This window comes from Plutella xylostella, chromosome 8 (genome assembly GCF_932276165.1).
Source record: "Plutella xylostella chromosome 8, ilPluXylo3.1, whole genome shotgun sequence".
Classification (NCBI taxonomy): Eukaryota; Metazoa; Arthropoda; class Insecta; order Lepidoptera; family Plutellidae; genus Plutella; species Plutella xylostella.
In genome coordinates this window covers 9465821-9609752 of record NC_063988.1, presented here as the reverse complement: position 1 = coordinate 9609752, position 143932 = coordinate 9465821, and the positions used below count along the sequence as shown (strand labels likewise).

The 143932-nt window shown below is 37.8% G+C and overlaps 1 protein-coding gene across 5 annotated transcripts; it reads left to right on the top strand.

The window, feature by feature from the left end:
* The first annotated feature begins 71071 nt into the window (after positions 1-71071).
* LOC105392570 (RING finger protein nhl-1) lies at positions 71072-142862 on the top strand. Of its 5 annotated transcripts, none has more exons than XM_048622410.1 (13): positions 71073-71138; positions 73572-73646; positions 95960-96051; positions 120753-120921; positions 121175-122608; positions 122823-123033; positions 123118-124074; positions 124165-124337; positions 124987-125127; positions 138341-138481; positions 138941-139158; positions 142257-142471; positions 142826-142862. In XM_048622410.1, exons 4-12 carry the CDS (start codon positions 120787-120789, stop codon positions 142468-142470), a joined length of 3624 nt encoding a protein of 1207 aa, XP_048478367.1. In that variant the 5' UTR covers positions 71073-71138; positions 73572-73646; positions 95960-96051; positions 120753-120786; the 3' UTR covers position 142471; positions 142826-142862. The 5 variants fall into 5 exon arrangements, with proteins under 5 accessions (XP_048478365.1, XP_048478367.1, XP_048478366.1 ...); XM_048622409.1 differs by having other exon boundaries at positions 123115-124074; XM_048622408.1 differs by having other exon boundaries at positions 71072-71138; positions 122823-124074.
* Positions 142863-143932: the final 1070 nt, after the last annotated feature.

Below are 143932 nucleotides of genomic sequence, written 5' to 3'. Positions count from 1 at the left end.
AAGCTCATTATTATTATGACGAATTGCAAGTTGTTAAATATAATATATATTTAACACGGCATTCGACACATGCATAACGATTTTTGTAGTTTAAGTTTTTCTATTTCAAACTATTAGATCCCGCCAGTGCTAAGTTGCAATAGAAACATCTACCATACCGCTAATTACATAAAATAAACACTCCTTTACATTAACGGGCCATTTCAGTGCTGGACAACACAACATTATTAAATATTATTATTTCCTATTCTATATTCATTTATTTCCTATAAGATTAGATGTTAATTAACTAGTAGGTACTTAATAAGTTATATTTTTGATTGTATTTTTGGTGTGTGTGTCGATTAAATAGGTTTCATCTTTTATTTTTTATAAAGAAAAAACTCCGTACATAACAATAATGTTTTCACTGTACCACAGAGAAACACAGTGATTTATACATTTGCTTATTACAGCCAGTCGCCGCACGTACTAGCGCGAGTGGGAAAAACAAAAGACAGATGGAAAGCGAATCATTCAATTGCTTTTGCTCAACGAGACGGCAAGATTTTTTGGTTGCAAAACTTTTTCTCTTACGTAGAGAAGACACATCGTTAGGTTAAAAGCATTTCTTTTAAATTGACAACGTAAATTGTATACGCGGGGAAAAGAGTACAGTAGGGCGCCCGTTTCAGAATACTTTTCGCTACGGAACCCTTTTGTTCCACAGTTTTTTTTTGCCGTAACACTAGTTCTAGAAACCCAGTCCTTGATTAGAAATCTAAAATTTTCGCGGTATCTCTGAAGGCCTCTCACGGAACCCTTGCATTCAGCTGAACACTAATCGGGAACCGATATGAAATACTCAACACTTGGACTACTTGGAGCCATGATTCGTGTTTACTTCGTCCTGCTCAAGGTTCAAATTGATACAACAAGAGCTGAGGTTTCGCTAGCATTGACTGTACGGTCAGCTGCATAAATAGCTACACACTTTTGTACCTTGACAAACTGACTACCTAACAAACAATTTTTGAATAGGGAGTTTGTGAGTTTGACTAGAAGTATACAGCTACTTATGTAGCTGACTGTACGTAGGATGGAGATGAAAACACGGTAATGCATCAATATCACGTCACGTTTTGTACTAAGCTGTAGCGTAGGCAGAAGCCTCGTCTTTTTATAAATTTGAATCAGCAAATTTAGCGGCTGGTTTATTTTTAGATTATTGAAACTACAGGGTGCACGAACGAAGCCTCCCAACGAAGAAATTTTTTCACGAATTAACAAATGTCGTAGAACGAAAGATTTTCTCATCTGTACTTTATACAGGGTGTTACGAAAATGGTACAGTTAGCCGAAAAGGAGTAACTCAGTAGGAATTTCTGAAAATCATCCATTCTATGTCATTTGGTAATTCGTGAAAAAAATTCAGTCCTCTCTGTGTGAAACCCTGTTTCGGCTTACATTTAGCAACACCTTGTATTATGTACAAATTACTTAAGCTCCTTAAGTGAAAGATCTTACGTGTTTCCAGGCATTAAAAAGCTATTAGTTTCTATTAGTTACCACCTACTTGCCTGATGGAAACAGTTTCGTTAGAGGATAAAAATAAGATTTAAATAATAAATATGGAAATTTCTGTGATTTTTGATATTTTAGTCCATAGTCGAGCTAGCTTCAGTGATCGTAACTTATCATTGAACTTAAGCAACTTATGACACGGTCACTCATTGGATGGGAGACCGTGCTTCGGATGGCACGTTAAGTTTAGCCTAATCAGAAGCCTTTGGGCAGCTTTCGCTACGTCAAAACGACCGATTTTAATGAAATTTGGTATGGAGTTAGCTGACACCCTGGATTTACACATAGACTTTTTATCGCGGAATTCCCACAAGAAATTTAAAGAAGTTAAAACGAAGCTCGCGGGAACAGCAAGTACAAAATAAATGTGTTTCTAAAGCGATACATAAATACATACCTAGTCCTACTAATATTGTAAAGGCAGTATGTGTGTATGCTAGTTACTTCTTTACGTCAAAACGACCGATTTTAATGAAATTTGGTATGGAGTTAGCTGACACCCTGGACTATCACATAGACTTTTTATCGCGGTATTCCCACGGGAAAACTTTTGAAGGCGAAGCGAAGCTAGCGGGAACAGCTAGTACAAAACAAATGTGTTTCTAAAGCGATACGATACCGATCACCCGATGTGCTAGTGAAAAGGTGGCATTTGTCGGCGGGACAAATGAAACAGCTTATTGGTTTAGAAGCTATTTGAGACGCGTGAAGAATATGTGACAAGGTTCTAACTTAGCATTTGTAGATATTTGAACTCGGGTCTTGAGATATATATAGATACTCAATACTCAATCTTTTATTGCATCCATAAGTAAGTGTTACAGGTGTTAAATACATTGAATTAGGAATATATCTTATATATATGTCGCAGCCGGATCGTATAATCCGCCGTATTACATTATGGCTAGCCGCATTACAAGACAGGGCCTCTTTGTAATGCGGCGGATCAACGTTTAGCCGTATTGAATATGACTGAATGAAAATGCACCGGATTGTATTAGACATCATACGTCATTCAATATGGCTGGCCGTTATGTAATACGGCGAGAGATTAGCCGCCGCATCAAAAGATTTTAGTTTCGTTTTTTTAACACTCGTGACGCTGCTTGACATAACAACAATAATGCCTTGGATACGGATATTTGATGATGATTAAAACCAAGAAATCGTGTTAAATATGTTAGTAAACAGTGACTTCAAGAAGAATTTTCACGTGAAATTAAATAATATCTATTCCGATCAATGCGGAACAGTGAAAAACGTACAAAAGTTATAACGCACATCAAACAGCTAAAGTGACCATGGATTCTGCTGGTCGGCGGATTTCCACACAGTATTACAGGGTCAAAAAATATAATTGTGGCCGGCAAAGATTATTTGATCTTGAAGAGACTGCGACTAGGCAAACGTAGTGTGGGACGCCCTCCGGCTAGATGAAATGACGACTTACGAAAGGTGGTTGGTTATGATTGGATGTGCAAAGCTATAGATCGCATCCAGTGATGTGCTTTGATTTAAGATCCTACAATCCGAGTAGTGCCCTTGCACAGTATTTTGATACTTTAACGGAAGTCCATATGGTAGCATATTTATTCTATTATGATTACAACATGTTTGTCAAACTACCGAAACCGCAAAATTCCTTCAGCAGTAATTTCATGGACATGGTCACCCTATAATTTAGTAGTAGTACGATGCGGCTAAACGTGGGCCGCCGTAATGAAGAACGTATCGAAATGACAATCCGGCTAAACGTTGATACGCCGTATTACAAAGCGGCCCTGTTTTGTAATGCGGCCAGCCGTAATGTAATACGGCGGATTATACGATCCGGCTGCGACATATATATTATAATGTGTTTAATATAAGTATCTATCAGCTTACCCATATTACAGGCTCTGCCTAGTTTGAGGTCAGACGGCCGTGTGTGAGATGTCCTCACATAATTTATTACTAGCAAAACAAATATTTAATTAATTGAACGATTTGCCCCACTTTGTCCATTTGTGTTTCTTCATAGCGCGGTAACCCACATAACGTCATTTCACTGCATCTAATAAATAGTTCCCCTTCCACTAACCGTCGAATACGCAACATAAGTTACATTCAGGGGGTCACTCTATATAAAAAAACGAACAAACAATAGTTGTCACGCAATTGGAACGCTTATACGAACGGTTGGAGGCTGTAGTTTAGTTTTTCCGAAGCTTTCAAGCGCTGCGCCAACCACGGCACTATCTCGTTGTACACTCACAGGCAATAAAAAAGTTCCACTCACAAAATTCCGACACAAAACAACCCCATTTTTTCAAAGATGTCATTTAAAATTTGAACAAAATATCATCGTTTTTAGTTGGTAATATCCTGATGCTCTGTTAAATGTACTTCAATGTTGCAGAAGACGTCATTAAGCTAGCCTTTCCGTTTAGGAGTAATTTGGTACTTTTCTCAATGGAACCTTTTCATTGCCCGTCAGTGTATTAAGCCCCCAATCCTCGTTTGTTCGTCGATCTAGAGCAGCTATACTCAAACCTTGAGTAGGTACTAAACACAACTCTGCAAAAAGCGTTTAAAAATGTTGTGATGATTGTATAATTCATTGGCGTATGTGTATCGTTCCTGAAGGAGCGTACATTGAAGGTGATAGCTAGAGAGTGACCCCGCAGTATGTTTAATGTAGCTACAATTGACGCATTGCATTTCACGAATTTGCATTCGCTATGACAGCAAAACAAAGGCTCTGGGTGTCGCTGTGTGCACAGTTAATTTCAATTTAGTTTTCCATTGTGGCTTGTGAAAATGATAAGTGAAGTTATTTGTGCAGTCGGTAAATTATTTAGTGGACAGGGTAAAATGTCTGTGATCTAATTTTCTGACGGCTGATATTAATCACACTTATATTTGATATTCTTAAAAATATTTTCGATGTGAAAATCATAAAAAGTTGTATTGTAGCAAGCCGAAAGTGGATGGCATTGGGGGGTATTTTAAGAATCAAATTCAAAAATTAACTAGCATATTTTTTTAAGTTAGGTAGTTGAAATAAAACTTATCGATTTAATAAAATGATGCCCGGGCACTGTAATTATTAACTGACTTTCTGATGAACACTTACAGTTTTTTTTTGTCAGATGCCAGAGGTCAGACCCAAAATCATCTCAAAATATTAAATGTCCCATGTTTAATAGAAAAAAAACTTAAAATATGATACAGGAAGTTAAACTGCAATCCATAAATTAGTTACTTATTATTTTTAACAAGGGAAATTTAAGATTTAACAAAGAACACTTAATTACTCTGAATTCTATGTAATAAATTCTCCCGTTTTTCCAACTCGTGCTCGCCTGACGCGCGGTGACGTCACGCTAGTGTCACCATGAATTATGAAAGTTCGGAAAATATTATAAGTATACTCTGTCCAATATATTATTGGTTTTTTGATATTCGAAATCCCATACATATTGGATGACTGCAAAGGAAAACCAACTTTACTTAACAGACATAAGAAAACGTCAAAAATGCAAAATAGTGGAAGCTCTATAAGTAGGTATCTATGGCCACTTGTTAACGACAATGCATAATAACATAATTAACGTCAGATAAGTAATCATAATGATTGATGGTAAGCTTTTTACAAAGTTTATTTTTATTGAAGGTATCACTCAAATTTTCTATTCATTCTTTGTTACGGGAATCAAACTAAAGCTTTTGTGATCAGAAACGTGTGGGCGCATTAATGAAGTCAACAGGAAATTACTTAAAATAATATATTAATTATGATGTACTATGAGTACTATGAAATAAATACAATCATTGCAACCTATTTCATGAAAACTAAACTCTTCGTAGCAAACAATTTCTTCATGATTATTTAGCATTTAATCTATTCAAAAACGTTTTAATTCCATTTGCCTTTTGTTCATGCAAAACGAATCGTATGGTTACATCTCATTTATAATGAATGCTCGAATGTCTGAAAAGTTTAGTGGCGGTTCCAATTTAAGAGAAAACTATTAAGTTTTCACATCTCAGAGACCACGTGTAATGAATTGGATGCATTTTGAAATATCAAAGCTTTTGTTTAGCTTGCAATGTAAGTACTAATTTAGGCACGTATAGTATGCTTGTTTGCAAGTTATTTTGTAATGTTATGTGCCAATTTCTCCATTGCCGGTTATCTAACCGACAGGGATTGATTTATAAATGAAACGTCATCTCCATATAAAATTCATGACAAATGTGTCAAAAGTCATCCACTACTCCCTGGTTACGCTCTAACCGACTATGGAGAAATTGGAGCTTAAGGTATTACGAAACTAGTTTTTAGCCAACGTTAAAAAGCACACCCAAGCGGCAATGAACAACGGCAATAACCGACCTAATCTAAAGCACAAAAAGTTGCCAATTTGCGTAGTAGCACGCTTTCCTATCCAATTATACGATAGAAGCTGCTATGTGAATAAGTCGATTAATATTAAGTGGGTTCCATTGAGGCCCGACCGCGGCATTTACGCAACAATATCCATAATTCAAACTTTATAGTCGATATTTTGACGCCATGTGTTATCAAATGGCGATCGCTGGCACGCTTCTATTGGATTAATTTAAAAGGAAGCTTTATTAATGTATTGCTATTTATGTAGGTAACTTGTGAAATTAAATTGGAACAGTTTTTGCCGAAAGCAAAGTGACCTCTCGGTGAGTATGCGACGACATCCTTTAAGAATAAGAATGTCGAACCTATACTATATACAGAATGTTGCAAAAAGGGTATACCTACTAAGCCTAAACCAGCATGTGCAGCATGTTATACATATCTAAGGCCGAAACTGAAATCAGAATTTCAAAATTCGCGAAAAAATATATATAATTTTATATACCATGCTGCACATGTAGGTTTCGGCTTAGTATACCTACCCTTTTTGCAACACCCTGTATACATATATGTTCAACAGATGCTGTGGCCAATGATGCTATAGCTCAAGTATATAGCATCATCACAACCCATCACGCTCCTATTACTGTTACGGAAACCCCAGAAAACCACCACTTGAAATCGGTCACCCATCCAACAGGTGATCGTGGCAAGTGTCGCTTATCTTCAATTATCATTTCATCAAACGGACGATTCTCAATTGAGCGATTAAAATTGAATATTTAATTTTTCAGAATACGTAAGTATTATCAATTTTGGCCAATTTCCTATTGTGATTTTTTGATTCCGTGTAAAATAAATTTGTAAGTACGGCATAAGTATGGCAAACCGCAAAACATAGATATATATACTAACAATTTATATTTAAGACCATTGTATTACTAACCTATGTTTACAAATAAATACTTTGACTTTGACTTTCCTAAACTCTGCCCAACCCCTAAACCTACATTTACATGAAGAGCATAAAACACCATGTAATACAGCGTACCTAAGCATGTTTCAACTCGTAAATCTTTCTAAATACGGTGCTCCGCCGTAAAACTAAATATTCAAGTATTTGTACATACTCCTTCCTCAGCACCCTTAAGGTACCAACTGGCAGCCGTCGACATAAGGTAGCAGCAGACGACGTGTCGCAATATGTATTTCCATGGTCACCTAATCTGTCAATTAAGCGTCCATCTACCGGTATCGGACAAAACGGATTTTAAGACAAAAGGACGCCAGCAATGCCAATGAAGTAAAAAAAAAGTAAAATATTTATTTGCACATAAAACACATAACAAGTAAAATTAAAATCTTTTTTTACAAAACAAAAAGTATTTTTGCGCATATCTTACATTTAAAATCACATTATGAACAGGACCCCCCAAACTAGGCTTTGCCCGTATCTCGGGGTACCATTAAAAATCAAAATCTTATTAAAAGTAACATAAAATGTAATTATTCTAAAAAATATATTTAATGTATTTGTGACGCAGATGTGATAATATATGCAAAGTGGACGCAGAAGTGTGAATTTCTCAAATCTCTACAAACAATACTGAATGCGATTTGTCCGTTGCGTACGATTCGGAAGGCGGACGCTTATTTTTAGCAGACAAGAAGTGCAAGTAGTGTCTTTAGCAGTAGTAAAATTGCGATGCTACGTCGTCGTCTACAACTAAGCTATGATAATTTTTTTATGTAGTGTGGCTTCTTACCCACAGTCAAACCATATTAACATTTGGTTTTGTAGGATGTTTGTATTATCATAATTCATTTTTCTTGAATAAATATTTATTCTATTCTATTCTACAACGTGATGTCGCAAGCTACCAATTTGCACCCTTACAGTAATTGTGGGCTGGTAATTTTTGCCCCGACCCTAGAATATTTGCGCAGAACAATGTCAGGAACTAGTAATAAAGCTGAAAATTCATGCGACTCTCGACCATAATTACAGTAGGACGGAAGTCCACTTCAGCCTGAACATTCGGCTCGAGGCAATGTTTACTACTGCATAATGTATCGTATTCACACTGTATCAAAGCTTACAGTGGCCTGGTTATTGAAATATGTAGGTTGACTTAATGTCGTATGTAGATGTAAGACCGTATTGTTTGTAGAAATTCTTCTCTATATTGTGTTGGGACTTCATTGCTAGGAACTATTGGTGGATTTTACTTAAGTATTTTGATAAGATATAAGTTAAGAGCTTACTGCGATATTTGGGTACATTCAAGGCCCAAGAATAACCTTTTAATAAGGTATAATGTATAATTGAATGATCAATTTATGCTTGTCATAATGAATACTGTGTTCAATTATTTCGTAATAATAAAAATAATTTATTTATTTTCAACGAAGATGGAAATGAAATGAAATCGTTTATTTTTTTAACGTAGAATTTTACAATCACTTGTCAAAAGTCATAATATTACTCTACCACTATTTCACAAAGGCCCCGTCATTGAGGAGGAAAGAAATGGTGAAAGAAACTCCTCGGGCATCTTTTCATGTGGATCAATGTGTTAGTATACAAGTAAAACAATCACACGACCTAGCCATCTACGCATTACCATAGATCAAAAGTCTATGATAACACGTAGCATTATATAGCACTAGCTGTTCCCGCGCGCTTCGCTTGGCCTTAAAAAGTTTTCCCGTGGGAATTCCGGGATAAAAAGTAGCCTATGTTCTTTCCCAGGGTCTAGACCGTATGTATACCAAATTTCATTCAAATCCGTTCAGTAGTTTTGGCGTGAAAGAGTAACAGACAGACAGACAGACAGACACACAGACACAGTTACTTTCGCATTTATAATATTAGTAAGGATAATAATTAATAGCATAACAATTTGTAGCATTTGGGAATTCTACAAGTAATATATACACGACCCGTAATAAACTGAGAAGGGTTATTGTTATTAATGACCGATCTATTAATTTTAGCCAAAATTAATATTTGAATATTCCAATTATATGATTAATAAATAAAGCCGAAATTAACCATAAGTAAACCTATTATCTATACAAGCTATAGCTTGTTAGCATCTGTAGTAAATACACCAAGACTCTACAGCAAGCAAAATTATAGACGTAATACATAATTTAAGTATCTATATTACCTTATCCACCTAAATAAATCTTTGTTTTCGGAAATAAATACTTCCTACCTAATTTAAATGCTATAAAAAAACAAAGTATTAAAAAACCTAAGTATAGTCTATGGAAAACACAATCACTTTTGTCTTAACCGGTTTTGATAAATTGTACCCAAGAACTCTCTCAATAAAGTTATGTCACCAGAGATTTACACTTCTATACTCAGCGGGGGCTTAAAAATATGTTGACATTATTTACACGTTTCCAACATTAATAAACCTACGGTTTATGAGTTTACTGAAGACAAATTGTAGGCTTCTCTTTGAAAGCTAGCAATGATTGCGAAGCGCAAACAAGGGGACGACTCTAGCTTACGACGAACGAAGATCCAGGGGGTTCACTCTATGTATCGACGAAAGAACGGACGAGAATTTGTCACGTAATCCGCACGCACGCTTGATGTACCAGGATCTTCAAACGTCATAGGACCAATGCTATAATACACTCCCTGGCAATGAAAAAGTTCCACTCACAAAGATTTCATTTAAAATTGGAACAAAATATTTCCGTTTTTAGTTGGTAATATCCTGATACTGTCTGTTAAATGTACTTAAATGTTGCAGAAGACGTAACGTAATTAAGCTAGCCTTTTTCGTTTAGAAGAAATTTGGTGCTTTTCTCAGTGGAAAGTTTTCATTGCCCGTGAGAGTATTTTAAAAAGTATACTCAAAAGTACGCTTATGTATTTTATAACGATGCCGGTATACATCGTGCATCATAACTAAACTCGAGAACATCCTAACTAATATTATAAATGCGAAAGTAACTGTGTCTGTCTGTCCGTTTGTCTGTATGTTACTCTTTCACGCCAAAACTACTGAACGGATTTGAATGAAATTTTGTATACATTTATGGTCTAGACCCTGAGAAAGAACATAGGCTACTTTTTATCCCAGAATTCCCACGGGAAAACTTTTTAAGGCGAAGCAAAGCTCAACGGTCCGGTAACAACACCGGAATAATTACGTTTATCTACGTCGATAACGCACTTGTGCAGCGGGTCACTGCTCACGGTCGTCTTATTTACCTCAATTTATTTATGAATAGCGTTAAAATATGTCTGTGCTGTAAATTATTCAATGAATAGCGTGAACACGAGATTTTACCCGAGCGACCGCGCCGGCCACCAACTGAAAAACGGCTTTTGTACAGTAAAATATAATTTATGTGTGCCTTTCATTATGATACGCCACCACCGACTGATAAGAGCGGTGGTGGCGTAATGGATAAGGCCTCGTCCTCTAAATCGAGAGGCCATGGGTTCAAATCCTGGCCTGTACCAATGATTTTTTTCAATTGTGTTTTCAATTAAGGAGTTTAAGTACAATAATACCACGTGCTCTTACGGTGATGGAAAATATCGTGAGGAAACCTGCACATCTAGATTCTAGATGCGTATCCTAAGTGAGTGCATTGTACTTATTCTAAAGCGGCGATATGGTTCGCAACCTATCACGTGAGTACAAATGTGCTGCGAAAAGTGGGTGGCTCGCTTGTGAGCCATCTCTGACTACCCCTTCGGGGATTACAGTCGTGTGTGCATATACATATACATACATATATACGCCACCAACATTATCTTACAAGCGATAACTTCAGTAGCTATTTCAGCCTAGTGATAAGTAGCGTGGCAGTTTCGATTCAAATACAGTTTTCTTAGTTTCTAACGTTACCAACTGGGGGCGCTGATCAAGATGCCATACAAATTGCTATCTAATTAATCCTATCCTAACTAATATACATTTTATAAATGCGAATATACATATTATAAATGCGAAAGTAACTGTGTCTGTCTGTCTGTCTATCTGTTACTCTTTCACGCCAAAACTACTTAACGGATTTAAATGAAATTTGGTGTACATATGTTCTAGACCCTGAGAAACAACATAGGCTACTTTTTATCCCGGAATTCCTACGGGAAAACTTTTTAAGGCGAAGCGAAGCTCGCGGGAACACCTTCTATTTTTATATAATCCAATCTTCGTCGCATCGTGAAGTGCCCCGATGCTACGGTGTCGTGTCGTCAACGAGTATTTTAATTTGTGCTTGTTCAGTAATAATGAAACGCATAAACTATAACAGTACCTATATCCGGACCCCGGGTCACGCTACCTTACCAAAAACAAAGTTTTTCTATTGTATTGTATTGTATTCTCTGAGAGGGTGTAAGTACCTGCACCTGGCTCTCTCGAATGGAACCCCAAGGTCAAAACTGCCTTCCTAAAATTGGACCATTTCCCACCAATCCATTTCACACCATTGATCCATTGCGGGTTTTTGGGTTCACATATCTATTTGCGCTAAAGACTCACCATGTTTCCCTTCACCGTGAGAGCGATTGTCTAGATTGTACTTAAATTACAAAGAACTCACTGATTTATGTCAGCGCCGGGATTCGAACCCGCATCTCTGGCGTGAGAAGCGGGCGCTTATCCGACAGAGCTACCACCGCTTGTTAAACAATAAGTTTTGGCTCCTTCGCTAACCATGACTCTATATATCTCGTTGTATTAAGCGTACCGATTGCATGGGGGTCTAGTACATGTTTGATAGTTTGGCGAAAACTATAAAAGTTTACGTTTTCTCGCATACTAAGTGACAGATAATGTATGCAGATGACAGGAGAAAACGTAAACTTTTTTAGTTTTATAAACTAGCAAATACCGTTCTAGTGAGGTCATGACATTCGTTCTTTTCGTGTAATGGTAGAGTGACCCCCGTTCAGTGCGTATAAACATCGATAATCGCAATTCTTTATGAAATTGTTAGCTGTGTTTTTTCCGACTGTATTTTTTTGGCGCGTAATTCCTGCGAATATGTTGGAAAATTTACTTTTGTGTTTTGTTCGGTTCATTCATGCTGTTTGCAGTGTTCAATTGTTTCATGGTTTTAGTTATTGTTTTGTTTTTTATGCAAAGTGTTTCACTATGAATGAATTGTAGAATTTTATGGCTTATAAAGCTTATATACTCGTGTGTCAAACTGTATATATAGTATTGTTTCCAATTATAATAATATATTTTTACAAGAGCAATCGGAAGTTTTTTATTAAAAAATATATATTAAATTCTCTAAGAATTAATTTGATCAAGTAGTCAGTCAAAGCAAGTATTCCACAATAATGTTATATTTTGTGAACCCTATAGTTTATTTTTAGATAGTGTAACTACTATAACGGATACATTGGAGTGCCTCAGGCTCGCTATCTTATTAAATTCCATATTTTATTATGTTTTTATTACTAGCCTTGTACCTACCTACTTGTACGATGTACGTATGTACGGTCATGTGCAGAGAAACCTGACCCCCCTCTCATACTAAAAATGCTTCAGAGAGGGTTCAGATTTATCTGCCTTATACTGTACGTACCGTATAACGAAACGCGTACAAACGTTTAGACGCGTCCGTCTCTTAGCGAACACAAGTTTTATGCCCCAACTCATGCCGTCGTTACTGTAGCAAAAGTATTTTGTCTTTTATTGGTCGGAAAATTGGAATCAGGGGCAATCTTTACACGACTGCAATAAAAGCGTATGGGAGTTCTTCCTCGCAGTTTCTTTCTACTAAGAATCGGGCTCAGGGGTCACTCTCTAAATTAGATTAAGTACCTATATTTATATTTCATTGCATCTTTCTTTGTAAATTTATATTGCTGTCTAAGCCAAATAAAGTTTTTCTTTCTTTCTTTCTTTCTTTCTAAATCACGAACGAACTAACGAGAATTGTTATATACAATCAGCACGCTTAATTGAGCAAGATAGAGTCGTGGTTACCACTGCTGTTTTGTTTTTAGAATTCGTTTGTTTGTCAATATTATAGAGAGTGCCCCAGAGCTATAGAGAGACCCTCACTGTGCCTCTAGTTAAGTGCAATTTAAGTATAGAATACAGTGCTGTGATCTGTGATTAACGCTGAGCGAGTAGTTATGTTCATACTTAGGCAGATTTAATTAAATAAGAAACTGGGCCTTCTATCCTAGATGCTCGAGGAGTTTTTATCGCCATTTCTTTCCTCCTTAATGACGGGGCCTTTGTGAAATGGTGGTAGATTATGACTTTTGACAAGTAATTCTAATATTCTACGTCGAAAAAATAAACGATTTCATTTAATTCTATTCTATTCTATTCTCTGAGGTGGTGAAAGTACCTGCACCTGGCTCTCTCTAGTGGAACCTTTGTGCATATCTCCAAGGTCTAAACTGCCTTCCTAAGCTTGGACCATTTCCCACCATGCCGGTCCACTGCGGGTTGGTGGGTTCACATATCTAGATGTGCTAAATCTATATAATAATATGCAGGTTTCCTCACGATGTTTTCCTTCACCGTAAGAGCGATGGTATACATTGTACTTAAATTCAAAGAACTCATTGGTACATGTCAGCGCCGGGATTCGAACCCGCATCTCCGGCGCAGCGTGAGAAGCGGGCGCTTACCCGACTGAGCTACCACCGCTCCTCAACAACGTGTTACCGCCGCTGTTTTATTTTTATAATTCCTTTGTTTGTCAATACAGAGAGTGACCCCACTGTGCTCAGTTGAGAGTGTCTAGTTAAGTGCAATTTAAGTATAGAGTACAGTGCTGTGATCTGTGATTGACGCTGAGCGAGTAGTTATGTGCATACTTAGGCAGATTTAATTAAATAAGAAACTGGGCCTTAGTTTAGGCACTATAGTTATAACAGTTCAGTAGTTCAAATGAATGGTTTATATACCAGCTGTTATGGGAGGGCTTTCCTGTAGTTTTATGTATCATTCTTATGTTTTGTGTGCTTCGACCATAAAGTCAGTGCTAGAACTGTGACACTGTGAGTATGAATATATAAATGCAGGGTATTATTTTTTAAGTTATCTTTTTATTTATTGGCCGTTGATAATTATGAAATAAATTGAATGTTGTAAATTTAAAAACAAAATTAGGGCATGTTGCTGATGACAAAACTCTGATTGATTAATTATGAACTTAGACTTGAAAATTAATTACCTTTTCATTGCCAAGAGCTACAGTAAAACTTTCCAAATTAATTAGGTAGGTTGAGGTACTTGTATTTTTCTATTTTCTTCCGTACCAAATATTTTTTTTCTGATCGCTTCTCTCCACTGTTTTCACTTTTGGGTGAATTTAATTATTCAAGCCCGGCCAAATGGCGTCATTCTCATCGGGAAATGCTCATAAATATTTTATTTTTCACCGGATCCTGAATAAAATTCGATTTGTTCGTATATTGTGTGTGCCATGACCTGAGCTGGATGGCGGGCGGTGGTAGCAGTGGCGTCAGCGGTGGCGTTGGCGGTGGCGTTAGCGGTGGCGTTGGCGGTGGCGTTAGCGGACGCTGGCGGCGGTGGCGGTGGTGGTTGCAATAACAGGCGTGAAAATTTCCATACACTCACGAGATATTAAAAAAACAAAGGACACCAAATAAATTAACCTATTTACGTATTTTTCTAGGGCGCTATTAAATGTACTTCAATATTGCAGACGGCGTTATTAAGCTACTGTTCTCCGTTTAAGAGTTATTTGGTGCTATGCGACTGGAACTTTTTCATTGCTTGCGAGTGTAGTAGGCAGCGTTATGTCTAGTTTCACCATAGTTTGTTAGATCATTAATACCCATGATACATCCTATTCTATTCTATTCTATTCTCTGTGGGGGTAACAGTACCTGCACCTGGCTCTCTCGAATGGAACCTTTGTGCATATCCCCAAGGTCTAAACTGCCTTCCTAAGCTTGGACCATTTTCCCACCACGCTGGTCCACTGCGGGTTGGTGGGTTCACATATCTAGATGTGCTAAATCTAGATATGCAGGTTTCCTCACGATGTTTTCCTTCACCGTAAGAGCGATGGTATACATTATACTTAAAAAAAAAAAAAAAAACACGCACTCACGCCTTGTACTAATGTACTCCCTTGCGGGGTAGGCAGAGGTGCATTGCTGCACCCACTTTTCGCCAGAGTGTTATGTTAGTCCCAATGTAATAGGGGGCGGGCCTATTGCCATTTTACGGGCACATCCAAGACCCGAGAACAAATATCTGTGTTTAAACAAATATCTGCCCCAGCCGGGAATCGAACCCGGGACCATCGGCTCAGTAGTCAGGGTCACTAACCACTACGCCATTCGGTCGTCATTATACTTAAATTCAGAAAAGAACTCATTGGTACATTTCAGCGGGATTCAAACCCGCATCTCTGGCGTGAGAAGCGGGCGCTTACCCGACTGAGCTACCACCGCTCTGCCCCTGATACATTGTAATGTCATAAATTATTCGTGATCTCTTTATTAAATTCATGATATATGGGTCAAAAGTCAACAACTAATCCTTTGTTATGATCTAACAGAGTATGGGCAGGGCCTCTAGTATATTTATATAGTAGTTTTGGTTTTCTTGTGTCACCTGCATATTATCTGTCTAAAGTTTCATCATAGTTTCCGCTAGAAGCGCCACTTTGTGTGTGAGAAAACTGAAACTTTTATAGTTTTCGACAAACTACCAAACCTGCACTAGACGGGTAGGTGTTACAGAGCAGGTGATACTGGGACTAGGCTGGTCGCACCGGGTAGTGGCACCCAGTAGACCCAGTCAGCTTCACACCTCACCGCAAATGTTTAAATTATTTTTACCTTAACCGAATGGAAATTAAAATTAATTTATTGTTAAATTTTAATTTCGTAAAGCATTCGAGTGTTAATGTTTTATTTGGTGTCAAGCTCACCAGTAACATTATTTTGGCTGATACTGATATTTTATGCGGCTTTTTAATTTTCAGTCGACTAACGGATTGAATAAATTACTATGAATAAATTACTACACATAAGTGTATTTTTTATACGTACTTAGGCAATTTTTTTTTATCACTTTCCATAGAAACTATGTTGGTCACGTGACTTTTTACTATGGAGAATGACTTTTTGATTCTGATTTCATTTTCGGGCTTAGATATACCATGCTGCACATGTAGGTTTCGGCTTAGTATGCCCTTTTTGCAACACCCTGTATATAAAATAATGAACTCAAAAACGTCGTAAAGTATTCGTTCATTATCATCACAACCCATCACGTCCCCACTGCTGGGGCACGGGTCTCCTTCCAATGAAGGAAGGGTTTAGGCCAAGTATTGGTTGGTTAGTTACTACTACCCCTGTATCACGATTATTAGCAAGTATGTAGGTAGATAAACGCTAGTATGTACCTATAAACTTATTTTAGTAATCATTTCAGCTGTAAATTTAGTATTTAGTATTCCAGTAACTTAGTAATTTGGGGGCTATATGTGTCTCAATCTTTACATTCATTCCACTGAGTTCAATAATTACACCCACTTTCACTATACGTACATATTACACTCACGGGCAATGAAAAGGTTCCACTGAGAAAAGCACCAAATTACGCTAGCTTAATGACGTCTTTTGGAACATTGATGTGCATTTAACAGTGCGTCAGGATAATACCAACTAATATAGGTAATATTTTATTCAGATTTTAAAATAAATGTTTGAAAAAATAGGGATTGTTTAGTGTCGGCATTTTGTGAGTGGAATGTTTTCATTATTATCAAGTTAACACAGTTAGGTGGTCTAATTCCAGCAGTGGCGAGTATAGGTTGGGTTGTGGGGTAAGACAGGGGGGTTTGTCTTCCCCTAAATTGTTTAACCTGTACATGAATGATCTGATAGGTGAGCTCAGCAGCACCAAAGTTGGTTGCTCAATAGATGGCGTTATGATCAATAACATAAGCTATGCAGATGACATGGTGCTGCTGAGCCCATCGATCAACGGTCTCACGAGGCTTCTGGCAGTCTGCGAGTCGTATGCGGAAACACACGGACTTAGGTACAATACTAAAAAAAGTGAACTGTTAGTGTTTCAGGCTCCAAATATAAAAAAGAGACTGGTTCCTTCAGTCTACTTAGGAGGAGTAGAGTTAAACAGAGTCACCGAGTTCAAGTACCTGGGTCACGTGGTCACGGAGACGCTCGTAGACGATCTGGATATGGAGCGGGAGCGCAGGGCGCTGGCGGTCAGGTGCAACATGCTGGCTCGCCGGTTTGCACGCTGTACTCGACAAGTCAAGCTGACCTTATTCCGAGCGTACTGTCAGTCCTTCTACACGTGCAGCCTGTGGGTCAACTACACGCGCCGGGCCTACAGCGCGCTGCGCGTCCAGTACAATAACGCACTGAGGATCGTGTTGGGGCTGCCGAGATTCTGCTCCGCATCAGGTATGTTCGCTGAAGCCAGAGTGGATGACTTCTTTGCCGTCATGCGTAAGCGAGCAGCCTCCTTACTATCACGTACGCGGAGCAGCTCGAATGCTATCCTCAGTGTGTTGGCGGATAGGATGGATAGTCCAATTGTGAGGCATTGCGTAGGTGTACACCTTGACCGAAATAAGAAATGAATGTACTTAACTATTTATTTGTTAATTCAATTAATTTATTCAATTTATTATTTTATATATGAAAAACATTATATTATAAAGAACATCGTCATCGTCAGCGTAACATGCTTCGTCAAAGTAAAAAGTAAAATTAAGTTAATCTAATAATCCGCCACGAGTCATACCTGGCCCAAAAGTACCCATAATGCTTGCAGCGTTACCTCTTTGAATAGCAAGAGAGAGCCTTTGAGCCAAGTACGACCCGGAGCGACGATCATGTCCTCGCGAGGCAATACGGCGGCCTAGATCCCTTATGAGGGCTTTAGCTTCGCCACCCCAAACTCCGCTCGTCTCCACTGCTACAGGGACAAACAAGTAACGGTTTTTTAAATCCGTATACTTTTGGTGCTTTAATCTAGCGGCATTCTCAGCCGCCGAGCCCGCTACTCTTGCCGTTCCTGCTAAATGTGAAGCTGCAAACGTGCTAACACATGTGGCATCCCACAACAAGCTTCTGCCACGCTCCCAGGGGACCAGCGTTAGTCCATCCGGACGCTTCCCATCAGTGCGACTCAAACCTGGTGGTTCCAGGACGCACGGGATATTCGCCATGACCATTGCCCTCTTAATCAAGTCATTTAGCGCATGATGTCTTGGAAATCTACCAGCGCACTTGGGACAACTTAGACCATGATGACCCCTTGAGTCTACCAGTGCACCGCAAATACAATGATGCTGCTCACATATGTCGCAGCCGAGCCTTAATGCTACTGCTATTCTCAACGAGTCATCGTCCAAGAGGGTGCCCATTTGAGGAGACGGCAACGCGTGAAGCCAAGAGCCCGATTCAGGTTTTGATGAAGCCCTCACTCTCGCCAAATCTACACCTATACTGCTCTCCATAATTTTGTCCAAAACAGATTTGCACAGAACATCATCCCAGGCTTTCTGGACATCAAGGTGATCAGGCAATTCTTTTCCAGGACATTGAGCTTCCCAGCCCTCTAAAGCCTCAGTAACAAAAGGCAAGCGGAATCCGTCACCATTAATCGATAAGATCCGAGTGACAAGATCCACTACGCCGTGCGCCGAGGATAGGAAAGCCGAGAGACCGGTCTCTTTGACTCGTCTTATGCCCAGACCACCGTGTCTGATCGGTAATGCTGCTTGTCGCCACTGATCCCCCTCCAATTTGATGTTAAGGACTTGCTCCAGGACATTTTTGATACAGTTATCAATATTAGCTATGTTTGCTGGGAACAACCAAACTGGAGAAGTCCTCAGAGCATATGTCAGCTTCGGCATAGACAAACAGCAGCGAAAGATTGTAAGCGCAACATGGGCCGGTAACTGCTTCAATCCACTCACTGTCTTGTTGATTCCCTCCCTTTTGCCATCAAGTAGTGGTGGAACACCTTCAGGAAAAATAGGGGCTCCCAAGACAGTAAAGTTTGCCTTATCCAACAGTTTCATTCCTGGGATTAGATTTGTTATGGTGGACAAGTTGGGGATATTCGGGCTGCAACAGAAAAGTTCACATTTGTTACTATTTAATTCAAGACCCATTTCCTTAAACATGTCTATAATAGCTTTCATGTCTTTTTCCACCGTATCGATGTTTCCACCAATTGTCCCGTCATCCAAATACCACACATTCAATGGGGAAGCTAACGATTTAACGACGTCATTAATGGCTAAGCTAAAGATTAGTGGTCCTAATGGGTCCCCTTGTTGCGCCCCAACCTGTGACGATATGGACTCAGAGTCATAGAACAGCTGGCTGGGCAACGAGTAACACTGGCTCAGAAATGGATAGAGAGTTGGAATGTGCTCCTGTATTTTTGATAGCATTCCATCTCGTTCAATGCTGTTGAATGCGTTTTTCAAGTCAACCTTAAGAATAATGTCATTAGATGCATTTTCACAACCTGTCATGGCGAAGCTACGAGTGGCGTGAATTGCTGCCTCACATCCCAAAGCAGTGCCATACCCAAGTTGATGAGGTTGTAGAAATACAGACATCTCCGATTTAACTGCTCGACCTCCAACCTTAGCAACCAACCGGCGAAAAACCGATCCTACTGCAATCGGCCTTATTCCTCCATCTGATTTTGAAAGAGCGCACAATGAGGCTCCATACAAGTATGGACAAACTTCCAGGTTTAGCATTCCCTTCAGTAGAAAGTTGCAGAGTCTAGTTAGAGATTCTAACAATTTGTGCCCATTATCACCTGCGGACACCGAGATCAGCTCCTTCAAGTGCTGTGGGCGCAAGCCATCTAAGCCAGCAGCTGACCCACTGTAAAAGGAGTCAACAGCATCAGCAACATCAGAAACAGTGACGGATAAGAAGGGTGAAGAAATATTTGGCTCAGGCGGAAAAGATAAGGGGCGCGAAGGTGTCGGGTGTTTTTCTTTTAATGCAGTTATAGTTTCAGGAGTCCTGGGAGCCAGAGAGCTATCGGAGGTTAACAATCTGACTGCCCCACGTAAATCCCCATCATAGACTTTCGCTTCAATTGCCCTGTAAATTGAACCCTGTCTGTGTGTCAAAAAACTGTCGTCAACTATCGGTTCAGCAGAGCCGTTAACATTGTCCTTAACTTTAGCTGTAAGAGATCGCTGATCGACACTACTGGGAACCCTCAAGGCTGAATAAGGAAAGGTTAACAGATCATACCACTCCTGTCTGCCGTTACTTTCAACACAAAGGTCAATAAGATGAGACAACTTTCCAGCTGCCATACACCTTGCACCTTTAGGTATGTGTTTCAGCACCCGGATATTTCTCCTCATAGAAGCCAAGAGATCAAAATTTGAAGTGACCTGAGCATTGTGGGGTGGGTTAAGGTTCGTAGCAGCGGGAACCGCTGCCGCTGGCTGAGAATGTGCAAGATCATTTTTATGTATACGGCCTATGTGGACATTCAAGCCACGGGGCACCACAAATTGCCGAGAAGATCCTGGGCAATGGGGACAAGTGGATGTTGGTTGGGTCATTGCAAATTAATTCGTCATCAAGTAAATATGAAACCTCTTATTTAAATAAATCATACATTTACATAAATTCATCCAATAAATAATTTAGAAAACAGGCCCTTAAGAAAGACTAATAATTATATCTAAGTATATTATATCTCTATGGACTAAAATAGTTATATCCTAGTAAGTACATGTTATAAGGATCAGCATTATCAGCAGTTCTAAGGTGATAATGATGATATATTATAATTATGAGATCGTCTTATATCACTCATCACTTTACGGCCGTGATGTGATTTGGACATTTTTATCACTGGAAAGTATATTTGTAATGTTTCAAGGAACAAATGTGTCGCTGTGCCTTAGGTCGTAATAACGAAGGTGAGGATCACGAGTCTTCGATCAGCCGCGGGTCTCACACTACCACACTAGCCACTAGCCACTCGGTGCACTCCTAGTGTTTTCACTTTCGAAAAATCGGCTCTATTATAGATTTTATTTTTTGAGGATTACAACTGGGCACTTTAAATTTGGTTTCTTGCACTCTGAGACGATAAATATACGTTTTTGTAAATATTTACAAAATTTTATTTGTTATTTGTCATGTGTCATAGAGTCTCATTATTTTATATTATTTAATCCAATTTATTTCACATTTAAAATGACATTGAAGTATATTTATTTATTATTTCTGATCTGATTTAATTTAATTTTTGCATGTACCTACTTATGATTTTTATATTTTGACTAACAATTTTTTTGACATGTTTTACTAATTTACTATGGATGATATATCTGGAAATAAATGTTTAATAATAATTATACGTGAGTGTATTATCATATTGCTGGATTAGAATTTGAATTCGTATTTCTATAGTGAGAAGCGGGCCATTGTCCCATGAGCAACCACCGTTCGGCCCTTCTCGGTTATATTTCATCTTTACTTTATGCGTCTTCGGCAGAAAAAATATGAAGCCTACATAATGTTTGGTGTATTTATTTGAAGGCTGTAGTAAAACAGCGGGTTTGTTGCCTTCCAAGTTGACAGCTTGTGTAGGGGGCCCGGATAACAATCTTAAAAGCTAATATTACTCGACCACTACCAAACTTAAGCAAAATGTTTAGAATTAAGATTTTTAATTTTATTTTACCTAATAAAACTGTATCTACTGCGTTTAGTTAAAAGATTTATTTTAAGGACACGCTTATTCAATCTATAAGTGGAATGCAGCGCTAAAATTCCATATGCTGACGACTGTAATCCCCGAAGGGGTAGTCAGAGGTGACTCGCAAGTGAGTCACCCCCTTTTGCTGCAAATTTGTACTCACGTGATAGGTCGCGAACCATATCGCCGTTTTTGAATGAACACAATCCACTGAAGTTGTCGGCTAAGTCGACTGTCAGATGTTTTCAAGCTTCTAAACCTACCACTTAATTGAAACCATAGATAAAATATAAGTTGTATATTATCACCTATTGTAATGACCTAACTGGGTAGTTAATTGATTATTCAAAGTAAGCCTTGGTTACCAGAGATCAATTTAAGTTTGGTCAAGTTACTCGCGTTCCGCCGAGAAATATAAAAAATATGTTTTAACGTTGCTAAGCTAAATAAATTATCTTGCGTTTATTTTAAGGCCTTTATCGTAAACAGATTCCCCCATATTGACCAGAGTCGTGAGCACAAGTTTCGATCCTCCGTTAACGTTGCGTATCGTCAACTGTCACTGTCAAAAATAAGGCAAAGTTAGTTCCAAAAGTGACATTTTGTTTTTTCCATATGTTAGGTGGAATTTCACCAAACGCTAAACGTATTTAGTAGCCTGTTATACGTCTGTCAGTTAGTATAAAATGTATTTAAAATTTGATTTAAATACGTTTAGCGTTTGGTAAAAGTGACCCTTCGTATAGATTCGAAAATAGTATCGAATCCTATGCTCGCGACACAGATTGTTTGACTTTCGTAGAGAATAATGGAATTTAAAAACGAAGCAAAACTATATTTATTTCTATCTATTTACCTCAATGGTGAGTCGGTCAAAAAATTCTAATCGTGCGGACATTGTTTGATTTTTCAAATGTAGTAAAACTAAATTTGTTTACAATAACCCCCTGAGTCACGGTCTTTCGGCTTATTATACCTCTTTTGTGACACCTGTTTTATGTTGCATGAAATGCAGCACGAAATTCCGTATTTCGTTAAACTAGAGTGGCCCCTAAGGTACATGTTTAATAATGAACTTGCAGCGGGCAGGTATGTACATTAATTAAGTATGACCGTCGTTCTCGGGGGATTAGCAACTTATAGTTTATTTTCTGACTGCAGCCGGAGTGAAGTGAGAAATGTTTGTTTGAATTTTATTTTACTAACTGGACTTAATTAATATCCTTTATTTCTTTCAGAGGTAAGGCATTCAGACTATAGTTCTAACAACTAGTTCTGAAGTTGGCAGCTAATGCACTTTTGTACCTTGTCAAATTAACAAACGGTATATATTCATTTTTTTCAAATAATGAGTTTGTTAGTTAGACTAAGCACGTAATTTGTTGTCTGGTAGAGATTGCTATAAGCAATAAAGCCGCCTCTTTGTACTGTTTTATTTTTAATTATTTTTTTTGTAATTTTTGTTCTTGGTGCAAATAAAGTTTATTGTATTGTATTGTAATTATAATCGCAGCCAACTAAATAGGTCCTGCCTACCCACCTGAAAAGTGCTATGCAGCTATGATGTGAAAGAAATCCATTTCCACCAGTGCTATGCTATGTGGAACAATGAATATGATTGGTGGATATCAACGGCATCCTTAGCAATGCACATATCCGAGGTACTCTGGAAGAAATTACTCTTAGTAATAAGGCCGCCATTTGTACCGTCTATGTTGTGTATATTTAATTGTAATTTCTGTGTTTGTGTGCAATAAAGAATTATCTATCTATCTATATCTGATGGAAAAGCAACCTTTATGATGTTGCCATCATTAACAGTAGATCAGTTGGATTTTGTATTTTATATTTACAGATGGAATAGAATAGAATAGAATAGAAAAACTTTATTCGACACAAAAACAACAACATGGACAGTAAAACAGGTAACAAAAATACTTAATTACTAGAAAAATAAATATTAATAAATTAGTAGGTAGGGTACACTACGTGCTAGTTGCTGCTCAGTGTCGAAAAGGACTCCAGACTCAGCATGTGCTATAATCCCGGGGACTATAGCGCTGGTTTTCAGCTGGATCCTTTGCGAACGGAACGCCGTAGATTAGGAGTGCGATCGTTTGAATTAACCAATTACAAAGCATACAAACAAAAAATAAACAAACAAGTAAGTGAACAAACAAGTGTTAGTTAGGTACTACAATAAAAGATATTATAAACAGTGAAACAACACTATAAACAGTGAAACAACAATATAAACAGTGAAACAACAATAATAAACAGTGAAACAAAAATTATACATTTAGATTTAAGGGTAGGTCTAACATTTTGTGTAGGCACATACATATTATATTATATAGGCATTAACCAAACTCAAAAAGATGTAGGTACTCATGGAATACTTCATGACTGCAACTTTTGTAACAAGATCAGGTGTGTTTTGAGTCTGTGCTTAAAGGTGCTTTGTCTTTTTAGGTCGCGAATGGGAGGGGGGAGATTATTCCAACATTTACAGGCTGCGTATCGGAAACTACATCTAAATGCTGCGCTTCTGAAGTCAGGGGTAATGAGTAGATAGGAGGAGGCCCTAGTGTTATGCTTATTAAACTGATGTGACCATGTGAGTTTCTTGTAAAGATACTCAGGGGTTTCACCTCTAACAACCCCAAATAATAGGGTAGCGAAATGAAGCTTTCTTCTACTTGATAATTTTAATAAATTTGAACTGTTCAAAAATGGGGTCACATGAGCACGAGGAGGTATATTAAAACAAAAACGTGCACAAGCATTTTGGACTCTTTGAATGAGGTTCTGCGTTTTAACATACAGACAGGGTCCGTAGACAGTGTCTGCGTAGTTTAACTTTGATAAAACTAGTGCTTCACACAGCTGAATACGCAGCTTTTCACTAATGTACGGTCTTATTTTGTATAGCACTTTGAGTTTGTAAAAACAGCTTCTAACAACGTTAAGAATGTGTTTCTCAAAGCGAAGGTTTTGATCAAAGAGTACGCCAAGATTACGGGCCTCAGTAACTTCTTCAACACTTGTGCCGTTAACTTTTATGTTAGGATCGTAATTTTTTATTCCCAGTATTTGTTTTTTTGAGCCTAATATCATAAATTTAGATTTAGTCGGATTAAGAAGCAAGCAGTTTTTATTGGACCAATCTACTATCCGCTCCAAGTCCTCATTAATTTTGTTCACGGTTGGCACAGAATCCCCTGGCAAACAGGCAAGATATAATTGAAGGTCATCAGCATGGCGTGATTCAATAAAATTAATGAGAAACGTGACACTAGCATATTCGATTCCGTCTGTAATTATGTTTTTCATTACTCACACTCTGGAAGTAGGCAGAACTTACCTGAATAGTTGGATAAAAGAAAGTTTTTTCGTCCCTAGTGTTAGCTAAACTATTCCTTTGCTAAAAATTGTTGTTATTTTCCAATATTTTTAAATATGTTATAATTATTTTGTGCATTTTTGTCGCTTACAACACATGATTAAAGACGATACTGGCAACACAGGATTAAAAAAGTAGGGTTCAGAAAAAATATGAATAGGGAATGGCGGTTCGAAGTTACAATTGTTACAAATGTGCATGTGAATTACTGATAAATAAGCTTTGTTACTGTTTAAAAAGTTTAAATAAAGTGTAAGTGAGTAACTAAGGTGTTTAAATTAATAATTCAGAAGTGAAAAGACCAGCTCACCGATCGCAACATGTCTGATGATAGTAATTGTACTCCACCTATTACGGAAGAAAGAAGAAAAAGGAAAAGTTACGATCCACTGGAATCCCCCTTTACTAAGCGGCGTTGTAGTAGGTCACGACCATCCCGCTCGAGATCTAGGTCTCGCCACAACAGACCGCATAGGCGACGCAGACACACCCGTTCGAGCTCCGTACATACTCCGAGTAGGCGCAGAGGAAGGAGTCGATCCCGCGCTCGTGGCTCTCACAAGCAGCACCGGGAACACAAATACGAGGCGAGACATTCTACGAGTCCGAGTACCAAGAGCTCAGATAGTTCTCGAAGCAGTGAGTCTTTCTCCTCACATCGGTCGCGATCAAAAGCAAGACGTTCCAGCTCAAGATATCGCAAGCGAGAGGCACGTCCAAGTCAAGGACGGTCTCATAACACCAGCATGATGGAACGATTTATTGATGCAATTAGCAACGGAAGAAACTCTTATGCTGGTGCTCATGAAGTTATACCTAAATTCGACCCTAGCCAGAGGGCGCAATCTACTAAGGCTTGGATTAAGAAAGTTAAAGAGACTGCAGCCATTTATAACTGGAGCGACAAACAGACAGTTTTTCACGCTTTACCTAAATTGGCCGGTATAGCTCGAACATGGTACGATGGATTGACTTCGGTGAACTTAACTTGGAAAGAATGGCAAAGAAAACTGTTGCAGAATTTTCCCGATGATCGTAATTATGCGGAGAGACTAACAGAAATGTTAGCGAGGAAGAGCCGCAGGGAGGAGAGCCTGGAAGAGTACTTTTACGATAAATCTCGATTAGTCAGTCACTGTAACATCAAAGGAAAAGAAGCCGTAGATTGCATAATTCATGGCATATTTGACCATAACATCAAACTAAACGCTCAAGGGGCTAATTTTAAAAGCCCGACCAAATTACTAAGATATTTACGCAGTATTACGGTAAAAATCTTCAAAGATGAAAAACATCCTAACGCTGCCGCTGCTATAAAAAGATCTATGCACACACCTCAACAAAATGATAATTCATCCAACCATAACAGACATGTACCTAATAATCGAATCTGCTTTAATTGTGGTGGCCGTGGTCATTTTGCCCCTATTTGCAGCAAAGCACCACAGAAGTGCCTAAAATGCGGTCGAATGGGACATATGACTTCATATTGCAGAAAAGATAGAACGACAGAAGGCGCTCGTCCAAACCAGAGTATCGATAGCAAAAATACTGACGTTCAAATACAATGTATTACTGACCAGAGAAAATCGGGCATCATATACAATAAACTTGTACAAGTCAATGGTAAAACGAAGAGTGCATTCATTGACTTTGGGAGTCAGTGCACTGTTATCAAAGATAGCGTAGTAAATGAATTAAAAATGATGATGATAACTTACCATGTATAAAGGGTTTCGCGTTCGGAAAAATGCAACCCATAGGAAAAGTTGATATAGACCTTACCCTTGATTTCATTAAAGTTAATGTCCAAGCTTATGTCGTACCAGACGAATTTTTAAGTACAGACATTCTTGTTGGTCAAAATGTTACTGAACTTCAGGATATAGTTGTATTTAAGACTAGCTCGTGTCTCGTACTCTACTCGGACAAATCAGAGGCTAACAAAATTAACATACACGTTATGGACGACATCTCTATTAACGGTATGCAAGCTATTAAAGTACGTTGTGATGAGAATTATACTGGTCACATTTATATACCTGGGAGCACATCTTTCAAGATCGGAGAAGAAATAATGATTTTGCCAGGAGTTTACTACGTTGAAGATGGTATCAGCCATATACCCGTTATAAGTTTTGTAGGTGGTGCGGTCACTCTAAAGAAAAATAGACTAGTGGCGAGAGTATATTGCTTACCGTCACTAGCAGAATTAATTCCTACAAAACCACCACCAGAGTTTGAGGTACGGAAAATTACTTTTACACAGACTGACCAAAATAATGATCCAGGACTTATTACCATAGACATGCTAAACGTAGGAAATGACGTTTCATATGAACATAAAAGAATGCTTTTAGACTTATTAAACGAATTTAGAGATTGTTTTGCTTTAAATTTAACCGAATTAGGTACTACGAACATTACACAAATGCATATTAAGCTGCAAGATGACACCCCAGTTACATACAAACCATACAGATTACCTTATAGTGAACGGTTAATAGTTCGTGACTTAATCAATGAGCTCCTTGACACAAAAATTATACAAGAGTCCAATTCATCATACGCGAGTCCCATAGTCCTTGTAAAAAAGAAAAATAATGATTACCGACTATGCGTTGATTATCGGGCATTAAATAAGAAAACTTTTAAGGATTCATATCCAATGCCTGTAATAGATGATATTTTAGATCGTCTTAGTGGTAAATCATACTTCACTAGCTTAGACCTCAAATCTGGGTACTATCAAATCCCCATGGCAGAGAGCTCTAGACACTTAACTGCCTTCGTGACTCCCGATGGTCATTACGAATACACGCGAATGCCGTTTGGACTTGTCAATGCACCAGCTGTATTCCAGCATATGATAAACAAGGCCCTTGGAAAAGACAGGTATGAGTTAGCGATTCCTTATATGGACGATTTATTATCCCCAGCATCAACTATAGATGAGGGACTGCTGAAACTTCGAAAGATTCTTGCATCGTTGCGTAATGCCGGTTTAACACTAAATATAGCGAAATGTCATTTCTTTCAAAAAAACCTCGACTATCTAGGCTATGAAATTTCAAGTGACGGTCTTAGACCGGGCAACCGAAAAATTGAGGCGGTGGCATCATTTCCAACACCTACGAATGTTCACCAAGTCAGGCAATTCGTAGGACTAGCAAGTTTCTTTCGCCGATTCATTCCCGGATTTGCTAGCATAGCAAAACCGTTAACCGTTCTTACCAAGACGAATACTCCCTGGCAGTGGCAAAAAGATCAAGATGACGCCTTCAAAACGTTAAAGTCCAATTTGATTGCTAGGCCTATTCTTGCTCTGTACAACCCGAAATATATTACTGAGGTACATTGTGACGCAAGTAAACTTGGCGTTGGTGGAATTTTACTGCAAAAGGCAGACTTAATCTCTCCGTTCAAACCGGTCGCATATTTCAGCAAGCAAACCTCAAAAGAAGAAGAACACCTACATTCATACGAGTTAGAAACTCTGGCCGTGGTATTATCATTAAAAAAGTTTCGTACATACTTAATAGGTCTTCCGTTTAAGGTATACACCGACTGCAACGCACTTAGAACCACATTGACCAAACGTGATTTAGTGCCCCGAATTGCTCGATGGTGGTTGTTACTGCAAGAATACAATTTTAGTATTGAGTATCGACCCGGAGAAAGCATGCGGCACGTGGATGCTTTAAGCCGAAATCCTCTTCAAGGCACCGATCACGACGATCACGAAGACACACGTGAGTTCGAGGTCATGAACGTAACCACTACTGAATGGCTACAATCTGTCCAAATGTCGGATCCGAAAATTAAATTGATTACCTCAATTATTAAATCTGGCCGTAAAGAGGTTAGCGACATCATGGATAGTTATGAAATTAAAGATAATAATATATACAAAAAAATTAACAATGAATTGAAATGGGTTGTACCAAATGGCGCCCGGTGGCGTGTGTGTCAGCTCAGTCATGATGAAGCGGGTCACTTTTCAGTAGAAAAGACACTGGACAAAATGAAAAAAGATTATTGGTTCCCTAAGATGAATAAATTCGTTCGAAAGTATGTCTCAGCATGTCTAAATTGCGCGTATAGCAAAACCTCTACTGCAAAAAAAAGTGGCTACCTGCACCCGATTCCGAAAACAAATATTCCTTTCCATACGTTGCATATGGACCACCTGGGCCCGTTTATCAGGAGCCGAAACGGTAATTCGTACATTTTAGGAATCATAGACGGGTTTAGCAAATTTATATTTATTAAGCCGGTTAAAAATCTTAAGAGTAAAACCACCATCAAGATCTTAGTCGATATATTCAGTATGATCGGATGCCCGAAAGTTATTATATCTGACAGGGGGACAAGCTTTACCTCTGCTACATTTAGTAAATACATGAAAACCATCGGGACGAAACACATTCTGAACGCGGTAGCAACGCCGCGTGCTAATGGGCAAATTGAGAGGTACAACCGTACTATATTAGAGTCCCTTGCAGCGTCTAATCATGGCATGGATGAACGAGACTGGGATTGTCACGTGAATTCCGTGCAATGGAGTTTAAATAACACTCAAAATAAAGGCACTGGTCTATCCCCGTCAGAGATAGTATTTGGGCATAGGACCGTCAACCCTTCGGAGGGCCCAATCCTTAATGCAGTTCAAAATGCATTGGTTTCTGAGTCAGAAAACAAAGAAAAAATTACATCTCCGATTGTCAGTGATGAGGAGAATATGGTGACAGAATCGGTTAAAAATACTATAGATGAAACACGAAGTATAGCGCGTGAAACCGCTGCAGAAACTATTAGGAAAAATCAACAGGCTATGAAAACTCGATATGATCTAAATAAAGCACCCACAAAGTTCTTTGAATTAAATGATCTTGTAATGATTCCAAATCATAATTATCCAGCAAACGGCAAAAGCAAAAAACTATTACCAAAATTTAGAGGACCATTTAAGATAAGCGCTGTACTTAAAAACGATCGTTATCAAGTATCTAGCATAGATGGACATTCAAAACGTAAATACAAGAGTGTCTACCCTGCTGATGCATTAAAAAAATGGATTACTTTTGCGACATCAGATGAAAGCGACAATGACGATGACTTAGAGACTACTGAAAATGAAGATGACTCGAACGATAATGTCGTTATGACTAACACTAATGAACTACTATGAGTTGGACTAGCCTATTTACAAATCAATCCTACCATCATTTGAGTCCCAATCCCATTAGTTAACATTTTCAGAAAGACGACACTCATGTGATTAATGCAGCTGAGTAAAGCTGAAGAATGGATTATATGTCGCTGAAGGGCTAAAATTAGAAGGTATGTGTAAACCTAGTCTACTATTACTTGTTAAGGTGACTGCCTGCGATAAGCAGCACTCACTGGTACTATTATCTGTTAAGGTGAGATTGACTGTGGTAAGCAGCACTCACTGGTACTATTATCTGTTAAGGTGAGATTGACTGGTAAACAGCACTCACTGGTACTATTATTTGTTAAGGTGAGATTGACTGTGGTAAGCAGCACTCACTGGTACTATTGTTTGTTAAGGTGAGATTGACTGTGGTAAGCAGCACTCACTGGTACTATTGTTTGTTAAGGTGAGATTGACTGTGGTAAGCAGCACTCACTGGTACTATTGTTTGTTAAGGTGAGATTGACTGTGGTAAGCAGCACTCACTGGTACTATTATTTGTTAAGGTGACTGACTGCTATAAGCAGCACTCACTGGTACTATTATCTGTTAAGGTGAGATTGACTGTGGTAAGCAGCACTCACTGGTACTATTATTTGTTAAGGTGACATTGTGTTTAGCAATGCTAACTGGTACTGAATTAGACTCAATGGATTCATATTCCTACAACCAACGATAAGTTATTGATTAACTATTATACATTTAATCATAGATTTTGTACTTTCGCAGGAGTCCTCAAGATTCTACGAATAACAGGGAAGATGCAAGTGCTCTCACTCAACCAGCATGGGATTCTGAAAAGAAAACGGAGAAAAGATTCACGGAAGATGCTTCTCTATACTAATTGTATTAGTAAAATTATTCATTATAATATTTTAACTACAGCCTTAATTTATGCGTGGTGAGCCTGTTGTGTCGTTGTAATTTAAAGAATTGAAACATGTATGAAAGTTTTTTTTTTTATTATTAATTTGATTTATTTATCTACTATGAATGTCGACTCCGTATGTTGGTTAATATTCTTACCTCAGCAATTAATTGTGTTAGCTTGTGTATTATGTTTTTTTTAGGTAGGTAATGCTCACTAATTAAATTCTCTTTATGATATTCAGTATGGCCGATGTGGAATAGGGGCATTCCAATAACAGGACGGCCGTCTGTTAGCTAAACTATTCCTTTGCTAAAAATTGTTGTTATTTTCCAATATTTTTAAATATGTTATAATTATTTTGTGCATTTTTGTCGCTTACAACACATGATTAAAGACGATACTGGCAACACAGGATTAAAAAAGTAGGGTTCAGAAAAAATATGAATAGGGAATGGCGGTTCGAAGTTACAATTGTTACAAATGTGCATGTGAATTACTGATAAATAAGAATCAGAATCAGAATCAGAATTTATTAATAAAAAAGAAATTACAACACCAATTACAGTGGTCTCCACACTAGGCTAAATGCCTGTATAGTGGTGACCCGCGGAAGATATTATCAAAAACGATTTACATAGCGTGTAGGTTACATTTAGTATTCTGTTTTTAAACTAATTAATAGTAATATTATATAAAAGCAATTTTGACTTAAAATTAAGATGTTTTAAACTAGTAATAGGAACATAGAGTTTATAATTTAATTTAACTTAAAAAAATGTGATGCATGTTGTGTAGTTGTGTAGTGGGTGTGTTTGAGTTCATGTGAGAGTGTGTGGTTGTGTGTATATGAGTGTGTGTGTGCGTATGAGTGTGTGGGTATGTGTATATGAGTGTGTGTGTGTGTGTATGTGTTTATGGGGGAAGACACTATGAACTATGAGGAAGTTTCGAGGAGAGATTCTGTTGTTTCATAGTCAAGTGTAAAGAGGTACTTTTTTAGGTTTATCTGTGCCTCTTTAATAGTGCAGCCAATAAATGGGCACACTTTAATGAGCTTGTTAAGCAAGAAGGGTTGCAGAAAAGTTGAAAAACGTTGGGCAAAAGTGGTTCTGCATGAAGGGACAGCTAAGCGGATAACACGTTTATTCAGGATTTCAGAAAGGGTAGGGAGCGACAGCAGGTGTTTGTATGCTGCAGTTGCAGACTTTGCAATGAAGAGCTGCCGAACAGTTAGCACCTCGAAGTCCCGGAAAAGATCGAAAGTTGGGTGTTGAAAGTGTTTTTTAAGGAGCACTTTTAGAACACAACGTTGTGCCCTCTCTAATTTCAAAAGATGTGTCTTGGCGGCGCCACCCCAGCATGAAACACAGTACCCTATGATTGACTCACAGAGAGCCGTGTACACCAGTTTATGAATGGTTGTGTCACTTAGATCTCTGATCTGTTTCATGATGTATATCAATTTTCTGCATCTGCCAACCACTCCCGATATATGCGCGTTAAAGTTGAGGTTCTGGTCAAGGATGACACCTAAGTACCTGAGAGACTGAGCTCGTTCAATATTGTCCGTGCAAGAACATTGGTGAAAGTCGGTAGGGGAAGAGCAAGTGTGTAACCTAATGCTTTGAAGTGTTTCATCTGGAGCTGATGCCTTCGTTTTGTGAAAACAGATAAACTTTGTTTTGGTAGGGTTTAATGTTAGAAGGTTGTTCTTAAGCCATGCTCCTATATCAGCCATTCCCAATTCTGCTTTGGCTAAGACGCTTTGCCAGGTAAAATCGTTGAAGATTAAGGCTGTGTCATCGGCATAGCAAAACACCCTGCATTCTAGATCTGCGTTAAGTGACTGGTCGATGTCATTAAGATAGGCTATAAAGAGCGTTGGTCCTAGAATGCTGCCCTGCGGCACTCCAAAGGTAATTTCACTGGGGTCACTACAGCGTTCTCCTATTCTTGTTAGTTGTGTCCGGTTCGTCAGGTAGCTGGAAAACCACTGTAGGGCGACACCTCTGACTCCCAATCTAAACAGTTTCTCTAGGAGAAGTGGTATCGACACGGTGTCAAAAGCTTTGGCGAGATCTAAGAAAACGCCAATAGAGCATTTTCCAGTGTCGAGGTTGGCTGTAACAGATTGTAAAAGTCCGGACACCGCGTCTTCAGTGGATTTCCCATTTCTAAACCCAAATTGATGAGGGGAGAGTAACTTTTTAGCCTCTAGGTATTCCGTCAGTCTCTTGTTAGCAATTTTTTCCAAGAGTTTTGAAAAGGCATTTAAAAGTGATATGGGTCGATAGCTGTTTGCAGATGTTTTATCACCAGATTTATATATTGGAGAAACCAGAGCTGTTTTCCAACATCTAGGGAAAACCCCTGAAGACAAACTTAGATTAAAAACAATAAATAATAAATAATAAATAATAATAATAAAGAAATGAAGGTTCTGTTTTAAAATATGGTTTTTTATTCCATCAATACCTGGAGCGCTGTCATTTTTAAGTTGCCTTATGAGAGTTGCTACTTCCATATGGTCAGTAGGTTGCATAAAAAAGCTGTCTTTTGTTAGTGGGACGTTTACTTCTGTGACTAGCTGCTCTTGAGTTTTGTTCAGTTGAAGCAATGTCTTTTGTGCCAGATTTGGCCCAACAGAGACGAAGAAATTATTACAGTTATTGAGAGAGGCTTGGCTGGGTTGTGAGGATGACAGTAACTCAGTAGCGGTTACGCTATTCTTTTTTGACGGTTGGTCGCACAAAGTTTTTATAGTTTTCCACAGACTTTTGGGGTTATTTTTGTTTTCTTGCATTTGCTGGTCAAAATAAGCTTTTTTTAACTTCCTAGTGAGAGAGTTACAGAAGTTGCGATACCTGGTATAAGTAAGTCTCAGAACAGGATTGTCTGCGTTCTTACGTGACTTTAAGTGGAGGCTGTCTCTGTGTCGGAGACATCTAAGTAAGCCTGGAGTGATCCACGGCTTGAGTATGTGCTTCGAGCAAGGTGCTTTCTTTAAAGTTGTGTGCTTATTAGTAATGTCAGATACTATGTCACCAAGCTTTGAAGCTGCCTCGTCCGGGTTTGTCGCGCTCAGTACAGGGCTCCAGTCTGTCTTATGCAGATCATTTGCAACAGCTGAGAAGTCAGTTATTTGACGCATCTTGCTGGAGGCATTCTTAACATTCGCAGATGTATGTATAGTGCACATTATAAGGTCATGATCAGTGGTAGAGCAGTTACATACGATGGCTTCGCACTTCTTTTTTGTTCTGACAAAGATGTGATCTAGACAGCCTTCGATTCGAGTAGGTTTGTTAATAGCTGATAAAAATCCCATCTCAGCCATAAGACACTGGTATTCGAGACTAGGCAACGTGTCTACAAGGATGTTAATATTAATATCGCCTAATAGTACGACGCTTTTGTTGTTGGTTAGGGGAGTTATTACTTGTTGTAAAGATGAAATGAATTTGTGTGGATCAAAAGAGGGGGAACGATAGATAGCAACTAGTGCTATGGAGTTAGGAAAACATACCACCAAGCCCTGGGTTTCCTCGATGTTTGGTTCGTACACTACTACGTTATATTTTTGTTTAACATAGACTACTACACCTCCAGCTTTGTTGGTAAACTTTGTTGTGTGGTACGACACGTAACCTGGGATGGTTCTAACTTCATCACCTTTTAGCCAGCATTCAGTTAGAACTAGAACATCGAATGAGAGGCCCGTGCGATGTAAAGTCGTGAGAAAACTATCCAAGTTTTTGTTTAAGCTTCTGATATTAAAAGCTAATACGGAGAAATTATTTGAATTTTTGAAGGCAGTGATTTCATTGCACGCTTCTGCAGCATTGAGTGCATGACATTCTATTGACAGGAGGGAATCTACTTCTACACATGAATGTAAGTTAGTCATTGCCATAATATATAGCACAAATTAGGTGTGTGTAGAATGCTCTGATGTCATACACATCAGCTGGAGTCAAGCGTGAATGAGGAGGCAAATATACTGTGATAGCCATCGGATTTATTAGAAATGCGACTAAATTATGTAAAAAAGTGATGATACTTTTTTGTAGGTTTAGCCTGAGTTTGTACTGTTCGTTCTTATTGTGTGTAGTTGCGTGTCTTTGATGTGTTAGTATGTTGTGTTTGTGTGTGTGTGTTAGAAAATGTGTGTGGTGTGTGCGAGTGTTATTCTCTGTAAGTACATTATGCTGTCTAGGAGCTAAGCAGGCTTTAGTTTGTGCCGGGAAGAGGTCCAATTTTAGAGTCCAAGTCAGCCAGAGTTGTAATGGCCATAGCTGGTTTTCCTTCTGCATGTCTGACGTGGACTGTTCCTCTGCGATGCCAAACAAATTTGACGTTGAGCAGTCTGGCGCGTTGTTTTGCGAGAAAAAAACAGGTTTCTGTTGTGGCTTGATAAGCGCTCGTTTACGTAGATCGGCTTAGCTGGCCCTGTTGCCAAGTTAACAGAGTCCAGATTTTTTCTCATTTTTGATGCCTTAATGATCTCGTCACGTTTCGCCTTTCTTACAAGCTTTGCAACTATGGGCCGTGACAGATTGACTGTGGAAGTTTTATTCCCTGATAGGTCACCTGGAGCGGTGACTCGGCGCTTGGCACCGACTCGCACGACATCGTTTATGTCACATTCGCCTAGTTCAACTCCCAGCTTTTTAGCGGTTACCATCAGGATGTGATGTAGGCTTTCGTTCGGCTCCTCTGGCACACCAATGATCTCGATATCGTTTTGTAGGAGATTTTGTTCTTGTGTCGCAAATGAAGTCTTCATCTCGAATAGCTGCTCCTGCAGTGTTATAATCTCGGAGTCTTTATCTTTCAGCTTCTGTTCATATTTAGTACGTTGTTCCTCTAGAGAAGACGACATCTGAAGCTTCAGGTCCAGTAGGTCCTTACGTAAGAGCTTTATTTCGTCGTTAGAAGATTTGAGGTCCTGCAGTTCGCGGCGAATCATCTGCAGTTCTCCAAATAGCGAGCTTTCGTTTGGAGGGACTGGTGTAATTTCTCTCTTACTGCCCCGGGTCATGTTTACGTTGCTGCTCGAGGTGTAGGTGTCATTCAGGGCCTGACGAATTGGAGTCTCGTCGTTCCTTGGGGCTCTGCACTCAGGGCATTTCCAGCTGATTCGCTCCTTCTCTGATAAATTGCTGTACTCAACTAAAGGAATGTTAACACAGTCAAGATCGAAGCTGTGATGGCATTTTGAGCATTCCAAGTAATCGTAACTAGATATTTTCTTTTTACAAGCATTGCAGTATGGTTCCATTGATACAAGTCTTTTGTATAAATTATAGTTTTGAAATTTTTCGTTAAATGGAGCGTTGCAAATTACGGAGCTTTTGATTGGCGGTAGTAGTGTCAGATGGTTGTCAGTGTCAGTCTATTTGACGTCTAGTTGACGTTTCTATGACATATCATACCTTCCGTCTCTTTCTAATCGTGACGTTTGAAGTCTAACCTCAAAAAACGACTGCTTAGTGACTTGTTAGTTATGTAAAATTACTCACAATCGTCCGCTTTTTCCGGAAAAACTTTATATCGCACTTATGGCCAACAATCAGCTTGGTCCGTTTTATGCTTCTGGATGCCACTTTTTGAGGTATTTCTATTGAAAACTATTATTTAAGTGTATGTGTTTACTATATAAGTGTTTACGCTGTGCCGGTTACGTTCCGTCGTATAAGCTTTGTTACTGTTTAAAAAGTTTAAATAAAGTGTAAGTGAGTAACTAAGGTGTTTAAATTAATACTAGGAATATGTAGAATTCTAGATACTACATAGCTGTCAAATTAGAAAAAAGCTAATAAAATTTTGACTTTTCTGTTATTGAACTTTGTCGAACAGTTGTTGAATTGAGAGTCGCCTTAATTCAATCAAGTACCTATTTTTGTTTTTTCCGGGACTTATTTCAACCGTGGATATTTAATGATATTTTATAAAACGTCATTGTTTGAAGTGTTTTAGTTAGGTATGAAAAAATACAAGTAAGTAATTGTTGTCGTTAATTTCCAAAAATAGTAAAAAAACACTCATTTTGCTACATTCAGTTGCCCGAGCACAGGATTCGAAACCTCCGTTTACGTTGCGTATCGTCAAATGTCACTGTCAAAATGTAAGGCAAATTTGTTAGTTCCAAAAGTGGCATTTGTTTTTTCCATGTTAGGTGGAATTTCACCAAACGCTAAACGTATTTAGTAGCCTGTCATACGTCTGTCAGTTAGTACAAAATGTATTTAAAATTTGATTTAAATACGTTTAGCGTTTGGTAAAAGCGACCCTTCGTGTAGATTCGAAAATAGTATCGAATCCTATGCTCGCGCCACTGAACATATTTCAGATATGGCATTGCTCCAGTGAAGATGATTTGACAAACATCAGGGACGAAAGAAGCCATCAGTGACTGGACAAGGCAGAGGGAAGACAGAGTGTTGTTTCATCCCTAGGGAGAACCCATATCTAACAGTGGATTTATGTTGGCTAATGGTATAAATGAAGTGTCACAATTTACTACCATCGAGCATTGACATATATATTACTGCGTAAGGACAGGCCAAACCACTCAAGAAAATGGCACCCGCGCGTTGGCCCTAAAATAGACATTTTAGGGCCAACGGTCCTCAGTCGACAGTTGTCTGTGACGGAGAGATGAGTCTTTGTTTCTTATGTAAATATGCCTATTTTTGTTGTGAAAGGATACAAAAACTATGATACGAAGGTCAAAAAGGAATATGGAATATCGTTTCATCCTTAATTAATAAATAAACACATTTTAAAGCGATAATTATTTTACTACCAAAGTCTACAATGGCCGCACGATGTAACCTTGTACGGACGTCCGCATGCAACTCACTCATATTATTATGTACCTACTGTCCGGTGACGGTAAAATATGAACGCACGTACAAGGTTGCGTCGTCAGGATAAGTAGCTCGGCTCTGACGTAGTTCCAACAAATTATGACAGATGGCAGTTATTTTGCTTGTATGAAGAAGGTTTGAGTAAAATGTTCTGAAGGGCGTATCCTTCCTTTTGAAATCATTGCCATCGAGGTTAAAGCTGTAATAATTGGGAAGATACCGAATTTATTTGTTTTAAAGACATAAATCAGTTTATGTATATTTTACGGTTGGTTAATGTACTAACATGGTGTAAAGTAATATTTTGAATTGGACTTCGTCAACTGTTCTAAGGTTTTCACAAGTCTACCATCCCGCAATAAAAACAAAAATGAAGACGCCATTTTATCAGGATTCAACATTTTGTTCCAAGATAACCAGAAATAATCCTCTTTAATATACATGAAATTGCCGAGTGCCCTTGTTTCTTCGCCCATTGCGGGGTGCAAAAGAGTATTTTGGGAATGATTTAAGCTTTTGTTTGTCGGTTATGCTTATACCATAGAAATACAAGTGCATACCTACTTACCTCAAACTGCTAGCAAGGCCGTGTTTTTTATCCGTATTCAACTTCAATATGACAAGCAAGTCACTTGTCAATCGTGCAATCTACTTATAAATTTTATTGGTTTTTACCAATGGTTGCGATCAACGGTTAAGTTAACAATGGATCAAAAATCCGGCCCTACCTAAATTGTCTTTCATTTAGCAGTTATTTCCTTATATCCGTTGACGTAAGCATGGCAGCATCACAATTTATGTCGCCCTCGCTTTCAAGCTTCATGTTACGAGTCACCGAGTTACATTATTATGTCATGTTAAACTTCGGACGACAAAATTCCTTCATTTTTTATATTGTGTGGAAGTGTGATCCTTATATTTTTAAGTTCTAGCTACTTTATAAGTTGTATGCAGGGCCACAGAATGCACGGTGCAAAATAGAATGAAGTAAGTAGGTAATTAATAATATTTGTCATATCCAATACAAACACATTAATGATTTTATTTGATCATAATAATCACACTTTTTTGAAGTTCCTATATATTATATACGTTACGTTATACAGTATAACGCTTATGTCTGTGAAAAAGTATGTGAAAAAAAGTAGTTTTTCATAGATTACGGAAATGATGTCGGAATATTCACGTATTTTCGCCGACAGCTATGAAACCCTGAAAAATGACCACGAGCAATAAAAACCTACTCTCGTAACGAGGAATACTGTACCCAGTTATTGTTGCTCTCATCGTGTGGTCTAATGACTCCTATTACTTATGCACTAGAGTTCAAGTTGGATTGCAGCGAGGGAACAGAGGTTTCGGTCTTGGTATCTTCTTGAACAAAGCCTTGTCTCTCGGATCCATTAGTTAAGAGGGTAGGCATATAGATAAGTATTCTTGAAGAAACTTTTCGGGTGATTAACTTTAAAAGATTATTTTTTGTCTCCGACGAGGAACATGTTATACTTAGTTTGTTAATTGTTCTTGGCGTGTCGATGACACACTAAAACTATAGACTAATGTTTATAGCCGTGGTGAAAGGATTAGATTAGAAATTCATACACTCGATAGAAATGAAAAATCACAACATCGCATCGCATTGGAAAATTTACAACAAAAACACGTTAATATAGTTTTAAAATTTTCAATTAAATGTTTCAAAAAATTGGGGCCATTTGGCGTCAGCCTTTTGTAAGTCGATTTTTCATTGCTCGTGAGTGTGTTAGTTACCAGTCGCTGCCTTTTTACTGCCTGATCCTGTAGCACGGCGCGCTATTAAGACGTGACAAAAGTGCTGCGTCGCACTCGCTCTCGAGACTGCGCGAAGTGAGTGAGCGCGATGCAAAACTCTTGTCACGTCTTAAATGCGCCCCGTACTAGCCCTTCTGGGTTGCGCTGGACGTGTCTTATAAGCAACAGTTAATTCTATGAATTCGGGGGTAAGTGCTTATACGTCTACTAAGTAACAAGCGGACGGCCGGTCCAATAGTGATTTTATTTTAAGCCGGATTAAAACAACGTTTTCTAAGGTCCACTGAAAAGCGCCTATTATGGAAACGGAAGCAATTACAGCAACCCTTCAACAAAGGCCATCCGGCTTCTGAATAGAAAATTCGCCAGTAGCTAGGTAGGTATGAGATCGATTTTGTTATTCCGGGGCAGGACTGCCCGGAAAAGAATAATATCGTTCTCCGTACCACGATATTGTTACGACTTCTTCTGAGCGCGCGATGTGAGTGGGCGCGATGCAAAACCTTAGTGACGTCTTGATTATCGCGTCTTGCGCCCCATGCTAGCCCTTTGGACTTAGGATGAATGAATTAGGTAGTAAGTTATTGTATGACACACCGAATATGCTACTGTAACTTACTTTCATGGAGTGAAACTGCCACCCCTAGAGCCACTTTTAACCAATTTTACTTTTCAATTTGAACCCTTAAGCCCGTTTCCTAGTCAAAGCCGAATAATCCACAATATCCGTGACAAAAACTAGCAGAAGTTAGTTGCGAAGTGATCAAAGTATAATTAGCCCGCGTCACGATGCCAATTTTTCCGGGACACTCTGACGTTGTACAAATTGCTTTTATAACTTTTCTGGTCGGAAATGTTTGTTGGTCACAAGAAAAATATGTACTGTTGGCGAGGGCCCTTTGTATCATGTCTCACAGTCTGAAGGCCTAGCACGGAGCGCAAGACGCTCACGTCATGACATAACAAAAGTTTGCCATCTCACTCGGTCTCATAGCCGCGAGACGGATTTTTTTTGACACGTCTTGGCATGCGCGTCTTGTGTCCCGTGCTAGGCCTTCAGATGATACCATGTTGGATTGTAAGAGATGAACAAAATAGTGGTTATAAATAGGCTACATTTTACTAGTCCATCTTTATTAATACTTAACTAATTCAATTTAGGTATTGGTATTTTTTTCCATATCTGCCGTTTTGAGATTACATCCGATTTATTCTGGATTCATCTAATTCTAGATTCACCAAATAAATATCTCTATTAATTTCATTTTCTTAGATAGGTACAATAAATTATAACTATTTTATGTACGTGTGTCTGAAGAAAAACCTAAGTAGGTACTTAATATATCTTGTATAACTACTTATTATAATAAATAAACGATTTGATTATAAAAACATTTTTATTTAGGTATGTTTTTTTAATAATACTTATGCGCTTGGTGGACACAGTGGTTTAACATCAATTCTACCTCCGTACAACAAAAACCCGTGAATGAGGCCACATTAAGCTAACTCCACGGCCACCAAAAATCTAATTTTGTTGGCACTGAGCGTGTATTTTTTCTTGCTAAGTAGAAAAATATGAGAAAAAATTACAGCCCCACGCGTTTTCACACGCGCGGCACAAAAAAGTGGCTTACAAATAACAAGACACGAAAATAATTAAAGGTCTACAGTGTTTACGGGCTTTTGCTCACAAGCTTAGCTGAATAGCATTAAAATGGTTCAGGGATTATCTTTGAAATACCCCCGTAATTTTCTTATAATCTAGCTGCATGACAAAGATAATTTTGAAGTTAAAAAACTCTCGAGTAGAGTCGAAGCTTAGGCCCGGGTCTCCTATTTACGCCGTAGATCGCGTCCAGCGTCACGCCGTAAGCCGCGTCACCTTGCTCACTATAGAAATGTACTGATGCGGTCTCCCTCACACGCCGACGTTGGCGCGTAGACGCCGTAGGTAGGCCGTAGGACGTTGATCAAAACGTTTACGTCAAAGTCGGACGCCGCATATATAGCATAAAATAGGAGACCCAGGCCTTAGCAAATAACGTTAGCTGCTTTATAGTCTGGAGGTTACTCTACAGGCTGTTGCAAAAAGGGTTTAATATTAAAAGGGTAAATTCTGATTTCAGTTTCGGGTTTAGATGTACCATGCTGCACATGCAGGTTTCGACTTATTATACCCATTTTTCAACACCTGTACATGACAAAAAATAAGTTTCGGCGCGCTACGCGACCCAATACTATATGTCGCTCTATTAAACGTGCCGGTTGCACGACAGCTCTCGTTCGTTCGTTTTTCGTCAGGTATAACTGTAACCCTCCTGAACCCAGAGAGCTCATCTTCGTCATTATAAGATATTCAATTAATAGTTCCAAACTGTCACTTTCCATTTAGACCTCAAACTTAATTTAGATTTTTCAGGATCCGTAAAAGTTCAATAGAGCTTTGATGTTTGCAAGTTACTTGCCACTTTTTATACACTACAAGCTATGGGTATTTAATTTTCGGGTTTGGTACTTAGAAACTCATTCTCCATTTGCAATGAAAAAGATCCCGACGAATTGAGAACCTCCTCCTTTTTTTGAAGTCGGTTAAAAATAGTGGAGCTGTTTTAGATGAAGATAGGACATAATCCTGTAGGTCATACTTTTTATTATTATTAATTCTTTACAGCACAAATATTACAAAATGACCCCCAAATTCATAGAGCTTTTTGAAACTTTAAAATTTAAAATTGACGCTGTGATATACCTACGAATATCAACTTTTTGAAGTAAAGAGTAGATACTCGTGTGTTTCGAAGTAAATTTTCACCTTGTTGTAAATTTACAATACGGTCTAGGAATATAAGAGTTAATAGTACAAAATTCTCTACAAAGACTCATCACGAAAACAAAAGCCAGACTTTTTCTCAACGAGAAAATCTGCAGGTTATATCTAAAATGGCTGACATCGATGGTAGCTGAAAGATCGCTGCGATATCTTAATACGGATTTAATGCAGAAAATGCTTCATCCGCTTTAAGAGAGTATTTTTAATTAAAAACCGATATTGAATGGGGCCTCGGTCCCGCCACGGCTCGGATTAACGATGACTCGGACTCCGACATTGTTTCAGTTTTCGTTTAAGAATGGAGAGAAATGAAATTCGTTGTTTGCTCCTATCATTTTTTTACAAAGATTGTAGATTTATGGTCACAGCACATATAAGCGTAACGTAAACGGATAGCCTTTCTTTTCTTCAGTCGCTAGACAGAAGAAAACAAAGACGATCCGTTTGCGTTACGCTTATACATATGTGCTGTGACGTAAATTTGATTAAGTGCCAATTTCACCATTCTCTGTTAGAGCATAACCAGGGAGTAGTGGTTAACTTTTACACATCTGTCATGAATTTTATATGGAGATGACGTTTAATTTATAAATCAATCCCTGTCGGTTCGATAACCGAGAATGTTGAAATTGGCACTAAATCTATTATAATCTTTTATTTTATTAGGAACAATCGTCATTGATTAGGAACTAGATGGACTGTCAGTTCAAAAGAAACGTCCTTAATAATTATCATAATTTTCACCATGTGTAAAATTATTCTGCAAATTATCCAGTTGTTCTGTAAATTCATAAAATATTTTGCTTCGTTTTAAATAATTTTGGTTTCGTTCAAGCGTAAAGCTCACGTACAAGCTAATTGGTTATTGAGCTAAGCAGTAAAAATTATGGTTCAATAATTAATTATCTTCAGTTACGTTTTCGAGTTGACTTGTAAATATTTAATAACCTCCGTTTTAATAGCAATACATAAAGGATTGCAAATAACTTGTAAAGCGTCAACATGATAGTGTTTCACTGACACTGAATCGAAACTCGACTATTTCTGGCCGATTTATGAAAGTCTTAATTACACAGCAATGAAAAATTTCCACTCACACTTTACTCTTTTGTTTTTTTAACCGACGATCTGCAGAAAATACGATTTTAATGTTTTACGTGTGGCTAAAAACTGTAAGGATGGAGTAATAACAATGGTGGCTAGAAGACTATAATGAATATATATCTATAATACAATATATGGCTAAAGCACCCGGGGTATCATTACCTATGTTTTTTTTTAATAGCCTGATTTGTGTCCCACTGCTGGGCAAAGGCCTCCTTATATTTGGTCCAACGATCGCGATCCTCCGCCACTTCGGACCACTCAGGTAGGAACTTCTCCAAGTCGTCCCGCCATCTCCGCCTAGGTCTTCCTCGAGTCTATTAAATAAATGTTTGAATACTTTATAAAGAAAAAATAATATGACTAGGTATTTCATATTAATACTTAATAATATTTCGGCGGCCACAGACAAGACGATCCTTTCCCCGCCCATGAATTAATGCACAATACATTTCAGAAAACCTGACCCATAAATACTTAGTAACAAAACCCGAACAAGTTAACACACAATAAGCCGAGACTGCAAAACGGGGGCCGTTTCCAGTAATTCTTGCGGCGCGCGGCGGTATTTCAAGATAATCTCGACAATAGTGCCTCGTGACTAATCCTCCGCCGGTGATGGATGCCGGCTTTGGAGGGGCCTGTTCTAGTAATCAAGTGCGTGTAATGTACACCCTGTACGGTTCGTGTTTGTCCCTCGGTATGTATGTAAATTCTGGCCATTCTTTAGTCGGATGGCCCAGTGTTTAGTTAATTTTTTACCCTCAATGAAAAAGAGGGATGTTATACTTTTAATGTGTCTGTGTGTTTTACAACCTGAGTCAAGGGTTCCAAGTTATACAATATACAGTACAGTATACTGTATACAGTCTATGAACACTTGTGTGTTTACTAATTTAGGTACACACAAGAGCTCTTAGAAGTTACGCCTGTACTAATTAAGGTACTAATTGTGACTTATACATGTACGAACGAAGCATAGTGTAGTCACGTCTATTCTATTCTAGAAGTAATTAGGTATTATTTTTTACGCGAAGTTAATAAGTCGTAGAATAAAAGTTAAAACCGTGAATACATCATACTTGTATTTAAGATGTATGCAGACTCGCAGAAAATTAGTTGAGTTTTGATCCAAATAAAAAAAAATACAAAGTTTTGATAGGTTGTACATTGGAGATTAAATTAACAACTTTAATTGAGTTACCGGATGTCGTAGTGGTTAGTGACCCTGACTACTGAGCCGAAGGTCCCGGGTTCGATTCCCGGCTGGGGCAGATATTTGTTTAAACACAGATATTTTTTTCTCGGGTCTTGGTTGTGCCCGTAAAATGGCAATAGGCCCGCCCCCTATTACATAAACACAAAAAAACATACATTTCATTGGGACTAATATAACACTGGCGAAAAGTGGGTGCAGCAATGCACCTCTGCCTACCCCGCAAGGGAGTATATTAGTACAAGGTGTGAGTGTTTATATATTAAACTAGCTGTGCCCGCGAGCTTCGCTTCGACTTAAAAAGTTTTCCCGTGGGAATTCCGGGATAAAAAGTAGCCTATGTTCTTTCCCAGGGCCTATACTATATGTATGCCAAATTTCATTCAAATCCGTTCAGTAGTTTTGGCGTGAAAGAGTAACAGACAGACAGACAGACAGACAGACAGACACAGTTACTTTCGGAATTATAATATTAGTTAGGATTACCGACAATATACCGCTAAGTTTACGGATAATGTTTCACTTTGTAGAATCGATCATTTCAACATGTATTTGGTTTGTATTGGTATTGCGCATTGCAACCCATCAGTCACCAGTCAAAGATTTTGTTTCCACAAAATCTGAATTTATAGCATTGATAAATTTGAACAGAATCAACAATATTTAAATACGAACTAGGTATACAAATGCAGACAGTTTTTTTTGCATTGTTTTTGTATGTGACACAGTGTCTAGTTCGTATATCGTTAATCTAAGTAAATTTTGGGTATTCACAAAACAGCAAAAGTACGAAAAGTACGAGTATGTATGATAAATTATAAAACATCATTAGCCTATAGCATAGCAGTCCACTGCTGGACGTAGGCCTCTCCCAAAGCACGATGGATGCGATCTGTAGCTTTCCGCATCCAATCATAACCAGCCACCTTTCGCAAGTCGTCACCCCCTCTAGCCGGAGGGCGTCCCACACTACGTTTGCCTAGTCGCGGCCTCCACTCCAGAACACGTTTAATTATAGAACACAGAATAATAATATCATTTATTTAGAAATAATTAATAAGTAATCGCGGTGGTGGATTTTGAAACTAATCCCGTACGAATATGATAAATTTATTATCTACGAGCCCATTGGAACTTAGTCAGTTTCAAAACGAGTTAGTAAATTATTAATATTTGATAAAGTTGTATATAATGATATTATTATAACCTTTTTAATGAAAAGAAATAAATCTATTTTTTTTGTTAATTAAAAGACATAAAATTATAATAAATTTTATTTAATACCTGTTTAGTAAAGCTGTAAGATTTAATTTGCTACGTCGTCGTAGCGTCGTAGGCTTTTTTGCTACGGCGCGGCGTAGTATGGGTTTTGAATACATCTGCATTTTTATAAATAACTATTTACTTGAATTTTAATCGACACCACTATCTATATACACTCGCTTCAAAATTTCTATTTTTATTTTTAGTCCACCTTTCCAAAGGTTGTCTGATTTAATAAAATTGAAATTTGTTATATATTTATTATTCTACAAAACATTCGTATACTTTAATATTTACGTCAAAATTGTTTCGGTTATTCCGAATTACTTAAATATAACTTTGCTGTATGAAATTAGTCCATATTTAGCCGGCACCTGGGGCTCTGTCCGAGCCGGATTAGATAAGCGAGGCCGCCGTATTACCGTGACAAGTGGACACGTGTTTAATACTATCAGGTACATTGTGTACACTATGTTGGGTATAAAGGTGCTTATCCACCAGAGACATGCTATTACAAATTGATTGTAATATTCTGTTTTGTGATGTTGATAGGTTGAAATGATTCAAAGCAATAACAAAAGACAATTTGTTAAGCCACATCTGATAATTCTTGTCTTCATTTTCAACTCTGTTTAACTTATTTAAACAGTACTAGAGTTATACTCATGTTGAATGAGGGTAGTATTTCAACACCAACTACCGCCCCACACTCCCCAGTGGCCCGACAGGTAAACCTGCACTTAATAATAAGGTTTTCTGACAATTAAACTCAGTAATTACAAATGTCTCCTCACACACGACTCTCATCGCATTAGTTATAAGAGCAACTTCATACGTCTCTGCCACTTCGCTCGCAGAATCACCACACTACATTAATTGTTACAAATGACACCGTTAACACCTAGCCAAGGGAAACACGTCCTTAGAACAAGGTTATTAGAAACAAATGTGATATTATGATGACGTGGGAGGTAATATTTCGTCGGAAACGGAAGGAAGGAGGCCGTAATGGCCGCTTCGGGTATTGATAACGCGTTCGCGATCACGCAATAATAGGGATGTGATCTGAAGACTGATTTTCGTGTAAGAATTAGCACCAGATCGCTATTGTTTTGTGAACCTATCGCCAGCTAAAACATAACTAAAGCTTTTGGTTTCAAAATGTAATGAATTTGACACTCGTTACTTCGTAAATGTTATTTCTTTTTAACTGTGCGATATCCCTGGCGTAAAAATGTAAATAAAATTTTAGATCAAAATGAGCGCTCTGGTTTGTAATGTAACCTGTTTTTATTTTTATATAACTAACTACGTTTTCAAAAAACTTGCATATTTAGCTCCTGAAACCTGAAACGACATCTTTTTAATTTCTGTGGTTCGATAATGAACTCCAGACTTTTCTTTGAAACTGAAGAAGCCTTTGACTATTTATTAAATGATTTATTTTGCCGAGCAAACACAAGGCTTTATTTTATTTATTTTAAAGAAGCTGTTAATGGTTTAACCAAGAGTATTTTAGACAGAAAAAGGTCACAAGACACATAAAACATTCAACCACTGATTTACAATACCATGCGTTTGATATGTTAAAATATTCCGTCGACTGCAGTTTCATTTCAATAGAAAAAAGGCAACTGGATTTATGTATTGTAAATCTATTTTGCCACAAAAATCTATTCCCGGATTATATCGGCTTACTGACACGCCCGTAGTGGCGCTCAAATCGAATTCGTAACGTTAAAAGCGCATACAAAACGGCCTCGCACGGACCAATCGGATCAACCCGCAGTTCCTTATTCGAAATCTGTGTTCTCTATGCAACGGCTAAAATTCTGCCAAACTACCGCCAAACTGGCGCGAATAAATTTCAACTTTACGACTCTAGTTTTAGAGTTTGAATCCAGTGAATGGATCCATTTGCGTATAAAGAAATCCGCTTAGGAAACGCGAGCCTTTCCAATTTTGGAATAGATACGGACTTTTTTCGGCTACCTTTTTAAAAGTGGTAGGTTTTTATTTTGACGACAACCCGCCAGGATTCGAAGATTTTAAATCTCAGATAAAAGGATAGAATTCAAGACACATTTTAAAATTCCAGTAGGTATTATTATCCTGCCAGTAAAGTAAGTAATCAGAAGAGAAAAGTTTTGAAATCGTACTTGATGTTTCATCAAATATTTATCTTTAAAGCGTATGAAACATTTTCCGTGAATTTGTTTGGCAGTTGGTTGCAAAGTTGGCAAAAACTTGGCGTGTTTGCTTTTCAATGAAAGATGATTGCACCGTTTGATATCGACTGTAAATTCAAATAAGTTGGACGTTGGACGTGTGTATTTTGAAACAATTTCAACGATTTTAGTATGTATACCTGCTTTTATATTTATTCAAAAATAATAATTTCACAAGATAGACATTTCTTCGATCGGTGTAAGTATAATTTTTTAGAGTATATAATTTAAACCCCTGAAAAAATGGCCTAGGTTTCGTCACCTAAAATAATGAGATGAGAGAAATCGACGCGCGTCAATACGGCTAACCAACCGATTAATGGCGAGGCCTCATTGGTACGTTGCGTTGTCACCTCTACAACATATTTTTTTATGATCTTTCCCTTGCGATGACGCGATCACAACGCATCAATAGGGCCTCAGCCTTATTCAACGCAGCGATAACGCAACGAACAATAGCTGTGTGGCGTATCATTTACGTGAATTGAGCTGTACAGTCAGCTGCATAAGTAGCTATACACTTTCGAACCCTGTCAATCTAACAACCCGCCTATCCATTCTTTGAGCATTGACGGTTCGTCAGTTTGACAAGGTACAGAAATGTATAACAACTTATGCAGCTGACCGTACGAGACGCTATAACATACTAAAGTGTGGTATGATGGCCTCATTCCCTCCACCTTATACCATTCATAGTTAACTCGCTCGGTTCATTAAGAAGTTTGATCTCATTAACATTTATCCCGGTGATAAAATGCTCGCTTGCCTTGGCGGTGCATCAAAGGGTATATGCAACGTTCTTATACTGTGTAGGAGCCTTATTGTATACACGAGTATTGTATATTTTTTTATGTAATATCTTAAATCATATCTATAAACTATAGCTGTTATCCATAACGTATAAATAATATAAGTACATATCAATATTATGGTGTTAGTAGTTTAATATTGTTTATACTCTAAGGTAAATCCAATTTCCATTTATTATTAGCAATAAAAAAATATTATCTTCAGCATTATTATTCTCTCAGCATTATGAGAAAATGCATATTAAAATTAACCGTAGATGTGAAATAGTTTTCACTATAATACCATTTATTTATTTATTAACATTTAAAAACAAAACTTACTGTCGAAATAGATCCAGATTTGGAGAGGTGTTAGGTATTGAAATACATAGCCCCGTAAACTCAATCAGATAAATACTAAACTTACAATACCTTTTTTACGTAAGTAGCTTAATCCTAACTAATATTATAAATGCGAAAGTAACTGTGTCTGTCTGTCTGTCTGTCTGTCTGTCTGTTACTCTTTCACGGCAAAACTACTGAACGGATTTGAATGAAATTTGGTAAACATACGGTCTAGACCCTGGGAAAGAACATAGGCTACTTTTTATCCCGGAATTCCCACGGGAAAACTTTTTAAGGCGAAGCGAAGCGCGCGGGAACAGCTAGTATACAATAAGGCTACATGCTGTCGGTTGCTAGGAGGTCATAGTTATGGCGTCTCTGGGGATAAAAGTGAGATTAAAAGCAGACTGCATTGCATAGTTGGCGTTATAAATATTCAAGCTTGCTTAGATATGAGTAAAGGGGATCCCTGCACTCTGTATAAACCACTGGATTAGGTAAGTATGTAGTCAAAATCATGCCCATCTGGTTTTTTTGCTTCTTACGGTGAGTATGGTGAGTATGGTGACAGACACTGCAGCAAACACCGGAGTAAAAAAAAACCAGTTAATTCTCCATAGTCAGTTATCTAACCGACCAAGGATTGTTTATCAATTATACGTCATCACCATATAAAATTCTTGACATATTATGTGTCAAAAGTCAACTATGTCAGTTATGCTCAAACCGACTATGGAGAAATTGGCACTAAATCATTTGACAGCCGTTGGAGGGTGCGCCGTCGGTTTTGTATTATTAGTTACTGCAGTACTCTAGATGATTTTATTTAAATTTTATCTACAGTATAGATATCTGCACAAATACACAACACAATCTAGTTGGTCGATTACCATAACAAGCGTGTGTAGCGTATCCATTCAGCATTTTCACTGTGGCTGTGCTACGTGCGCGACGGCGATGCTATTAGAATTCATAGCTGTGGTTTCCGCTACGCTACCACCACTCCCTTACACAATAGGAGAAAACTAGGGTTAGTATGAGATGAAGAGAAGAGAAAAATGTATAAAAGGACAAGAAATTGGGAATATGCATTTTTTTAATTATTTAATAGTTTACATCGTTATAGGTAATTGTAAAAAAAAATCAACGCCAAAAACAGTTAAAAAAGAATGCCACTTTTAGTGTTGAATTTTGGGAGTTCTTAACCTACTTTAAGTTAGGATATTAAGTTACACAGTTTTACTTTTACGAAGCTACCTACATCGAACACCCATATTCCATTGCGAAATCGTACTCGGCCACTTCGGTAGCGCGCCTGCCCGCGAGAATGCTAGGCATTTGGCGTCGCGCTAGGTATGAGTATGATAAAATTCCCGAAAAAAATGGCCAAATGCGTGTGGAATACCAATACCGTACAGTTTTTATTTCCATTACGAACGTGCTATGGAAAATATGTGCCTGTGAATAATAGCCTAATCATATTTTGTTCTTACTTATTGCAATTTATGTGAAGCATAGCCTGGTTACAATATCTTCCGTAGAACCAAAAATTGTGATAGTTATCAACTGGTGACTTCAGGTAAGTCCAGCTTTCGTCAACTTATGCAAAGGACGCATCGCATTTTTCTCCATTCATTTATGAAAATCCGTTTAGTCTGAAACTTAGAATACCAATAGGCAGCGTGAGCATCCAAGCCACTGGATCGACAACCCGTAGACAGATAGCTGGTAGTGGTTAGAACAAGAAGGCTATGTTCACTGACAAAATTTTACCCGTCACAAGAAATAGCTACTTGCGAGAAACCATCGAAACTATACAGATTGTACCGAAAGGCCTCCTCCATCGATCACGGTCAATCATTAGGGACTGTCAATCTTTGTTCTCCAGACAGGACAAGAAAAATCTTTCTTTGCCCTTCTGTGTCTAAGCCTCTTCCGAGTCGACACGATTACTAAACTTTTTTAACGCTTTCCTTCCTACTTAAAGATGGTTTGATTTTTCTAACTGTTTTTATGCCTTTTCTTAGTAAGTTAGTCCTCAAAAGTTGTTCAGAATAACCCCTGAAACAGCCCCTTCTGGCTTTGTGTGCCACTTTTGCAATATTCTGTATGTATGTTGTCAAAGTCAAAGTCAAAGTCAAAATTTTTTATTCATCGTACAAATATAAAATTTTCTGATGAACGTCAATTTTTACAAATTACTCTCCGTTCGGATAAGGGGGGGCTCTTTCTGTCTAAGGAGAAGAACGGAGGCAAGAAACTCCTGAGCCATCTTTTCAAAAAAAGACTTAAAACTAGTTGGTATACAATACATATAAGCTTAATAATAATTATTATAATAATATGAGCAGAGCTAACTACTTATCACAGCCATGCATTAACGTCCTCTAAGTAATCATCAATTTTATAATAAGCTTTTTTACTGAGTTTCTCTTTAATGTAACACTTAAACTTATTCTCTGGCATTTGAGCAACTTCTGTTGGAAGCTTATTATAAAATCTAATACAGTATCCTAAAAACGATTTATTAACTTTCGCCAGACGCATCGCTGGAAAAGCCAGCTTATGCTTGTTCCTAGTATTAATGTCATGATTACTGCCAATTGTATCAAAAGTTGAAATATTCTTTCGTACATACATTAAATTGGCAAAAATGAACTGACATGGAACTGTAAGGATGTTAATTTCTTTAAATAGTTCTCTCAATGAATCCCTGGAACCAAGTTTGTATATAGAGCGGATGGCTCTTTTCTGTAATACAAATATAGTTTCAATATCAGCGGCTCTACCCCAAAGCAAAATGCCATACGACAATAAGCTGTGGAAATAACTAAAGTAAACTAATCTGGCGGTTTCAACGTCGGTCAGTTGTCTAATTTTCCGTACAGCAAAAGCTGCGGAGCTCAACCTTCCAGCCAATTTGGCAATGTGAGGTCCCCACTGCAACTTTGAATCTATAGTCATACCAAGAAAGACAGTATCATTAACTAGGTCCAATTTATTCCCATCTAGAATAATGTTAGTATCGCATTGTCTAACATTCGGCAGTGTAAATTTAATACATTTCGTTTTCTTAGAATTCAATAAAAGATTATTTACGGTAAACCAATCGTGTATGTCAGATAGAATAGAATTAATTTCATAAAAATTATTTTCACTTCTTTTAACTTTAAAAAGCAAAGAAGTATCGTCAGCAAATAAAACTATATTAGTCAATTTTTCAACCATAAAAGGCAAGTCATTAATATAAATGAGGAATAAAAATGGTCCTAGAATAGATCCTTGAGGGACGCCTATCTTTACATGAGCCCCCTGTGATTTAGTATTGTTAATATCGACCCTTTGTTGCCTCTTGTCTAAATATGAAGCTATCAAATCTAAAGCCTTTCCTCCTATTCCATAGTATCTCAGTTTCGAAATTAAAGTCTGATGGTCTACACAATCAAACGCCTTCGACAGATCACAGAAGACTCCAATAGCATCGTGATGGTCTTCCCAGGCGTCAAATATGTGCTTAATTAACGCAGTACCGGCATCGGTTGTTGATTTGCCTTTTGTAAAACCATACTGCTGGCTATGAAACAATCGCGCTTCATTGAAATGCAAAAGCATCTGATTGAGTATGACCCTCTCAAATATTTTACTCAAAACTGGAAGAACCGAGACAGGTCTGAAATTTGCAGGGTCCTCCATATCCCCACTCTTGAACAAAGGTATAATTTTACTCAATTTCATTAGATCTGGGAACACACCTTCAGCGATACATTTATTAAAGATGTTAGCCAAAATTGGGGCGATTTTATTAATAATAGAAAGAACAAATTTAACTGACATTCCCCACAAGTCTTCAGTTTTCTTCATATTTAAGGACTTAAATGTTTTTATAATAGTTAATGTATTAATATATCTGAATTTAAATTCCTTATCGGTTGAAGGTGCGTTCTCCTTCATCAGGGTTTCAGCTAATGTAGCTGAAGAATCTAGGTTGCAAGTAGTCTCTAAAGGAATGTTCGTAAAAAACTCTTCAAAGACTCTCGCCACCTCGTCATTTGATGTTATTATGTCATTGCCTACCTTTAAAGATAAATTAGTCTCGCGTGTTCGATTCTTCCCCGTTTCATTATTAATAATATTCCAAATGGCCTTAGATTTGTTAGCCGAGTCTTTAATCTTGTTATTAATAAAAATTGTCTTCGCACAGTGACAGACACATTTGTACATTTTGCTATATTTCTTCACATAAGATTGAAAGTCAGGGCGGAGTATGAATGTTTTCATCTCATACAGATCATATAATGTCGCCCTGCTTTTGCGAATACCATCTGTAGCCCAGTCACAAAATTTAATTTTATTGTCTATCAAAACTTCCTTCGTTTCAAAATTACTCTCAAACTCATCAGCTATTATCTTAAATAAGTTAGTATACATCTCATTAGAATTGCAATCTACTTTAACCTTCGGAAGTTTTTCGTCTAGTTTCTTCAAGTAATTGTCAATTTTCTTTGTAGTAATCGGTCTGCATCTCACCTTAGTTTTATTTGTCTTGTCAGTGTTTACTAAGGTAATGGTCTGCCCACTGTGGTCTGACCTCAGACAATTTATCACACTACTGTCTTTAAACTCACAGTTACAGAATATGTTATCTAGACAAGTGGCCGACGTGGATGTAATTCTAGTTGGTTCCAGAAAGACATTAAAAAGATTAAATGATTTAAAAAGTAACAGTAATTTCGACCTATTAGGAGAGTCACCTAATAGGTCAACATTAAAGTCACCACACACTATTACTTCCTTTTTACTGTTGGAAGCTAACCTTAGAACATCCTCCATGACAGTCTCAAAGGTAATGAAATCACCAGTAGGTGGCCTGTAGGTACATACTATTATATACTTGTTTAGCTCTGCACATGAAATTTCTATATGGTGTTTAACAGAAAGAGCAACTATGTCCTTTCGTTCTTTACATTTACAATTTTCTTTAAGAAATATAAGTGACCCGCCATGCTCGTTGCACTTTCTGTTAAAACAGCTTATAAGTTTGTAATTTTTCAATTGGAACATCATTTTATTCTCGTCTAACCAATGTTCTGTGATACATAAACAATCAATGTTAAATTTTTCCGAAAATAGTTCTATTTCTAACAATTTAGAAGAAAGACTCTGAATATTCTGATGTACTAATTTAAATTCATTCTTAAATGTCTTGTCCTTTAATAGTTTTGAGCCGAGAGAGCAGTGAACTGAATCAATCTTTATATCAACGCTATGATGCTCTCCCGTTGTCTGAGAATCTAATTTAAATCTACTGTACTATTACTATTATCAGTATTACTACTGACGGTGTCAATAGGGACACAAGTTTTCTTCGTTATAATGCTTATAACTGAGTTAATAAGATGAGCTACTTCTGTAGCTAGACGTCGTTTCTGATTTGAGGACAAAAATAAACTGTTCCAAGTCAACTTAAAATTATCTACGTACAAATTAGTATCAAAGAAATTGATACAATCAGATTTACAACATGCATTGTACATTGTTTTATTTAGGCTACATGTCATATAATTGCATTTGTCAGGCAGTGTGCATGAGTAAGGAAATGCACAAACAAATACATGTTTTGTAGGAAGGCCTTCTAATATAGCAAAACTTCTATGTATGTCAGACTTTGACACCCCTAAACTATTTCCCACCATAATAAATATAGTTGTTTTGTCAGTGTGTGACCTCTCTGAAATCAATTCAACTATTTGTCCGAATGTAAGTTCTGGGTAACAATAATTAACAACTTTTCCATTTACATGATTACCCAACATGTGCCCGAAATCCTTGCCAAGCCTATCGGAATATATAACTGTGCTGTAATCCTCGCTTGAATTGATACTACTTGTAGTAAGCCTTGTCAAGGAAGTGGGTGACATCTTAGGTAACTGCTTATTACCTACTATTCTACTAGCTGCCTGAGCATAGGTGGGTTTCCTATGAAATTTCTTAGTGGAGGCCTGAAAAACATCTGCTGCCGCCGATCCGCTCTGGATGACCTCTGAGGATGGCGCGGCCGTCGGGAGGCTGGTGGTGGCCGCCAGGAGTCTGGTAGTGGCCCTCGGGAGAATGGTGGTGGTCCCCGAGAGTCCGGTGGTGGTCCTCGAGAGACCAGTGGTGAGTCCAGTGGTGGCCAACGGGATGCTGGTGGTGGCCGCCAGGAGTCTGGTGGTGGCCCCCGGGAGGATGGTGGTGGTCCCCGAGAGTCCGGTGGTGGTCCTCGAGAGACCAGTGGTGAGTTCAGTGGTGGCCAACGGGATGCTATTTGTGGCCTCCGAGGTGGTGGTGGTGGCCTCCGGAGATGCGGTGGAGGCTTCAGCAGGTGAAGACTTCTCCGGCAGCATCTCAACCCGAACTAAGCCCACACTTCTCAGCACCAGCAGCTGGTTTTCATACTCCACAGTTCTCTGGTCTAGGGCAGACTTCAATGTGGCCAGCCTAGACTGTAGCATAGCCATGTTGAACTCGCACTCCTGGTTGTTGTCTGCGAGTTTCTGGTTGTAGTCCGACATCTCTTCTTCATATTTATTCACCAGTAGTTGTAGTCTCACTCTATCCTTTTTCAATGGAAGGTACGTCTTATGCTTTTTCAATGCTCGCTCAGACTTCCTAATATATTTATTTATTTTTATATATTTTTTAAGCCTGTTTGCACCTTTGATATTGATTGATTTTCTTGGAGTGGTGAGGTCTATTGTTGGCATAGGGGTGTGATGTAGGGTGACTAATTCATCGTACAATGCCATTGTCTTATTTGTTTCTTCGCTTGCATGTGCTTCATTTATTTGCTGGATTTCTGTGTGTGCTTCAGCCAGTTGATGCTCCAGGCTGCAGATCTTTGTCAAGGCAGCTTCATATAAATCCTGACACTCTGTGTTTGATCTCAGTACAATCTCCAGCTCATCACATTTGCCTTGTAAGTCTTGGTATTGGATGTCCATTTCAGCGATGACATTCTTTAAGTCGGTGTTCTTTTTCAAAAGGGAATCAAATTCCTTTTCGTTGTCCTCCCGCTCTGCCATCAGTTGGCTTGAGAGGTCACGAGACGCCTTGAGATCCTCCAAAGCTGTCCTCAGCTGGATCTCCAGGTCACGGCTCTGCACCTTCCGGGTTGTCATCCTCGACATATCTGAAACCACCCGGGGTTACCCGTTAGTATCTTGATAGGTAGAACCGAGAAGATGATTATCCAAGACACAAAATAACCCTCTTTAGGTATAACTTCATCAAACCAGATACCAATAGGTTATAATAATTATTAAGTAAGTATATTGTAAGTCTATGTAAAAATGATCAAAAGGTAACTTATTTGTTAGTTATCATAAACAATGTAGTCATGAACACAAACTATAGGTGGGGAGGGAGTAATATGCATAATATGTTACTTTAATGAATGAATAGGTACTCAGTGGTATTATTGACTTAGAATTATGTAAACTTTAAGCCAAAACACAATCACTTGATCATTATTCAATGAAGTACTAATAGCAATTAAGTAGGTGGAGACTATGATATAGTAAGAATAGGGAATAAGGGATACAAAAGCTAATAGAAAGTTTGAAAATTAGAAATGAAAACAACAAAGTTTGAAAATGACAAAGTCTAAAAGTGGGTTAAGGAAGTGTGAAAAACATTTCACGTATGCAGCAAACTAATGAATAATGATTAAATAATTTAGTGATTATGATTTTAAATGAGTAATACTAGTAAAAATATGTAATTTTAACAATACTCCCCTGATAGATATCCGTTGGCAAATTCGAACTTTGACAGGACGGTGCCGCTGCTTCAAACATCCGAGTCCCGTAAGTGTTTTATTTCAGGGTTTGAAGGCTTGTCTTCATTTGCACAGCTGTATAACACTATATTCTTTAAGTTAACACTAGTTTTATACGTAATTAGACATTAAATTTAGTAATATGAAAATAAATTAAATCAGCTGTTTTTTTGACACCCGGTTCGTAGGGTTGCCAGGGAAAAAAAAAAATTGTTAAATATCAAGTGACTTATTGGTACGTATAGTTCGTTCTTCTTTTATTTTTATTTTTTATGTAGGTTGGCTGGTACAAAATGCTTTAGATTAAACCCACCTTTTGAAAACTTATTATAATTTGATATAAGTACTTTTATTTCATACCTATTGTGTAATAAATAATTAAATAAATATGTAGGTACATAAAAAATTAAGTAAGTACCCAAGTGTCACCTCAAAAATAGAGAGTTTTACCTAAAAATAAAACTTACCTATTATTTTTTCATCAATATCCGGAATCCATCTTGAGTCAAGCGAGTGTCTTTCCGCTTACAGTCGGCCTAGCATTTCCTCTCTCGTACAGTGGCGCCATCTTACCGGTGTTGTTGCCGGAACTGTCATGACGCACTTGGCCTGCTTGATTCTGATTTTTCGTCATTATGGCACTCGGGATGCACCAGGTAGGTCTTACCTGGATTCCGGATATTGATGAAAAAATAATAGGTAAGTTTTATTTTTAGGTAAAACTCTCTATTATTTGTTTTGTATCAATATCCGGAATCCATCTTGAGTGATGTGTTTGTTATCTCCTGGTGTTTGTTGACGCTATAATGTGTCAATTAAAACAATATTGGTTTTATTTGTTAATTTTAATGTTAATAATTTGTATAATTCGACAATTAATGTGATTCTTAAACAATTTGCTGAATAGTAACATGCATATTGATTCAATCAACTCATTAACTTAAGAATTTATCGTACAGGCTGGAAGTAGTTTGAAAGGGAAATAGAATCATTACCATTCCTTTCGGCTGTCTCAACAATAATTTCTTTTTGGTAATATTTACGGAAAGTATGTTCTTGTTTCCAATTGCCTGTCTCTAATATTTTATCAATTGGGAATTTTTCAAGCCAATTTAATGAAGCTACAGCTGATCGTACACTTCCTGGCGGAGCCTCTATGCCGGCGTCGCGCAGCAAGGACTTCACCCATCCTCCAAGGACAGTTCTGGATGCAGGCTTAGGCTCACCTCTAGCGGTTATAAATAAATCTTTTAAATTACTATCTTGACGCCTAGGTTGAGATAAAATAATAATTTTTCTAATCCAATAAATAATATTTAAATTTTTTAATGGATGTTCTCTAAGCCTCCACCCAGATTGCCTGTAGTTAACATTATCTGTTTTCGACCCAAATTTTGGCCACAAAACTATAGCATTGCCTTCATCTACTAAATTGTCTGTATCAATAGTTAGAAGCGTTAAGTCGTGAACTCTACGTCCAGAAGCTAGAAGCAACAAGGTAGATGTAAGCCTTGAGACTTGATATAAACTATTTTCATCAATTATATTACAATTGAGTGGATGAATATCAAACTGCCATATGTCCACCTATCCGAAAAATTGACTTTCTGATTTGGTCGTGTTCTCCGTTAAAATGTCAGTTTGCCTATGCCCTTCAAGTTCCAATAAGTGCAAGGCATCCATGAGAAAAAAGCCGTTAAAAAAGTAAGTTTTTTTCAAATCCTTTTAAGTCTAACCGTTTCGCATCACAAATTTTCACAAGTCCATTCCGGCCAATCACAGAGCGTAATTTTTTCAACATGGCGTCATACTTGGTGAGAATTTCGAGGCTGTGGTGTGTGCTCCCAGTGTTTTATAACGAATTTGAATGAAAATGTTGAGGAAATTGTGATTGTGGACCCTGATAAACCTCGGAAATGGAACAGATTGAAGAGTGTAGCAAAAAAACGACAGAAAACTATGGCGAAGTAAGTTTAAAACCCCTTTTTCACCCCCACGTGTCAAACACAAAGCATTTTCGTAGTAAACACAGGGCCGTATCGGGTAGAATATAATACGGTAGGTAGGTACTTTTATACCGATAAATTTTGGTTGATTAACTTCATTGTATTTAATAGAATATAGACTATATTAGTCTTACTGAGTCCGGCCCATGATATTAGTATTTTTCAAACAACTATAAGTCCTTATGACTCATATCAAAACAGCATAAGTCTTGTATGGGCATATCAAACTGCTATAAGTCCAAACTGTTAATTAACTTTTACGCCTTTCTATGAGTGTTATAATGGATTTGTTTATTAAAATACATTCTTAAGGTCACAAGTCAACTGATTAAATCACGGGGCAAGTTCTATGACCATTAAATAATAGAGAAAACAAAAACCTCCATTTCCCAAATTTTGCGTGGACGTGACATATGGCAGTTTGATATTCATCCACTCAATTTATATAGTTAATGAGGGTTTTCGGGTTCCATATTGGTGGTTTAACAGGTTTGTTTTTGGCAACAGATATAGCTTTCAACATATGTTTTACAAAGAAGTTTGAAGACAAATCAGTATTTGAATTAATATTTGTAAACGTAGAAATGACCGATTTGTGCACTAGTATAGTTTTATATGCCAAACCTTCATCACAATGCAGGTGGGCGAGATAGCGTGCCACTTGATCAGCACTAGGATTCTTAAAGTTGATTGTATGATCCCCGCACCATCTCCTCCATCTCGTCCATGCTGGCTTGTAAGTATTAATGGTAGACGGACGCCAACTGCTCATGAGAAGTTGCTGCTCTTGTTCTGTCCAGTCGGAAACTAACTCTTTCCACCCAAAATCAGCCATGCCTCCAGACACAGGTCCTGCACTTCCGGTGGGTGTATTCCCGTTCTCGTGTCGATGAGGCTCTGCGGTAAGTCTAGAATCTGATAGGGTACCTGTAGCGCTCGATGCTGAAGATCTGCTTTCCAGAATACTTTTTTCCATTTCGGAGCTATTAGGATGTATCTGCCCTTCGCATGATTGAGTTGAGTTAGAACTCGGGGGATTAAGTTCGGGGGCGGGAAAACCCAGGCAAGTTTGTAGTCCCACTGATGGCAGAACGCATTGTGTCTCTGTGCGTGGTGATCCTGCGGGTCCATTGTCACGTACCTTGCAACGACATGTGCGGTTTTCGAGGCAAACAGATCGATATCCGGTATTCCGAACCTCTGGAAGATTCTTGTCGTGGCTGGTGGTAACAGGTGCCACTCTGGGCACGTTTTCCCCCGGGACAGTGCATCTACTACTGAATTGAATCTGCCTGGAAAGTATTGAGCTGTTAGGGAAATGTTCAGCCGATCGAGAAGCGCCAGTAGTTGCTGTGTCTGCTGGAGCAGTTTCTTTGACTTTGTTCCTCCTTCGTTTTTTATGTACGACACCACGGTCCGATTGTCCGTTTGCAATAGAATCTGAGCATCCCTGAGTAGGTTTTCTTCCTGACTTATTGCAGCGTAGACCGCGTACATCTCTTTCCTGTTCGCGTGCCATGAGCCCTGTTGTGGTGTCCAAGTACCTGCTATTTTGGCGTCTCCAATCTGCGCTCCCCAGCCGATATCCGAAGCATCTGTTGTCAGTAGGTGATCTATGCTCTTGGGGTGTATCGGTGTTGATTGGCCTATAGCCGCCATCCACCATAGCATTTCTGTGAGAACTGGTTGTGGAATGCTCACCTTGCGATATGGGTGTTGTTTCGGCAATTGTCTGCTGTAGTATTGTATTGTACGGCAGTGCAGCCGGCCACGAGGTGTGACAAAGTTGGCGAAGTTGAGTCTCCCCATTAGAGATTGATACTGTTTTAGGGACCAACTGCCTTTCGACATCTGCATCTGTAGTACTTTGCGTAGCGTTAAGCACTTTGGTTCCGACAGGGACTTTGCGTTGCGTTTTGTATCCCAAGTAATGCCCAGAAATTCGAGGCACTGTGTCGGAACCAGCACAGACTTGTCGAAATTGATGCTCCAGCCTAGGTATTGCATCAAACTCACCGTGAACGATATGTTGTCTCGTAGCTCCTGTTCTGATTGATTTGCTACCATAAAATCGTCCAGGAAGACCACACATCGGATGCCCCGGGCCCTTAAATACTCCGCTATCCAGTTGGTGAGACAGGCGAACGTTCTGGGCGCTGAGGCAAGGCCGAAGGGTAGGCAAGTCATCTGCAGTAGTTTTTGGTTGTAGATGAGCCTTAAAAACCTGCGATGTCGTTGGCAGATCGACAGGTGAAAATAGGCCTGGCTCAAATCTAGCTTGGTCATCCAATCGCCGTCTTGTAGGAAGCTTGGCAGTCTGAAGTGGCTGATTAAATGAAATGGCTTGGTTTGTACGAACCTGTTCAGTTGTTTTAGGTTGAATATTGGCCGAAAAGTGCCGTCCGGCTTCGGGACCAAGAAGAAGGTCGACAGGTAACTCGGCGACGGCTCTGCCTCCTCCAGCACTTGGGCATCCAACATACCTTGTATTTGTAGGCTCATTTGCTTGGATGGTTTGGTCTGATAGTTTTTTATTACCGCAGAGTTTGGATATATTAGAGGTGGCTTTATTATAAAAGGAATTGGGGCACCACTTAGTAACCTGCAGATTCTGTCCGGTGCACCTAACCTTATCCATGCAGATTGAAATTGCTGCAGACAGCCGCCTCGAAAGTGTTGAGAGTCATTGTGAACGCTTGCCTCTCGGGGGAGTACGAGATCGAGGCTTCTTCCCCTTTTGATTATTCTTGTTTCCATTTTTTCCGCGATAGGACTGACCGGATCGATTATTAGACGTTTTTGTTTTCTTTGCGGGGGTATTTCGAAAAAATGATTCGTCGTTTTGTCTACTAGTAGAAGGTTTGGATCTTTGGTACAGGTTATCCTTGAAGTTATTTTGATGCACTGATGGACGTGAATGCGTCATTAATTTATCCACCCCCCCAATTTTTTGCAAATAACTTTGTATTAAATCGCAATCAAATAGATGTTGAGGTGTCGGTGGGATTTTTTGAAGTACATCACGATGATAATCATCCGGGATTTGTCGTAGAATAGCTTCCCGTCGTGTATTTATTAAATCTGCGCGTCGGCCACAAACTACTTGGGATAAATCATCAGAAACTTTACTGTACGCAGAATCTTTAGCAAACAATTCTTTTATCTTCGCAAACAAAGTTGTAGATGTTAAATTTGTTTCAGCGGCATTTGACCAATCCACTAACATTTGTAACGACCTTTGTAACTCATCTTTTTGCGTTAAAATTGCGTTTGTTAAACTGGCAAATGTTCTTTCCAAGAGATGAGAACGAGGGTCGTCACGTATTGCCGCAGCTTCTAATCGTTTAAGCTCATCATTTACGCTAAGCTCGACAAAACCCGGTGAGGCTACATATTTCTTTTGTGTCTCGGAGAATCTTATTGCGTACCAATCATCATTTTTAAATCTTTGCAACTGTGATAGTCTGCTTAGGTGAGGGTCAGAAGCTTTAGGATAAATAGGGTCCTTCACTGTTGTCGAAAATTCCGATATTTCAATTTTATCGCTACTTTCCGTTGGGCCACGCAATTCTAAATCGTTTGAGTTTTGTACCGTTTTTTCGTTTGAAATTTGTACCGTTTTTTCGGCTGCGTTTCCGGTATTTGTGACATTTGTACATGCTCCGGAAACCGGATTAGCCGCATAATTTTGAGAAATCAAATTTGTCAGGAAGGCCACTTGTTGCGATAAAAATTCAACATGTACATTATTACTCACTGCGTCCCGCTTCCTTACTTTTCTTGATTTTCTTCGGCTGGAGTCACTCTCGGATGTAGAAGCGCTAGTGTCCTCACTAGAGCTTGGTGAAGCACTCCTTTTCCGGGACGATTTAACACTTTCAACTGCACTTTTTTCACTTTCAACTGCACTATTTTCGTTCTCCATTGCTTACAGAGAGAGGATTATTTAAATTCAATTTTATTTTTTAAAATAATTATTTGGAGCGACGTGATTATTTAAGCTAGACCGATGTTCACGGCGCGAAACACGACGCTATAATGACGAAAAATCAGAATCAAGCAGGCCAAGTGCGTCATGACAGTTCCGGCAACAACACCGGTAAGATGGCGCCACTGTACGAGAGAGGAAATGCTAGGCCGACTGTAAGCGGAAAGACACTCGCTTGACTCAAGATGGATTCCGGATATTGATACAAAACAAATAATACAAGCTAAAACAAAAGCAATTCTGTACAATCCGAAAGCAAACATTTTCCTTATTATGTTCTTATTTTAAAAAAAACACGAGTTTAACCATTCGTAATCTCAAGATACGATTCTGTGGGAAATCTTGGACTCGAATTTCCTGGAAAATATTCCATTTCGCACACATTTTTTCCGGCTATTTCTCCCATTCGTGTCACCTTTGCGGGGAAAAGTATTAAATTAATTTACTTACACGACCTACTGAATTCTTGCGTTGTTTCCGCCCCTGGTCCTCGCGTCTGCTAAATTGAAATAACAAAATTACATGTAATAAGTATTATAGCAATTTCATGTAAAATATTGAGTTTATAATCGCACAATTCTTTTAATTGTTAAGGAATTGACAATTGGGACAATAATAATCACAAACTCTCTAGAAGCCCATAAATAGACTAACTCTTGAACGCCTAAGCCGATTTGGATAAAATATAGAAGAGAACACACGGGGTAACATTACCAATCGGCCTAAAAAACAAATTGGAAATTTGGTATAGTCGTTTGGGAGCTATGCTAACACAGACACAAATACACTTTAACACCCTTATTTTTGTCGGGTGTTAAAAAGGCTGTATAGTGGCAATACCTTGCCGTGTCATGGCATGATCTTTCTAAGAGCAGACGTGGCTCCCTATACAGCCGAATTGGGAGCGGCTGGGCTCGAAGGTAATCAGTATAAATTGTTTAGTAGGTGTGGCCATATTACACGGTTCACATAATGTAGCGCTTCTAGGAAATTATAACTCTCCTCTTCTCCTTATAAGAATAAATACTATCATGAATTACGTTTATGCCTACTTATATTACAATGACAATTAAATACATATATGCACTCACGACTGTAATCCCCTAAGGGGTAGTCAGAGATGGCACACAAGGGAGCCACCCACTTTTCGCAGCACATTTGTGCTCACGTGATAGGTTGCTAACCATATCGCCGTTTTGAGATAAGTACAATGCACTTAGGATACACATGGAGAATCTAGATGTGCAGGTTTCCTCACGATGTTTTCCATCACGTAAGAGCACGTGGAGCCCAAGATCTAGATGAGTGGCATAGACTGAAGGAGGCCTTCACCTTTGAGTTTGAAAACGGCTTAGAAGAAGAAGAAGAAGAGCACGTGGTATTATTGTACGTTTAAGTCCTTAATTGAAAACACAATTGAAAGCATTAATTGGTATAGGCCAGGATTTGAACCCACGGCCTCTCGATTGTGAGGACGAGCCCTTATCCATTACGCCACCACCGCTCTATATGTATTCCTACTTATATTACAATAATTCACTGGTAAAGTGGTTAGCAGCCGTAACATTTTCGCTTACGCAAATCTTCGAGAACATTCATCATCGAAGCTCCAGTCAAAAAGAAAACGACATTATAAACGTCACAGCAGAGAGTTAATCGCGGCCTAATGTACCGTCTCTAACGCGAGCCCTTATTTGGGGCACCTCTAGATGAGATGTCATCTGACTCATATGTCATAAGAAGGTCATAAGTCCTGCCCCTCTAGTAAGGGTTTTGCTATTTATGAAAACGAAAAAAGTTAACGTTTTCTCCTGTCATCTGTATTAATACATCATCCGTCAAAAGTTTAATGATAGTTTCCATTAGAGGCGCCACTTAGTATGCGAGAAAACGTAAACTTTTATAGTTTCCGACAAACTATCAAACCTGTAATAGACCTCCTGGCATATACCCATTGTCAGATAATATACACTCTCCCATGAAAAAAAAAAGTTACAATAGCACCAAATTACTCCTAAATGGAAAAGACTAGCTTAATAACGCCGTCTGCAATATTGAAGTACTTACGTTTTAACAGCGCATCAGAATATTACCAATTCTAAATCCTAATCCTAACTAATATTATAAATGCGAAAGTAACTGTGTCTGTCTGTCTGTCTGTCTGTCTGTCTGTTACTCTTTCACGCCAAAACCACTGAACGGATTTGAACGAAATTTGGTATACATACGGTCTAGACCCTGGGAAAGAACATAGGCTACTTTTTATCCCGGAATTCCCACGGGAAAACTTTTTAAGGCGAAGTGAAGCTCGCGGGGACAGCTAGTTACTTATACTTTTTTAAATTGGGGTCATTACGGCATTTTGTAAGTGGAACCTTTTTATCGCTCGTCAGTGTATAAAATAAAATGGAACCTTGGGACCAGGTGCACAAAACAGTCATTACAATAACTTAAATATCTCCAAACTGCGTCTGTAATAGCACTTTAATGCAATTCTGCACGTTTTCTCGGTACTTTCACAGTTTTCCAATAGGAACTCTTGGCATATTCCCCGAGGGTTCGGTCCCATTCGACGTGGAAGTCGTGACAACACTTTGCGCAGCTAATGTATTTACAGACCACTCTCGCACCGGCTTAGACTACAAATTGACTATCGATAAAGATGGGCCCAAAGCGGTGGTCAGAATTTAGATCGAACCACTTTGTAAGGGAAAGGTGGGATGACTTTTAAGGGCCGTTTTATAGCGATATTGGTGCGTGAACGGGTTATTATTTGAATTCGGTTAGTACATATTGGATGATTATAGGTACGATGATCTGTCAATTTTGAATTTATTATGAAAAAGGGGTTTTATACTATGTATCCCTTAAAATAAGCGTCCACTTATCGGTATCGTACCTACGTATCAAATCAATACCAAACCAAATCATTATATCCGTTTGACATTTCTCCCGTAAATTAAAATTTTAATGATGTAATCGGGGTACTGACGCGGTATATCCGTTATGATATGAATATATTTGGCTGTTTGTCATACCAATACACCTACATAATATGTACGTAGCACATACATCAAAGTCATAAAAAACCGTTCATTTCCGGGGTTCATAGCCCTGCGAGTATACAAAATTCACAAATTACACGCCGAAAAACTCCGTTAAAATTATAATGGAAATACTCTGAATACTTCGATGTGAGCGCAAAATTTGCACCTACTTTGTTATTTTGATGAATAGGTGTCCTTGGGCCGTTATGAAAATGTTTTATACCCACATCTCCTTTGAGGCGTCTTGACAGATGATACAGGGTGCGATCGTGGGAAGGGTCACGTCTTCTGTATCTAAAATTATTATACCTAGAAAAAATGATTCAAAATAAATAAAATTAATAAATATTAACTGTAACACAGACATAGATTATTTGAATGCGGATTTGCAGATTAGAAATTTAGAGCTGCATGGAACTTGGATGCGTTAAATTCAAGCTTTTGAAAGAGTAAACATATTATGTTAATAGTTCCACCTTATTAAACTTACGCCCAGTTGCACGATCGTTGATTAAAGTACTTAACTGGGCATTTATGGAGGCATAGCAACACACAAATAGATAGATACTCCGAATTAACCACCCTTTTTCATCGAAAAATAACTTTGCAATAAATTCAGTATGTCAACAGAACGCAGTAAGCGAATGACCATTGAACTAAAGTGCTGCTTCAACCCTTTACCCCCCCCCCCCCCCCCCTGTGCATTAGAGTTCACCTCTCGACCAAAAGTTAGAATAATATTGAACTTTCAAATATGTACTCATCTAATGTGCTTTAGGGCGGATTCGGCCAACGTCGAGTAAATTTTACTCTCGAGTAAAGTACCAGTTACTCGCGAGTAAGCAGGATTTTGCATTCTACCAAACCTGAAACCAAGATAACTAGCTTATCCCAAGAATAAAATGTTATACCGCCAAAATTGACCGTGTAACGAGCTTATCCGAGAGTAATTTTGTAATGGCGGCAGCACATCAGCTGATTAGAAAACCGTCATAATGACATATAAACACATCTGTCAAAACATAAACAAAAGTACGTTAAAAGGCAAAGTCTCAGAATAACAACAGCGAATAAAATATTAAAACATAAACAATTTCATACTTTTATAATCCATTCAAACTAAGTTGGCATGTCATTTCTATTGCATGCTTTGAAACGCAGCTATTTTTATTTTAGTTGCATAACAGTTTCGTTCCTCGTTCATTCAATTTAATCATGGTATAACTTGGTAGAATGCAAATGTACTTATCCTAGCTATTTACTCGCGTATAATTTTAATCCCGGTATAGTTATTCTCGTGTAACGTGATGTTTGGACGAATCCACCCTTAGGGCGGATTCGGCCAACGTCGAGTAACTGTTTACTCACGAGTAAAGTACCAGTTACTCGCGAGTAAGCAGATTTTGCATTCTACCAAACCTGAAACCAAGATAACTAGCTTATCCCAAGAATAAAATGTTATACCGCCAAAATTGACCGTGTAACGAGCTTATCCGAGAGTAATTTTGTAATGGCGGCAGCACATCAGCTGATTAGAAAACCGTCATAATGACATAATAAACACATCTGTCAAAACATAAACAAAAGTACGTTAAAAGGCAAAGTCTTAGAATAACAACAGCGAATAAAATATTAAAACATAAACAATTTCATACTTTTATAATCCATTCAAACTAAGTTGGCATGTCATTTCTATTGCATGCTTTGAAACGCAGCTATTTTTATTTTAGTTGCATTACAGTTTCGTTCCTCGTTCATTCAATTTAATCATGGTATAACTTGGTAGAATGCAAATGTACTTATCCTAGATATTTACTCGCGTATAATTTTAATTCCGGTATAGTTATTCTCGTGTAACGTGATGTTTGGACGAATCCACCCTTAATGGTATAGTTCAGGAGATTAGCGTGTAATGGCAGCAGTTTAAAATCAAAATTGATCCTACAGTTTCCATATAGATTCATATTATTTACTTAAAAAAATCTGAACTGGAATACAAAATATGGTACAAAGTATGGTATGGTATGGTCATACGTACTTAAGATATTTAATTGGTAATTTTATTTTTTATTTCCGTAGACAAAAGTGATATAACTTACATCAGCCTAACGCAAAAGGGCTACTATGTACCTATTATATTTCGCAATTTCTACGAAAAACGTTTAAAGATGAAGCTAATCCCACAGAAAAAGAATGCTAGATACCTACTTATGCATTAAAAGCACATCAAATATTTTCTCTCTACACTCAAACTCTTTTACCCTTTTATTGATACTTGACACTCTTTTTCAGTAAAATAATAAAGTGTGTTTTTTTAAGCCAAATATCAAAATTCGGCGGCCATAGACTCGTGACCCTTTTGGTGCCAGCTTTATACATGCTTGACCTATTTTCAGTTTATAGGAAAGTGCGACACATACGAAAACGATTACATAGTAAATTTCCCCTAAAGGTAAAGGTAAATGAACAGAAACACATTTTCACGAACGAACCCACGAAGTCATTAAAAAAAAAACACTCACACCTTGTACTAATGTACCCCTTGCGGGGTAGGTAGAGGTGCATTGCTGCACCCGCATTTAGCCAGTGTTATGTTAGTCCCAATGTAATAGGGGACGGGCCTATTGCTATTTTACGGGCACATCCAAGACCCGAGAACAAATATCTGTGTTTAATCAAATATCTGTCCCAGCCGGGAATCGAACCCGGGACCTTCGGCTAAGTAGTAAGGGTCACTAACCACTACGCCATTCGGGCGTCATTAGTATCATTTAAATTTGAACTTGAAACAAACATCATTCGTTCGTTAGCGAATATTTTCGTGATACACCTCACTCAGATCTTTTGTGGATAACACAACACACTCACAAGTAATGAAAAAGTTCCAATAGTACCAAAACACTCCTAAACGGACGAAGACTAGCTTAGTGACGCTGTCTGCAATATTGAAGTACATTTAATAATAATAATAAAGTTCTTTATTTACAGGTAAGACCCATTAAAATACAAATACAATAGTAAAATTAAATTAAATTGTATATAATATGTTGCCTATAACTAATCTAATCTATGAAGCAAAGATTAGTTAGAATTTGCCATTCTCAGCGCGATGCACGGCCAACCAGTGTCTAACAAATCCGTTATCAAGGTTGGGACTAATCGTTTCTAGGATCCGGTTGTTAGAGTTCCTAATCCTCTCCCAAAAATTTAACAGTGCATCAGAATATTAACAACTAAAAACGTACTTAAATATTTTAAAATTTAGACACCTTTTGTTTGGTGTCTAAATTTTGTAAGTGGAACTTTTTCATTGCCCGTGAATACCTACCTATATAATCACACTTGAAATCTCACCGGTCGGGGTATCGGTCTACCGGTCACTCGCTCACTGCTCGCACACAATCGAGTTCGATTCCTCACAATCGAACTCACTTTACAACATAAAAGAAAAAGTATGAAAAGGGCTTATGCCGATTACCGCCGCGGTATCAGCTTAACCTTTGTCAAAGAGTGTTTCGAAGCGAGACTTGTTTAGAAATATTGTGTGTGCTTATCCTTCCCAATGCTCCTTCCTTCCATTTACTCGCAGTATTGTGAGAGACGAACTCTTTAGCGTTATGAATGTTATATAATGTTTGGGACGGATCAGATAAGGTCTTTCGGGGATCCGTAACGGAAAATTTATATTAAATTATGTTTTTAATGTGAATTTAATAATAAAATGTAAATATACATTAGGTATATGTTATTAATATACTAACCTAGTTATTGGTTTAAAGGTGTTATGTGGCGACACTCACAGTCTACTCAAATTGTGACACTAGTGTCGGTTCGTCTCAGTTCGTCTACACAGTAAGTACTTTAAAATGATTGCATCAGTCATGTCATAATGTCATAAAAAGTGTCAATTATTTCTTGTAGAACAATGAAGCATAGTAATTTGAAATACAGTGCAAAGTTCAAAATTTATCTATTAGGTATTTATTGGTTTTTCACACAGTTAAAAAAATTGTGCAAGAAATCTTAAATTCCAAATAAATTCCTAGAATTAATGTCTGTCTATCATTTTGTATTGTTGCGGGTTTGAGTTATGCTTATCTGACGTTCTTCTTTTTTAATTTCCTCTTTGCAGACGTTGCGAAAATCTCAAACGGTGTGTTCAGATTTAGTTTGGATTTTATAGGTAGCTGAGCTGTACCAGGTATTAACAAGAACAAGACATTCTGTTTAGTAATAAGTGTCGACGATGTTGAGCAGGTGATATTTACATAATCATCTCTAAAACTTATATTTAGCGCTTTGCTATGCACAGGTAAATATTTGCAGCCAAAAATACATCATCTATGACCTACTGGCACTGAAGATCACACACGCCACTCGCGTCTACGTAGCCATTAGTAAAGCATAACAAATAGAAAACGAAGCACAGAGTAAACTAACGCAAAAGTATGAAAATTATGATGACTGAAAACTTGTTGAATTTCACACGTAGACATTAGCGCCACCATAGGAGTGGGTTAAATATAGTTGCAGGTTTAGAGAAAGCGTCCAGAATTGTACTCTCGCGATCTCAACGAATGAGTGTCGCTCTTTTTTTAGATTTCAGCGAGCAAAATAACACTGGCCACCTACAAGAGACATGCAGTATCGTTCCATTAGGCGCGCGCACTACCAGTAAGTTGAAAAGTTTTTGAATTTTAAATTTCGAATACGCCCCGGAAAAATGTAAAAGGTTGGCCGGTTATAGGATTCTTTTTTCGAAAAAAATGTGAATCGAATTTTTATCGCGAATTTGAAATTGAAAGCCAAATGTGTCACGGTTTTATTTGTGATGTTTTTCAGTGAGTGGATAAAGTGTTGTATAAATAATTCAAGAGGAATATTTGCAAACATATTTCTATCTACTATTTTCAATCGATTGGTATGCGATTAAATTAGTAGTGAATACACGCCGAGGCATTTATAAAAAACTTTCAGTTTCTTAAATAAGATACATTTATTACTTTGACTTCCTAAGAGGGTTATTTAACGGTCATTGAGGTTATGGCTAGCTCATTTACATAACTTTACCCAAAATATAATGAATTATATTTATAATTAATTAATAATTAATTATATTTTGTCTTTAATGTTCAAGTAATTATAAAATATACTGGAAACCCGCTCACATCCGTTGTATTATAATGTTATAAAGTGCAATTACACGTCCTCTCCATTATTAAATTCTTGACAGATGTGTCAAAACTAGTCAAAAGTCAACAACTAATGCCTTGTTTATGATCTAACATAGTATATTGAAACTGAGGCTTTTAAACAAGTAATAATTCAGCATATTTACCAGGAAATGTATTGGATAACTAATCATTAGAATAGAATAGAATAGAATACTACTTTATTGACTAAACATAACAGAAATAACAATTTATACAGTGGAGTTAAATCAATAGGCGGCCTTATCGCTAAAAGCGATCTCTTCCAGGCAATCTTTGGGTGATAGTTACCGATAGTTAATGATTTTGTCATCGATTCCACCAATAGCGGTATTTCAGGAGTGCCGTTAGTAATTAACTGAAAAAACTGAACTGAAACACATTAGTCTGGTCTTGTTCGAAACTTTAGAGATAACCTCGATTCTAAAATACTTTAATTGAAAACTACAATGAATAGCAAAAGACAATTCTTTCTAAATTAAATTTAAGCCATTAAATTTTACAAAAGAGATCAGGAGCTTAGCCTTAATCCATGTGTCTCTGTTGCTAAAACACCTGTCAAATCCAATAAAACTTTGACACTCACACGCATATTTAACACATTGGACGGTTATTCAATCAGACACTGGCTTCATTAACCAAAATAAAAGTTTTACAGCATAATAATTACAGTGAAATTATTTAATGTGTTTCAAATTCTTTTTACCCCTTTCGGATTTCTAGTTTTTTTCATTATGAGCCGAGATAATAAATTAAATTACCTATGTAAAATTTTAAATAATTAGTGTTTCTTTAAAATATAATAATCTAAATCACTGTTCCTTAATATTTGATTTACCTGGCTGCTTTCAGTATACCCACATAGCTACTACCCTTGACTTTGTTAAAATAAACGCCGCGTTAAAAAAGTTACACCAACCAGTGGGTATGTAATGCAATTTAAACTATAATATACAGGGTGATGCATTAAATTTTAATACCCGACAGCGGCGGTTGAGGGCTCTTCACCGCTCTCGTGGTCACGAGCAGACTGATTCAATTTAAATGACGTCACAGTCTGTTTAAAAATTCTTTGCTCGAAGGATTTTCGCTTGGCTAACGGAAAATGCCTGAACCAATGATTTATATTCAGAAGTAACTATTATTGATTAAGGGCTGATTTTTCAATAGTCAGATAAGTGTTATCTAAAGAATAAAATTGTTGCTGTCATTGTCTAATACAAACATTCAACAATTTTAATTCTCAGAAAACACTTATCTGACTATTGAAAAATCAGCCCTAAAGTGTAATATGGATGTCAAAATTTAACCTAGGTAAAATTACTAAATAGTAATAAGGATAATCTGATAAAAATAATATTGAAAAGGACTAGAGAGCCTAATAATAAGTGTGCTGATGGTATCACGAGCGGAAATTTTCCAAGAAATAGAGAGGGAATAAGTACGATTCATAATTATTGGAATCTGGCTCATGAATAAAGTAGGTACCTACACACTAATACTAATATTACAAATTAGCATCGAGTCCTAGATGAATGTTATAAAATAAAATATGAAATATGTAGTTAAATAGTAAATAGCGTAGTAATAGGAATAATTGCCCAAGATGAACAGAGAAAAGCCTTTCATGCATTATTTCTCTCTCTCTTCTTCTGCTGCTTGACGATTCTCTTCTTCTGCTTGACGTTTTTTCCATCTGCCACGACTTCCTCGGGCGACATCTCGGCGGAGACTGCTGGTGTGGACAAGCAAAATGTATCACGACATGTTACCAAAATGTTCTGAGAACACGCACCGTAGATATTCTGTAACAGTCTCAGAACTTGTGCCCTAGTGAATTCGAGGCTTAAAGTATCAGTACACAAATGAAAATGAATCTTATTGCCTTCTGTTACAGGTGCGCCGCCATCAGTGAGTACAATAGAGAGTGTTGTGTGGAAAAGGAGAGACTGGACCAGTTTTGTTACAAACGGTAAGTTACCTTAAAAATAGCACATAATTATAATTATAATATATACGGTTACTATGTAGGTATACATATTTAAATTTTGGAAGACATTGTATCACACACTCACGACCAATGAAAAAGTTCCACTGTCAAAATTTCGACACCAAATGACCCATTTATTTTTACAATTAATTTAGAATTTGATCAAAATAGTTAGTTGGTAATATACGGACACGATTTTAAAATTTTACTTCAATACGGAGTCGCGTTCATAACCTAATCATTTTCGTGTAGGAGTAATTTGGTGTAACTGGAACTTTTTCATTGCTCGTGATTGTATATTTTTCAACTACCTAGGTATATTTGAACTAACAGGACAAGTCTACAAAAATCTAAATTCAATGAACCAGTCGCTGGCTGCCAACTGAAATCTAGCGGTAATCAAAATGCACCGCTCGACTTTACACATCGAAAACCCGACAAATCCCCTGCACTGGCAGACAAGACGCGATCTATTTCACATTCATGTAACCTACGACAGCTGCAACAGACAAAAACCAGTCGGTACAGTGGGACACACGCCAAGCTCGGCGTTTTAAACATAATAAAGGTACGTAACCGTACGTAAAAAAAAAATACATACATGTGATACGAGTGAGGAAAATTGTACATTTGGTGCTAGCCACATAATAAATGATTTATCTTACCGAAGCATGAAATTTAAACTGCAATGGTTACATTGAATCTGGTGTGAAGTGTACCTTTTTCCTCTCGTCAGCACTGCAAGTAAGACTGGACAATTGAAAGAAATGAAATTTGTCTCATGCATTACTCAATGCATATTTTAGGTTAAGATTCGAATAATTTGGCCTGTCAGCGTTTAGGTATACATTATTTTTTTTTTATTTATTTATACTTTTATTGCACAATATACAGAAGTAAATATGTACAATGAGGTGGACTTAATGCTAGAAGCATTTTCTACCAGTCAACCTGCAGTAGGTACCGGGAGCAAATTGTATGGAAGTGCCAAAAAAAAAAAAAGAACTTTACATGATTTTAGAGAGAAAGAAAAAAACATGGTAAAGGTGTACGGTAAGCTGAAAAATGGTGATACAGGGGGTCATTCTGAACTTATTTAATTCTACCACTTTAGAAAACTCGTAAAATAATAAACAAAGTTTGCGTTAATCGTTTCTTACAAATCAATCAACAAAGCTTTTTTTGGTAAATGTCATAAGTTTGACTCACATATTTTGCAACACACTGTTCAATTGTACAATTCAATTGTTCACTGTAGGTACCTACTGAAATAAAACATTAAATAGTAATATATTTTACTTATTTTCAATATCTATAGAAATTATTCTGTTGTAGTTTCAAAGGATTTCAACCTTCCGATAATAATATAATAATATGTGGGGACATCTCACACACGGCCATCCGACCCCAAGCTAGGTAGAACCTGTGTTATGGGTGTCGGACAGCTGATATATCTACACAAATACATAGATAGATAGATACTAAATATAAATATCAACACCCAAGACCCGAGAACAAATATTTGTGTTTAAACAAATATCTGCCCCAGCCGGGAATCGAACCCGGGACCTTCGGCTCAGTGGTCAGGGTCACTAACCACTACGCCATTCGGTCGTCCGATGATTAAGATCCGATGCAACGTAAGACGTTCGAAACAAAATACTATCCAAAGTTTCCAATGATCCATTGTGTCGGTTTTCTTTCTTCGAACCCGAGACTGCGTAATGGGAAACTGTTAATTCTGACGGATAGCTCTTTGTCTGATTCTTGTGAGTGATTGTCTGCATTGCATTTCTGCTTTGGTTTCTCGATAGTGTTGGACGTTTATGTTTTGAAGGTTAACGATTTTAACCCCCGATTAAAAAAGAGGGTGTTATAAGTTTATCGTGTCTATGTATCTCTGTGTGTGTGTGTATCTGTCTGTGGTAGCGTAACTCCCAGATAGCTGATAGTTTTTTGGATCATAGGTAGGTGATATCCTGAGTGTTCTTAGCCATATTTATCACAACCGGCTTAGCCGTTCAAAAGTTGTGTGGCTTTATAAATAAAATCAAATATTCCAGCGGGAGGGCGTCCCGCGCTACGCTTGCTCTTGGTCTCCCATCACTAGCTTCTGTACCTGAATAGTATGATTTAGTTATTTTGTAAAATGAGTTATCTTGTCTCCGTCTGAGATCTAATGTTGTTTTGGTCTCGGCGCTCACAGACGCCAATCCTCCCTTTGACAGAGGATCTCCATTTTATTTTTATTTTTTTACTAGACGACGTCCTCAGTTTAAAATAGAACGCCCGTTTTATTTTCTGTAACGTGTTTACGTGAATTCCTTTATCGTGATATTATAAGAGACTGAAAGAGTAAATGTTTTATTTTTATATGTAATTTAAATATAGGTAAAAGGACTAGCTGAATTTCATTAATAGGTACTTAAGTAACATTGATACTTATTCCGTCAATCTTCTTTGGAATAAATTGGTCAGCAGTTATATTATTAACCGTGTGTAGATACTGTGGTAGCTATACTTGTCTTCATTCTACGTAGCACTTCAACACTGTATGGATATTCCATTGAAACACATTTCAAACTGAAGCAAAACTCATTCCAAGCCTGTTTTACAATCTTCTTCTTTTACTATGCTGAATTGACGTATATTTTTTCATCTGTTTCACGTCTAAAACAGCTGCGACCCACTCAATAGGACGGCCAGGCCAGTGCCAAATCGCTGTGCCGTAAAGACATAAACACCTACACAATAGTCACGCTTGTAAAAGTCGATGATTAATACCACTTTGGTGACAAAACAGTTGTGAAATCTTCATTCATTACTGCGTAATAAGTGTTCAGTTGACACATGATCTGTTAGTCGGAATTGATGAGGCAAAATATGAAACATATAATGTTATTATAATGATTTATGATATATAAATAGATTTCATTTGTCATAATCATTAATGTCGCGGCTTTCATATTGGTGATAGGTTATACGAGTATGCACTATCTCACTACACTTCATACACATAGGTAATATTGTTAGGAAATATTGGTGTGTATTTAAGTGTTTATATTTGAATCGAACCAACTCAAAAACTACTGAACCGCTTTCATACATTTTTAAATTGTAATGCTAAATTATCCCTGCATAGACAATTTTTTTTGAAAACATGGACCGTTATGTTTGATTTCCCTAAGAGGTGCAAGGATTAAAGAAAGATGGAAGCAGAAGTAAAATTTGGCTAAAAATATCGTATCGACGACCGAAGGGCGTAGTGGTTAGTGCCCTGACTACTGAGCCGATGGTCCCGGGTCCGATTCCCGGCTGGGGCAGATATTTGTTTAAACACAGATATTTGTTCTCAGGTCTTGGATGTGCCCGTAAAATGGCAATAGGCCCGCCCCCTATTACATTGGGACTAACATAACACTCTGGCGAAAAGTGGGTGCAGCAATGCACCTCTGCCTACCCCGCAAGGGAGTACATTAGTACAAGGCGTGAGTGCGTGTTTTTTTTTATATCGTATTTCTACAATTGTTCTATTGATGATTAAGAAACTAAGAACCCGCTGGCAATCACCAGCTTCCGCATTCACCTGTACAGCCACCGCTCTATTTATACACCGCAGGGGGGTCACTACAGACATCGAACGAACTAACGAACGGGAGTGGGTTATACAATCGTTACGCTTAATACAACAAGGTAGAGTCGTGGTTAGCGCAGCGGTTTCATGCAGCTAAGACAGGGGGTCTGGTATAGGAATATCACCAGCTGAGATAGAGTTGAATGATCCACAGGGCTATTTTTTATTAAACTTCACTTAAAGCAGTAACAGTATGCAGCAAAATAGCTTGCAGGAAAAAAAGCAGATGCATCAATTTTTATTAAATTGAATGGCTTGAATAACATACAACACAATACTGGTTAGACAAATTAGGGACACTTTACGACATTGTTTTAAGTATTTAATAAACTACTTCCAACTTTCCTAATGGTCCTCTTGCCCTGGGCATGATTTGAACCCGTGACTCTGAACGCAAGCTCTTAACCGCCTGAGCTACGGTACCTTCAGTAAAACAACCAAATAGGTACACAAAGGCAGAGTTACCGCCTAAATGCTTACTAGGTAAGCTAACAAGCTAAGATTGTGTAAAGTTACAGGCAACTCGTGCATGCTATTATGACACTAATGTGTGTGAGCAGTGCGGCGAAACTTGCGCGGAATAATAAAATTAGCGCCGCCAAGTTGGTGCGACTGAGCCGCGCGCAAAAGTGATATCAGACGGTCTGTGTGCTAGAGGCCCTTGCTCATTAGGCGAATAACTCATCACCATCATGACAACCCATCATGTCCCCCCTGCTGGGTCTCCTTCCAATGAAGGAAGGATTTTAGGTCTAGTCCACCACGCTGGCCTAGTGCGGGTTGGTGGACCCCAACACAAGCAAGCTTGTGCTGAGAGATGTACTCATGATGTCAAGAAATTAAATTGACCGGGTGCACTAAAGGAGCATCCTTTAGTGACATATCAGCTGTAAATTTATACCTCTATGTGTCTGGCAAACCCTGGGCAGTCAGCAAGTGACGTTATCCTGACCGCGGCTAAGTGCCAATTTCTCCATAGTCGGTTAGAGCATAAACAGGTATTAGTGGTTCACTTTTGCCAAATCTTTCAATAATTTTATATGGATATGACGTATAATTGATAAACCACCCCTGGTCGTTTAGATAGCTGACTATGGAGGAATTGGCACTAATCCCTTTACCCCTATGTGCGCTGTAAGTAGTATAATGATTAATTAAAATATATGAATTATTCTTCATTTAAACATCATAATTTTATTCTTTGCGAAAGTCAGACATCTGACAGAAGCTGAAATTTATTAAGATTGTGATGCGTTAATCCGTTGTCAGATAGATGATAAATAATGAATTCATTAAAATATCCGTAGATAGGGCTAGGATTTGTTGCGTTCTAAGTCGAGTCAGATTACCTTACAAACTGTAACAAGTTTTAGAATCACTAGGTTTAGTCTAAAAACATATTGTAAACTTTTGTAATTAAATAAATACTAATAATAATAATACCGCTACTTCTCATATCATTCACTGATAACTATTCTATTCTGAAGGCACAAATTGTAATTTTAGAGCTCTCAAAACCAATTTTTTTTAAATTCAATTCGACTCTATGAATGTTCCCGTAAATGTCATATTTTGCTTCCAAAATGTGTAGTTTAATAGCGGTAAAAAGGCAGAATAGCTACCACTGATTGCCCAGGTTAAGTTGATACGTCACTCTAAGGATACTCCTTTCATGCATCCCCAATTGAGTTATTGAAACAGGCAGTAAGTCATTCATCTGACAAGTCTGCATGGTCCTTTAGCACGTAACTTCGTTTCGTTTCACTTCGCAACTGCTAACAAACTAACTGGATTATATTCGTAGCGAGGATCCAATTACAAAATATCCTTCTCTAATCTATGAAATAATAATAATACATTTTATTTAAAATACCCATAGTATAGTCACATAAAACGGACTGGCCAATGAAAATTGCAAGAAATTACTGATGCAGCGGTCATATTAAATTTATTTCTATCTTTAACATACTCAACTATGAAAAATATTAACACTAACCATAGGTACATTTTTTAGGGTATATATAGTATTCCACGGGACCTATATGTTTTTGCAGGTTATGTTAATTAGGCGAATCTAGCCTAAATATTATGCTGTATATATACCTACAAGTTTAAAAAAAAGTTTCGTTAAAAATTATACTGTTCAATTTATTTGGATATACATATAGGTAAATCTAAGCATATTTAATATTATGTAGCAACCTAATTTCTCACCCAGAAATTTCAGTCATATCTAGTAGCCAGTTAGTTAGATTTGGGCCAACTAATGAACAATGTCAGTAATACGGCTGCAACGCTGCTAAACTTCTCATTTTAACCAGAAAATGGGATGGCTTACCACGGCTTTGTGTAACAACAAGAGTGTATGTGTGTGTGTGTGTATCTGTGTTTGTGTGTGTGGTGAAAGTAGCAGTTCCTAGCTCATTTTCCGGACCCGTTATTTTGCCCGGTAATAATGAAATGATTAAAGTTTTACGTTGTTACGCAAATGTATAGAAGGCTCACAGTCGTGTAAGTGAGGTTTATTTCTCCCAGTCAGCTACCGCTACATGGGTTTGTTATCGACGAAGATAAACGTCACTATATCGAGATTCACCATAACTACGGCGCAGTGATTGGTGGAACGCGCATTAAACGAGTTTATCGACGTCGATAACGAACCCGTATGACGGCCGCAATCAGCTTTATTTAGGTGTCATGTCATGGGCCTGTGGCGACATCTATAATGAATACGTGCAAGCATAGAAGTCAAGATATAGATCCAGCAAGGAGATATCAAGGACGACCAACAGATGGCATGGAAGAGTGAAAGCAAAATACCAAATCCTACATCGCGGTATCTAAGAATTACAGCTACTCAGTATATATACAGAATCCCGACATGTAACTGTCGGGCAGTTGCCCACCAAGCTAAACCGCCCAGCTTGGTCGGAGGATCCTCCCTTTTCAATGGAGGAGTGGCAACAACACCTTCGCTCCTCCATATTGGTGACCCCTACAACCTGAACACGACCTGATGATGACCATGCAGAACAGCAGCAGCAGAACATCTTCCACCATGTCGATGACCTCACAGACGATCAGCAGACCTTCCAGCAGCTACAAGATGAAGTCCAGCAGTACCATCACCCCCACAGCATCCTTCAGCAGCCACCCGAGTCAACCAGCTTGCAGATTCCATGGGCACCGTGACCACCAGCTTGCAGCGGAAATGCGCGAGCCTGGTCACACCCTCGAGCAGACAGACTGCAGCGACCTTGCAGTGCACTTCGGCCAGCCGTAGCTGCGTCGGTCCAGGGTCCACCTCTCCTGGTCGAAGAAGCATTGGGGCAACGCACCGGAACAGTCGTAGCAGAGCGATCCTTGCAGTCCACTTCAAGCCGGTACGATCGAGCGTCAACTCTCCCGGTTGAAGCTGGATTGGGGACATCGCCACGCGCCTAACCATGCACTACTCTTCAAGCCGGTACGATCGAGCGTCAACTCTCCCGGTTGAAGACGAAGTGGGGTTACGGCGAATGAAGTCCGCACACAGTCCTGAAAAGGTGGACTAGCGGCAATCTAGTCTGGTGAACAAGACTAATACAGATGCACTGAAGAATATCGACCTACGGTCTCGGGGGGGAGTGATGTGGCGACATCTATAATGAATACGTGCAAGCATAGAAGTCAAGATATAGATCCAGCAAGGAGATATCAAGGACGACCAACAGATGGCATGGAAGAGTGAAAGCAAAATACCAAATCCTACATCGCGGTATCTAAGAATTACAGCTACTCAGTATATATACAGAATCCCGACATGTAACTGTCGGGCAGTTGCCCACCAAGCTAAACCGCCCAGCTTGGTCGGAGGATCCTCCCTTTTCAATGGAGGAGTGGCAACACCTTCGCTCCTCCATAGGCCGTTTCTATCGAAACTTACAAAAGTTAAACGATACTATATAAAAGTTTTTTTTGATCTATTAGTGGCGCTCTAGTAAGCCTATGTGGCAGCCTTAATATCTCCTTTAGATAATTCATGCTTACCTGCTCCTAGTTCGATCGAAGTTCATCAGTATTCAATGTACGGGACAGGATAGATGCAGGCAGGTACTGTTCCTCCAATGTAAATCTGAACACCTGAGAAAAGGTACAGCTCGTATTACCATCACTATAAAGAGGGAATTAGGAAAGCAAGTGTTGAGGCGGATTTATCGACAACTGTACCGTGCTAGGACCTGATCTTAACTAACCGTATCGATATGGAATTATAATATCTTATCCTTAGGTGCAAATTTAAGGTCGGTTTTCGGTTCACATCAAGATATATGTTCATTCTGGTTGGAAATACATAATATTTTGTTGGTATATACTGTATGTAAATGTGGCCAAACCAAAAGCCTTAGTAAAGACCCTCCATAGCATGGATAGTTTATCCAAAATGTAGGTGATTTTTTTCTATTGACTATTTCATGAACAATTCTATGAACTAGATGAAGTGTCACTGCATAAGAAACGTCAAAATAACAGTTCCACTAAGATATGGAATGTCAATGGCAGGTGAAACTTTTTCATTGCTTGTAAGTGTATTATGCTAAAATCGACTCCAATTTATAACAGCAATAACTTTTATGACCGATATAAAAAACTTCGTAACAATTGCGACAAGTTAGCTTATCACACAAGCGGCTTCAAAATATCAGAGGCAGCCACAAATAACCTATGTTTCTAGGAGGTCACTCGATATGATGAAAAACTAAGGTTTATATAATTTTTTTATATATGTATGTATAATTATGGTAGATTTTGAGTAGGTTTTTTTTTGTGAGATTCATTGATTGATTGTGATTTTTGTTATTTTTTTTGCACTTCCCTACTTTCTGCTGCTGAAGCTCCTGCAGGTTGACTGGTAGACAATGCTCTTAGCATTAAGTCCACCTAATTGTACATCTACTTTTGTAAATTGTGCAATAAAAGCATAAATAAATAAACTAAGTTTCGGAGAGCTGATGCGCGGGCCACGACTCTATCTCGTTGTATTAAACAAAAGTAACATTGGCTGTATTATGTAAGTAGTTAACTTAAGGTTTATAGTTGTTTGTTTCACTGCTCCATTAGAATAATTCTGTAATAGTGGTGTCACGTCAGCTTTGGTTCGTTCGTTTTTCGTCAGTATAGAGTAACCTTCATGGTCCGTATGTTGCCAAGACCCAAGAACACAGTCTCCAGTAAACCACCTCATCTTAGCTTCATGGACGTGGGTCGAATGTCGTGGGACATCCTCCTTAGATTAATAATATACTATATCTATTCTTGTGTACAAATAAAGAATATTCTATCTATCTATCTATCTATACTAACATGGTGTGTCACATACATATACAAACCAAAAAACTGACCGTATTTTGTCTGCTGCCAAAGTGCCAAACCGTTTTATGTTAAACCTAAATGACAACCATTGTACCAATGAATATAAAGTCACAAATAATTTAACCAAACTAATTCAAACACCATTGCACCAATGAATTTAGTCACAAATCCGTTAACCGAAGTAATCCAACTAAGAGCTCAGTGGTGGAAGTTGGGTGTTATTTTGTCGAGACGTTTCTTTGATCTGACCCTCCATCTAGTTCATATATTCTTAATCTAAGAGGACATCCGCGGATAATGAACTTGCTTATTCGAAGCACGGCGAGAGACAAGTTGGCAGTGGCTGCGCTCGCCAATTGATTAACATTCATATAATTCACCCGCGAGCGATGAAAATGTTCCAGTGACATAGCAACGAATTACCTACCTGCTAACGGAAAGGCTAGGTTAATAACATCCGCAGTATGGAAATATAAGTAACAGTACATCAGAATAATACCTATTAAAAACGTAATATATACTTAGAAGTCTAAACAACTTTGCCAAGAAAACTTTTAAAACTCGCGTGTTAGCTAATAATTTATAGTAAGTTATAGTTTAAACGTAGAAAGAAAAAAGCCATATCCAATATCCTTCTTAGCTTAACATAGCAAACTCCGAAGAAATATAATAAATCTAAATAGAATACAACATTATTACATTACCGTTCATTGTCAAAGCGAGAGAAACCTCCATAGGAAATAATTGCATTTCCTCTTTTTAGTGTCACACCAATATTTGTATAGTATATTTTGTTATCTGTTCTCTGGTCAAATATTTGCCCTAAAAATACACAGTCCAAGAAAGTAGTTTGCCCCCCACCGTATTGAAGCTAACATAACACCGACACAAGCGAAAAACGAGTGCTTCAGCTTCGGTAGTGCAGTACTTAGGTATGTTATGTTTTAGTAAAAGTTGGGCAATACTGTAATGTACTGCCAGTAGAACATATTATGTGTCATTGTTTGTAAATTATAGGCGGTATACAGAATGTTGCAAAAATGGTATACTACTACTTTTGCAACACCCTGTATAGTTTAGTTAAATGATATTCTATCTACAGGAAAGGTATATACTTATGGATATTTTACGTTAACTCGTCAATGAAGCTTTAATAATTAAAAGTATTAATATTACTACCTACACAAAACGAAAGTTTAAACAATGTTGCTGGATTCGAACACACTACCTCACGAATGCAAGTCCAGATCTTATCCGTTACACCACGGCTCTACCACCACCTATGAATTCTAGGATGAAATAGTTGGCACAGGGGTGGAACTTTACATATTTGATTGACTGTACAGTATACATATACAGGGTGTTGCGAAATGGGTATACTAAGCTGAAACCTACATGTGCAGCATGGTATATCTAAGCCCGAAAAAGAAATCATAATTTCAAAATTCGCGAATAAAAATATTCATTTTGGGGCTTTGATATACCGTATCTGCTATGCTGGATATGCTGCACATGTTGGTTTCGGCTTAGTATACCCTTTTTGCAACACCCTGTATATACCCAGTTACAAAGGTTCCAGAAGGCTGCGGCGCGTGCACACAGCACACAGCGCCGCTCTATCACCTCAACTTTGAAAAACTTTTTCACACAAAAGCTCCGATAGCGAAGCTTTAGCAATAAACTGCCGGCACCGGAAGTGACGCGCACCGCGCTCGTTATCGGCACTCGCTTCCGGTAAACTGAACACATGCTGTTCTTTATATTTTACTAGCTTTTCCCGCGAACTTTGTTTTGCCTCAAAAAAAAACCTCTTGGTATTCCGGGATAAAAAGTAGCCTGTGTGTTAATTTAGGGTGACAGCTTCCTGCATGTCGAATTTAATCAAAATCCGTTCGGTAGTTTTTGCGTGAAATAGTGACTACCATCTATCAATTCATTAATATTTACAATTCTACTGAAGTTTTTCTTTAATTAAAAAGTTTTAAGATGAAAATTATTATTCTCACTTCCCTTTCGTATCACGCACGCATCATAGGAAGTGTTTTATTGTGATTACATCCAAACCCGCATTGTTTTATGATTGTGACATTCATAATACTATGTTGGTGTCTATAACATTTTTATATTGCATTTAAAAAGATACGGTGTACATATTTCATGAAATTAGCATAAATTCTCGCATTGTACAAAAATCTCTTCAGTCTTTTGCGGGTTGCGAGGAAACACATGCTGCCTTTGGCTTCCTCCAAAAGTGATGGTAATTTGTAAATTTCGTTTTGTTTATAACAATACTAGCTGTTCCCGTGGGCTTCGCTTTGCCTTAAAAAGTTTTCCCGTGGAAATTCCGGGATAAAAAGTAGCCTATGTTATTTCTTAGGGTCTAGACCAATGTTCATTCAAATCTGTTCAGTAGTTTTGGCGTGAAAGAGTAGCAGACGGATAGACACAGTTACTTTCGCATTTATAATATTAGTTAGGATTGGGATTTTCAAATTTCCATCTTAAACTTAATGTACCTACAGTCCTAGATATAATGATGTATAGTAAACTACATCTGTAGACAGTCCCAGTGAGGCACTCGACAAAGAGACAGAAAGTGCCATAATTAGTCCAGTTCGGAAAGTGAGATCCACACGCGGAGCGCAAAGTGTAGCTTTTATGTACTTTGAAACGACTTGTTCTAGATTTTACCTTTAGGCTGCGTTCGCAGTAGGCAAATAGAGAGTCTATTATTCTCCTTAAGAGACAGTCGCAATTGTCGCAAACAAATCGAAAACTGTCGTTTTCCATTTAGTCCTGAAACATACGCATCGTTTTAGAAGGTCCGTTAAAAGAACGATTATATAGATTGAATGGATTCAGTACGTAGTTGATGTTCGGTAGTCAACGCTTTTAAATAAATATACGCATTTTATAATATTTGTAACATTTTCGATGTTTAGAGCTGGACAGTATGAATTTATTTGATAAAATATGTCGTGAGCATCGTATTAAAAAAACGTTTCTACGTGGGAATGAATCGAGTTTTACGATTGCAAAATGCACTATGTCTGTGACATGAGAATCTAAGCTCTGATAGCTGCCGACTGACCTAGCGGCGTGTCGGTATAGTATGCCGAATGCAGTTTGGTAGTTTTATGCTCACTCTACACATACACAATATGAAGAGTTTGACTACTAGGAACGTAGCCTTATGTAATATTTAGCTCCTATATCTTGTAAAATAAGTCTATGGAGATGAGTTTATCAGAGATAATACGAAAGCAAGCTTTTAAAAAATACTTAAGTTTATTTGTGATAAAAGATGTTTTAAGCAGCTTTAAGTTTTGTAAGTTTGTTAAGTAAGTTGAAATCTAAAATATTTTGCCAAAGTAAATATGAAAAATATACTTACGAGTATCTTTGTTTATTCGGCTGAACATTGTGTTCGATAAATACGTGAACAGTTTTTAAGAAGGTAAAGTTCTGAAACTTCAAGCCAGCTTACAGAATACTTTAACAAGCGTTTAAGTTCGGAAACTTTAAAAAAGACTATGTTTTTATACAGTTCGCTAAGTTTTCGGATTTATCAACATCAACATAGCGCATAAATTATGAACTGCAAAGTGAAGCAAAGTAAAAACCTCTTAAAGCTGTACCTTAGCGGAGTTTTGGAGTGCATTTCTCAGAGACTCCGTAACTGTTTTATAACAGACTTCAAAAAAGGACCTTTTTGTCCCTGACCAAGACAAAGGGGTGTTATTCGTTTGAAATTGGTAGGTATATGTGTGTCTATCGCGTGGTAATAACTAGTGCAGTAGTGATTGGAAAAAGTAACTTTACTCAGCCTATATAGCTAAAACCATTGCTAAAGAATGGCACAGTTGTATCTCAGGAAAGTTAGGAATGTGTAACGTTCCTTAAAAGATATTTCATAAATATCTGAACAAAAAAATTATGATGTTCTAATTTTGTTTAAAAAATATTTAGTTTCCTTAAAATAATATATAACTATCTACATAATAAATAGCTGTAAAATATTCATGAATATAATATCGGTTTGTAAGGGTCTATGTAATCCTCTTATCAATCGAAGATATTGCCATTTAGATGTTTTATTTGATCCGCAAAGGTCGCCAAATAATGTTATTGGCAACCCTGTAAGCAGACCATCTAATAAAATGATATTTATATGAAAATAGGTAGGTAATTTGGATAAGTTGTATGTTTAAAGGTCAAGTAATGTTTCATATCCAATGTTCACAACTGAATCTGTAAGCATGTACGAGTATATAGAAAAGTTATTATTAATATATTTAAAAATAAGTTCATAAAACACTGAATTCTTTTAAGATTTAAGTAAAATATAGCCGTTAGAAAATGGCAGAATAAATAAGTCTTCAGAAGGAAATAGGACCCGTATTACTTGCCAGGGTGCCTCCATAAATCCTACAAAACCGTTTAGAAAGTATTTCATGAAGAAAATTGTAAACAAATGCCTTTCAGGGTTGTCACACAGGTCACTTCAGGTTTATTCAGGTTTTTTCACATATACACTGATATCAAACGGCGGCTGATTTATGGGCACAAGAATATCGATCTTATTTCTTCTAATAAAAGGCTGTCTTTTCTGCGCAGTGTCCGCTGGCAGAAACATAGATGAAAGTGTAATCAAACTATTTTTTTTAATCTACAGTTTTTTTAACTGCTTCTGTTTTGTTTAATATCTATAGTTATAATAATAAAAAATAAAAATATATCATATTTATATTATGTATATATTTTTATGTACTCTCTATAAAACTATTCCACTCTTAGGCAAAAAAAACTACTCCGCCTGTTAAATCAATTTATTATCCTTATTTAATCTTTCCTCCAATAAAAACATGAAACATCGCATGTGGCAACCCTAACTCAACCTAAAACAAAAAGTGTCGCGCGCGAGCTGAGCGGCAGTAATCTGCAACTTGCAAGATATCGTTAATTTAGTTAAAAACCCAACGCTGTTCTGTAGAACAGTAAAATAAAGGAGATTTTGTAAACACTGATATTCGTTCTCGGGTCTTGGGTGTTGATATTTATATTTAGTATCTATCTATCTATGTATTTGTGTAGATATATCAGCTGTCCGACACCCATAACACAGGTTCTACCTAGCTTGGGGTCGGATGGCCGTGTGTGAGATGTCCCCACATATTTATTTATTTATTATTTATTTGTAGCTGACGACTTATGACTTTAGTGCATAAAATTTCACTGAATGCATACAAAAAAGTCAGCATTTTGGCTTGTAGCAGCAGTTCAAAATTTCGTCACGCTTCGATAGAAAAAACATTGGAAAACATTGCATTTATAAATTATCTCTTTCAATAATTTACACAATATTTCTTTATTTGTACACAAAGACTAGACTCGCTGACTTCTAAGTACATAAGGCGATTAATAAAACTGATTTCATCCAGATAACATATGGATAGAATTATATATTTTGATCAGCAGAACAAAACTTTAAAGTTATAACTGTTCAGTTACAATAACATACTTTCTCGCAATCGTCGGGATTTTAAACTAATTTTCTGTTAATTATTTTAACAAATGAATTCATGATTGCAACGAGTGACGTTCCATTCACTAATTGGACAGTGATCTTTGCTCGGCGCGGGACGTGACTGAGAATAAATTAAAAAGCTCAGACTAATCTTTCAAATTCGTTTCATATTGCTGAAAGCTATTTAAACCCTTTATGCTGTAACTATACTTTAGTTACTAACTGTTAAGCAAAATCACCCATCTGTTCCTGAAATAAAAACTAGAATGCAGAGTCAGCTGCATAAGTAGCTATACACTTTTGTACCTTGTCAAACTCATAAACTGCCTATATATTCAAACATAAATTTACGTTTATTATGTAGGTAGTTTGACTAGGTACCAAAGTGTATATATAGCTACTTATGCAGCTGGCCGTAACTTGTGCTTATACATACATGAATTTACCAATATAATATGGCCAATATATTTTTTGGAACATTCTGAAGGCCTAGCACGGGTCGCTAGACGCGCACAACAACACGGTTTGACAAAAGTTTTCCATTGTGCTGGCTCTCGAGGCCGCGCGATGTGAGTGAGCGCGACGGAATACTTTTGTCGCGTCTTGACGTGCGTATCTTGAGCCCCGTGCTAGACCTTCGGCACAGTGGTTTATGTCATAGGGTGCCCCAATACGATCGTCGAAGAGCTTCCGTTTGCAAATGTCATTAAAAATAAGCCAATCAAAAGTGCACATTATAATAAAATAAAAATTTATGATCTTGGCAGAGATCTGCGCCATATTTTCATAGTTATATCTTTAATAGCTTATGCGACACATTAACTGCTATCATGAAGTCCTAGAAAAAGTAGTTAAGATATTAGGTATTTAATAACTGAAAATTAATATTTTAATGAAAAATGCTTTGTCCAATCACGTTAAAAAATAACGAATTGCAATAAATTTGGTAATTTTTTTTATATGATCTGAAATAAACAAATAGTTATATCAAAACGCGGTAAGCCAAAGAAAAACAGGGCAAAACCCTTTTCGAGTAATAATCCGCTTGTCAACATACCAAAAAACGCGTACAAATGAACAAAGAAAACAATGATTTAAAAGCCTATGTGAGTTTTTTGGGCTGCATTTTCCCCAAAAAAATGTATAGGTACTTACGCAATTTACGTAAAAGCTGCTACTTTATTCGGGGCAACTCAGCATTTCCATAGCAGTATTGGAGTGACATCGCTTAGTAGTAATAGTTAGCGAGTAACCCGCGGTTGTTAAGTGCGGAAAATTTAAATGATCCATGATGGTCTAGTACAGGTTTTTTAGATTGTCGGAAACTATAAAAGTTTTCGTTTTCTCGCATACAAAGTGGCGCCTCTACCGGAAACTATCATGCAACTTTTGACAGATAATGTATGCAGATGACTGAAGAAAATATAAAATTTTATAGTTTTCAAAAATTGCAAAACCTGTAGGTACTAGACGTATCTACTGGTTTTTAAGTGCGGAAAATTTAAATGATCCATGGTGTCAGATGCGCAATGGTCATGTAAAGCAGTTGGTCCTTCGCCTCTCCAGTCGCGTCTGTCATCCGAGTCACATTGGGTTATGGAACAGAGTCTGGAGTACAAAACCAACTTCTTCCAGATAACCAGTTCAACCAAAAACAAAATAATTATATTCGCTTCAGGCTTCGATTTATTTCGTACAGATGTGTCCTAAGAAGCATTAATGCAAAGTTTTTTTGCTGAGACAGATATATTGTACGGTACAAAAGAAATAAAGTTCAGTTAGCTTAGCTACATAATTTTCATACAATCCTTTTAGTGCAAACAACTAAAAAAAGATGTTATGGAAACTATTGTGTCCGCTACATTTCTTTCGCAAAATATGTTTTGTACTCGTACTTTATTAGACGACTATACTTTGTAAATTATAGCATGAGCCTACGACACCTGTCAAATACATACATTTTATATGTCGTATATTATGCAATTTATGGCAAAATTTACTTTATTCACCAGGCATGTGCCAATCATACGTCATAGACTCTTTTTATATTTTAAGTGCTCATTTATGCATTGTTATAAAAAATACGAATGCGATTATAAAAATCTTATGCACTTTTTGCCTACCGTTTCAGTGATGTCATAGTAGAGCTTGTACTGAAATTAATAGTTTCATTGAAAAACTGAACACTGGACAAAGCCTCAACTACGCCGGACAGAATAAGTTTAAAAATACAAGCGAACATCTATCTTTTTCCCAGAACACTAGTACACAACTCAACACAAACACCCATTTACTTGCTAATATTGTCGCAACAGTTTACCAACAACAAAAACAGTCCATCGTCCGACGAAATAGGAGAACAATAGACGAAAATAAAGGAAAAAATAACAGCTGTACTATGTAAATGGTTCTTGTAATATGCCTAACAACCCTAATGTTAAGTTAAGGGTACTTCAACAAGTGAACTGTGAAAGGCCTTGTGTGGTGTGAGGTAAAGATAGAAGATGGAATCGCAAGCGATTTTGAAACGTATTGACTAGGATGTAAGAACAAACGTTATGTGACGATAACATTGTGCATAGTGCGTGGTATAAGGTACGAGCGAGAGAGTCTATTAATTTTATGGTAAAAAAAAACTTCATTTGAAGTTGATTTAAAAAAAATACTAAATTTCCAAAACTGCCACTTTATGTAAAAATCGCTAAAAATAGCCTTTAGGGCGGAAACGACATATTAAGATTCTACATTATAGGTACTGGGTATTGGGAGGCAGGTTCTAAAAATTTGAAATTTGAAAATGGCGTGAAACGTGGCAGTTTTGGGAAAACCGCTTTCAAACGGAAGGCATGTTTTTTTTCAATTGGCGAAACTTGATTTAGGAGTAATTTGGTGTTATGTCAGTGTAAGTTTTTAATTGCTTGCACGTGTAAAGAGACACTATAATTTCCCCGCTAAAGCCTATTACCCAGACCACAAGTCCCGCGAGTGCCTGGCACTCTGCCAGTTGACGGCGCCTGCACAAGTGGAGATACGAGACTGAAGAAATAAAGCGCCCTACCCGATGTGTGGCAACAGTTGCCAAACAGAACAGTTGCCTGTGTTACTGTTCCGCCGAACACCTTTTGAGGCAAAGCAGAACACGCGGGCAGAACGTAGTAAAACTTTAGGGATGAAAACAAAGTTTAGAAAAGCGATTGTGCATTTTTCTGCTCGCTTCTGATGCAAAGTTGATCTAGGACTTGGATAGTGCGTGGATAATTTGTGGCGGGGGAGAGTAAGATCCCAAGATACGGACGTATATAAGGTACAGCTGATACGTTACTTGAGGACTATGGACATGGACACTATGCTTTCGTACACCAATGGAAAGAGTAAATTTTAACCCCAAAAGAAAAAAAGGGGTGTTAATTAAAAGTTTAACGGTTCTCTGTATCTGTTTGTGGTAACGTTACTTAGAAACGGCTGAACCGATTTTAGTTTTTAGAACCGTATGTGATGTGACGTTGACTGTTCTTTGCAAAGTTTCATGATAATCGGTTTGGCAATTAAAAAGTTATGTTGAATGTCGGCGGTTTTTAGGTTACTTTTGGGTTGCACGAGCCTCCCAAAGGAGCGGTGCGATAATCAACTAATTCCAGATACTACGAGATGTAATATAAACGCGTGGAAATGTCATTACCGCTTGACTGTTTACACCGCAAGCGTGTATTTACTATCGCGTGCTGAATCACCATATCAAACGACCCGTCTAAAGGATTCCTACTGTTTAGTAAACCGAAATAGCATTGCTAGCGAGCCTAAAGTGAATTACTCGTGTTCATCTAAATCTAGTTTTAATTTCCGTTTGTTGACAGAACCTGCTGCCGTCTGATTAACTTATAATCATTATTATTTATTTTTATTACACATAACATAATACAATTCATTTTTTTACTGAGTAGTGTACGTGCATATTTATAAAAAACAGTGAGGTATAATTTAATTTAAGTAAATAAACTGGTCACTAAAAGTTTAATCAAACCCTTTATTCCAACCCAGTGTGCGGTTCAGAGTTGATATTAAATGAAAATTGACATTGTTTGTAGTTTTCACAATGTATCCGCGTGTGACGACACAACAAACAAAGTTAGCAGCTCAACTTGTGTGGAAAATATCATTTTGCAACACATATAATTTGCAATCTACACGCGAAAGCTAAAAGCATATTGCAAGCAATGTTGCCGGAATTTAAAAATATAATTTATTTTATAGGCAAGGAGCCGCGAGCTTGATTTATTAAGGAAATGTTTCCTTCTCTTACCATAAGGGCCTTGCAAAGTATCAGCAAATATTTTTTCAATATACTTATATTTAATGCCTAGGTACAGACAGTTACTGTTATGAATAGGAAATATTAATTTGTTGTATTATCTTTTCAAATCCGTACTCGAACGTACAGATGAACTGTACCTAAAAAAGAGACTTTTTGATTCATTCACTCCCCAGTTTTATTAAACACATCACTCCTCGTCCATCACAAAGCTATTTCGACATCTGCTCTTCACGCCTGTAACACAAGGCGATATTGCCTCTCGCCTCTCAAGATGAAAGTCGTTGGCTCTAAACACATTACAAAGTAATACGATATTCCATACAACTGTTGGATTCCGAGATACGGTGGATGACGTCACAAAGACACTACTGAATGTATGATAAATAAAATAATATAAATATGTGGGTACATCTCACACACGGCCATCCGACCCCAAGCTGACAGAACCTGTGTTATGGGTGTCGGACAGCTGATATATCTACACAGATACATAGATACATATATATTAAATAGAAAAACGACAACCAGACACAAGGCAAACACAAGTGCTCATCACACGAATGTTTTCCCTGTGCGGGATTCGAACCCGCGGCCCCAAGCTTCGGAAGCAGCTTCACTACCGCCTAAGCTACGGTGCTATAAGCTATGATGACTGGATGGTCTAGAGTCTAGGTGGTCAGAGTTGACCCGTCTAGGGTCTCGGGTTCGAATCCAGGCCGGGACATCTCCGACATAGATGGCAGTCATAATGCATGTAACTTGAAACGGAAACTCTGGTTAAGATAATCCTGATTATAAAACGAACACTAAATATAGTTCTTGTTTAAACCTGGTTTAAATAGATTATTTGTATTAAAGCTCTGTACTACATATAACCATAGAATAACGAGTTACTAATGTACTTGTTATTCTATGCTATAACTAATTACCCAGTTTTAAAATAGTACTATTTTAGGTATTTTTTAAAATAATAATGGTTATAAGAACACTTAGAAGGAAATCTTAAAACGCTTATGATTTTTAGAAGTTATGTTCGGTCCAGTTTTCACTTAAAAGTGATAAAATGACTTTGTCATGGAGAAATATTGATGGTTGCTTTCTACAGCTTATTGAATAACCCACCATTTGTTATGTGAAAAGTGTGATATTTCACTTAAGGTAACAGTTTGGACACTTGATTCCGACGTTTCAATTTATTCTTGTGGTTCTGAGTATAATATGATTAAGATTAATAATATTAGTACCGACACTTTGAATACCTACTTAGTGAAAAATAAATGTTATAATTTTTCAAAATAAGAAAGCGTTTGATTGCAATACCGTAATCGCATAGGATCAAAATCTAAATTCTATTTGGTCCGTATACAATCTTAATCTCTTATTCCCTCCATTCAAAGGTTGTCTGGCAGAGATCGCTTTTAGTGATAATGCCGCCTTTTCTACCTTAATTAAGTTGCAATTTGTTAATCGTATTATTCTTTGTTGGTGTACAAATAAAGTGTATTCTATCTATCTATCTATCTATACCTAATATACAAACAGCAGAAATTAATAATATTGTTGAATTTGACACTAATTAAGTGCACCCTAAGAAGGATATCAATAACCTTATCATTTTATTCTTCTTTAGCCAACTACAGTCAAATTATTAAGTCCTGACATCAAATAGTGCGATTTTGCTAAGACTTCTTATGATCATCAGTTATTTACTTACTTTTACATCCATTTTTAAAATAAAATAACGATTGATTATGGATTTTTAACGGATTTGTCCTTTAATAAATATAACAGATCGATTAAATACGATCTTAAACAATTAGTAAGGATGCACTTCCGTTTTCACGACTTTATAATTGGACTGTAGGTTTGAAGAAAAAATGTCTGCAATATGTTCGAAGCATGTAGTATATTATGTGCCCTGATCAATGCATTGTTGATGCGGTGCCAAGTGCCGCGGAATGTCCACGGAATTCACAAATATTTTAGACGCTATTTCGATGATTTTATAGTTATACTAGCTGTTCCCGCGAACTTCGAGTCGCCTTAAAAAGTTTCCCGTGGGAATTCCGGGATGAAAAGTAGCCTTTGTTCTTTCTCAGGGTCTAGACCATATACGTATATATACCAAATTTCATTCAAATCCGTTTAGTATTTTTGGCGTGAAAGAGTAACAGACATACAGACAGACACAGTTACTTTCGCATTTATAATATTAGTCAGGATTAGAATTAGGATTTGTAAAAATACTCGCAGATATATTTTCTAGTAACCGATGATGATGATTTTAGTTAAGTTGTTTGTAGTTTATAGCTAAACACTATAAACAAACTATATGTTCAGACATGATAATTATTAATGTAATCTAAAACAAGTTAAAATCCCACAAAAATGATCAGTTACAATATAATATATATTTGTTGGGAATTTTATACATAAAATACAAAATAGGCACAAATAGGCACATAATATATATGAAACATGATCGATGGAAATGTATGAATTATATCACTTCTTCTTGTCAGCCAGGGGTTAAAAAGGGGGAGAGTTTGTCAAAATCACATTTGGGACCGATAAAGCTGGCCAATTGACTTTAGAAAGATTTAAAATTAAGATGAAATGTTTGTAAAAGGCTTACCCCATTCAAACAAGTTGGGAATTTCAAGAGTTAAGGCCAGTATCAGGGACTGATATAGCAATAACTCAAAGAATTCAAAAGTAATGTCTTATTTTATTCCCCCGACTTCAAAAGTAACTGTTGGGCATTAAATTTTACAGTTCACGATAGCGGAATGTTTAAATGTACTTTGGACATTTTAAAATAATAAATATATCATTTTAACCTTACCTTGTGACTGTTGGAAATATTTCAGATACGATGGTATCCAGTTTCAGGTTTTTGTTACATTATTAAAGCACATTTTCAAAAGCTGACTGTAGTGTGGATTTAAAATTATGGGAGTACCTCGATACTTATTACCTACCTATAACTATTGAGTTTTTACTGAACTTCAAACGTGCCTACTACATTAGGTATAGTATGTACGCTTTCACTTCACTATTTTTACAATATGGCTCGTTTGGAGCTGGGCCAAGTAGAAGCTAGTTTTTTTTCTACTTTCTTTTGTTTTTAAACGTATTTGGCTTTCGTTTTGGTAATTACAATTTGGGAAAAAAAAACTTTTATCAATTAAAATAATAATATACGTCGTGATTCTGGCCGACTAAACTATTTACTATTATTATTTTTTAACAACTTGCATACCTAGTCAGTTCTATAATATGATTACATGTTTATGACCTGTCCAATAAGTCGGAAGTTAAGTAACTGAGCTGCTTGTGTTTATTGGTATCCACAGCTATATTATATCATCATCATTACATGAAAAAATCACAATTACCCTTCCTCAGCCAGCGTTCTAGTTGTCCCAATTAAACAAATAATTAATTAAATATGTTTTCTTACGTTTCAGGTCCCATAAACCGCTGCACCTAGAGAGGGTTCAACCTAGGAGTCGCGCGGGCCCACCGCCGCCGGTCGGGCCCGCCGCTGTGAGGACAACCGGTATGAGATCATTCCTTATTAATTTTATTACATTTTATGGTACCACACATTTAAGCGTAACGTAAAGGGATCGCCTATTTTCTACTGTCAACCAGTAGTAGTAAGTAAGGCCTGGGTCTCCTATTTACGCTGTAGGTCGCGTCCAGCGTCACGCCGTAGGCCGCGTCACGATGCTCACTATAGAAATGTACTGATGCGGTCTCCCTCACACGCCGACGTTGGCGCGTAAACGCCGTAGGTAGGCCGTAGGACGTTGATCAAAACGTTTACGTCAAAGTCGGACGCCGCATATAGCATAAAATAGGAGACCCAGGCCTAAGTAGTAGTAGTAGAACGCGAGCTCACGAACGCTTTGCGCCTGGCGTTACGGTTAAATATGTCCGATGACCATTAATCCTCAATAGGACATGACTACTTCAATTCATTCATTGGTTTATGTCCATAACTCTTAACTTAATGACATTATGTTCAAAACGATGTAGGATCCATAATCATTATGCCCAATTAAAACCACGCTTGGAAAAATAAGCAAGTGGTATTATGTTTGTGTGTTAATCTTCGGAGCGCTGTGCTAACCAACGAACCTATCTCATTGTTTTCGTACCGATTGCATAACGGCTCTCATTGGTTCGTTCGTTTGACTTCCTTACTGACCCCCTTAGGGGTGATATTCCGTAGTGCTTACGCAATATCGTGGGAACGTTAAAAGTGGTTTTTCCGCCACGGGTCGGCTATAAAGCGAGGCGGCAGTCCGGGCACGGAGCTTTAAAATCGTCAGTTCCTGCGTAGATTTTATAGCACACCCAAAGCACAGTAAATTGGGTTACGGTATTGAGCTACGCGCGGGCATTCGATGGCCTTCGTAATACTGAAGTCACTAATAATTTCACATTTTAATACTGCTATGAACTATATTTTTAAGCCAAAAGAGGGGTAAAAGAGGGTATCATAAGTTTAGAAAGTATGTAGTTTAAGTGTCTGTGTATCTGTCAGTGGCAGCGTAGCTCCGATACGGCTGAACCGATTTTCGTTTAGGTTTTTACGGTCATAGGTAACCTGAGTGTTTTATCAAAATCGGCAGACGTTCATAATTTATTCAACTTTTAGAGTTGAACGTCGCGGATCTTTAATGTAGGTTATGTTAATATATTTGCGTCCGAACTAACAAACATAAAGCCCGTCATAGATTTTGCTGTAATATATATTAATATTTTGATAGCTAGGCATATTACTATATATTTTCTATACATTTTTGCAGTGACCGCACGCTCAGCTATAATATATATTTCTGTGACGTCTCCAAGCGATACCGTATTATACATGCGAGCACTAGGAATACCATCAATTAATGAAAGCAAAATATATATATTTCTCAGTGTGTGGTAGCTTGCTATAATTATATTATATACCGTATATTAATATATATTATAGCTAAGTCTGTGACGGGCTTTAGACCAAAAGGCTATGCAACTTTTCGTACCTCAATTCAACACGTTCATCTCAAGAGATCTCATTTGTAGGTACAGTGGGACACAGAGCCTGCCATAATGCCATGATGGTCTTCATCCATTATTTTTGCAACGCTGCCATCGTCAACTTTCAACTCCAATTACTGTTTTATTTAGAATGTCTTTGGATACCTGCGTAGTTCCAGTAAAATGGAAGCAGTCTCTGGTTACACCTATTTATAAAGGAGGTGGTAATAAGCACAACGTATGCAATTATAGAGGCATACCTATCTAAGCTCAATGTTATTCCTAAACTGTTCGAAAAAATTATATACGATGTTATGTTTCCCTCAGTTAGACCGTATTTAATAAACTCCCAGCATGGTTTCATTAACAGAAAATCCACTGAATCTAATCTATGTGAATATATTGATAGTGTATTGAATGCTTTGGACGAAGGATTTCAGGTGGTTGCCGTCTATACCGATTATTCAAAGGCGTTTGATAAAATATCACACAATCTGCTAGTAAAAAAACTAGATTTATTCGGTATACACGGTAACCTTCTGCGATGGTTGGTTTCTTATTTAAAAAATAGGTCGCAAGCGGTTTCTATTAAGGGATATACATCGTCGTTCATTCCTATCTCTTCTGGCGTTCCCCAGGGCTCCCACTTAGGTCCCCTTCTTTTCAACATTTTTATTAATGACGTAACAAATATATTAAATAACTCAGATTCTTTATTATATGCCGACGACACCAAAATATTTATTAAAGTTAAGTCAATAGAAGACTGTCATAATTTACAATCAGATCTGAACAATCTATTAAATTACTGCAAACTTAATAAAATTTCTCTTAATATCGATAAGTGCTGCGTTATATCTTTTACTAGGAAAAGAAACCATATTTTATACGATTACAATTTTAATCATAAAAGTTTAAGAAGGGTAACCGAAGTGAGAGACCTAGGCGTTCACCTCGACAGCGAATTGTCGTTCCGTAAACACTTTGACATAATTACAGCAAAGGCATATAAGATGCTTGGTTTTATTTTCCGACAAGGTAAAGACTTTAAACAACCGAATACTCTTATTTTGCTTTTTAACTCATTTGTAAGATCCGTTCTTGAATACGCGTCTACGGTATGGAACCCTCAATACCTAAATCATATATACAACATAGAAAGAATTCAAAATAAATTCATAAAAAGATTAAAATATAAATTTAAATTTTTTGACACTAGTTGCTTTCTATCACTCGAAAACCGTCGTGAAATGAGAGACCAGTACCCGTATTACGAAAAACCGCAGCATATTCTATTCGATAGTCTATTCGAAAGTGCTGTCAACCTGTCAACAACAAAATGGCGTTGTATAGATTTGCGAAAGTTTGACAGCTATCATTCCATAGGTCATTGTCAGAATAATATTATGTACTCTGTGGTCATTCTTTTCGAAACTCATTCGAAAGGTAAAAAGTGTTCGAAAGTGCTGTCAAGTTGACAATAGTCGCACTCGCATTCGATTCTATTCGTTAGCTCGAATTTTCATGATACGGGTACGGATGTTTCTTTACAAGATTATCAACCACTACGTCGATAGTCCATACCTACTCAGTAGAATATATTTATATTGTAAATACAATTCCCGTCATCAAAAGGCTTTTGTGATACAGAACTGTAGTAGAAATTATACAAAGAATCGCTTTGTTATACGAGCTTGCGAGAATTATAATAAGTTGCATAAGCAAGCTGATCTATTTCATGAAAAACCATTGTGTTATAAGAAAACAATAATGAGTACCTACCTTAAAAACTGATTCCGTATAAAATGTGCAAAGTTGAACTTACTATATGTAATTTTAGATTAAAAGTAAAATGATGTTGTTATATGTACCTACTATAAGTTAGTGATGTTTTGTTTTAATGTTTAAATTCTTTGTGAAACTTTATTGGCTTGTGTATGAACTTAATGTTAGTTTATAAGTGAAATATTATAAAGCTGTTTGTTTCCAAATAAAGAAAATTAAATTAAATTAAAATAAAAAAAAAACTTCCACCGCCATCTTTGGTGGAAATCCTGCCAAATTTGTGGTGAGGGAATAGAATAAAAAAAAATACTTCAGGGTGGAGGAGTGTTTGAAAGAAAATTGTGCGAAATATTATTTTCTGTAAAGCTGCAGACTTTCATTTTTAAACGCCAAATGAAAAAAAGGGTGGTGTAAATTTGGAGCAAGTAGTTGGTACGTTTCCAAAAAGTAAGTAAGTAAGTTTCAACACAACTCTAATAAACACCGTTTCGATTCACTCCCAATGCAATTATGTTTGTTTTTGGAAATCTTGTTGAAATCCATAGTAGGTAGTTAAGTATCCACATATATTCGCACATAACATAGTTGTTTGGTTCCTTTATCATTAGCAAAACATGAGGTGGCACTAATCCGCTGGCAAATTAAAAGGTCGTAAAAGTCAGCAAATATTTTTGTTTATGAGCTTTCTAGAGCTAAAACGTGCCTACAGAGGTCAAAACACAGTTTAGTAACGCACCCATGCATTTCGTGATGATAAGGAAGACCATTCGTATATAAGAGGCGCAGGAGCTAGAGTCAGGCACTTCTGTCTCCACCTCCGGTCCTCACAGTCAACTCAGTTTGTTTTTGTTAAAACTATATTTAACATTTTAAATTGTGAAGTTAATAATATAATCATTATCGAGTATCAAATCTCCAAGTTTTATTAAAAACCTCCCCGAGTCGGCACGAAACTTCACTAGGTAGCTTCATGGATAAATATCGTTTGCCAAACATAACTTTTCACATATCTTTACATAGGCATATAGATGAGACCAGAATAAATTTCTTAAGATTACGCATAAATGGATTTGTAATATGTTAGTATGTCTAGCATTTTGTCCACATCGTGGTTAGTTCAATAATAATTTGGTCCAGTACGCAGTTTGCTACGGCGCGGCGTAGCGTTCTACTTGCTACGAGTGGCTACGAGCCGTAGCGTGCGCTACGAATACTTACTAGGTTAGTAAACTGACCCTCTAGTACGGGTTTTGCTATTTATGAAAACGAAAAAAAAACGTTTTCTCCTGTCATCTGCATAAATTATCTGTCAAAAGTTTCATGATAGTTTCCATTAGAGGCGCCACTTAGTATGCGAGAAAACGTAAACTTTTATAGTTTTCGACAAACTATCAAACCTGTACTAGATCTGCTGTAACCCTATTTTTGTACCTATCTATTTGCGGTTCAATTAATGCTGATATTTAGTCCATAAATAAGGCATTCTATTATACAGAGCGGTGGTAGCTCAGTCGGGTAAGCGCCCGCTTCTCACGCAAGAGATGCGGGTTCGATCCCGGCGCTGGCATGTACATGAGTTCTTTTAACTTAAGTACAATGTATACCATCGCTCTTACGGTGAAGGAAAACATCGTGAGGAAACCTGCATATCTAGATTTAGCACATCAAGATATGTGAACCCACCAATCCGCAGTGGACCAGCGTGGTGGGAAATGGTCCAAGCTTAGGAAGGCAGTTTAGACCTTGGGGATATGCACAAAGGTTCCATTCAAGAGAGCCAGGTGCTGGTACTCACACCCCCCGCAGAGAATAGAATAGAATAGAAAGGCATTATACTAAATAGTATCTCAATTTTTTCAAAATGAAAGAGACCCGTATATTTTATGATAAAAAGAAAGGAGTCTATGCGTCACCGAGTCACTTCTGAATTCAAATTTAAATATAAGTTACTTATTTAAGCTACGAAGCCTCAGACACTAACCACTTAACCGCACCAGACTTATAAGACCCCCTTTTTAGATTTAGGTGTAGGGCTGAGTTAATTTGTAAGTTTATACAGTACATTTATTATGGTGTTGGCAAGTTACCGCCGCATCTTGAATGATATTAAAATATTTTACATCGTTGCCATAAAATGATGCATTAGACTTTGCTGTTATGATATTAAATGACAGTTACTTTTTAAGCCTCGTTCACATCAAATGTTTTTGAAGTGTTTTTTTACACTATCTATGTTACATTAATTATTACTATTACATTTATCTGAACATTAAAGAAATTTCTGCGTAAAAAAAACAAACTCAATTACAGGCTATCACACACCATTATGATACAAGCATTAAACTTAACTTATTATATTACATAAATATTTATTTCTTACAATGAATATAAATGCTGAAGACCCGATGACCGCCGAAGGCTAAGGACAGATTGATATTGCGCTCTTTGAGAGAGGCATTGAATGAACTGCAATGAACGATTACAGGCTGTAAACTTAATACGATTATATAATTTTCAACTTCATCGCAATATACATAGCTAACAGTAAAAGCTTTCAAGTAACTTGTACGCCAAGAACGCGGTTTTTGCTATCAAATGGCAGCTTCTTTATAGATATAAACCCGATGTTACACATTTTATAGAACATTTGCGGGGCTCGTAACAGAATTCGTATGACTCGTAATGGTTTCAACACCATTTTTAGGGTTCCGTAGCCAAAATGGCAAAAACGGAACCCTTATAGTTTCGTCATGTCCGTCTGTCCGTCTGTCCGTCTGTCACAGCCGATTTACTCGGAAACTATAAGTACTACAGTGATGAAATTTGATGGGAATATGTGTTGTATGAACCGCTACAAAAATATGACACTAAATAGTAAAAAAAAGAATTGGGGGTGGGGCCCCCCATACATGTAACTGAGGGATGAAATTTTTTTTTTCGATGTACATACCCGTGTGGGGTATCAATGGAAAGGTCTTTTAAAATGATATAAAGTTTTCTAAAAAACATTTTTCTTAAAGTGAACGGTTTTTGAGATATCAGCTCTCAAAGTCGTAAAAAGTATGTCCCCCCCCCTCTATTTTTATAACTACGGGGTATAAAATTCTAAAAAAAATAGAGGTGATGCATGCTAATTAACTCTTTCAACGATTTTTGGTTTGATCAAAGTATCTCTTATAGTTTTTGAGATAGGTTGATTTAACTGTAATGTTTATTATATTTGCTGCTACGGAACCCTTTGTGCGCGAGCCCGACTCGCACTTGGCCGGTTTTTGCATTTACGAGTTGGTGTGTTAATTACATGTTTTAAAGTAAATAGTATTTCTTGGGAGTTACTTTGGATGGTTTTAAGCTAATGCAAATTTTATACCGCTGAAAGATAATAATCCCATCATAAAGACCCCAAGTTTGGAACGAGCCTGTAATATGGGTATCGCACAGCTGATATAGCTACATCTTATATGCATTTATTAAAAACCCAATACCCGAGTACAAGTCTCTATATTTTAACAATAATTTGGCTCAGCCGAAGATCGAACCCGGGACCTTCGGCATAAAAGTCAGGGTCACTATATAACCACGACACCATTCGGTCGTCAAAATTGAAGATAGTGTCTAACAAAACGCTGATAACAATGTGATGCTCCAACACATCAGATCTCTGCCTACCCTGCAAGATACTATAATACAGAATTATGTTTTTTTACATAGTTCATGTGAAACTCTTACCTACATAATTTAAAATCAACAGTAGAATATAACATACCCCTTTGGAACATAAACTGTACAAGTGGATTACCTATTCATATGCCAAGTCAAGCCCAAAGTTCATTAGTGAATTCAAAACTTACATTTCTGTATAACGAAGCCTAGAGTAATGATGCAATATTACATTTCCACTAAATTAGACTTTAAATGTTCATGTTTTGGAACCCAAATGACTTTGATATTTAACTAAAGTCTGGTTTTTAATCTCAGATACTAAATTGAAAGAGTCTGTACGGTTCATCAACAGTCGATTGTCCCGCAATTAAGTCACGTATAGTTCTATTGGCGGGACAATCGACTGTTCATAAATCTTTCGGAATCTGTCAATTCAGTATCTGAGATTCAAAACACACTGTAACAGAACTATTAAGTGAATTTTAAAAAAGTAAGCGCGAGTGTTCACGTTACGGTATGCCTTAAACAGTTTTTTTTCGGTTGGTTTATTTTAAAGACAAAAGCTGTGTGCAAATATTGCTACATTTTGTGCCAACGGTTTCTGTATATAAAAAACATTGTTTTACTCGAAATACATTTTGCATTGCTTAAACTCATTATTTCCGTTTTGTTTTTAGTTTGAAAGAACAATGCATAAAGGTTTTAGCTCATTCTTTGTGCCCAGAGTTGAGCATCCTGTGCATAAACACTGCACCCGAATAGTTCCAGAAGAGGTAAAAACTAAAGTACATCAGTTTCTATTATAATTATGTATGTATTTATTACTAAATGCAACATGTCATGTACGCCTCCTCTGTGTGTCTTTCACTCAAAGATTGCCTGGAAGATATTGCATTTAGCGAGGCTGCTTAGTACTACTTATTGTTACATAATATAGTATTAGATATGTATCTATATGTTTTTGCATTTGCAATAAATTTATATTGTTTTGCTAAGTGGCTCTTCTAGACCTGTATAATGGCACTTTTAGCTGAAAAAAATTCCATAGTCTACGTAACGGGGACGCATTTTTGCTGTCCATTATCGTTGGTAATGATGTCTTCTAAAACATCAAAGGAAATTCTACACACGACAACGCTGTCTTTAATACAGGGTTTTTGTAAAAACCTATTGTTAGGGAACTCAATCAAAAGCGTAATTAACAAACTAATACTTACTTAGAGAATGGCTACTATACCTCATTCAGCGAAACGATGTAGCAAAGCGCCCTCTTTGTCCCACATTTCCATACAAAAGACAAAGACGACAAATGAGTTAGCCACGCCCATTTGGCCACGTGATTACTTAAAATTGTAAAGCCGTGTCTACACTTCTGAATATAACACTTGTGACTTGCAATAAATTTATTAGAAATAATGCACTCGTGAACAATTAAAAAGTACCAGTGACATAGCGCCAAATTACTCCTAAACTAAACAAGCGAAAGGCTAGCTTAATGACGCTCTCAGCAATATTGAAGTAACTTCATTTCACAGCGCATCACAATATTAATAACAAAAAACGTAAATATTAAGTTCAAATTTTTTTTTTATTTAGATGGTGTCGGCATTTTGTTAGTGGAACTTTTTGGACCTTCGACTTTTGTTTGTGTTCCTGCATAGCATAGTTGTTTATTACCAACAAGCTCAGAAGAAGAATGTAGTACCTACTATAATTAGGAAGGCCCTAAAAGTATCCCTAACCTTGCGCCTAACATACAACCCAACATGAGAGGTTCCAGGGCAGTCACTCTATATGACGAAAAACGAAGTTTCGCAGCGCTGCTGCGCGAGCCACGACTCTATCTCGTTGTACTAAAGGTGCCGATTGCTCTCGTTCGTTCGTTTTTTGTTAGTGTAGAGTGACCCTCCAGGCATCTAGGACATACACGTAACTCAGCCAAAATTACACCAAGTTAAACTAAACTGCCGTGCCTCCCATTTGCATAATGTTCATTGCAAAATGTGCCTACAATAACAGTAGATAAAGCTTCCAAGTATATTTTCGTACAACTTAGCGTGTAACTAAATTTAAAATTAATAATAATATGCTGTTCCATCATTTAAATTTTCATATTAATTAATTTATTTACTCACATTATTGATTAATAATGCATGATGACAATAAAATGACTGCAAATAAATCCCTGATACGCCGATTCACCTTACTTCACCAAATGACCAACAATAGTGATATAAACTACTAGTTAGTAGCTTAGTAGCCATAAGACCTTTACTGCCTGCAACTTTAGGTGGGCTATACTTTAAAGAAACAAACTGATTACAGCGTCGGTAAATAATGTTATTATTATTATAATAACAAATTTTATTACAAAAAAATCCAAAGGAACTTTCTTCATGATACCATGATCCAACTGTAAAAGAAACAGATATAGTGGAATATTCAACTGCAACGTATAGCCTAGAAAACTATGTTGCTAATCTTATTAAAGAAGGTCATGTTTATAGATAGGTACAGCCCTACTAACCAATCCATAAAGCAGTACATACATACATACAAATTTTAAAACTTTTTCATGTCCCGAAAATCTTGTATAATATTTTGGATATTGTGAAGAAGTTTTCGAACTTGTTAAAAGTTGAGTTCAATCCTTCACAGCGAGGTGGCGGTCAGGGCGCGAAACCGGCCATTTCTCAAATTGAACGAGCAGACTTAGGCAAATTGTTCCTACCCAGAAATCTTACAGAATGTGACTTTCCGAACTTTCGCCGCCTCTTTGTGGCTTATAGGGGGAGGTTAAGTTTAAATTTTTAGAACAGCTTAATAAAACTTCTAATCAAACAATTTAAGTTTGTTAAAGATATGTATTTAGGGCTATTTTGTGAAAAAAATTAGTTCTCAAAAAACTTCCCAGTATCATTGCTCCCTGCTCTATAGTCTCCCTACCAACAATATTTTATACGAACTAGATGGAGTATCAGTGCAAAAAAAACGTCTGGAAAAAAAACAGCCATCTTCTACCACTGAGCTACGGTTAGAAGAACATTTGTGACTTTATTCACTGGTACACTGATTGTCATTTGGTTAAACTTGAAACGGTTTGACATTCCACAAAATGCATACAAATTTTAGTTTGATTTTGTATGTTTATTTATTTATTTATTTATCTTTACATACACCACTATTACAGTTGAGGCACCAATGTTACACAACATAATATTGTTCGTACAATATAATTAGTCTAAGTTCCCTATCATAGATTATAGATTGTAGATAACGACACGGCAGAAACATTGTCGGTGTGAAGCTCAGAACAATGTCACAATAGTTAAACGTTTAACGAGCGATTGCCACCCTGACGTTAAAGCTTTCGTTTATTTTACGAGCCAGATAAAACCCAGGATGACAGTTTGTTTTCCTAGAATACTGTTGCGTCGTGTCATTTTTGTAGTCCATATTTGTGATTAAATTGAAAGTCATTAATAATTGAAAGAACAGTTTTTGTTGCTCGTGATGTTTTATTAGGTCTTCATAAAGTGTTTCCATAAAACGATGCAGGGCCCCGTTTCTCACTTGAGTAAATCTTCCATAACCAAGTTCTGTTTAACTTGAAGGTCTCAGTTGTGAAACTGCCCGTATGGGCCTTGACTATACTATCAAAACTTGGATAAATTCTAAACGCTGTCAAACGCTTTTCGATTCTAAAACTTTGTTTATTTTTTATTATAAGTAAAACAATACACTAAATGTTTGTTTTAAATGAAATCTAAGAATTCAGGAAGTACAATTTATCGTGATGAAGAATTCAATTTAAAAGGTAAGTACAATAAAAGTTAAAACCGTTTTTTTTATAATAAAAATGTGTTGATGAAAATAACATTGTAGTAATGTATTTTTTTATGGCGTCGTCGTCATAAACCGTATAAATCATACTCTTGTTACATTTTCTATTAAAGTCCCTCTGGGTTACAAACCGAGCCATGAAATTTTTCACAGGTTTTATTTCTTTTGGTATCAAATTATATACGAGTATTATTATCGAGAATATTATTATTACCTATTAATTAAGATATAAAGGGAAATAAAAAATGGGAACTGATTTAGTACTCGACTCAACTTTTTAATGTACTGACAGTGTCAATATTATGTAATGTATGTATTTATGTATGATTATTTATGTAAGTATATTATAGATATATATATATATATATATACCTATATAATAACTATATATATATAATATATATATATAGTTATTAGATATTTATTTGATTTATTTATTTAGTGTATGTACTGTTTAAGTAGTATATATTTTTATGTATATACTTGCACCACAACTACCACACAATCATTATAGACTCACTCACTTCCATCCAAAGGTTGTCTGGTAGAGATTGCTATAAGCAATAAGGCCGCCTCTTTGTACTGTTTTATTTTTAAGTTTTGTTTTTTTTTGTTATTTTTGTTCTTGGTGCAAATAAAGTGTATTGTATTGTATTGTGTCAGGTCTTACTATACAGGGTGTTGCATCAGGAGATAATTTTAAACAATTTTTGCCCTACAAATTAAGAAATTCCTTACAAAAAACATCATACCTACACATTTAGGGTTGCTTTACTCTAGTTTACAAGCAAACAAAAGCTTTCATGCAATACAAGAAATAGCACGAGTCTATATCACAAGTCATAACACAGCAGTGCTGCAAACCTAGCCTTAGTAAAGTAACCCCCTTAACCGGAAGTGTCACCCTCCGTAGGTATGTTCAAAAGCATTCCCGTGCAGTAATTACGTTATCATGAAAAGAGGAATGGCATCTTCTTAAACGTCGTAATTAATAACGTTACCACTAAACAACGAGACGTCTAAGAGGTTCCAAACAGGCAGGCAGAGCGCGCGCTTTTTTAAACGTCATTTTACGTTAAACCAGAGCGGTAGTTTTAACATTAAAATTATGTATTATTGTTTTTGGGAATTTACGAAATAATTTACATAGGTTTTTACTGTACTTAAATATGTACATTCTGAGAGGTTTTATGCCTAAATATTGGTTAAAATATATAAGACAGTATTCAATCTAATTAGTGTATAAAAACATGCGGTTGAAACGCAGCTCTGTAGTGACATCTTCATTTTAAAGATAATTACCGGAAAGTGGTAATTGCCGTATGTTAACGTACGTTAACGTTACTAAGCTGCTCAACGTTCGTAATAATATAACGTTGCCGTTGCCATCGCGTCAAGCCGCCCCTTAACTGCGATAATTAATGAAGCAAATTATGGGTACACTCATACTGTGAAAATTTGAATTTAAACATTTCATTCAAATTTGATTTTCCTTATGAGGAAAAGAAAATAATATGTTCCTATCATACTGTATATTAATCAATAAGATTGAAACAAAATTAAAATACCTTACTTAAAGAGTCATTAACGTCTTAGGTCGTTTATCCGTTGAAAGAAACAATTAAATATACTTTGGCACATTATAATCGCGAATGCATTAAATTTGTTTAGATTAATAAGTGTAGAATGGGTTTTCCGTGAGATGCTAGTTAGGTACCATAATATTTTTTATTCGTTTCTAAAGAATTCTTATTTTATAGTATCAGCATCCCACACTTGTACAAAGCGCGCGGAATGACAAGCACAAAAGAATATTTCTATTTGTGAACGCAACTAGCTCCGTGAAAGCCTTTGAAATTATAACAATACCTGCGCCACTCCCACGGAACGAAGTTTTTAAAATGAACGTATGTGAGAATTCTGATTGGGTAGGTATGAAAAGGTATTTTCAATCTGAAAAAAGGTTATTTTGAAGATATTAAATTTGTGAACCTAATTTGAAGATTTCGATATTCTGGCTAATAGTAGCTACTGAGTTATGTTATTTACCTTACAATATGCTATAATTTACTATATTCATAATAATATTTCATCATGACGACCCATTACGTCCCCACTGCTGGGGCACGGGTCTCCTTCCAATGAAGGAAGGGTTTAGGCCTAGTCCACCACGCTGGCCAAGTGCGGGTTGGTGGGCCCCAACACAAGCAAGCTTGTGCTGAGACAGTTGTCGGGTAAGTGGGCAACCCGACTGTCAGATGTTTTCAACCCGCCCGAAGGCTTCTGACTAGGCTTAACGACTGCTGCCGAAGCAGCAACCGGGACCCACGGCTTAACGTGCCGTCCGAAGCACGGAAGCGTCCAGGAAAGCACCACTTGAAATTGGTCACCCATCCAATGGCTGACCGTGTCAGTTGTTGCTTAACCTCAGCGATCACTTACGATCACTGAGGCCCGCTCGACTACGGACGCTTCAAATATTTATTATTCCAATTTACCTACGAAGATTCTATACGCCGAAAATACAATTTACTAAGAGGAAAAATAATTCCATTTCGTTTTTGTTCTATCTCTCTTCTATACTTCCTCTGACACGGGCCATTTAACGCGTACCATCGTTATATTAGATAACAAACAAACATACATACACGACGTATAAACAACACTCCTATTTAACCGGATTACGCGGCGTAGCGGGCTAGCGGGATGTTGAGCGCCTCTTAAGGAGTTAAGTGCTCAAAATTACGCTAAACGACTACCGTCAAAGTTAAGCTGATTTTGAAAGGCAAAGATAAGAGATAAATCTCATGATCAGATTTTTAACAACAAAACATGATTTTAGTACATTCCCGAACATCCTAGGGCGAAGTGGCAAATATTGAACAAATAGTTCGCTTCACCCTTGCTACTTGTTAAAAATAGATCCACATCTACTCTTCGCTCAATTCAATTAAATGTCTTGCAGTCAAGACAGAAAACATATTATTTCCTTTCCCCTTCTTTCCATTCCTGAAATTAAGTCAGTTCCGCCCTAATGCGTAAACAAACTCAATAAAATACCGAAATGCCTCCTCAAACCCTCTGTTTCGATTACGAACACACGGTCTGTATGATAAACTAGTCCAATTTATTTGGCGGAATAAAAAATATGGCCTCTATTATTGTTTCCCTTCCAACTCATAGGAGTAATAAATCTTCAGCCCTTGTCGACGTCAAACTGTTGCGAATATAAGGTTTTCTTCAAATCCATAGAAAAGTGCGCTCGGTCTGATACAGAACTTATGTGTTTTGTTGCCTCGTACTTCTCATCTGTTGTGATGCGCAGGTGTTTGATTAAAACTTTGTTTTGATCATAGCCCCCAGGTTTACGATCGTGGACAGGTAGTGGGTCCAGGCTAAGGCCTATATCCAGTTGTGAACTATTACGGGCTGTAGATGATGATGAATGATATAATAACAGTATAATTACACATTTCTTTGAATTTCCTCATCCAAACACTGCTTCACATTGCCACCGGTCCAGCGGATCTAAGGGCGTCCCTACGCAACGATATCGTAGGTATTATATACATATATCCGTGTTCTACACTGGAGTTGACGTTTATCCGTACCGGTTATCGGTCCTTCAAAAAAGGCCGGGAATCGAATCCGGGACCTTCGGCTCAGTAGTCAGGGTCACTAACCACTACGCCATTCGGTCCTTCAACATAATATAAATATAAGCACGTATCTCTCATTAATAGGGAAATTAAACTGTGCTTCCGTATTGTATCGAGTAATAAACAGGGATTGGCTGCTAAGGAGTAATGTCGCAATCTAACTAACAAAGAAAAAGATTTATTGAAGGTAAATTGGCTCTTTTATTAGCTCGGTAGTACGCCAGTCAGTGTGATTAAATAAATCAGTGAAAAAACAGGGCATGTTTTTTTTCTTATAGGCTCTGGGTATAACAACTTAGGTATACCTAGTTAATAGCATTTATACTTATACCTACATAAAATAAAATATAAACCTACCTAAGAGAAGTAACTTTTCTCTATCCACAAATAGCAAAAACTATTTCCTGATTCATTTATTGTTGCAGATTTTTTTTTGTATTTATTTATTTATATTGGAAACATCGAAACCGTACTGGCTGGCAGACTATATCGGCGGCAAATTGCATATGAGAAAAGGCGGCGACTAAATTACCCGGAGCGGAATTATCTTGTCTCTCTTTCTTTAGCCTTTTTCCTCTTTCGGCGTCGGAGACTTTGTTGTTTCTTATTTTTGTTATATTTACGTGTTCGAGAACTATAGGTGTTGTACTGTGTAGCCTAAACTCATTGTACCCATTATAAAACGGCGATACGGATCACAACATTGCAAGTCTTGTTTATTTAGTCTGGATCACCTTTGAAATTGGTAAAATTTTGTATGTTAAAATCGCCCAACCTACATTAGCACACCACACATTTTTATCCAGGAACTTCTACAGGTCATTTTTAAGGCAATTGAAACTTTCGGGAAGAACTAGTAATTGAATAAACGCTATAATACATTCGCGAGCAATAAAAAAGTTCCAGTGTCTGTATCACCAAAATACTCTTTAACGGAAAAGGCTAGCTTAATCGCCGTCTGCCATTTCGGGTAAAGGTAAATTTTACAGCGCATCAGAATACTATCAACTGAAAACTTAAATAATTCGTACAACTTTTTAAATTACTTAAATGTGTTTTTAAAATAATTGGAGCCCATTGTTGTCGGCATTTTGAAAGTGGAACTTTTTCATTGCTCGTCAGTGTATTATCCAGGAAAGCTAGCGATCCCCAACACCATTGGAGTGCACTGGGCCGGGTAACCTTGCCATGTGTCTTGTCACTGTGACAGTAACGTCCTCACCGGGGACGGATATTTATAGTGAGAACGCACCTTTATATGCACTGAAAGTTTATTTACAGAACATGAGTTCCGTTTATATAAATCGTGAATGTTCTTTGTGATGCTTGAGTTATTAATATAATTAGGTATGTGTACGTTTTGTTGTTCTTTACTTCATTGGTTTTATCAATAAGTGTAGATGATAAATAACAATGTCTTGTGGCTGACTCTACATCACAGGTATTTACGTGTAAAATTGAGCGCGGATGGACGATTGGATGGCGTGGTGGTTAGTGACTGACTGCCGTATCGAAGGTCCTGGGTTTGAGCTCCAGTCGGGGCAGATAAATTGTATACTTATAAAGATTTTAGTTCTCAGTGTTGGCTATTAAATGTTTGTTTTGTGTTATATTATGACGGGTTGTGACGATCAGGCTTTTGAAACCCCTCTTTATTGGCCCGTGATATAAATCCAACTGTATACTGACTCATTTTACTTACACACACACACAATATTATTTATTTTATACTCTGACGGTAATGTTGGCCGAAATTGTTGGATTTTATTTCTTTGTCATTATTTTAATAAATAATGGTGATCTTCGTGAGAAATTTTGGCAAATTGCCTGGACTTCCTTGCTTTCTTGGTTTAATTCCTTTGTTTATGAATATTGTGTTTTCTCAAATATTAAAAGCAGCTATGCACCTCTGCCTACCCCGCAAGGGAGTACATTAGTACAAGGTGTTAGTGTTTGTTATGTTTTTTGTTTTTTCAAATATTAAAAGTCTTTTTTTAGAAAAAATTACAACTTATAGTGTGCGTCATTCAATCTATCTGATGATGATGATGTCCTCCACGACGTGTCCGTCGACGGCGACACCTTGTCAGTTCCTGGCATTGCTCGTACGTGGCTTGCAAAGCCGAACTTGGTCTTAAACGTGCGGCTACAGATGTTGCACTGTAACTGTCCGCTCGTGTTGTAGGTGTAGTTGTAGGACACCTTGGGACGAGTTTTCCGAGCGTGGCGTTTAGCTTCGAGTTCCTTGAGTCGGGCATCTTCGAACCTGGCCGTTCCTGTTTTAACCGCCTTTCAATCTATCTACTTACTGCATAACACTGGCTGTTTAGGCACTATATAAAAAAAACAATAATATAATGGACAGAGTATATTTATAAAAAGATAGGTATGTATTATTTGTGTAGAGAGTTTTCGAGTGTAGCTGCATTTTTTTTCTAACAGACACTTGGAAACGTCTACTAAATATGCGCTAACGAAGTTTTATAATGATTTTAGACGTTGTATTAAACCTGCCTACTGCATAACAGCTCTTGTTCTTTATTTATTGTAAAACTCCCAATGGCTACCCTCCTATATGGCCCTGTCTTTGTATTACACTTTATAGGTATTTATTTACTTCCTTCCTTTAAAGAAAGTCGCTTTCCTACATAACACAGTACAAAGTGATTCCCCCTCTCAGAAATCCCAATTTACCCCCCGAAGGTTGTGGTAAATATTTGAACAGTTGCCTTTATATCTGAACTGTTTGATCGTATTTGTTATTTTATGTATGTACACTTAGATTAACAATATAGGAACAAGATGGTAAGTACATACAAAAACAAAGTACAATACTGTCCGGATTTTGTTCACTGTCAAACCGTTTTAAGTTCAAGCTAATGACAACCATTGTACCAATGAATAGTTACAACTCTTCTAACCGAATTAATTCAAAATAATCGCTAAGTTGTAGAAGAGGGGCGTTATTTGTAAAGATGTGTTCTTTTGAAATGACACTCCATCTTTGTATATTGTTAATCTAAGTATGTATACGTTATTATAATGCATGGTTAAGTCGGGTTTTGGCTGAAAGCAACAGTTTAGAATTTCTACCAACCGCTTTTGCTTGACTCCTATGTTAATAAGTTATATGGATTAATTTTGAACGACAGCTATATAGTGTTGTATTTAGAATGGCGTTCACTGTACGAGTTAATTAACTTTAGAAGTTAAATTACCTACCAAAATTAACTGTTTAGGAGTTTGAGTCATTTGCGTTAAAACAATGAAATAAAAACACCCTTTGACAACATTATATTGAACTAGCTGTTCCCGCGCGCTTCACTTCGCCTTAAAAAGTTTTCCCGTGGGAATTCCGGGATAAAAAGTAGCATATGTTCTTTCCCAGGGTCTAGACTGTATGTATACCAAATTTCATTCAAATCCGTTTAGTAGTTTTGGCGTGAAAGAGTAACAGACAGACAGACACAGTTACTTTCGCATTTATAATATTAGTTAGGATAGTTAGGATTAGGATTAGGATTAGGATGATGTGTATGACCTAGAGAAAACAAAGTATGATTCATCATTTAATAAAACGTCTCTTGGTGCTCATTATATCATTAGTATCCTTAGGTGCCTGTATATTATATTTATTGCATGGTAGGCAGAAGTGCGTTGCTGCACCCAGTAGACTGTTTGTTTTTAAATATTAGTTTATAAATAAATATATCTGGTTAACAATGTACTAAATCTTTGTTTAATTTAAGAACCATGTCAAAGTAGTACTCTAGAAAAACAAAAGTGACATTTATACAAAGCACGTGGCCTTTAGTGCGGCAGTATGTCCGCATGCATCACACGAACGCACTTTATGTTTGGCAGACGCACCAGGGGTCACTCTATACTGAGGAAAGAAAATTTACGAGAGCTGTCATGCATTCGGCATGTTTAATACAACGATATACAGGGTGTTGCTAAAAGGGTATACTAAGCCGAAACCTACATGTGCAGCATGGTATATCTAAGCCCGAAACTGAAACCAGAATTTGAAAATTCGCGAAAAAAAAAACATTTTCCATAGAAACTTTGTTGGTCACGTGACTTTTACTATGGGAAATAAAAAAAAAATCCCGAATTTCCAAATTCTAATTTCAGTATCGGGCTTAGATATACCATGCTGCACATGTAGGTCTCGGCTTAGTATACCAATTTTGCAACACCCTGTAGAGAGTCGTGGCACGCGCAGCAGCGCTCCGAAACTGAGTTTTTTGTCATGTAGAGTGACCCCCCTGCACTCTTATCACTCAACAAGAATTCATAGAATCACAGCTTTGTGACGATGTTGTAGAGGTATACGCATTTGAATAAAAATTGTACGCAATCGTACGTACGCATTATTAATTTTACCCGTGCCTGGCTGGGACCCTATCGGGAAGTCAAAACGAAGTAACATTTATGAAGTAACTAGTGCCAAATTCAATACATTATAATTATAAAATACATTTGAATCCGAAACTCGTTGTCCAAACAAGTTCACGATAGATGCAAGGGGTAAGTTGTGGTAATTTACACAAACAGAACTGTTGTGCGTTTTTATTTGATAATTTGCGTACATTTTGTTTCATTTGTTTTATCGTAGTGATAGAGGCTCTTCAATATAATTTATGTACTTACTATAAACCGGCCATCAATTTTTTAATAAAAAATGTTGTTTCTTAGATTGGCAAAGTACAAAAGTGTATTATAACGAGTTATTTATCAAGCTGTTTGTACTGTAAAAATCTATTTAATGACGAAGATTGAAATTTCAGTAAGTAACAACCTTGTAAGTAAGTAACATCCTTGGACTCCCTAACCTCGGCAAAATCACTAAAACAACGTTCAGAAGTGAAAACAATCGCACATCGAACGTGTGTCCAATGACCTTTTCCCATCCAAAAGTAAACTGTGACGGGAGAGCGTTTTCAGAACGAGTCGAGAGTGCGTCCAAAAATAAGCCGCTTGCGCACATATCGGGTTGCCCGCAGTACTGCTCAGCGCTTCGCACGGCGCGTTTCTAAACTGTGATAAAACTAGTCGAAAAAAGAGTCTCTGACCAAAAAGGCCACAGCTGTACCACCACAATGCCAAGTAAATGTGTTAACCTCCTTGGATTGTTCCCTAAAGTTTAACACTTTTCCTGTTTGTTTTCGTCTGTGTTTTCGGAGGGAATTCGAAAATTTCAGCGTGCGTTTTTTTTACATTGTGTCAATAATTTTGCTGTAAGTATGGCTTGGTTGTGTTGTTAATTTCTTATGAGTAATTTCAATCTCAACGATTTATTTTCAAATCTGTACTTATAAGTATGACGGACTTTGTGCAATATTTGCGGAAGCTTTAATTTTAGACTTAATGGACAACGAAATAAGTGTGATAATTCAAATTCAGGTGATGATTTTTTTGCTGCGCGTAATCGTGGTGAACTATTATAAGTTTTGTTTAACTTTTATATTACCTATAACAAAACTAAACATTGGTTTGTGTTTCCATAGCACACACATTTTTTAAAAGTTTAATACTACCTACCCCAATTTTTCTTAAACTTCTTTTGTTTTGTTTGTATCTACTTATATTTGACTCCTCTGTTTTGGGTACAAAAGTGACGTAGTAAGAATAGAGGGATGACTCAGGAGGTTATTCTGAACTTTTATTCGGCTAACTTTACTGTCTATGATGAACAAACTATGAAGAAGCCAAAAAAGTTTATCTATGGAGAAGCAATTTCACATTCGCAAATTATCAAAGGTAAAAAATATACCCCTTGAGTCACCCCATTGTGGCCTACTATACCTTTTTTGACATACCTTATAATATACTGATCCACTAAACATAGTGAAACAAACACATATCATAGACACTTAGGCTGTGTTCACAGTAAGCAAACCGTTTGCCGCCAACTGAGTCAGCCGCGTATCGGTTTAGTTTCGAATATTCACGGGTTTTGCAATTTACGTAAACGAAAAAAGTTTTGGTTTTCTTCTATCATAATAATATATAGGTATTATGCATACATTATCTGTCAAAAGTTACATGATAGTTTCCGCTAGAGGCGCCACTTTCTATGCGTAAAAACTTAAACTTTTATAGTTTTAGACAAAGTATCGAACCTGTACTGAACGTACCGTAGAGGAAGATAACATTTCTAAGATAATTATGAATGAAAAATACTTAAAATAAATATTTACTAATACCTACTTTACTTTTAAAAATTATAGAAATCTTAAGTTACGTATACTTATATTTTTATTAATTATATATAATAATTAATCACTATGTTATGTATCTGCGTTGTTTTTACACTTTCCGCGGAAAAGTAATTATTTTAAAACAATTACCAAACGAAATTAAGCAATTACGCTAATTGCTGAAATTTGCATTTTCTTTTAATTCAAAAGCACCAATTATGAAAATAACTTTTATTGTTTGATATTTGAAAGGAAAACTGACCTGATTCTGGGTTTAAAAAAATGACCTTGACGGAAATAATGGCACATGCTGGAAATGAGGCCAAGAACAACAGTAACTGGTACAAATAAAGCAGAAGTAAGGGTGAGGCCACACGAGCGTAATTTTGTGAGTTGTGCACGAGATAAAAGTTTGCGCGGGGACGAGGGGGGCGGGGAAGTTACTCGCAACTCACAAAATTACGCTCGTGTGGCCCCACCTTAAAGGTAGCATTGGCATAATAATTTTTATAATTTATTGATATATCAGAATTGCCCAGTCAGATAATAAGTAGGAGGGTTACTCTACACTGACGAAAAAGTAACAAACGAGAGCTTTCGGCACTTTTAAAATTGTGTAAAATTTTATTTTATTTGCACACTAATACATGAATTCAAAAGGTTCTAATATTGGCTACACTGTGCGCAAGCTTGATGACGGATTAGCTGCCAGGTTCAATAACTCTATCTACCGAATACTGGTAATTACTTTCATACTATTTTGACACATTTAAAGATACAACCCGTCAAAATCGTATGAAATTAACTACCAGTCATCGGGTTATTGAAACTGGCTGTAAAATCATGAATTTCATCCCGGATGTACCTATAACTTTACTTTTAAGAAACAGGTGGTACGTCACTCGAGGAGGATCCTTCCGGGCTCGCCAATAAATCATAAATTTAATACAAGACCATTTATACAATTGTATTTACTGTCAAATGGCCGGTTTCAAAAGATTTTGCTGTCGTCGGCCAATAAATTAGCTGCGATTCCGGCAATCAGCAATTCTTTGTCCATATTGTCCTTTTCTCGAAACAATGAAAGGCGGCCGAATCTCTCAAATCGCTGAAACGTTTCAGGACACGAGTCTGCTAAATGAAGTAGGAAAATTCACTGTATGGGTATTTTTAATAGCGGGCGGATTTCATCACGCAAGCGGGATTGCACGCCATTTTCCCGCGTTTCGCGTGTATATTCCACGCGTTACAATGAAAATAGCATTTGAGCTTGTCACGCGTGCGTCGGGGCGTGATAAAATCTGCACGATATAAAAAAAAAATTAATATTGTTAATGTAAATTGTAAAATGAATTTACTGCCAGTTTCAATAACTCTATCTACCGATAGCTGACAGTTACTGTCATATGATTAGATGATAGAATGCAACAACTTTTGATTTATGTCAAAGTCGTAACTGTCAGCTATCGATATATAGACTATTGAAACTGGTAGTTAGTATAGTAGACTCGAGGTCCGCTCAAATGGCGGTCCATAAAAGCGGGCGAAACGAAACAAATAAAAACACAAAAAGACCTCAAAAAACACGATGTAATTACTAAAAGAAATCGTGGACGTTTCACTTGTCTTTGTTCTTATACCAATTACAATGAAAGTCGAAAAGCCAAAATTAATTTTATTTTAGCACTGAGGATTTTCCTTCTATTGTGAAATAGGTAATTTGCTAGATAGGGAGATTTGTGGTGGGAATATTCTGGCTCATATCAGCTACGTCCATGGTATTCCTAAATACGGTATTCCTACGAGAAAACGATTAAAAACAAAGCCTTGAAATAAAAAAATATATGCAACTGATTCTAATAAAACGGAGACTGATGATTTTTCCATCCTTTGATAAAAAATACGAAATAGATGGAGAGTCGGCGCAAAAAAAACATCACGAAAAATAATGCCCCACTTCCCAAGTGAATGTGACGTTATTAATTGGTACAGTGGTTGTCAGTAAACAAAATGCGGACAGTATTTAGTTTTGTTTTTGTATGTGACACGCCATCTAGTCCTTATTGTTTATCACAACTTCCATCACATATTTCACATTTCATCAGAATCCATTTTGTTTTTTATATCACACCCACACGAGAACTCACGTTGACGTAATAATATCAAGACGTAGGCAGCAACACAGGAAAAGTCACGGAAAAGTTATGTTTTCATAACAAACCTGTTCTGTTATGAAAAAATTAATACATACCTGATAAATACTGATATACAAGATAACATTTTCTGTCACAAAACATATAAAACATGTAAGCTGGGCCTCTAGTACGGGATTTGCTATTTTTGAAAACTAAAAAAGTTTACGTTTTCTCCTGTCATCTGCATACATTATCTGTCAAAAGTTTCATGATAGTTTACGCAAGAGGCGCCACTTAGTATGCGAGAAAACGTGAACTTTTAAGTTTTCGCCAAACTATCTAACCTGTACTAGACCCCGTAACAGACCAAGAGCAAATTATTATCTTACTGCCATGAATTTGACATCACGAAATAATCCCGTCCTTGTCAGTAAATTCCAAGCGGAAAAATCAAATTAAGTTCGCGGTTTGAAGATCTTCCCTATCTTCACTTTATTAAATACATTTATATACTTATAAAAAACTTTATTAAATACCTACCGAGAGGTCTATCACGCGGATGTCAAACGACTTTTAAATGAGTCACAATATTTTCTAGACACTGGTTAAACGTATTTTTTTTTATGAAAATACAGCTATATTTATACTATATACCAGCACATTAAGTTATCTACTTTATAAGGGGTTCCAGTCAAAAGTATCTGGGATATGGCAAGTCATATGTATAAGTATTTATGTACTCGCTTTCTTTGTGAGTCATATGTTTATTGCAAATCATCATAGCGTGATGACGACACGGCCGCCGACCACAGAATTGTGTAAACGTAATATTGAAACAAAAAAAACAGCTAGGTACATCATTTATAGGTTATAATGCTATTAAGTAAATAAAAAAATGGTTATTCGCATATTAACATAAATAATTCAACGACATAATCATAAATACTTATAGATTATGACTACGGGGGGGTGACTATGAACCATAGAATAACGAGGACTAGAGTTTAGTCAAACATTCATATAATTTACATACATACATTTTTGTGACGATTCTAACACTGACATTTTACTGAAAACCGTAACTCAGTTAAAAACCAATTGAAACCGAACCGAATGTTGAATTTTAATTAAGAGCAAACCTGAGTCTCACCTCTAACTAAATTGCTAGAGCCGTGTGAAACTCAGCCAGTCTCCGCCGTCTATTTATAAAGTCCACTGAATCTTGCCGGATATATGGCGTGGGATCTCCGAATTTAAACCTTGCGTCACATTTTGGTGAAGCTTATGCTAAATTTTCGCTCCATGCAAATAAGGAAATTCTGATCCCGTGATTCAAAGGCTGGGGCTTGGTTTTTAAGAAAAATATATAATAAAAGAAAGGGTTTTGTGAACATCTGATGATAAATATAACTCACTACCGTTAAAATTGCCTGATTTTTCTGTATCAACTGGGCTAAGGCCGTATACAGAAGCAAGCAAGCTGGAAGCAGCTGCAGTGCTGATAAGCGCGGGAATCCATAGTAAAATAAAGTCAATTGACAATAAAGAGGGCGATTTTGCAAATACTTTTTATCATTGTCAGTTATTTACCTACTTTTACTTGCAATTTAAAAATAAAATACCTAATTATAATGGATTTTTAATGGGTTTGTGCTTAAATAAATATAATAGATTGGTTAAATACGGTATTTAACAATTTATAAGAATCCGCTTCCGTTTTCAGGACTTTATAGTTTTACTGTAAGCGCTTATAAGTCTCCAGCTTTCTTTCTGTATACGGCCTAAGTTGTCTGAACTTATAGCCATGTACTTCTACCTACTTTCCTTTCCACCGCTGAATCCCGTTCCTACAACCAAAAATACATACAGACGAATTGAGAACCTTCTCCTTTTTTAGAAGTCGGTTAACAAATAAACCCAATCTCTCTTCCACAGAAACATAACGTAGCTGCAACAGAAGCCCGTCAAGATGGAGCAGTTCGAGTCGCTGCTCACGTGCTGCGTGTGCCTGGACCGGTTCCGCAACCCCAAGCTGCTGCCATGCCAGCACAGCTTCTGCATGGAGCCCTGCATGGACGGCCTCGTCGACTATGTCAGGAGACAGGTAAATAGTTACACCTCTTTTCTATTCTAGTTTATCAGAGAATAAACGTAGTTTTTTAGTAGTACCCGCACCAGCTCTCTCGAGTGGAACGATTGTGCATATCCCCGAGGTAAAACTGTCTTCAGGTACTTATGCAGGTTTCCTCGCGATGTTTTACTTCACCGTATAAGAACGATGGTATACAACACATCATGTTTTACTTCATGACCTTGCGTATAACAAATAATACAAACATCAATTACAACTTTTACAGGTCAAATGTCCAGAATGCCGTGCAGAACACAGGATCCCGTACCAGGGGGTACAGGGGTTTCCCACAAACGTGACGCTTCAGAGGTTCCTGGAGCTCCACGCCAACATAGCCGGCGAGCTGCCGGACCCCACGGCGGGGCAAGTCATGGAAAGATGCAACGTTTGCTCCGAAAAAGCATACTGCGGTCCGTGCGCCCATTGCGACAAGAAAGTCTGCGAGGAATGCAAATCAAACCACATGGAAGTTCTACGCAGGGAAATCTCCCGAATAAACAACCAAATACGTCGCGGCGTAAATAGACTTCAAGATATTTTGGCAGTAGTTGAAAGAAACACGACAAACTTACAAACAAATTGCGGAGCAGTTGCTGGCGAAGTGGAGGAAATTCATAAACGTCTTGCAAAAGCTCTCAAAGACAGGACGGATTATCTGAGAACTGAAGTGGATCGCTACCTCGCTACTGAACTAAGAAACCTAACGCATCTCAAAGATAATTTAGAATTAGAGTTAACTAATATACAAGCAAATTGTGATCTCGCTGATAAATATATAAATGATGATGTTGAATGGGAAGACACTGAACTAGTCGACACGAAGGAAATATTCCTTAAAACTGTCGAATTTTTGAGAAACTTCGACTATGAGGCCGGTGATTATAATCGTAGAATACGATTTATCATGACTCATGATCCCAATCAGCTGGTGATGCATGTGGCTAGTTACGGTGAACTTAACATCAATACTCCAACCACTTATTCTGCCAACCTTCAACCAAGTCAAGGTTTGACGCGCTCAAAGAGCGACCATCGTCTTGCTACGCAATTCCGTCAACAAGAAGAAGCTAAAGGGTATATGGAGAACGACGAGCCAATCTTAGGTGGTCGTAAATTTGGTGAGCGCAGGCCACCTCCCCCGGAGAAGGCCACACGCGACTACGGTGGCGATGACTACAGCGGATATGAATCTGAGCATAGGCCATCACGTCGGTTCCGTTCTCGTTTTGTTAAAAGTCACTTACAAGATGACTCTGACACAGAACAACCTGCAGTCAAAGACGACAAACAAACGCAGAAAGAGAAAGCCAAAGTTGTTGATACTGAAGACGCCACTCGAGGACCTCTGAGTGGTATTTTCAGATTGAGCGACTGTCCCCGCGTGATGCAGAGGATAATGGATGTAGACAGCGGCAAAAAGAAAGAAAAAAAGGAGCCGCCTCCACCTCCTAAGCCTGTTCAACCAGCCCCGGTACCACAACATCGCCCACCGCAAGCTCAGAGGCAGATGAGTGAAGATGATGAAATCACTCGCCAGAAAAGACAAAACAAAGCTGCTGCAGCTGGATCAGCATCATCGCAGGAGCCTCATGTCACCAGAACTCGTGCTGAAGAGGAACGAAGCTCAATTAACAGAAAACCACCCGCTCCAGCACGGGAGGTGAGTTGGGATGACGACGTAGAATAAACTCTACGAAAATAAACGAAGACACATCATCTACAGACATAAGTACAACGCATAAAACTAACGGCATTCCATAAATACACTCCACGTCTAACAAGTTATGCACACCGAACACGAACTGAAATTTAATCAAATACAAATCTTTGTAATAATATTTTGCAGATTTTCCAAAATTCACTATATTTCTCAGGCTTCCAGTGACGGTGAATCTGATGATGAAACTGTTACGGCTATGCAACGAAACCAGCGTAAAAATGCTACGCCCGCTCAAAAAACAACTACACCAGGCAGAAGACCCTCAGCCAGCTCTGAGACCTCGACGCACCGCACCCCGGCGCGCGCTCCAAGCACTGAATCAAGCGCTTCGACTGAGAGTTCCGGCTCGGCGGTTAAACACACAGGTGCAATTCTTACTATTGCAGAACTAAAAGCCAAATATAGCAATGTCGAACTTCCACCCAAACCTCCTCGTTTGTTTTCAGCAGGCAACGAGAGAACTACGCCCACTACTACGAACGGAACAGCCGGTGGAGCACAGCGGGTGCAAAGTCGATTTGTAGGATCGCAACGCCCGACGCCGACGCCCGCGCCCGCCGAGCCGGCCGCAGTGGACTCTGACACCAGCTCCGAGGAAGAAACCGACTCGTCGGAGGAGAGTGAAGAGGAGCCTGCGACGCAAAGGAAACCCGAGAGTCAGGCGATGGCCCGGAGCGACATCGGCCCCTTACTGGCACGGAGTAACAACGCCCGGACTGACGCTCACGACTCAAAAACTAAAGACTCACCTTCTCAAACCCGTTACCGGACTCGGACAACGTCTACTGCAGAAGAAGAGCCGCCTTCCCGCTACGGCACTGCTAGTACTACTAGCGGCTCTGCTTATAACAACCGTAGTACTTACGGCAGCAAGCCTCGGGACGATGAAACCAATTCATCACTAGACGACGACACAAAGTACCCGACGGCTCGATCGAGGTATCTCGCACTGAAAGAGAGGCGTAACCGTCTTGCGAGAAGTAAGAGCAGTCACACGGGTTTTGGTGCTGCTGATGATGATGACCACGACGAGCCGATGTCGCCGACGACGGCGTCTCCTTCGGCTTACTTGGCGTCCAAGTACGGGTCGGGCACCGGCGGCTCCGAGCTGGCCCGCAGTCGCTCCTCACACGCGCTGAAGTCGCGAGAGAGTTCTCCGGAGCGACCGACAACGACAGAGAAAGATGGAGCGGCCCTAAGCTCTTGGGCGCGCTATCTGAAGAACAAGTACGGGTCACGAGGCAAAGAGCGAGACACGACGGGCGCTAGCTCCACCAGCACGTCCCGCCGCCTGTCTCTCGGGCTGCCTCTTCGCTCGGCCAACGAGCTTGCCAGTTCTGACGATGATTCAAAAAACGCGGCAGGCTCCCCCATCTCCCCTACGGCGGCTACAGCAGCGGTAGCAGGTTAGGATGGACCGTGTGAGCTGTACATAGGGCTTATTGTATGTGCTATTTGGTTTTTACGATGCTTTAATATGTTTTTTTGGGCTTCAGGTTTCGCAGCAGCAGGTTCCTCCCCTAGGAGCCAGTACTTGCAGAAACGCCGTTTACAATTCAGTGTTGGGAGTCGGGGGAGCGAACCCGGATGTTTTACGTGGCCTCGGGGCATCGCTGTCGGCCCGGACAACGCCATGGTCGTGGCTGACTCATCTAATCATAGAGTGCAGGTAAATGTTTGATATATATAAATAAAATAAAATCATAAAATATGTATATTTATTATTTGAACAGCATCGTTTCTGTACCGACCAATGATTGGTACCTAATTTCAGAATAATCATAATTTATAAATTTTATTGCAAACAGGTGTGTTCAGTAAGCACGTGAAATATTGACCTTGATCTTTAATTTTCGCCAGACAGAGTGTAGACGCTCTTTGCTCCTCATAACGACCCTAATAACGTTGTCAATTAAAGTTACTAAAACGCCTGTCTATTCTTTTACAAGAATTGACATTCTTTCGTATTTTGTCTGGCTTTATATTTTCTGAGAATACTGGGAGTCTCTCACTGCTATGCCACAATGAACGGAAGTTCCTTAAAAATTGAAAAAAGCTTTTCTTTAAAAGAGAAGAATAATAATATTAAAAAAAACAATGCTAACTCCATACTAAAGTGTGTTAAATGATCACGTGAGTGGCTGCTCCGGGATTAGAACTTACTAAATAAATGTTAAAAAGTACAGTGGTTCATAGCAACAATTTTCGCTCGCACTAGAAAATCCGCGCAGTTTTCTTTTAATCATAGACTTTTCCGATGGTACTTCATACATTTTTAACCTATCACACACCTAATCATCCCTTCCTTTACCATCCAGGTGTTCGATTCGAACGGTATATTCGTGAAGGAATTCGGCGGCTACGGCGGCGGCGAGGGTGAGTTCGACTGTCTCGCCGGAGTCGCCGTCAACCGCATCGGACAGTACATCATCGCCGACAGATACAACCACCGTATTCAGGTGAATATTGAGCTTAGTGTGCTTGTTGTAAGGTTCATGTTTATATTTAAACGCGAGTTCGACTGTCTCGCCGGAGTCGACAGTACATCATCGCCGACAGATACAACCACCGTATCCAGGTGAATATTGAGCTTAGTACACTTGATATAAGGTTCATATTGTGGCCGTCAACAGCATCGGACAGTACATCGCCGACAGATCATCATTGTAGTGTATATAAGCTATAGTATATATATAAGCTATGTATGTAAAGTGTCATGACAGCTGATAGTGTCATGTATCAGCTGACATGACCAAATAACAAGTATAAGTAGTGAAACTATCGGTCAGTGTGCACGTGGCGGCAAACCAACCTTTCCCTATAAAAGGCCAGCGCAGAGGCGACCGGCTCTCAGTCGTACGGTAGCCGCCACGGAGGCAACACCTCCCGACGTACCTATGTAAGAGTATGCCTAAGTACTGAAACTGTACATACCTGTAAACTGTACTTATATGATTGAAGAGTAAATAAACATATACATTATATACAAGGAGTATCAATTCTACATTGGCGACGAGGGTAAATATATAAACTACATTGGTACTACACACTAGGTAAACATATATGTATGTGTGTGTATGTATATGTGGGGAAATTAGACGCAGATTACTGGTTTTACACGTTTATTTTAATTAATAACTAGCGAGTCTCTTGCGAGTGCACACAACATGACAACAAGGTTATAATATGAATCGCCAGTGGCGCCATCTACCATTTCCTATCATCTTACTCGCTCACTCATACTATCTCACTCCCACACTCGGCCATCCTGCATTTAGTCTGACCCTAGACTAACCCTAATGCTAAAGTTACACATAAAAAAAAATCTCATTATTTTACATCAAAACCGAACAACTTGGTAACATGTATTATCTCCTATGTATATCTTACTTATTTATCTCTTAATCATAAACTTTATAATATAACAACAAAACAGCATTATCTCATACTGAAAACAAAATAGGTACAACTCAAAACTTAATAGTTAGGTATATATTTATTTGTATGAGTCCTATGTAAGTATCAAACTCTTATCTGACATAACAACAATACAACATTATTTAGAAACTTTTAAACTAAAACCTTATGTAGGTACATACTTTTAATTCTAGATTTAATTAGGTAAGTATGACAACTTATAGCTTACAATATGAAATCTTAAGTAAACAACACAGTTTAACTGTACTTATAGGTATTATGAAAATAACATTTTGACACATTGTGTAAGTAACTGAAATTTAAGTAGAAAATCTATTCGGAAATAATTTTACTAACTAGTGCAATGCCTATTTATTTTGAATGGAACACAATGTCATGACCATCGCGTGAGGACCTGCAACATACAAAATGGGTTAAAAAAAAAATTACTTTAGCTAGTTCAGTCTTCACTGCTGTTGCCATCATCCTCAGACAGTGTGTTATTATCCATATTTCCGCCAGGCCATTTCTTCATGAAATCAGCAGCACTTGAAGTCTTTTTAGGTCCTTCCTTGGACATATCCACTTTTTCGACATCATATCTGTTGAGACCTTTCGATTTGGTTATTCTATAAGGACCCAAGTACTTTGGTTTCAACTTCATGCCAACACCAAACTGTGTCCTCTTTATAGCGACCAAATCCCCTATCTGATAGTGTGTGCTTTCCTTTCTCTTCTTATCATAGTTCTTTTTGTTTTCTTGTTGAATTTTCAAAATCTGTTCTTTAGCTTTAACTCTCAGTTCATCCCGGTTACTCATAAAGATGTCTCTTGTTTCTTGTTGAATTAAATTTAATATTTCGGTATCTTCCTTTAATCGCATCTTCGTACCAATCAGTAGCTCATATGGTGAAGAATCAACACTTCTTTGGTAAGTACTGTTCAAAGCTTGCTGTAGGCGACTTACATGTCTGTACCAAATATCCGGCTGCTGGATACACATCTTCGTCAACACTGAGATAATTACTCGGTGGATCCTCTCCACTTGACCGTTACCTCTAGGGATTCCTGTGGTAATTGTGATATGCTGTATCTTCTCCTCCTCACAGTATTCTTCAAAGTCTTTGCTTGTGAAGGCCGTGCCTCTATCTGTCACCAGACATCTTGGGTTTCCGAACAGCTGTTGATGAATCTTCAATTTATCTATCGCTTCTTTGCTTGTTGTGCTCTTCGTAGGAAATATCCATGTATACTTGGTGAATGCATCAATCATCGTTAAAATATAATTATACTGTTTCTTGGTCTCTGTCATTGGTCCGATGTGGTCGATATGCAATGTGTCTAGTGGCAGCTCACCCTTATCGATTGGTGATAAGAAACCTTCCTGCTTACCAGTCTTCCGGCTAGCCAACAAGCATGGTATGCAAGTCTGAATGTATTCCTCCACTTTTCTATCCAAATTCTTGACATAATAATCTTTTTTCAGTAACTCAATTGTTTTCTTCTTGCCAAAATGACCATTTTCATGAGCTTGACGTATCAGCTCCATCTCCATGCATTTAGGTACCACCAGATGCTTCTCGGGACCCTTAAACAATAGCCCATTTTCAAGCCAATAGTCTTCATACGGTCTCTCTTTCAAAATCTCCATTACCGCCTTTAAAGCAACATCTCTCAGTTGGGCTTGCTTCAGTTTCTCTTGAAAATCAGATGTTATCATTGCTACATAGTGGTTTCTGCTCAGCGCATCTGCATGTCGCATTTGGGATCCCTTTCTGTGCTCCACCGTGAAGTTGTACTCCTGAAGGAGCATTATCCATCTGGCCACTCTTGTGGATGTAGACATATCTCTCTTCATGAGCGTCATCTGAAAAGCTTTACAATCAGTTACTATTTTGAATTTAATCCCAAATAAGTATTTTCGAAACTTCTTTATTGCCTCTATGATGGCTAGTGCCTCAAGTTCATAACTTGAATATCTACTTTCAGCGTCTGTGGTCTTACGGCTCATGTAATACACAGGATGCAAACAACCATCTTCATTGCTCCTCTGCATCAATATAGCAGCATATGCCACACTAGATGCATCTGTATGCAGCTCTGTTTCTAACTTAGAGTCATAAATCTGCAGCACTGGCGTGCTAGTAAGCTTCTCCTTCAATTGTTCAAATGACTCTTTCTGTTCTTGGTTAAAGTTAAAGTTACAGTCCTTCTTCATTAAATCAGTCAGAGGTTTTGCAATCAAAGAATAATTTTGGATAAACTTACGGAAGTAAGATGTTAGACCAACAAAACTCTGCAGCTGTTTAATCGTCTTTGGTTCAGGAAATCTACGAACAGCCTCTGTCTTGTCTGGCGATGGTTTCACCTGGCCATTCTCAATAATGTGGCCTAAATACTCCACTCTTTTGACAACCAACTGTGACTTCTTCCAGTTCATCTCCAGTCCATACTGTGATGCTACTTGCAGTACTTCTTGCAGCCGCTCTACGGCCTGTCTTTCAGTTTGAGCTGGAATTAATAAATCGTCGATGAATATTAATACAATCTTTTTGGCAATCAGCTCACGATAGATTATCGTTATAAATCTTGTGAAAACTTTGGGACAAACGGCTAAACCAAATGGTGCTTTCAAAAACTCAAACTGGCCATTGTGTGTAACAAAGGCAGTAAACTTTACTGAATCCTCATGTACAGGTAGATGAAAATAACCATTTTTTAAGTCCAACGTACTGTATACCTTCGCTGATGCTAACTGATCAATGTGGTCCTCAATGATCGGCAATGGGTACTCGTCCTTAACCATCTTCTTGTTGATTAATCTGTAATCTATACAAATCCGAGTAGTACCATCCTTCTTCCGAGTTAACACTAATGGACTAGCATATTCTGACCAACTCACCTGAATTATTCCATCTTTGAGCCACTGTTCAATCTGCCTTTCAACTTCTTCTTGTTCACTGATGGCCAGCCGTCTTGGTCGCTGAGCCACAGGTATGTCGTCCTTCAGTATAATACGCAGTTGAATGGGAGCATCCTTCGTCTTCATTGGTTGGTAGCCTTCTACCAAACCCTGCACCTGTTGTTGGATGGCTGGGCTAGCCTCACAACCTATATCATAAATGCTATCTGAAACAAAACATGAAATATTGCGCAACCAATCCTCACTCGACGGCAATAACATTATGTTCCCTTCATTCATTAACATTGTCACATTTTGTAAAAAGTCTTGTCCTATTATTAACTTATACGGCATAGAGTCTTTAGAAACGACATGAAATGAAACTTTGTGATATTCGTGTCCATCAATAATCACTGGAACCGTCAACTTTCCCATAGAATGCACTTTCATTTGTCCAAGTCCCGACAACGCAAGTATTTCTTCATCACATTTGGGACATCCGATTGTGTTGTAGAACGTTTCCGACATTAAATTAACTTCGCTGCCCGTGTCGATCAGTGCGCTTGCCATATTTTCCATAATCTTCACGTCTTTTTCGGGTTTTTTCAACCATATTTCCTTCGTCGTGTTTGAAACATCTTTGTTTACGTTCAACATAACCTCATTGCTGTCAGTTGTCAAACGTCTGTCAATGTCATCGATTGACATATCGATCGGCACGCCATTGCTCCTCGTATCCGCCATGTTTGCGTAGGTGCTGCCCTCTGTCGTCGCATCTTGATTTTCCGCTGCGAACATCGTCCGTCTTGGTCCACCTTGAAGTTGTCGCGTCTCTCCGCCGCCATTGTTGCCAACCTGCCGGAATGACTGTTGTCCCCGGAAGTTTGGACGGCTAGTTCTTGCATCTGATTGGCCGCCGTAGTTTCCGCTTGTTGAAGTTTGTGCCGATTGCGACGCCCCCTCTGGCTGGCGTGGCTGGACATTGCAACTCGTCGCGATATGCCCAAAACCATTACACTTAAAACATTTTAGCCCAAGATGTTGATGCGGGCATTCTCTAGAGTGATGGTTTCTCTCTCCACAGTTGTAGCATCTCAGCGCAGGCAGTCTGGGCAGTCTTGCATGCGTCATAGGTTCCCTAGGTCTTCTGGTAGCATCTTCTATCTTAAGTTTTTCTTTTACCACCTCGTATATACGTAACTTTTCTTTGAGTTCGGGGTACGTGGTCGCCCCATACAACATAATCTTATTGCATTCTGCGTCTTGTATGCCTTCTATGATGTATTTTATGGCCACGTAGTCCGCCATCCTGCCGCGTTTGCCCAACTCCTTCATGACGAGAAGGTAATCGAGGCAGCTCTCGTCTTCATGTTTCTTACGGCTGGCCATGGTTTCGTGTAGTGTTTTTTGATCTATGGAATCCGGAAATTCTTTGGCTAACGCTTGTTTCATCTCGTCCCACGTCTTGAAAGGCCGCTCTGATTTCAGCCATAGCGCCGCGGTGCCCACCAACGATCTTCTCGCGACAATAAGTTGTTGCAACGGAGTCCACTGCAGTATCTCAGCATTGTCCTCCACGTCTTGAATCCACCTCGAGACAGCGTAGATTTTGTCTTGGCCACTGAACTTAGGAACTAAGTCGTCCCCAAATCCAACCTGCATCACGGGCCGTGTTTCAGCCACCACAGTCTCGTCAAAAGAAGCACTTGCATTCACGCGACGTCCTTTCGGCATGATTTTGTTGTGTTAATTCACTCGCGTCGTAATTTGTACGTCTTAACACACCGAAAACCAGTAACTACGAAAATTTTCACCCACGTATCCACGTGCGTCTTCCGTCTTGTCGTCTTGAAATCTTCGTGAAATCGTCTTGAATCTTCAGGAATCGTTCGTCTTTAGATCAATCGCGGTCGAGCCCCCAAATTGTGGGGAAATTAGACGCAGATTACTGGTTTTACACGTTTATTTTAATTAATAACTAGCGAGTCTCTTGCGAGTGCACACAACATGACAACAAGGTTATAATATGAATCGCCAGTGGCGCCATCTACCATTTCCTATCATCTTACTCGCTCACTCATACTATCTCACTCCTATATTTATATATATATGTATATATATAAATATATATATATATAAACGTATATAAGAGTATAGAAATACTTGTGTGTTTTATCACTATATACAAGCATATATACGGTATATAGTAAATAACAATGCATATAATTTATATAAAAAATAGTATATAAGCGTCATAATGCATATGGGCAAATACATGATATGTATATAAGGGTTATATACTTTATATAGCATATCTATGGTATATTATCTATAAAACTAATAAATATGATCGATTTTATCCTATATACAAAAAAAAAATACATGTGGTACATAACAGAATGTATGTTTCATATGCATTATGTTGAGTTTAATAATCCATATAAGGAATATGCGCGTGTTATTTTCGGTAACAGCTAATATAACTTATAAACAGAAGGGAAGGATCAATCGTTATTGGATATCCTGGTTAATGGAAGTTCCAAACTTTATGGTCGTCCTGCTTAAAGGAAGGACTAAACATTATGGTTATCCAAATTAATGGAAGTACCAAATGTTATAGTCGTCCTAGTTAATGGAAGGACTAAACGTTATGGTTATCTGAAGAAATGGAAGGACCAAACGTTATGGTCGTCCTAGTTAATGGAAGGACCACATGTTATGGTCATCCAAGTTACAGGAAGGACCACATGTAATGGTTGTCCTAAATATAGCAAATGATTGAATGGAAGGTCCAAATATCATGGATGTCCTATATATATATAAACCTTTTCTTCGGATATAACACGTGCATAACCTATGAATAAAATAACCATAGAATCTGTTGCATTGATATATTGACCTACATTATTGATATATATTTAATTTTAGATTCAAGATGTCCAATCTACCACCATTGGACAACTTTGATTGTGATGGTGATCCCTCTGGCGTAGGCCTAAAATGGGAGAAATGGAAGCGTGGGTTAAATATCTATTTGGAGGCAGCCAATATCGATAAACCAGAGAAGAAACGAGCTACGCTACTACACATGGGTGGTCTCTCTTTACAAGAGATATATTACAACGTACCTGGCGCCCATGTAGAGAGCAACGAAGACCCAAACACCGATATCTACCAGATTGCCGTAAGCAAACTAGATGAATATTTCGCCCCCAAACAAAGTAGGGTCTACGAAAGGCATGTTTTCAGACTGATGAAACAAGAAGGAGGTGAAAAGTTCGAAAAATTTCTCATCAGATTGCGCAAGCAAGCCGACCGATGCAAGTTTGCTAACAAGGATGAAAGCCTAATCGACCAAATCACCGAAAAATGTGCGTCGGTTGAGTTGAGAAAGAAAATACTGCAAGCCGGTGATAGTGTCACACTTGATTCCATTATCCATGACGCCAACACTCTTGAAAGCGTCTCTCGTCAACTGGATGAATTTGGCAACAAGAATTCCGAGGTAATAATTAACAAAATCCATGCAAGGAAAAGTACCTTCAACCATTCTGCTTCTGGGAGGAGCAATGACAAAAGGAGATGCATTCGATGTGGGAACGATCACCTTGGAAAGTCATGTCCAGCCATAGGAGTGAAATGTAATAAATGCGGAAAAAAGGGCCACTACGCGAAGTGTTGCTTGTCAGGAAAACTTTTCAAGCGCAGTAACCCAGATTCTCACAAATTGAACGTGCCTGCAAAAAAAGCCCGTCATTCGGAATCAAATAACGAAGAAATTGATTATGTGTTCCACTTGGATGACGACACAAACATTAAATGCATTCTAGGGGGAATAGAAGCAAACCTATTGATCGATTCGGGAAGTAAGTGCAATCTCATTACGGACAAAACCTGGAATCAACTGAAAAGCCAGAAAATCAACGTGCATGACCAAGTGAAGTCACCAGACAAGGTATTTCTGGCATACGGCAGTAACCAACCACTGCTCGTCCTTGGGTCATTCAAAACAACGATCAGGATTCATGATAAAAATGAAGTAGCTACATTCTTCGTGATCAAAGATGGCACCAAAGATCTTCTTGGAAAAGTCACAGCAATGGCACTTGGAGTATTGCATATTGGATTAAAAGTGCAGGATGTGCTACACACAGCTGAAACAGCTATACCGTTTCCAAAATTTAAAAACGTGCTCATTGAGATTCCAATCGATACGACTGTCAAGCCAGTTGTCCAACCTTATAGGAGGGTTCCTATACCCTTAGAACATAAGATAAATGACAAATTAAACCATCTCGTACAAGCAGAGATCATAGAAAAAGTTGAAGAACCATCCAAGTGGGTTTCACCTATGGTACCGGTTCTCAAAGAGAACGGCGAAGTTCGAATCTGCATCGACATGCGACGCGCAAATACTGCAATCGATCGAGAAAACCATCCTTTACCAACAATGGATCAGCTTCTGCCAAATTTCAGGAAAGCGAAACTCTTTTCTCGACTTGATATAAAGGATGCTTTTCATCAACTTGAGATACATCCAGATTCGCGTTATATTACGACATTCATTACCAGCAAAGGACTGTTCAGATACAAACGGCTCATGTTCGGAATTTCTTGTGCACCAGAGATATTCCAAAAGACTTTAGAACGGATACTAGCTGGGTGTGAAGGAACAGTAAACTTCATAGATGATATTGTTATTTTCGGATCTGATGACATAGAACACGATAAAAGACTTCAACAGACTCTGAAAGTCCTGGACGACAATGGTGTCTTACTAAACCAGAAGAAATGTCTCTACAAGATAAAGTCAATTCAATTCCTTGGACACACGCTCTCTCCAAATGGTGTAAAACCCTTGGCCAAATACGTGACGTCAATACAAGAATTCAGGGCACCTTCTACTTTAGAAGAGTTACAGAGCTTCTTGGGACTTGTTAACTTTGTGGGAAAGTGGATTGCAAATTTAGCAACATTTACAGAACCCCTAAGGAAACTTCTGCGGTTAAAACTAGGTAAAAATGCCAATATTACCAATATATGGACCGAAGAACAGAACAAGGCTTTTAACGAACTGAAGTCGTGCCTGAGCAAAATAAAGACCTTGGGATACTATGACCCAGCCGATAAAACCCAAGTAATTGCCGATGCAAGTCCAGTGGGTCTCGGAGCAGTCCTCATTCAAACTGACTCTAGTGGAAGCAGAATCGTAGCCTACGGAAATAAAAGTTTGAGTGATTGTGAGAAACGATATTGTCAGACTGAGAAAGAAGCATTAGCATTGGTGTGGGCAGTTGAACATTTCAACATATATTTGTATGGCAAGGAGTTTGAGCTAGTAAGCGATCACAAACCTCTAGAAGTCATATTTGGCAAACACTCCAAACCGTGTGCTCGCATCGAAAGATGGGTTTTGCGACTTCAGTCGTATAAATATAAAATAATATACAAACCAGGGAAAAGTAACATTGCAGATCCCTTATCCAGGTTATGTGTCGGTAGCAAGAAAGAAAAGTTCGACATTACTAATCATGTAAATCAGATTGTCGAATATGCAAGACCTGTAGCAGTACCACTTCAGGATATCGAGAGATTCTCTGAGAAAGATGACGAGATAACAAAAGTGAAACAAGGTTTATATCAACAAAGTTGGGATCCTTCTGTGAGCAGTTTCAAAATATTTGAAACCGAACTTTGTTTCCAAGATAATGTATTATTGAGAGGTAATAAGATCGTTATCCCAACAAAACTCCGTCAGCGAGTATTGGAAGCTGCGCATGAAGGACATCCGGGTATTGTGGCCATGAAAAATCGATTACGAACGAAAGTTTGGTGGCCTAAAATGGATAAAGAAGCTGAACAATTAGTAAAGCATTGCAAAGGGTGTACTTTAGTATCAGCTCCCAACCCACCAAATCCAATGAAGAGACGAGAACTACCTGTAGAACCATGGGTTGACATAGCCATGGACTTAATGGGCCCCTTACCATCCGGAGAATACATTTTTGTGGTGATTGATTACTACAGTCGCTACAAGGAGGTCAAAACTTCAAGGAACATCACTTCAGCTGAAATAATCAAAATGCTGAAAGAGATGTTTTCTAGGTTAGGGTTTCCTAGAAGCATTACCGCAGATAACGGAAAGCAATTCACTAGTGAAGAATTTAAGACTTACCTTCAGGAATGTGGTATCACCCTTTACAGCACCATACCATACTGGCCCCAGCAAAATGGAGAAGTGGAGCGACAAAACCGGAGCATTTTGAAAAGAATCAAAATAAGCCAACTTGAGCGGAGAAATTGGAAGGAAGAACTTTTTAACTACTTAATGATGTACAACAGTACACCGAACACAACAACGGGTAAGACACCATCTGAACTCTTTTACAGAAGACAATTTAGAGACAAAATACCTTGCGTGGCTGACATAGCAAACAAGCAAAGTATAGACGACTCGGAAGTTAGAGATAAGGATAAAAAGCAAAAAGAACTTGGCAGAATCTACAGTGACCATAAAAGGAAAGCGACAGAACACACATTGGCGGAAGGTGATAAGGTGTATGTTAAAACCCTGGTAAAAGAAAACAAACTAACACCTAATTTTTCCCCAGCTTCTCACACTGTAACTAGGGCAAAGAGTAATACCGGTGATGTTGAAATACGTAATGACTTAACAGGTCAGCAATACCGAAGGAATGTAGTACATTTGAAAAAGGTAGAGGGACAGTGGAAGAGTGTGAATAGAGATGAAAACGATACCATTAATGAAGAAGTAGATGAAGAAGAAAGCAATGAATGAATAAACAAAATTTATAGTTAGAATTGTTGATTATGATAATAAGATAAATAAGCATGTATATTGTAATAGAAGGAAAATATAAACTGTAAATTATATTTTGGTAGCATAAGAAAACTATTGATTAAAGTTGATTCAAAATCTATTAAAAATATCAAAACTAATAAATATAATATTAAGCGATACAATTATGAGATAATTAGTAATTTATCAGCTATGTATTTTTTTATTGAAAAAGGAAGAGATGTAGTGTATATAAGCTATAGTATATATATAAGCTATGTATGTAAAGTGTCATGACAGCTGATAGTGTCATGTATCAGCTGACATGACCAAATAACAAGTATAAGTAGTGAAACTATCGGTCAGTGTGCACGTGGCGGCAAACCAACCTTTCCCTATAAAAGGCCAGCGCAGAGGCGACCGGCTCTCAGTCGTACGGTAGCCGCCACGGAGGCAACACCTCCCGACGTACCTATGTAAGAGTATGCCTAAGTACTGAAACTGTACATACCTGTAAACTGTACTTATATGATTGAAGAGTAAATAAACATATACATTATATACAAGGAGTATCAATTCTACAATCATCATCAGCATATAACAGTCCACTGCTGGACGTAGGCCTCTCCCAAAGCACGCCACTGGATGCGATCTGTAGCTTTCCGCATCCAATCATAAGCCACCAGCCACCTTTCGCAAGTTGTCACTCCATCTAGGCGTCCCATCTTCTTTCTACTGCAGTATTTCTGCCACATTGTACCCACACACTGTTTTCGCAGTCACACTTACATGACTTTAATTGTAGATAGCTATACCTATTGTGTTCTTATTAGATAACTTGCTAAGTTCGTCTCAGTCACAAAGTCCAGCAATATCGTATATCACTTCGACAATATGCTAGCCTCTGCCTGGTAGTTCTAGGAAAACGTGTAACTTTATAAACTGAAATCGGTCAGGGTACATAATATATCAACATACCTACGTGCAGAAAAGCTATCTCAGTATCAAACATGTAGGTACTGATCCAATTCGTATAACTCCGCTTCTCATAGCTTCAGTTTGTAAATCCTGACATCAAACGCTTTAGTAAGGATACGCTTAAGGAGCATATCAAATAGACACATATACAGGGTGTTGCAGCAAAAGTGGTACAGGAAGCCGAAAGGAGTAAATCACTGAAGGTGGTCACAATCTGTACATTTTTTGTTCTAGGACTTATAAAAATTCGCAAAAAATACGCTTCTTAATAGTCAAAACTCACGTTACATTCAAATACCTATGAATGACAATTTATAAAAAAAAGTTTGTCGCATTAGCATTACCTATTATTTATTAAAAAACCAAAAATTCAAGCGCACATTCGTGTAATTCAGGTTCGTAAGAGTTATAAGATTGTCATACCAAATTTGCAACACCCTGAAGAGTATAGAAGTAAACGAGTGTACTTATAGAATATGTGCTGAACTCTGCGCCAGTTAGATCAGCTGTAAAAGTTCAAAGGATTCGGATTTACCCGGAAATTCGGCTGTTATTATTAGAATGTGTGAAAGTGTGAACATCTGTTACTTGGGATGGCTGGCAGACTTTAATTTTAGTAAAAACGGAGAAAACATTAAATATAGATATGTACCTTTTTTACAACACTTTCTGATTAATTTCGCAGAATCAAAAAGTGTAAACAGCTAAAATATAGTTTTTTCCAGGAACGAATGTTATTATAATAGGTATTACTTATACAGGAAACTATCCTTACCTGGAAAATAAAACCACAGTATTCTCTTTTTTACACAACTCTTCTACGCTTTATTTAATAAATGAAACAACTAAAATATCAGAAACTACCTATATATTATATCTCATTATATAATAGTTAGTTGACAGACGACCGAATGGCGTAGTGGTTAGTGACCTGACTACTGAGCCGATGGTCCCGGGTTCGATTCCCGGCTGGGGCAGATATTTGTTTAAACACAGATATTTGTTCTCGGGTCTTGGATGTGCCCGTAAAATGGCAATAGGCCCGCCCCCTATTACATTGGGACTAAAACAACACTCTGGCGAAAAGTGGGTGCAGCAATGCACCTCTGCCTACCCCGCAAGGGAGTACATTAGTACAAGGCGTGAGTGCGTGTTTTTTTTTTTTTTTTTTTTTTTTTTTTAATAGTTAGTAGGTATTGTACATGCTTACATAATATACATATTATAATTTTTTGGAGTTTCCAGCATTTATCGTTAAAAAATGTGTATTGTTTAAGACTTGTCATCTGTTTTAACGAGTTTAAACTAACAGACTAGCCCCATAATAACAGATGCTGGTCATGAAAAAAGCTTTCGAACAACAAACCTAAGTATGGTCGTAACAGAAATAAATCATTAATGAATTAAGGATGTTTTGTCTCGGGTTCGAGGCTCTCCACGCTCCTCTCAGCTCTCTGACTGGCGTGCCGAGACTAGTATCTATTCCACTACTACCTACTGTTTATTTCTTGTTTACCTGTGTTAAATGATTTTGATTATGATAAAGTTACACCTACTGACTTCCCTCTCTGCCCAGGTGTTCGACCCGGCCGGGCGCTTCCTGCGCGCGTTCGGCAGCCAGGGCACGGGCGACGGCAAGTTCAACTACCCGTGGGGCATCACCACGGACGCGCTCGGCTTCATCTACGTGTGCGACAAGGAAAACCATAGAGTTCAGGTGAGATAGCAACAGATGCAGGAAGCAGTGTAGCTAGCGTACCACTGTGTTGCAAAAAGGGTGTAGTAAGCCGAAAGGGGGTCACTCGTTGGGCGTCATTCTGAAAAACTCCTGTTCTACAACTTTTGATAGAAAATTCACATATAAATATTGTTAAGTTTTTTTTTAAATGATACATTGCCTGGCCACCAAGAGTTCTTTTTTGTGGCACGCTGCCGCTGCACACTATTAACCGCCGCTCTAAATGCTTAGGAATTGGCTACAAATTCGAATCCCAACAATTGCCTATTATTGTAAATTAACCTTTAATTGGGCAAAATTATTATGGATCCCACATCATTCCATTGGGCTAAGGACAAAAACATTTGATGAAAAATTTAATTGTCATGGCCTATTAAGAGTAAAAAAATTCAAGTCCAACCTCATACGAGTAATATCTAACCAACACGTCACCCACAGGTGTTCCAATCCGACGGCACGTTCGTGGGCAAGTTCGGTTCGTTCGGCTCGAAGCTCGGGCAGCTCGAGCACCCGCACTACATCGCCGTGTCCAACACCAACCGCGTGCTCGTGTCGGACTCCAACAACCACCGCGTGCAGGTGTTCGACGTGAACGGACGCGTGCTGTCGAGCTTCGGCGAGGAGGGGTCGGAGGAAGGGCAGTTTAAGTTCCCGAGGTCAGTACATACATATTATTATGATCACGACTAAAGTCTGTTTGTAATCTCAGATAAAACAGATATTAGTAAAAAAATTGTTTCTTGTGTCAATACTTCGTGTACGTTCGTGGGCAAGTTCGGTTCGATCGGCTTGAAGCTATAGATAAGCTTAATAAAATATAGCTAAAAACGATTGGGGTAACATTACCTATGACTCAAAAATAAAAATTGAAATTCGGTTTAGCTGTTTCGGAACTAAGATACCACAGTCACGGTAAACTTATCAAAACCCTCGTGGGAGGTTTTAAATATCAGTTAACCGTTAAGTTACACTTGTATAAATACGCAGCATGCAGTAGTGGAACACAAAATAAGTAGGTACTCTCTAATCACCAAAAATTCTGTCAGTAAATAAAATAGCTTCCGAGATTCAAAACCGGGACGTTCAGTACACGAGGACCATAACGCAAGACCTTGTTCCAACAAGGTCCATTCAAAATGTTCGTATATTTCCTCAACATGCAATTAACTGGATCGAAGGTTTACTCTGAGCTTTCCCATTCGCTTCGGAAAGATAAAACGTCTACGTTACTGTTTATTCATTTATGTAACAGAATTGACCCTCAAAATCGTATGCTAATAATTCAGTGGGCAGATCCCACTGAATTATTAGCATACGATTTTGGTGGGATCTGAGTTTTATGTATGTGGGATAGGGATTAGGGTTCAGTAAAAAAACGTATAGCCACTTGAATCTCATTTTACCAAATTTTCGATTCAACAAAGCTATATACCTGATTTCTCCATTGAAGAATAACGAACTAACATAATCCGTGGTAGATTTTTGTCCCACATTGGTTTCTGAACGGATTTCTACAGCTCATCTAAATCCGCACGATTCTACGCATGCCATTACTAGAATAACATTGAGATTATAAATCGTCAATTTTGCTCACAATTTTTTTCGACACGTCATTATAAAGGCGTTTCCTGTTTGAAAGAGGTTCCACTGGGCAGTTGGCCGGCAGCCTCATTTCCGGCAATCCTCTCTTGTCTTGATCGCCATCGTATAGTAATGGACTCATGAAACGTAATTCTTTGGACTGCGTAAAGATCTTAATTCCAGGTTCATAAGAGCTCAATTTCATTGCTTCAACTGAAAAGTCGGATGTTCTCAACTACTCTACAATATTCGCATTCGTAGAATTATGCAGCCTCACAATTTTACTACGAGAGGTCCATGTAAACGTGTCAACAAGCAAAAGCTTATATCTCACTACGCACCTAATACGCTGTGGAAACCCCAGAATTTATGTTTGCAAAATGTTGCCGCTATCATCTCTGATAAAACATAAATACATAAACAACAGGTTGGCAAACTCCGGGCAGGCATCGCTCGTAACTTTTGGATGCGAACCTCAGTTTATAGGCCATTGAGAGCACATGGCTTTCGTATTTGCAAACAGAAGTAGGACAGTGGGTTTCGGATCTTTGAATTGGGTTTTTTCCAACTTTGTAAAGGATACGACTTTGATAAAGACGTCGTGCTCATAATTTTTTCACAGATTTCCTGTAAAAGTTGCAAAATTGATTTTCTGCTTGGGTATACTTTTCAAGACTTTAATAATACAAAATTTAATATTTTTTAAAACTATTTTTATTATTATTTATTTCTGATCTAATTATATATTCCACTTTTCTGCCTTCATACTCGTATCACCTGAATAACCAATAAACAGTACCGATATTTTACTGAAAAAAAATATTAGAAAAATTATATTCACAGTGAATATTTTACGCCTATTCCTTGTCGCATGTAAGTTACGTAATAAAGCAGCTGGAGTTTTATATCATTCCTAATGTTACAGGGGTGGGGCCTATATTGCTGGGATTTTTACATTTTTGCAAATTACACGGAGATGTAACATCCTGTTTAATTTATATTCAGGGTTCGAGTCTGGAAACTCACTCTAGCTTAGGAAAAAAAAGTTTTAGATCATTCTTGGACCAAAAGAGCGCCTTACTCAGCTACTGCAACACCCAGGCTGTTGCTCCAGTTTACTCGGGAGCTAGGCTGGCTGAGTTGAAATCAAGGGGATATGTACAAAGGTTCCACTCGGGAGAGCCACGTACAGGAACTTCGCCTCCTCTCAGAAAAGAATAGAATAGAATATATCGTTCGTGCGATTTATAAATAAGACTCTATATCGTGGTATCACACATATACCGATTGCCTAATAGCTCTCGTTTATCCGTTTTTTGTTAAGCTAGAGTAATCCCACTGACATGGTCCTTAAATTTTGTGATAATTAGAAATTGTTACGTTGTTGTGTAAAAACGTGAAGAGGGTCTCTATTCTCGTATAAACGCGTAAATATTTGTTTCAATTTGTTTTTTTTTTTTTACTTCGAGCGGCTTTGATAGCGGTTGTAGGTACTTGGTATACAAGATACATACCTATAATAAAAACGTATAAGTAAATCTACATATTGTAATAAAAACTTATTAACCAAACAAACTAAAATTACTTAACTATTCCATGTTGGTGATCCAGTAACGTACCTAGACAAACACCAATTTGTGTTAACTATAATTTTACGAAATGACTGCCCCAAAATACTAACCTTGTTCTGAAAATAATCAACATACCTACATGAAAACTTTATTTATTTTCTTACGACCGTGATGTTTACAAGCCTTGAACTAATAAAACTGTTTATGCATATATTTTCTTATAGTATAAGTACCATACATAATTCATTGGTCTTTCATCTACGCCTATGAAGTTTTACTTTATAGATGAAGATGAATGTAGGTACACTTTATACTCATACACGTAAGTATAGTGGGGTCACTCTTCTTTACAATAAACTATGCGCTGTTGCATAACGGCTCTCATTCTATTTTTATTTGTTTCAAGCTGCTCCTACAGTTACCTTTATTACCTAAGCCTATAAGTCTTAATTGTGATGCTGGCAACTAAACAATCTAATCATTTAAACAATCGTAACCAAATAATCCTTTCTTTCCTCACAAGGGTGTCACCCTTCGGCCTTTTGACCCCAGAATAAGAAACCAGCAAACAATTTAACACGAACCTTTTTTTCTCTCCACAGGGGTGTAGCCGTCGACGACCAAGGCTACATCGTGGTGGCTGATTCCGGCAACAACCGGATCCAGATCTTCCACCCTGATGGCGCCTTCCTACGAGCCTTCGGCTCCTGGGGCAGCAGCGACGCGGAGTTCAAGGGGCTGGAGGGCATCGCCGTCATGTCTAATGGGAACATTATCGTCTGTGACCGCGAGAACCATAGGGTACAGGTGTTTTGAGGTTAGTTTCTTGATGTGCTGCCACTTCACGGGTTCGTTATAGTTGTAGATAAATGTCACTACTTATATCGTGGTTCGCCTTAAATACGGCGCTGTGATTGGAGGGCTGATAGGCCAGCTATATTGGAAGTGACCAGAAAAATCTGTATTTTTCGACTTATTACCACTAGTATTTACTACCAGTATTTGTCACCGACTCGCTAAGCTCGCTTTTAGATATACAGGGCACGATGTTAAAGGCTAAATTTTTATATTTATATTTTAATGTAGAACGTACTTGGTACTATTTCGAGCGCATTTGGTAGGATAGCAGTAAATAATCCACATTCTAACATTATTTATTTTTATTTTACAGATGTCTGCAGCAGTCCATCCAGTAAAAATAAGAACAATAGTATCTACTTCATAATAAATCACAAAAGTCTAAATTAATAAAAAATCGAAGCATTTAACTATAAAATCAGAAGTACCTATATACAAAAACATACACAAATTAAACATCATAACACATCGCACTCCATTTTCATCAGGAATCATAAATTTAAACATTTGTAACTATAAGTAACATACATATATTATAATGTGGGTTAGCTAGTCAAAATAATCACTCAGTTTAAAAGCATTTAAATAAGTATATTTTAATTTTGTGTTAAAAAAAAAACACGCACTCACGCCTTGTACTAATGTACTCCCTTGCGGGGTAGGCAGAGGTGCATTGCTGCACCCACTTTTCCCCAGAGTGTTATGTTAGTCCCAATGTAATAGGGGGCGGGTCTATTGCCATTTTACGGGCACATCCAAGACCCGAGAACAAATATCTGTGTTTAAACAAATATCTGCCCCAGCCGGGAATCGAACCCGGGCCATCGGCTCAGTAGTCAGGGTCACTAACCACTACGCCATTCGGTCGTCATCCACCTTTGTGTTATCCACTCAATTATCGAATGGTGAATATTAAAACCTCATAATTGGTAAACTTGAACAATTAAAAACACAAAGAATGAGATAATATTTTCAGTAATTCATTTCTTTTTACCACAAATAAATACCTATCCCGAAAATGCAAACAAATTGAGAGTTATAATATAAGTGTGAGCTGTCACCTAGAAATGACAAATTATATGGTGATAAAAAACGGAGCACAATAAATAAAAATAATCTTTATTGCCTTTCTCTACGTTTGTTCTTCTTTGCTTTGCAAAATTACTTATTTTTCTCCCTATCCCATTTGTTTTGAGATTAATATCGGATTTACAGGTATTTTGTCGTTCATTATAAATCCATAGCGGTTTTTTGTATAATAAAAATACAAATTATTGTCAAAATATGCAAAGTAGGTGTATGAGGTCACACCACTCGTCATTCTGAACAACTCTTTCGATAAGATATTGACTGTTTCATGTATCTGGATGGAAGTTATGTACCTACTTATAATATGATTTTTATTCAACATTTATTATGA

What these genes read in the sequence shown, in the direction of transcription:
- LOC105392570 (XM_048622408.1), top strand. Translation starts at nt 120,787, where the DNA reads ATGGAGCAGTTCGAGTCGCTGCTCACGTGCTGCGTGTGCCTGGACCGG. An exon ending in GGCTACAGCAGCGGTAGCAG is followed by an intron (nt 124,075 to 124,164) that starts GTTAGGATGGAC and finishes TTTGGGCTTCAG; the next exon opens with GTTTCGCAGCAGCAGGTTCC. An exon ending in CATCTAATCATAGAGTGCAG is followed by an intron (nt 124,338 to 124,986) that starts GTAAATGTTTGA and finishes TTTACCATCCAG; the next exon opens with GTGTTCGATTCGAACGGTAT.